Source organism: Crocodylus siamensis, chromosome 11 (assembly GCF_052110815.1).
Source record: "Crocodylus siamensis isolate JL-2025a chromosome 11, ASM5211081v1, whole genome shotgun sequence".
Lineage (NCBI taxonomy): Eukaryota > Metazoa > Chordata > Crocodylia > Crocodylidae > Crocodylus > Crocodylus siamensis.
Genome location: NC_143405.1, coordinates 38,420,989 through 38,565,167, shown reverse-complemented (window position 1 = coordinate 38,565,167; position 144,179 = coordinate 38,420,989). Strand labels below are relative to the sequence as shown.

Sequence of the window (144,179 nt, the reverse complement as noted above, 5' to 3'; positions counted from 1 at the left end):
ATTTGAGAGCTTAATTTTTTGACGACTTTCTTCCAAACAATGAGAGGAACTGAGCCAGCTCTTTGAATGTGATAATCTTTTTGGTCTTTCCTACTTAATGGCTATTGAAAAGACACTGTGGAAGAAAAAAAGAGAAATGACAGTCAGAGCCATCAGTATTAACAATGCTGGAATTTCCTAGTGAGTTATGCTAGGAAATTACAAAGAGAAGAAAAATATTAAATTGACATCAGCCAAAGATCAGTAGAGCAACTGGACTGCTTTACTCAAATCTTCACCAACCTCACTCCTCCTGTTCTTCAGACATCAACACTCACTCACTGTATCTAGAAAGAACCAATTTTACAGTCTGCTGTTCCAGAGATTCTGTTTCAGAATGATTTAGTTTGTATATTATGATACCAGTCCTATTCCCAAGATAAATTACAGACCAGATTGGGCATCACCCTAGTTTCGACCCTGGAAAACTTTTCTAATAACTGGAACAACTCGCAATTCTTCCTGTGAAGAAGCATTTAAAGCATTGTTGTCCAATTTCTTGCACTAAAATAATATTTTGGAAATTGCATATACCTCAACATCCATGATATTCCTCTAAAAGGAAACTGAAATGCATCTTTAGGGCACCATGTTCTGGGTTTAAAATCGTTGTAGACAAGCTTCCTAACTCTGTGCGAGTATCATGAGTAGAAGTAACTGGGTAGCTGTAATTTGGAAGGAAATTAACATTTCTCAGTCTGGATTCAAAATCCCATCAAGTCAGTACCTCAAAGAGAATGTTTTATTTGGAAACATGATATGGAAGGCTATTTTCCCATAGCTAATGAAACAGCAACATCTTTGAGCATATCTCATGCAAAACCCCCAAAAAGTGTGTCTTGGTTCCAATAACTATTATTGATTTTGTCACATCCATAGTATGGTAATTTTTATATTTTACTAGCAATATCTTAATGGGTAAAATGAAATCAAATTCAACCTTCCCAATATTGTCCTTGCTGGGGAAATACATAATAAATCAGGCCCAGTATTAACAACATCCTTGGCAATACTACATACCTAAGCTAAAATATTCCTTGTCCTTAGCTGAGAAAGAAATGACTTGCACTTGGAGCATGCATCAGAACCTCAACTTCCTTGAGATAATTATAAACTTGCAACCCTTTTCATAGAGCTGTGCTGAATCAACTAATCATTCAAGGAACATAGGGCATAATCAAGTGTAGTCACATCTATTGGCCTAACTCTAAATAGTGCATATATATCCCAATATATATCCCAATAGGATGATTTACAGAGACTAACAAACACAGATAAAACAAAAGGGATTTTATTTTAACCACCTCATTTCCTATGTGTTTTCATGTAAAATATGTGGATTTAAATACGAATGATTGGTAATTCCCAGAGAAGCCTATAAGTTGGTCTCTTGGTTTTAAAGTCTCAATTTCAGGGGAAATTTAAGACATTGCAGAGTCTGGAAGAAATATTGTATGTGTAATTCTCTATTTCTGAGCACACTGAAAAATGTTAAGCTTAGGAACACCTAACTTCTATTACAAACAAACTTCTCCATTTTCAATTCACCAGCACAAGAAACCTAGATGGTAAGTATATCAGGTTCTTTTAATTGTATTGCTTATTTAGTGACTTAATTTTGTTTTTCAAGTTAGCCATTTTTATAGACCATTAATCAAGGTATGTAAAAATAAGCTGCTACAACTATGTTATTAAGAGCTGCCATTTACTGTAGCTTAATAACTTTTTTCTCTTTTTTAGACACTTTTGCAATTTGTTGGGGTCACAGTATGGGGATAAACTGTTGCTAGGTTGTTATAATGTTCTCAGTCATGCAGAGTCACATCTGCCTTGAAATATTTCTTTAATTCACCACGATTACTGTAGCAATGTGATAGTAACCTCTTTTAAATCAGAGACTGTTGTTGCTTGAGGCTATGTGTTATGCTGCAATCTCTAACTTTGCACATGCTTATTTTATGCATATTCCTTGCCACATGAAAGACTTGAAAATGACCTTATTTTCTGTTAGCTGTTCTCCTGTAGAGCAATAATTTCAATTTCCTATAAAATTTGGACTGGAAAATCCGGTAAAACTTCTTAAATTAGAATTTCAGCACATCATTTCTAAAGATACAATTATTGTTGTACACATCTGCACAGATTATTTTAAAAAAATATTCTCTTTTTCTTTAAAGACAGAATGATCTCTTTCTTTTGCAATTACAAATGGTGCAGTACAATGTATGCTCAGTAACTCCAAGTCACAAAATACTGTACTATCTAAGAAAGCCTTTTGCTGCTTTCATTTTGTGGTTGAGTAATCTTTTTTCCCCCATCCAAAAATAGTAGCGCGCGGAATAATTAATGGGGGCAGGGGGAGAAGGCTCTATTTACTTTATATAATAGCATGGTTCTGACCCAAGCCAATAAAAGCAAGGAGATTTATGTTTAGGCCAGACATTTTGATAAGCTAGTTTATAAAAAAGATACAAGTACTATCAGTAGAATAAATGGAACCAAACTTAACATTTTAAAGGATACCAAAGAGAATTAATGGCAGCAATCAGTCATGCTTCATAATTCCCTTTCTTTTGCTACATTAAATCACTGTGACTAGTCACCTGCTTAAATTATACATGACCTTAAGTGTTTTTCTGAATTTGGGCCTCAATTAGAAGCAATTTTATTTCATTGCATTACGCTGTTTTACCTGAAAGGAGAACTGGATCCTTCTTTTTTGCCATCTATAGCAATAATAGGATGCATTCTAAGCAACACTGTCAGAACTCAAGTAGCTACACATGCACTACAAAATTGAAAATGTGGACAGTTACATGTAATGCTGCATGCTTATATGCAATAGGGCTATGCGAAGCTTTGTTCCCTGATTTTATTCGGCAGAGATTCAGCCTGATTTGGTGCCCTAATCTCCAAATCCAAATCAAATCAGAGGACCCTTTAATCTCTCTGAATTGAATTGGAACCCTCTGAACCAGGTCAGAAAGATTCAGAAAGATTCAGCAATTCAGACACAGACATAGCTTTAACTGTTTTTTCTACATACCTCTAGGTACCAGCAGATGGCTTGTGAACACTGCGATGCTGGGGCACATGGAGTGTCCCACAGAAGTGTGGAGGGCTACCCAGGGTGCTTGGCAGCAGACCCGGAAGTGGACCAGAAGCTCTTGCAGTCCACTTCTGGGTCCACCAGAGAGCATGCTGGGAGGGCCCCCACGCCTCCCTGGCTCAGTGACTGGTGCTTCCTGGGTCTGGAGGGGCACCTGGGGTCACTCTGTGGCTGATCGCATGCTCCATGGTGGACCTGGAAGTGGACCAGAACTACTTCTAGTCCACTGCTGGGCTTGCCACCAAGCATGTGGAAGACCCCCCACACACTCCTGTGGGATGCTCCATGCACCCCAGCATTGCAGCATTCACAAACCGTGCTGGTACCTCAAGGTATGTAGAAAAAACATTTAGAGCTGTGTCTATGTCTGAATTGCTGATTCTCTGAATCAGCATTGAATCTTCAGATTTGGATTTGGCTGAATCCAATCAGGGACAGTGATCCAAATCAATTAATCGAATCTCCGTCCCCAGCTTGGACTGTATCTGAATCCAAAGCAAATAGGACCCACATCGCTCATCCCTAACAAGCAATGTTGTCAAAGCTTCAGCATCATGCAGTCCTCTTCTCTCCCTTCTCCCCTCCAAGGGGGAAGAAGGCAGAGTGGCTGGCTCCTTAACAGCTGCCCAGCCATGGCAAGCTGACACAGAGCCCTGCTATCACTTAGGGTTACCATATTTCCAGCTCCAAAAAAAAGGACACCTGTAATATGGGGAGGGAAGCAGGGGGAATATGACAGTGGGGGGTCAGTGACATGCTGGTGCCCTGCCCCTGCCATGACAGTGTCCCTCATTCCCAACCCAAAGCCATCTGGCAGTGCCAGTGCCCTGCACTCCCAATCCACAGGCCCCCCCCTTGTGCCCCTCACTCCAAAGTTATAGTCCCCCAGCCCCGCCAGCATCCCTCACTCCTGATCAGCAGCCCCCTTCCCCCCCACATTTACTAGTCTACAGATGTGGTTGGTTTCCAGCCAGGCAGACTATTAACTGGTTACCACCTGCCGTCCAGCCCCCAGAAGGCTGAGCACCTCCTTACAGGCCTTAGAGCAGGGGTAGCAACGTTTTTTGGCTGGAGTGCCGAAAAGCACCACCATTGAAAGGTGCCGGAGTGCTGGCATGCCAGAAAAACAAAATGAGGGCAAGGGGAACTTGGCAGGATGCCCTGCTTGTGCTCCTTGCCCCCCACCCAAAGCCCCTGCCCCCAGCCCTGCTGCTCCATGCCCCCTACCCAGCCCCTGCCCCCCAATCCTGCTGCTCCTTGCCCCCCACCCAAAGCCTCTGCCCCACAGCCCAGACTCTGTTGCTGTCAGCAGCTACCCCGGCTCTGGGTAGCTGCTGGAGCCTGGGCTGTTCCCAGCAGGGCTTGCAGCATCTCAAATATTTGCTGGGAGTAGCCCAGGTGAACAGCTGGCAGCAGTTCCCCAGAGCTGTGGCCGGATGCAGCCAGGAGGCACCAAACACCTGTGCCAGGCCCCAGGCTCTAGCATCAGCTCTGTACAGGTGCATACACTTACGCATCAGAGCGAGCAGTGGGGAGGGGCCTGAGGCAGCGCAGCCCAGGTCTCTCCCCTGCTCCCAGCACAGAGGTGATGGCAGGTTTCCAGAGCCCAGGGCAGCTGTTTGTAGCCAGCCTAGGCTCTGGGCAGCTGCAGCAAGCAGCGGGGAGGCTCCAAACAGCTCTGCCAGGCTCCACAGCTCTGGCATCAGCTCACTGCTGGCAGCAACTGCACCGGCACCTTGGGGTGGGCTGCGCTGCCCCGCTGTCTGCCTAACAGCAGGTAAGTCTAGTCAAAGATAAGGATTTAAATGGTATTTTGAAGTCAAAGTCTGTCATATATCTGTGATATGATCTGTCTGAAAACTCCAATTCCTGTATGTAGATTCAACAGCATGAGCTGTTGATCATAATCAATGTGGTATCCTCTGATGGACCACTAAGTCTGTAACAATTTGTCATTAACTTATCATTAATCTTTTTTGTTTTACTACTGTATGTCCTGAAGAGTAAACAAACACAGAGCCGAAAATACAGAACAGTAACTTTCTTTATATTCCATCCGTCTGCACATTTATTATAATATTAAAATACAACCTGTTACTAAATTAGGCCTGCTCCTGGGTGTTAATTAAGACTTGAGTAAATTATATATCTGTTCTATAACTTCGATGAAGGAAACAGACCAGCATCATTGTAGATATTTTCTAGCTTGTCAGAAAAATATCTTTGAAAAGAATGCTTCAATATTGAGAACTTTTATAACTTTTGAAGCAACAGTAGCTTTCTAAATACAAATAATTATTATTATCAGGAGTGTAGCTATTATAAAAGTCTGGTCAAAATAAAAGTCTAGTGAAGGAAAGGTATTGATTTGTTTATCTTTTGTGGGTCTATTACTTATATGATACATGCAGAGAAATATTTATGCTAGTTAATAATTTAGTAGCAGTTCATTAAATAAGTCGTTGAAAATATATTTAGGGATCAAATATATTTAGGGATCAATAATAAAGCTACTCAGAAAATGTATAGCTGCCTCTCCAATAATCCAAATAAGTGTGTATTACCATTATGACTTCAACTTGAAAACTGCAATCCTCCAACAGAACATTTACATCGAGAAACAATAAAAGAAGGAACATAAAATTATCATTGCCCAGTAGATTTATTGACAGATCTGTAAAGAATACACAAGGGATTGGGTGCTGGACATAGAATGAATGCCAACAATATGGCTTTTCTCATTTAAGGTTTCTGACAGGTCAAGCCAGTAAAAACCACCCCCTTCTTTGCCATCTTGAAATGCCACTGGTTTCCATTGATTTTTACTATTTATAGCTCTCAATACTGTTTTACAATTGGAAAAAAAAAACTTTTTTTTTACTTTTACAGTCCTGAACAACAATGATATGCTTGTTATAGAAGTGAAGATTTTTTCCAAAATGTAGCTAAAATATCAGTGCTACCGTAGTAGTCATGTCATGTCACTTGTAATGTCTTTTTTGTATCTGCTTTTTATTAGCTTGCACTTCCATGTTTACCCTAGGATGTGGGCTCAGCAAAGAAATTGTAAAGTGATTCTCACCTAATTTATGGTAACAGGCCAACACATGTACAATATTTTCAAGCCAAAAACTGTCAACTTCATTAGTTTCCAAAATACACATACATACTGATCTGTCTACTTAGGATATGATTTGATTTTTTAAATTTTCATATATTTTTAAAACTCTTTGAGACAAACCTAAGTTATTTAAAGAAACATTAGCAAACATTTCCATTAAAGTATTACCCAAAGGTGAATCACCCCACTATCAAGATTGGAGTCCTCTAGCAACCGCACTGTGTAAGTATAAATAAGAATCACAAGTGTAGTTGGATGCTGGACTTTGTTGAAAATCAGGTATTTAATTTAGGAACCTTAATTTAGCCACCTGTTTTTGAAAAAACTCTCTCACTGGAATTATTATAACTATATGGAAAAGTAGACAAGAAGTGAAAGAAGGGTGTCAGAAAGGATGTAGTCAGGGAAGAAAAGCAGCAAAACAACATTATTTTGGTGGCATGCTCTCTAGAGCCACTGTGGTAATTGAAGATAGGAAAAAGAAGGCCACGGAGAAGAAGGTATGTAGTTATATCACTTCTCATTTTCCCTTTTAAATAATAGAATTCATTGTAAAGTTTCTTAAAATTCAAAACTGAAAGAAAATGGATAGGTTTCTTTGTACAGCATCTGCATAATCTTATATATTTGGGGCTTAATTATAAAACATAAGGAAATAGAATTTCCTATCATATGTCATTTTAAAACAATGAAGAATTGGTTTATTTCACAAAGATACTTGTAAGTATGAAAAATAAATATGTATTCAAGACCAATCTCGAACATTCATATTCAAAGAATCTTACATCATAATTGGAAAAATATACAGAACTGATTAAAGGTTTGGATCTCATTAATGGAAAAAAATAACTATCTTTGTATCTGATTATATAACTTAACAAATTAACTGTAATACTAGCACTGAAGGAAAAAGTAATACATGTAACCAAGTTGTGGTTCCACAGACCATTTAGTTGGCAAAACATAATAGTGCTGTGTTTATAATGTTCTCCAACACAACTGGATGCCTTTCCGTGATTTCTATGTTTAATTCAACTCCAGCCAAGATTCTGATTTCAGGTAAACTAGTAATGGAGATACAAATCACATCTTCATGCCAAGTCAGGTCCACAGCCCTACCACACTTTGTATCCCTGTTCATTTTTTCCTATGAAAGCAACTATTCATCTTATCAGAATATTTTGAACTTGGTTTCAAAACATAGTTGTTATATTCAGTACAGTGTTTTTCATGTTTGAAAGAATGTATTAAAATAAAGGCTAAAATATGAGTTTGCCGCAAGCTCCATAGTAGGGGAAGCACCATATTTTCATAGAACAAGAAAGAAACCAGACCCAGGTTTCCAGTTTTGCCTTTGCTTTGGTGTACTGTACCATTAGCATCCTTGAGAATCAAGCCCAGCATGGTCCATGTCCAGCAGTACTTAATACTTCCTGTAAATCTGACTCTAGCTCCCCCAAGAAATCCCCTCTATCCATGTTTAACCAGACAATGAAAAATCAGTCAGGTACTTTGAACAATCAAAGAATGAAAAACTGGAAAAAAATTTGATGGATAACAGTAAATCTAGTAGGCCTCTAAGAGTCATTAGAAAGTACATGAATGGAACCACATCACATACAATTAAAGCCTTGGACATTCTTGAGGCTGGACATACTTGAGATGCGGTGCAGTTTTCACGCAATGGGCCTACCCCATGGAATGGCAGATTCAGTGAAAGTTACATGTGCTTGGCAGCCCTTTGGTAGATCCTTTATTAATGCTTCAAAGCTGATGTGCATGTCAGAGCCAGTGAGTGGACATTAAGGAAAGACTGTCATCTTTTTGAGTAAAATTAGCAAGGACACTCTCACTATGTTTCCCCCCCCCCCCCAAAAGAATGAACTTTTTTCCATGAAAGGAAAAAGGAATTCACTAACAACTAGCATAGCACATCAGCAGTAAAGTGTGTAGGCCTTAGATCCCTCTCAACACAGTACATATCTTCAGTTCCTAGCAGCAATATGAGCCTGGTCAAAGACTGTATCCAGAGTATTATCTTTTAAGAATCTAGGTCTCATGGAAGAAAAGAAAATTCTCAGCAAAGGATCAGAGACTATGCTATTTATTTCTATTATTTGATAAACTATACTAGTGTCATTTCACTGACTTCGAAAGAGTAACTGAAGCTATAACACATAAGGCCAAAGAGAGGTGTGTGAGAGACAGTAGGAGGCAAATATTAGCTGATGTGGAGGTATAATGACAAGGTTTAATAATAACTTCTGAAACACTAGGTCCATGAAGCTATAGGTGTAAATAAAGTAGTCTGTGGATAACGTTTGGTGAAAACTACCACATGAAATATGTCTACCAAAAGAAGTTTAAAACAAAAGAACCCACCACACCAGTTAACAGCAGTCCTCTGAAAAAAGGATGGAGAATAATGCTGGAATGCTGCCTTGTACACAATCTGCAAGGGGAAAATGGCATGTGTAGTGAGGACCATTAAGGAAATATTCCACAGTATTGTCCAGAAACATAATCCAGTTAGGTTTCACAAAGGCAGCTCCTCAAAAAGTTAAAATTTGATGCATTTGCTACTTCATCCATTTTATCTATGCTAATGAAATAAAAGAGAGTTTTATTGTATGATAATTAGGCAAAGCACATGAAAGTTTTTAACAAAAAGCTGACAGTTAAATGTAGGCAGAGTGTAAACACTAAACATGCACCCTTTCTAAGTGAAAGAAAACTATTATGCCTGCCCCTATCATAAGGAAGAAGAGTACAAGAAAAAGTAAATGGCAACAGAAGTGCATTTTATTCTGTGGAATATGTTAATTTCTTAATACAATGCTTTACTTCTGTGCTAGAAAAAAAAGCTTTGCCAAACCTAATTTTAATAGTTTCACTTAGTAAATTCACTACCAAGATTGTATTGGGGTGGTTCCCACAGCTGGCATCTAGCCAGCTCCATAACTTGCCAGCATTTTAATTAATTACTGTTCCACTTTACTAGAATTCCTTTCATTGGACTCTTTGGAAAGATAACACAGCTCAAGTTTCATGAATGTTTGGTGAAATAGTGGCATGGATATTCTGGTAATTTTATAGAACTGTAGAAAAGGTACTGAAGAACATTTCCCATTGAAACACGGTTTAATCAAATGTGTTCTCTTTGCAGATCTTTTCATGAAGTAAAATACCAAGTAGAAAGACATGTTGGACTTTTCTGTAATCACATTCAAACATTTACAAAGATATTTTTTAAAGTATGTACTCACTGTCCACACCTATGGCAATTTGCTGCACATTAGCAATCTTCATGATATTTTCTACAGTCCACACATTAATACACACAAGTAACAGATAGCATTTTTCCATACAATTTTTATCTAGTACAGTGGTTCTCAACCCTTTTAGCCTCAAAGCATCCCTCCATAACTTTACTGAATTTAGGAGAACCCGGTTTAAAAAACCCTCTTACTTTTTTAAAAAAAAATCATCACTGGAATCACGTTATTTTAAGCAAAATAGAAAAAGCACATGTGCATACACAGACACACCAATAACCATAATCTTGTAACATAATTAATGAGACACTTGAGTCTGGCAATTCTTACAAATACTCTGAATTTGTGGCCAAACCAAAGAACGATACACTAATTTCCTCTTCCACTAGAAGAAGTCTTTTGTCTTATTTTTTTATGTTGGTTAAAGCAGAGAACCCCAATCCGCATAAACATGGCATTGAAATGGGAGCAAGGTTGCTTACATTGTACAGGCAGTCCTCAGACTTATGACACAATTGGTTCCTGAAAACTGTGTCTTAGGTCAAAAGGTTGCAACTCGGAACCAATTTTCTCATAAGAAACAATGTTATAAATGGGGGATTAGTTCCTGAACCAAGGCCTGATACCTATTTTCACCAAAAATACCCCAGAATTTCGTACTCGATCAATTATAGATAAGTAACATAGCTACATTAATGTATTTATATTGTAAATAGCAATCATATTGATTTGGAAAGATTTGTTTGAGGTGACTTTGCTGGACTTTTTGAAAGGCTCTTGCTTGGACTTTTTGAAGGGTTCTTGGCTGGTGTCTTCTTGGGAGTCTTGTCTGCTTTCTTAAAGAAAGCGTCCAAGGAAGTTTGGACAGATGTTCTCCAGGGAGATGAGCGACACAGCCAACTTGTTCACTGGTGTGGCGTCGCATCAGATCCAGAGTTGTAAAGTTGAAACTGATGTCAGAAAGTTGAAACAGGGTGTCAATTTATAAACATTGTAAGTGCGAAACGCTGTAACTCGAAACGTTGCAAGCTGAGGACTGCTTGTACTATCTCAGCTTACACATTTTCAGTCTTACCTTAAAACCAAAATTTGAACTTGTGCTTGCTTCAGGTTCATGTTTCTGAACACAACCTTCATTACAGTTTCACTACACAGCTCATCAACTTTTTTGCCTTTTTATAATAAACCTGTCCATTATGTCAGCTGTATTATATTAATTAAAAAGTTAATCCTTGTTAATTACATCAAACAACACAACTCACACAAGCAGATGCTTGGCACTGACTAATAGAAAATGGCAGTGTGACATCACACTTCACAAGAAGATCTAAGCTGAACCAACCAATCCTGAACAGGTTGCCTGAGTACGTATGAACAACTTGCTGATGCCTTCACTCACAGAAATAAGAAAAGTCTCCTCTTAACTTTCACTCCTTTTATAACTACAGAAAAACAACAGATCAATTCTTCTATATTGCAAAGATCTCAGAAAAACCACAACAGGTCAGAATGTTTTTGATGCTATGAATTGTTATTTGAAATTTCTGGGTTCACTTTGGGAATCAGGTGAAAGTGTTGGACACCTAGAAGTGTGCCACCTTTAGTAGAATTTCACAGCACCCTTGTTGAAAATCACAGATCTAGTCTCATTTGCTCCTGAAGAGTGAAACAGATTGTGGAATCTTATTTTCTTGCCGTGTAACTGAGATCAATACTTTGCTCACAGAAGTATCTCAGGTCTCTGCGCAATATTGCATCTTTGCACCCTACGCTTTCCTTTACACACAGATGTTTATGTTCTTCCTTGCCATGTCCTAGATGCATGTTACATAAGATAGGTAATCCAAATCATATGAGCCTATTATGCTCTAAATTAGTGCCTAAATCCTTATGACACGAGTAGAATGATTGCTCTTACAGACTCTCAAGACTTCAAATCTGCAAACATTACTACATATAGAGCTACATCTGGCAAGAACATTAGGTCTATTAGTCTGTCCAAGACTGAGCACTTAATATTATGATTTCTTTAGGGGAGTAACTTTGGGTCAGAGACTGATGCAGTAGCACCTAGATCATTTGTGTCCAAGTGGATTACAATCTGCTTAGTTTGCAGGGTGTTGTCAAATTCAAGATGAGCTTTCAGTTCAAAGAGCACCACATTCCCCATGAGCCAGAACAAAGACCTAGTTGAAAAAGTGACACCCTTCGTAATAAATGCCACAGCCAACAGCTGGAGCACATTAAAGGTTCTATGCAGCAGCTTGCTACAGCACACATTACACTTAAGTCATGTTTAATCAGCTAATCATGTCTTAAGTAGTTACCCAGCTACATGTTAATACAATTAATGGCATGGTAAAACAAGGCATAAGCACAAAGTTATGACACAAAATATGTGTACTAACTCCATGGATGGTTCTATCACACTATTAATTGAATGTGTGGCCAGGCTGGGAGCCCCATCATGCACTCCCACAGCCGAGCACCATCAGCTGATCTGGGCTTTCTGCTGCGGAGGACACCATGCACTCCTGTGGCTGGGAGCCTTATCAGCTGCTGGAAATTCCCAACCATTGGGCGGGAGGTGGGGGGACACGCAGTATCATGAAGGTCCAGATCAACTGACAACACCCCCATAGATGAAAACCCCATCAGGTGACAGGGATCCCAGGGTGGGAGTTTGCTACTTGCAGGATCCCAGGCTCCCCTTGCATCAGCATAAGGCGGCACAGTGGGATCTGATGCTCAATTCTACAATCATGCCTCCTGCCATGAACATGTAGCATGGCAGGCAGTGCACTTGTAGAGATCATGCGTCAGATCCTTTCATGCCTTTAACTGAATGTCTGCCTGGGGCCCTAGATATACCCCTGGCTGATTCACAAATTTTCATCTCACAGATAGCTGAGGAATCTAACATTACAATGGGTTTGGGTTCCACAGTATCATTTAGCCAATGTGAACCTCATTTTACTAACTCGTATTAAATTGTTTTTATCAGATTTATAACAGTTTAACAGACCAACATTTGATTCCTTAGTGTCAGGAGATCTGTCAAAGACCTGTATGCACCAAAGGTGCTAGAAAACAGTAGCCAAAACACTGTTTGTGAAGGACTTACAATCAACTGCCAGTCTCAAACATGATGAGTTCTTTTCATTCACAGCTTGGATATTTAAAAAAAAAAAAAAAAAAAAAAGCTCAGTTAGGCTCCGGAGCGGTGAGAGACGCGCGGGTGAAGCCCGCTGTGCCCCCGCTCCCCCGAAGCCCCCCAGACACCCCCTCAGCAGCTGCCGAGCCCCCTGCCAACCCCCAGCACAGCCGGAGGTAAGCGGGCTCATGGTGGGAAGGGGTTAACTCCTCGCTTGCTGGGAGGAGGCCGCTGCCTGGTGCCGGGGGGTTAAGCCCCCGCCCAGGCCCCTACTTGGCCCAGCCCCCCAGGGAGCCGCGCGAACAGGCTGCGTAAACAGGCGCTCGAGTTAGCGCAGAGTTCGCGCAGGGGAGAGCGTGGGAGGGCACGAGACCCTGCCTGCGACCCCCCCAGAGTAGTCAGCCCCAGCTGCAGCCAGCCTACCAGAGGCATGACACGGATGGGCATGCACCGCACCCCGAGGGTCCCCTCGGGCTCTGCAGCCCCTCCACTGGGCACCTCAGAGACGGCCACCCAGACGGAGCCCATGGTCCCAGGCTCCACGCAGACGGAGCCCCTGGCTCTTGGCTGCGGGGGCTGCCTGTTCCTTTTTCAGGCTCTGGGGCCTGGGAGCATGGCCACCTCCCCTTGCGGGGTCTGCTCCCTACTGGGGTCTCTGGCGCGCCAGCTGGAGGAGCTCCAGGCCACAGTCCAGAGATTGCGTGCCATCAGGGACTGCGAGCAGGAGATAGACTCCTACTGCCAGGCCCTTCTCCCCCGGGAGCCGCAGGGGAGAGCACCGTCTCCCTCCACGACTAAGGAGGACTCTGGGACCAGGACCAGTCAGGGGCATGGACCAAGGTGGTCAAGGGCCACAAGGCCCGCCGCACCAAGGCCCCTCCCTCGCCAGAGCTTAGCAACAGGTTCGCACCTCTTGCAGCCCCAGCAGAGCCTGCTCAGCTGCCAGCTCCCGCAGGCAACCCAGGCTCAACCGCGGCTACTGCCCCCGCTCTCCCCAAGACAAAGCGAAAGGTGCTTGTTGTGGGAGACTCCATCCTGCGGGGCACTGAGGGGGCAATCTGCTGCCCCGACCCCTTAGCCCGGGAAGTCTGCTGCTTCCCGGGGGCCCGCATCCAAGACATTGCGGAGAGGATCCTGCAGCTCCTCCGGCCAACAGACCACTACCCCATGCTCCTTATTCACGTGGGCACCAATGACACGGCTCGGAGCACCCCCAGCCAGGTCATGAGGCGCTACAGGGAGTTGGGAGCGGGGCTTAGGGGTCTGGGAGCTCAGGTGGTGTTTTTGTCGATCCTCCCAGTCTCGGGCTATGGGCTGAGGAGGGAGAGGAGGATCCACGCAGTGAACCAAAGACTGCGGAGCTAGTGTCATCGGGAAGGCTTTGGCTTTCATGACCACAGCCTGCTCTTTGGTGAGAGAAGCAGCGAGCTGCTGGGAAGAGATGGCCTCCACCTCTCCCCCCTGGGGAGGAGGCTCTTCTCAGCCAGGCTGGCTGACCTGCTCCACCAGGCTTTAAACTAAGCCCGCTGGGGGATAGGGGGACTACTGCCACTGCTGGCCCGCTGAGCAACCCTTGCAAAGCCAGCAGACCAAGGCACTTAAGGGAGCCCACCCCTGCCCCAGCCCTGACACAATCTGTGGGCAAGGCGAGACCCCCCAAGGGCACACTTGCCTGCCTGTACACTAATGCCAGGAGCCTGGGTAACAAGCAGGACGAGCTCGTCCTCCTGCTCAGTGCAAAGAATTATGACGTCATTGGGATAACAGAGACCTGGTGGGACTCCACCCATGACTGGACTATGGGTATAGAGGGCTATACCCTGTACAGGAGGGATCATGTTGACAAAAGGGGCGGGGGTGTAGCTCTCTATGTCAAGGAAAGCTACATGTCCCTGCAAGCTGATGTTGGTGACTGGCATGGACAGCTAGAGACCCTCTGGGTAAAAATTCGTGGGGAATACGGCACAGGGGACACAACGGTGGGAGTCTACTACAGACCTCCCACTCAAAGTCCTGAGCTTGACCAGGAGTTCGCCCGGGAACTGGCTGAGGCCGCTTGCTCCAGGACCTTGGTTGTCATGGGTGACTTCAATTACCCGGACATCTCGTGGGAAGATCACTCAGCTAAATCCAAGCGGTCTCAAAGCTTTCTCTCATGCGAGGAAGACCTCTACCTGACTCAAGAAGTCTATGGGCCAACGAGAGGCAAAGCGCTGCTCGACCTGGTACTGGCTACGGGGGACGACCTAATCGGCGACCTAGTGATCGATGGGAAGCTGGGTGACAGCGACCACGAGCTGATCACTTTCACCATCTGCCGTAAAGCTGGCAAGTCAGTCAGCAACACAGAAGTCCTTGACTTCAGAAAAGCCAACTTTGACAAGCTCAAGAGGCTTGTCGGTCAGGCCCTCAGGGACCATATCCCCAAGGAGATGGGAGTTCAAGAAGAGTGGTTGCTTCTCAAGGAAGTGATCCTCAATGCACAAGCTAAATCTATTCCAACACGGAGGAAAGGCAGCAAGAAGGCACAGCAGCCCCCCTGGCTCTCCAGGGACCAAGCGGACCTCCTGCGGCTAAAACGGAAAGCCTACAAAGGATGGAGGACGGGATTCACCTCCAAGGAGGATTATTCTGCGCTGGTCCGGTCCTGCAGGGAGCAAACCAGGAAAGCCAAGGCTGCAACTGAACTCCAACTAGCTTCAAGCATCAAGGACAACAAAAAGTCCTTTTTCAGATATGTGGGGAGCCGGAGGAAAAGCAAGGGCAATGTTGGACCCCTGCTAAACCACATGGGGCAACTGACAACTGACGCCCAGGAAAAAGCCAACCTATTAAATAGGTACTTTGCATCAGTCTTTCATCAGTCCCATGGGATGCCCATGCCTGCTATGGGACGGGGAGATCCGGGTGATGGGGATCCCCTACCCTCCATCAATGCTGACCTCGTGAAGGAACACCTTGAGAAGCTGGATACCTTCAAGTCAGCCGGCCCTGACAATCTGCACCCCAGGGTACTCAAGGAGCTGGCGAGCGTCATAGCCCAGCCCCTGGCACGGATCTTTGAAAACTCCTGGCGCTCTGGTGTAGTGCCCGAAGACTGGAAGAAGGCCAATGTGGTGCCGATCTTCAAGAAAGGGAGGAGAGTGGATCCGGCTAACTACAGGCCCATTAGCCTGACTTCCCAGGGCCACTACCAATTCAGGGTCCTGGGATCCTCATCAGCAGGAAAATGAAAGACAGAGTTTTAAACTTGGTGCCATTTTTGGCTTCCTGCTGGAAACAGCAGCAGGCATGATGGTGCAGAACTGTGCCCCCCCAGGGGCAGGCAGGGGGTGCCTTGCTGTGGTGGCACGGCTGATGCAGGACTGCCAGCAATTGTGGCAGTGGCAGCAGCACCACGCCTCTTTGTTCTCCCATGCTGGGTCCCACCTGTTGGACTGTGGAGGCCCCTGGGGGAGGGCAGCAAGGCAGGGAGCCCTGAGCCCCAAAGCAAGCAGTCTGCATAGTCCCTCCTCCACAGGCTCCTCTCAGCTATGCTTCAGCTGTGCTGCCCACGGCAGGGTGGTGGCAGTAGTGCTCTATTCTGGCCACAGCAGCGACTGGGGTCAGGAGCTGCTTCAAGGGGGTGGGAGGGACAGGTGCTGTGGGTCCTGGCCCCACAGCTCTGGCAGCTGGGGCCACCCCTCTGGCAGGTCTTGTGGGGACAAGGGGCTGTGGGTTGGGAGTGAGGGGCACTGGCAGGGCCAGGGAACTGTGAGTCTGGCGTAAGGGGCACCGGTTGGGCTATGGGGCCTGTAGCTTGGGAGGCAGGCAATGGCATATCAGGGCTGCTCAGCACCACAAAGCAGTGGGGGGTGGATATCTGCAGCTGCACCCATGTCGTGCTGAGTGAAGGGGGCAGGGTAAGCTCTGATTTTCAGTGATAAAAAACCCAAAATCAAATGCTAAAACATATAGGTATTTAGAATGTATTTTGTTATAATGACTAAGGCACCGATAGGCTTCCAAATTGCTTAAAAATGTAAATAGATCAATAAAACAGTGTGTTCAACTGCTACACACATATACATACATATAGTGATATTTCATTTTAATCATGGAAAAACATGGATTTTGGGGGTTTTATACGAGAGAATTTGGGAGACACACCAGGATCCCTGGTTATAATATACAGCCATAAAGCCAGTCTTTTTAAATACTATTTTAATCGAAACCTCTGGCATGCTACATGAAAGGACTTTACATGCATTAACGTGCATGGAAGCCACCAGGAACAAATTTAGACTGGATTGGCCAGGTCTGAATTTGATTCCACATGTCAAAACAGAGTAATTAATCGTGTAATTTTTCTCCAGGTTTTTCTTCTTCCCTGTACAACAGATGTCCTTTAGTTTTGAAATTTTAACAGTAACTCAAACAGAGCATGAATCTTTCCTATAAAGGAGGAACATTACTTCATCATCAACAAAAAATCAGTTTTACATTTAAGAGATGAATTAATATCTATCAATCTTTCTTTAATGCCCTAAAGTGGGTCTAGGTATGGAGCAGTTTTGTGCATTTGTCCCTGCTGCAATCTTTAATTTATATTAGCCTCAGTTTATATTTGCACCTAGCATAATTATTAAAAAATGAAAAGATAGAATACTTTTTCTATTGAAACTTGTATTTTAAGCAATCAAATGAATGTAGTGGAACATAAATATCATTCAGAGCATATACATCTTCTCATCCTGCTCATTATCCCTGCAGTTAGTTGCCTGTCTGGCTATGCATTTTTTTAAAGCTTTGTTTGAATGTTTCTCACGTGTATGTAATTTGGATTTCTCAAGATAAAGTGCTGTGTGGATCACATCCTGGTGCCACTCATCTAAGGCCTGGTTACTTGAAAAAGTGCTAGCAAGATGGTGTTAAAGAGGGAAGAGAAGAATAAAATTCCTCTAGAGCAGTGATTATGGCTGCAGCTTCACGTCCCCAATGTTTTATCTGTGCTCTTTATTTCCTCTATGAAATGTAAAAGCACCACTAATAAATCTCTTGCTGCCCTAATCTCCAGGGGCTACTTTACTGTTTATTGCTTTCTTTCAATGTACTTGCTGAATCTCTTTCCACTTCCAGCTCTCCACTGATTTTGATGTCATTTTAGTTTTGATCACTGTAAAATTTACATTATTGGAACATCTATCTTGGGCGAGACCAGTTCTAATCCAGTTTTCTGGGCTAGCACCAGTAACTGCAGGAAAAAGTGCAAGAAAACCATACATTTAGGTTTTGAAGCTCACCTCTTGTAAACTCTTCTTGTTGGTCCTAAAATTTGTTCATAAAAAATTATTTCGAAAAGTGCTGTAGAACAGTGGTGCAGGTTCCAGAAAGGTCTGTTTGAAAGAATCAAAAACCTAAATGTCATGAAAAGGGGTGCAGTTACAAAAGTGGATTAAGTGAAGGCAGAGAAAGGTGTTGCTATTTGTGCTGAAGTAGCTCTGTATTCATTGTCTATTACTGCTCCAGGTGCACCAGAAAAGGCAAAAAACACTTGTGTTTTTCTAGCTTCCCAAATTCAGTGATGACCATATTGCTAGTTAAATTCTGAACATGTGCAGTTAGTTTTCAGACATATTAACATAAGTGAATATTTGAGCTAGTCATGTGTTTAATAGCCAAATAAATAAATAAAAAAATGCACCACCATAGCAAACAGTACCTCACTGGTAGCTTCCTAAATTTTAAAAAGTTTTCCTGAAATACTACTAACTTTAATTATCCTTCATATGCCAGATATATATACTGTCTTCTGAGGCACAGAATCTCTGATGGTGTGAAGCTATCATCTAACTTCAATAAAAGTTGCGTAATTTGACAGATTGTTCCTTGCTATTACTGGTAACTAGACTGCTTTTACCTTCCCAGTTTTTTTTAACATATATCTTGCTGAACTTCTAAAGTAGCTCATGTTTGCATTCTTCTGCACTCCATGGCCATACCACACTTTCAGTTGTTCTCCGTGCTGCAAGGGATATCCAGGGGCCCACAAAAACCTTCAGAGAAAAAAAGCAGAGCGGTGCACGCTCAAAAGCAGAACCAGGCTGCCCAGAGCCATTCTGCAGCTGTCAGCCAGGCTGTGCGCAGCAGAACTGCGACTGCTGCAGTCCTAGGAGGCCCCCAGAACCCCAGGTAAGGCTGCTGGGGCCAGCACTGGGCTCCAACCACCCCTGGGGTAACCTGCTGCACAGGAGAGGATGTGTGGCACAGATATTCCCTGGGCACAACTAGTGGTGGCACAAGGTGCGTCACTGCTAGTTGTCCCAGGGGAGTCAAATGTTCACACCATGTATGAATGTGAGCCATGAGTTTTTTACTTTGTTTTGGGTTTATTTGAAAGGTGGATTAGGTGACATCCGGACAGTTCCTAAGGGCCTAATTTTAGGCAAGTCCTGGAGCTTTTAACCCAGTGGTCTCCAAACTTTTTATAGTGAAGGTCACTTTTTGGAACTAAAGGGCAACCCAGGATCTACCTTGTGCCTGCTTCACATGCCCCTGGACCGTGGAGTGTCCCAGACCTGGCCAGGCTGGGGCATGATCCCACTTCTGTGACAGCTGCACTGAGCCACACCTGCCTGGCAACCAGAGATACGTGGTGTTGGGCCCCAGCCCTGGCCCAGCCAGGTCTGGAAGTCTCTGCAGTCCAGGGGTATGGGTGTGGGTGGGGCTCCCACCGCTGGGCACAGCCCAGCAGAGGCCCCGGGGGTCTGTGCCCCCTCACTCATGCTCGGGTCAAGGCGGCTGCTGCTGCAGGCTGTCCACTGTGCCCGGAGCACAAATGGGAGGGCATGGACCCCCAGGGCCTCCGCCAGGCTGTGCCCAGTGGCAGGACTTCCCCCCCCCCCCGCCCCCGCCATGTGCGGGGATGGCCAAGTCTTCCCAGACCCAGCTAGGCTGGGGCTGCCCCCATGTGAGTCCCTGCTGCTGAGCTGAGCTGTACCTGCATGTGGCAAGCTTGCAGCAGGGCTTGAGGCACAGTGGAGGCAGCCTCTGCTGCCTCCGCCCCCACAGAAATGTGGGGAGCCCCGCCCTGTGCCCTTGGAGGAGCCCCCTGGGCTCCAATCCTCTCACCACCTGGCTAGGCTGGGGCCCCACTTTCCCCTGCTCCTGGTCCTTGATCTGGCCCCACCTCTTCCCAACAGATTGACCTGCTGGGGCCAGGATCAGTGGGTGGGCACATGCGCACATGCGCAGTTATCCCCCTGTCCAGGATCTACCAAAAGTGGCTCCAGGATCTACCTATAGGCTGGGATCCCCGGGTTGGTGACCACTGTCTTAACCACCGGATTATCCACACATTAATATCTTAAACTAGTTTTAAGCACGCTTCGGGCAACTTAAAGTTATGCCACTCCAGGCCAGGTTTATCTGTGATCCATGCTGCCCAGCTCATGTTCCATTAATGTGTGACCATCCCCCACAGATGAGCGGCCCAAGTTGCAGTTCTCCAGCATCCCAGGATGGAGTGTCCCCTTCCATGACACTCCTGTTCTAGGTGAACAAACTTTCCAACCCCTGAAAAATACTGGCCAGGGGGCAGTTCTGGCACCAAGTCAACTCTCCCTCCCATTTCCAGGGTGCAACCCCAGAGAAACTGCCCAGGTTGGGCAGTAGCTCCCCCAAAAGGACCTTCCCTCACCACTCCTACTTTGGGAAGGCCGACCAGCACCCTGCAGAACCCCAAATTCAAGTTTATCAACATGAGACCTTCTTTAATTTACTTCCTCTTCATTTCTTTTTACATTTGTTTTTTTACTTCCTTTTATTTGATCTTTCAGTGGTTGACTTAGGACACCAATTTAAAATGATATAGCCTTTAAGTACCACCAGCAATTTTTTCACTCTTTGTTTCACACACACACACACACACACACACACACACACACACACACTTTCCTCTCACAGGACCCCCCCTTCTCCACTCTTGATCACACCTTCCCCCATGCCACAAGTTGCCCACAGCTCTGTTTAGCTTCCCCTACAGGCCCTTTAGACTTACCTGCAGGGAGTTGATGCCTGGCTGTTTCCCGTGCGGCCGTGAAGATGCACAGGGTCAGGCCGGGAGTGCCACACTGCATGTCTGTGAGTGGGTGGCAGCACTGGTTGGGGGCTAAGTTGAATTTTGGGGTGGCTATAGCCCTCAAGGCCTTCCCAGTGCTACCACCCATGCACCCACAGAGGCACAGTGTAACACTCCTGGCCGGCCCTGCCCTGGCTTGGCCCAAGCCCTGCCCTCTTCAGCCCCAGTGGTGGAGGTGCCCCACTCTCAGCCAGCAGAGAAGCAAATACAAAAGCTGTGGTTTTAAACTTGGTGCCATTTTTGTCTCCCAGCAGGAGGTCCTGGAATTGCCAGCCTGCATGGGAAAACCCATAGTTCCCCACATTTTTCTCCTTTAAAATGCAGATTTTCTTTTTTAAAAGGCAAAAATGCAGAACATAGGTGACTGGTAGGGGCCAGTGCCCCGCCTGATGGCTGACACTGTTGGCAGCGCTGGTGCCCCCCGACAGGGCCGCTGCCATCAGCAGCTTCTGCAGGTGCCTGGCCAGATTCAGGAGGCACCAGTCACTCATGATGCAGAAAGGAGAAAAATAGATTTTTCTCCTTTAAAGGAGAAAACCAGCATTTTTCCATGTTTTTCCATGGCAAATAGAAAACTCATATCCCTGATTATGAGCTAAGCCCAAGCAGGGCTCACCCAATAGCTATTTGCCTTCAGCAGGAAAGTTTTGGAAATATGTCTTGCTACAGTCCTACTGAGGCAGCCAGCATCTTTGTGGCAGGGCTATGTGGCTGTGCAGGGCAGGGGAAAAAGGAGTCCACTGCTCTGACAGTGGGTGAGAATGTGGCTGGGCTCATGCTACTCATATGGCAACAGTCCTTGGGAATCCATGCAGCCCCATGCCATGCAATCTGCATGGTGTGCAGCCAAGGGATCATGTCTGGCATGGCATGCAGTCCCTGGCCGCTCTGAAGTTGGTCATCCCTGTGCTAGTATATCTGGGCAGCATATGAACAGCAGCAGTGAATATATAGCATCAACAGGCTTCAGCATATGAGCAAGTACAATGTATACCAGGGGTTCCCAAAGGTCTCTATTCTAGTGGGTACTAAAGCATATGCTGCCACATCGTCACAGCTACTGATTACCTGTGCCAGCCTGATCTTTCTAGCACAGGCAGGCTAGCATGGGCAACAGTTCACAAGCAAGACTAACTACGCTTCAGAATTCTGCATAGCAGAAGAGCTGCTATACACAGTCTGCATACATTTTGGAACTGAAAGTTTACTTCATTTATATCCTCACTGGAGCATTAGATAACTTTGGGCAACTGGAACAGTTGTAAATCTTTATGAGGTAAAACACAAACAAACCCTTACTACTGCTTGCAAAATATCCCTCTGAGCTCATACACCATAACTTGGTTGCTGTGGGAATGAAGGCAAATTGTAACTAAATTTCTACCCAAGCATAAATTATATTAAACTTTCAAGGCAGAGATGGGTGAGAACATGTCCTAAAATATCCCCAACATAACCAGTTATTAGTAGAAAAAAAATCTGCCAGAAATAGTTCTATTTTAATACTTTAGCCATTGACCAAAGTAGAATATTCATCGGTCACAAACTCCTGCAAGACCGTTTCAGGCTGGACATAAGGAAGAATTTCTTTACTGTCCGAGCCCCCAAGGTCTGGAACAGTCTGCCAGCGGAGGTGGTTCAAGCACCTACATTGAACACCTTCAAGAGTAAAGTGGATGCTTATCTTGCTGGGACCCTATGACCCCAGCTGACTTCCTGCCCTTTGGGCAGGGGGCTGGACTCGATGATCTCCAGAGGTCCCTTCCAGCCCTAATGTCTATGAAATCTATGAAATCTATGAAAAGTTTGAGGTGCACTTTCACAGAAACCCCTCCACCTATCTCCTTGAAACTTGATAGGCTTCATGCCCTCAGAAGGGGCTACCATCCCTGCTGTTTTCCGCCGAATCTGCAAAAACATGACAAAGTGATAGGTATTCTAGTGGTTCCCCATTATAGTCTATGGCCAAATCTCCAAATCGGCGCTGAATGTCTGAATCTGAATCGACCAGATCGAATCAGGACAGTGAGTCAAATCAATGAATTAAATCACTGTCCCTCCGAATCGGTCGAATCTGAATTGAATACTTGCTGCTTTGCATGAGCCTAGTACTGATAGTATATTGAAATATAAGAGCCACAAATATAATTCAAAGATTAAGATAAAATTGTGAACTCATTCAGATACAAACCTAAGCAAGAGCTGAACACAGAGTAATAGCTGTTTTAAATGGCTTGATGTTTTAAACTACACATGATCAAGTGCATGTTTTTAACCGTAATGCGTGATAATAAAAGGACACCGATTTTAAACTAACGGCAATAAATTGTTACCCTCAGTTAATTCAATCTTACAACAGAAGTGCAGCCACACTATCCTTTAAGTGGTTTAAAGGATATTACTACTCATTGTAATTATTGGATTGTTAATCACAGGGGTTCCATTCACAAATCTTTCTAAACACAGATCAGTGACCACGTAACCCAAGAGGTTTCTGTCCTACTGGGTACATTCTTCTGGTGATAATTATATCCCCCAGTCAGCTCATTACTACCACCCAAGTATTAAATAAGTAGTTAATAATACATTGTATTATCTGAGATTGCAATAACTGAACATAGCTTATTAGCTAAAGGGTGTAATTTAAATTTTAAAATATCTGCTTCTATAGAATTAAATACATTCTTTACATGTTCCATCTGCTACTTAGCTCTGCAGTGTCAGCTTCTCTCTCAGAGACCTGAGGAAGCATATTGTGGTACCTGGAAACTTGCCTATGTCTATCCTAACCATGCACTTGGTCCAATAAAGATATCACCCACAATATTTCTTACCTGTGACAATTTTTACCTATGTGTTTATTTAAAAGCAGTACTCTGCATTTCCATCGTGTCTTCTGGTAGGAAACTACCAACTAGTTTACATGCCTTTTTTTTAATATCAAAGATCGCTAGTTCCTGTAGTAGCTCCCACAGGGGAGGGAATTTCCTTGGTAATTCCATTGTGAAGTTTTTCTTGCTTATCATTATATTAGCTGAACCAGCAGGGTTTACTGTCCTTTATCATATGTTGAAGGGTCCATCCTCAAACCCAACAGACATCTAGAAAGGCAGGACAAGCTGAAGCCTCATCTTTGCAATGGTTTTGGCCCCCAGAGACATACTCATCTGGTCCCTGGCAGCCTAACTCTGTTGGAGCTGTAGGACCAGTGATACAATAGGCCACTGGGTGAAAGAGTTCACTACAAAGAACAGAGTGTTGGGTATCTAAGGGAACACAACTGCTTCCATTCTTGAATGCCAGTAGTAATAATGACTGTCATAATGAGCATACAGTGTTTGCAGTGGGAAATGTGGCCAGTCTTGCACACAGTTACATTGTAATGGGACTACTCACCTGTCCAAAGTTAAACACGTATGTTAGTTTCCAGGATAAGAGGTCATGATTTGCAGAGTGAAATTTTGTCTTGGGAGTCAGTAACAATGCATGCTAATTGGAATATTCACTGGACTATAGATACCAGTGTGCATTTGCAGAAAGGTTTGAATAGACTGAGTGGAGCACAAATCTCTTTAAAGATCCTAACTCATTAAACTCCCTTTTGCTTTAAAAGTAGAAAATAAGGTCAATACTAATGTTCACTTAAAAACATTAATACGGGTGTGTTATTTTGCTGAGGTTTTAGTTATACAGTCAGCATGGAAAATGCATCTTTTCCTCTGAATAAATGTTCATCATTCATGTCTTCTCCATGAAAAGTGCAATGTAAAAAGAGAAGTTTACAGTAGAAAAATTCAGTCAACATTATTCAAAGTTATTTAATTTCCACTAATTAGGAATATAAACATATTAAACACACACCAAAACATTTGTAAAAGACTGTATGGCATTATTACAGTGTTTTAGCTCAATACAAATGTAATTTGTAATTTTATAAAAATTATAAGAAAGTATAGCAACATTTTTAAGTAACACATCAGACAGTATAGAAAAAATAAATCTCAACATTAATAGTACTTTAAACATTTTCAATGTAAGAATTTTAAAAGAGCTTTTTAATGACAGTGTCACAACTCAAAATTAGTGCAATATGCCAAATACATTTTAAGCAAATATTTATAGCAAGTTGTACAATTTTCTGTAACTAACAGACCAGAAGTCTGAGAACTAGTGTTAACTGAGGTAAGTATTTCAATTGCAACTAAACATTACTTAAGTGCCTTACAAGCTGATTCTATCACTAGAAAGAAAATATTGGCATCCCTTCATGTATGCACTGAACCCTAAACAACACATCATGAAACCAGCACTACATCAGTGAATACTTAGAAGTGAAATGGCTTCTCCAAAATATTTTAACTGCTTAAAAAACTTATAATTCGATGCCATAAACAGTATTTAATACATAGGATCTTAACCTTAAGTATCAAAGCCTTTATATAATTAACCTTTCAGCACATTATTTTGTTTACAATTCATAACATATCTAAAAAAGCCCCACTTTTCAATTTAATAGTTAGCATATCTTGAAAATTAAGCAAGCTTCATTTGGAAATATCACAGTATGTTTATCACTGAATAAGTACATGACTTTGATTACCAGAAATGACAGTTATTGGCATAGCTACTGCCAAGCTCTTTAAGCAAATGAAAAAGGGAACATTAAAAGAGAAAAGAATCCCTCCCCACTACTATACACACTCTGATCCACTACAAACTGATAAAGGTAAGAGGCACATGGTACCTCCTAATCCGGGAGTACCTTCCAAAGCTGCAGAGAACTGGGAAGAACTATGCCCCAAGCAGTACTGCCTTCCCACCCCCCTGCATCTTCCTTGCAAAGACTTGGGCTTCAGAGGCTCTGGCACCAGGGAAGGAAAATCAATAGGACAGTGCAGGAGCAACAGCAAGAGGTTCACTGCCGCTGAGGGAAGATATTAACTCATTTTTTTGCCGCAGACACATGTCCAGCAGCTTACAGGTTTTGGTGCAACAAAAAGAAAGTGACATATCCTCCTCCCGCCAGAAATGATATTTCTCAGAATGCCCTTTACTGAATGCTCTTGCACTGTGGCTGTTACTGTGCTTCCCCCAACCCAGACCTGAAGCCAAAGGAGAAAGGGGAATATGGGATGGTGAGATACCTCCACTCCATTCTGGTGTCTTCCCTTCCCCTCCTTCTTCAGCAACCCCCTGAGGTGTGCTTCACTCTTCACATCCTTATCCTGCTCCACAGTTAACCTCTTCAAGCAACAATACTTACTTTTTTAACTGACGTTCTTCATAATATTTATCTTTATTGAACCGAATGTCTTAAATGTTGATTATTCAGTCTCTTTTTGTTAAAGCCCTCACTTTTAGAGACACAAAAACAATAATGTAATAACTGAATCCTTGGGCCTCCTATGTAGACTATGACGTCTTTTTATTCAACTCCTTTAAAGTTCATTTATAAAAGAAGATTTTAGTCATTACGTGGAAATGGAGTAAATTATAAGCCAATGCATTTACTTTATATAGGTTAGGCCAGTTGTCACACAGGCCATGTGCTGCAGGGGCAGACTTCCAGGATCCTCCTGCACCCTGCATTGACTGCATGGGTGGCACATGGCTCTCCCCACCACATGGGCTGCATGTAGCCCCCACCTAAGTCTTCCTCCATCCTGCTACAGGAAAGGCAGCTGCATGGGCCTGTGTGGGCCCACTGGATGGACAGCCCTGATATAGGTGATGCTTAAAAAAAACAAACTACTGACTATTTTTCATAGTACTACATTTAAACATCAATACTGAATTGATCATTAAAGAACAATGGCTCTGTACCTCCACTGGATAAAAAGAAATAGATAAGTACTATAAATCAGAACATAAAACAATTTTACTTCCAGTTTCCATTTGAATCTCTTTTTTTTTTTTACTAAGGACATTAGCAATTCAGGGTTTAATAGACATAAAATATTTTAACTACCTCCCAGAATCAAACTTAAACATTCATTAAATTTTTAAAAAAATAAAACAGTTATTTTTATCTCTTACTGACAGGACTGGTTAATAATGGTGACCATAGCTAGAAAAATTCAAGTAACTAGATCACTTACTAAACAAAGGACTCTAATGATATATATGTGAAGAGTGAAACTCTATTGCTTATCATTTCAATAATTTATATTTGGCAATTTTGACTCCTGGATAATAAATTCTTGGTCATTAATGAGTTATATATTCATTTCTTATTAATTTTTAAAAATTTCCAATCTATGTAAACATGAACTTTTTTGATCCTTCAATATTTTGAATTGCATACTAATATTAGATGAGAAAAAAATACTGTACTTAGAGCAAAATATTCAACAGTGACAAGTTTATATTACTAGTACTGGTATAAACACAGAGAAGTATTATAGATTACTGAAGTGGGAAAAGATTTCTGACAACTGTTTGAATAAATATTGTTCCCTAATCTCACAGCAAAATGTGAGAGATTGCACACCTAGAGTTGTTTGCATATTGTTGAAAATCTACTCCAAAAAGTAGGTAAATTGAGTCACCCTTTCTATTACTCCTCTCCTCCCCACAGTTTCTTAGTATTCCTGCCTTTTCTGGTACTCTGTCCTCCCCACAGGATCTGAATTTCAAAATACGTGATCAAAATCTGGAAAATGGAGGAGCAGCATAAAAAAAGCTGAATCTACATTTTTATTGTCTTTAAAAAGATTAAGAAGTCCTCATTCCAGACCGTTCTTGCTCTGGACTCTGCCTCCTTCCATGTACCAATGTCATTAAAGAGAGGCCTTGGACAGTTTTCAGATCTTACTCATGCAAGTCTTTTCAAGAAAACAGTAAACTCTCCACAAAAATAAGAGAAGGAATTAAAGCTTTCTACACCATATGATATAAAGACAAAGACACTGTTCTTAAGTGCACACCTAAATTAAACCTCAAATATCTGCGGCTTTTCATATGACAGCTGCTCAAGAGGACTTCAGGAGTCAGTCAGACATTTAGAATTATTTTGGGACCACCTATTATAAAACATTAACAGAACTGAGTATAAGGCAAGTCAGTCTTTTGCAAATGTTAAATTAACCCTGATGGAGTTGTTTAGACTTCTTGTCCTTAAGTTTAACACACAATACAATTAGTAAGTTTTCTTTTCTCAAACTTAGTATTGCCTTACTGCAGTGACTAGTTAGTTAAATCTGAACTGGAACCTCTAATCATCAGCTCTACCTTGGGGTTTTCTGCTCCTCTGGTTGCTAGCTCGTTGTCAATAAGTCGCAGGTTGTGCAAATTAAGAATGGAATCAGCAATTATCCGTGCTGTCCTCTTCTGATAGCCTCCCGATGTCACCATCAAGATAGGGATCCTGCGGCTTCTGGCTGCCATGAATACTATTTCATCTCTTTTAACGATTCCCTAGATATTTACAACAATAATTTAAAAAATCAAAGTGAAATTATTTTAAATGTGATAGTTTGAGTTTTTAGTATTACATATTACCCGTCTATGGCTTATTCATTGCTACTTTTATGTTTGAGAAACCACTATTATGCCACTTATTTGTTTTATTTCATAACAGGAATTCAATGAAAAGCTGTTAAATAATCATTTCAAATACACTTTATGAACATCCCATCCATTAGCTTTGGCTTTCTGTCCAACACCTTTACAAAGGTTATTTATTATTGGTATGACACTTCTGATTTAAGGCCAAAATAGACTGGAGCCCTTTTTCTGCTAGGTGTACAAATTCCTAAAAAGAGTACCAGCTCCAAAAGTATATAGATAAAAAGAGTAGGAGAAAAAGCTATATTCCCCTTGCAGAAATATATATAACGCCCCCAGTTCAAGACAGTGAACTTCATCAGGACCACTCTCATACTTAAAATCAAGTGACTTGCCACAGATAACAAGAGAAGTCAGTAGCAGAGCCTGGAATTCAATACAGCCACCGGGTCCATATTCATTCTAGTCCATAGCATCATCCATCTTCTTTTAAAAAGAGTGCCACATTACTGCTATAAAATTGTATGCATAAGTTGTGTTGCTGAATAGGGTGTTTCATAATCCAGAAAACAGAAAGTCTCAAAAGAGACTCCAAATGTTCCACACCAAAGCAATTTCTTATTAATAAAAGAAGAAGGGGAGTAAAACAGCAAAGGAAAGTTTGATGACAAAAAGGGCAAGTACATCATAGAATTCAGCATAGAAAAGAATGGACTGATACAGTGAGTACAAATATACACAATTTCAAGAAATTATATTTGAAGGAATGGGGGAATTCAGAAATTTTAAATGAAAAAGATAATTAAAATCCATATAAATAGAGAAAGTAGGACAAATATGATACATAATGAAAGGTGTTAGCAATCTATTATAATGTTTGCAAAAAAAACTACAGCTTCAAGATGGACAGCTCAAAAAACTAAAGGTTAACAAACTACAAAAATTGAGAAAGCAGGAAGGGCTAGGCAATATAAAGAATCACTACATTGTAAAAGGAGCAGAGGAGAAATACCAGAGGTGATACACTAGCCTGACATGCTAAGAAGGACAAAACTGCTCCTCATATCTATCAGGAAAGAACAGTGGAAAATCAGAAAAATGTATGACCATAAATGAATAACTCCAGCAGATGAAAATAAACATTAATCTATAATTGATACAAATGATTCTCTAATAACGTTTGGCTGTTTAAAAGGGTACCGTAAGACAACAAAGATCAGTAAGATAAGATTAAAATAAAGCTACATTAAGAATTAAATGCAGAAGGTGGTAAACTGCAAGGAAAAACTCTGACCTCACAGAAAGATGGAAACTTGTAGCTATGCTTTACCAAAATCATAGATGCAACCTCAATAAATAATCAAGCACCACAATCCTAAAACAAGGATTCTCAAAAGAATATGCACTTTTCACATTACTAAGAATTCTGTAATTGTAAGACCAGTAATAAAAGAGTCTGTATAATAGAAAAAAAAAAAACCCAGCAACAATTTTGAGCTGCTAGAAGAGTTTCTGGTCCAAGAATCAAAATGCTTTACAACAGGGGTGAATTAATCCTCATAAAGTGATGGTCTACTGCAACACAAAGCAGCTTGCTCAATATCACATGTACTCCATGAGAGAGCCAGAAACACAACTTAGATCTCCTGACATTCACTAGTCTGCTTTAAACATGATATCACCTATTTTCATGTACAACTGGCAGTTTAATTCAAACATGTTTAGAGCCAAAAATGTTGTACCACAGTCCAAGGTCTTTTAGTTATAATCTCCTTCTAATTTTATTTTTAAAAATTTTTTTTAGTTTCAACACAGAAATTTTTAGGTTCTTTTAAATATACATTATCTCGTAAATAAAGTATGCAGCGTATTCTGACTCAGCAAAAACTGTACTCCAAAACTCACTTTAAAAATTCTATCAGTGTAACTGATTTCTGATTAAGTTCCTTTTTAACCTACTTAAATATTTACATCATAGAATAAAATTAATAATAGTAGCTGTTTTGATGATTCTTCAGTTACCTAATACTTAGAGATTCATCAATTCAGCTTTGATACTAAACTTCTCTTCTATCATCAGTGACAACAGAAAATGAGTGTAATCACTCAAACAAACACTGAACATCAACCCTTTGGCACACTATGTTATTATTCAAGTTTCTGCCAAAATGTCTATATCCTGAAGTATTTTAGCTGATTTCATAAAGTACAAGACAAGAGTCATTAGAAAAATACTGAAAACAAGTAAATAAAACAGAGCTGGCTTCATGTTACCCGCAAAGGCATATTAAGGATAGATCTACGGACATTTACAACTGCCCTAAATTATATGATGAAGTGTGGGTTCACTGGATCCAAAGGAGACCAAACATTGCCTAAAATGACAAGGACTGAGCCAGAAAATAACTGGTAGTATTCACAGGCCCCTGCCAGAGGTTAATTAAATAGTGCAATGGGATCAGATCACAGATCCAAACAATCATGCAGCAGGATGTGCACAGCAGGACACATAATTTTGGGGATGATGGATCTCCCAATTACAACCCACTGGTGCAGGCAACAGCATTCTTTTAACTTGTCAGCATATGTGGAGTCCAGGATTGTGATCCCTTACTCAGCTCCCCACCAACACACTAAGTTCAAAGCCAGGTATCTAGCAACACCACCTGCAGGGATGCTGAGCTGCCAGGCACACAGTTCTGCAAATGCTGGGCTGGGGGGCAAGTTCAAAGCTGGGCAAATGATCAGCTCCCTACCTGGCTCTTGCAGAACTCTGAGCAGCCACATCCTGGTTCAAAGTACCCCAGTCTCCATGCCCACAATAATCAGCTGATTATTAACTCAGTCTCAAACTGTCCCAAGGCCTATTGTTGGCATAGGTACAAGGGCACAATACATGTTCAATTTAAGGCACCATACAAACCAGCCATTATATGTGGCATGTCTTTATCGCTAGTTTGCCATTTTATGGCTCCATAATACACTGGCTGAACATACGGCATTTTGCCATCTACAGTGGGATTAACATGTTAATTGTATCATAAATGTAATGTCTTCCAGGTGCCACATTTGACTAGATGGCCCCATCCTCGCCACCAGTTTCTGCAAGCTCATGTCTTGCTGATTAGAATGGCATTGAAGAAGAGAGAGCTGAAGCCTGTCCATGTATCTGTTTGCTGCCAGAAGGGAAAACAGGCAGGTGAAAAATACAGCACATCTTATACTCTAAAAGCTTAATGCCCTTACAGTATGACATCTGAACAAGGCCAGAGGAGACTACTGCTGACATTTCCTCCACTCACATCTGGACAACATGCTGCCTGGATGCTAGATGGTAAGAAACCTTGTATTCTCCAGGAAGGAATTAGAACCTTGAGCCTGAGCATGGGCTTAGTCCTGCCACAGAGAGACGCCCTCACCAACTCCTTCTCTGTTAGGTGGCTGAGTCCACAGCTTCTCAGAGCACTGCCACACTGTCTTCTAGCTCAGGATCCCACCCCACACTTTGTGGTCAGCAAAACCTCTTTTCTCCCCACTAGTTTCTGTCCTTCTCCACCCTCTGCTCACTAACTCCATTGTTGCGTACCTTCTAACTTGCCTTCCACCTTTAAGCAACACAGATATCTACCACTTTTTCCCCTTTCTTATATAGATGTTGATCTTAGGAGTCTCCTCCTGTACTCCATTGCTCCCTCCATTTCTGCCCACTGTTCTTCTCTTCCAGCAGATGGGAAGTCAAAGCACATGTAGGATCCTTTCTAAGCTAACTAGCAGAGACCTCTAGACATCTCAACTCCTTGCCCCTGCTTGCTTGCCACAAGAGCAGAGCTTGGAGAGTCCCAGCAGTTTATGAAGTGAAGACACCCAGCTCACAAAGCACTTAGCAGGCAGAGAAAGAGCACTGAAAAGGAAGAAAATGTTCAGATTAATGAAAAGGCTGAGAACTGAGGGCATGGCAAAGAATGTCAAAATAGACTTCAAGGAAGGAAGAAGGTATTGAGCAAGGAGGGATGCCTAAGACCTGTGGGACAGCCTGACAAACCAACAGATTAAAGGAATCCAAGAAATGAACTGATGATTAGAGGGCTCTGAAAAACACTGAATTAAGAGATGGAAGAGTGTATGTTATTGGATTAGTAAAGAGGAAAAATAACTGATTTTGGGAATGGGACAAAGCACTGAACTTATAAACTGGCTGAGAAGGAAACTAAATCAACCAGTGAAGATTTGATAGACTAGACTGGGGTAGGCAACGTTTTTTGGCCGGAGTGCTGAAAAACTCCACAATTTCATAGTTTCATAGTTGGTAGGGTCAGAAGAGACCTGAGCAGATCATCAAGTCCAACCTCCTGCCATGGCAGGAAAGAGTACTGGGGTCAAACAACCCCAGCAAGGTGTTCATCTAACCTCCTCTTAAAGACTCCAGGGTAGGAGCCAGCACCACTTCTCTTGGAAGTTGGTTCCAGATCCTAGCTGCCCTGACAGTGAAGTAGCGCCTCCTGATATCTAGCCTGAATCTACCCTCTGTCAGCTTGTGACTCTTATTTCTAGTCACTCCTGGCAGTGCTCAGGGGAACAGGGACTCCCCCAATGCCTGTTGGTCCCCCCTGACTAGTTTGTAAATGGCATCTAGATCCCCCCCGCAGCCTTCTCTTGTGGAGGCTGAACAGGTCCGGGTCCCTTAACCTCTCCTCATAGGGCCCACACTGCTGACTCCTGATCATGCAGGTGGCCCTCCTCTGGACCCTCTCCATTTTGTCCACATCCCTTCTGAAGTGCAGTGCCCAAAACTGAATGCAGTACTCCAACTGTGGCCTGACCAGTGTCGCATAGAGGGAGAGTATCACCTGCTTGGACCTGCTTCAGCTGCATCTGTGGATGCATGACAAGGTATGGTTGGCCTTCCTGACCGCTTCCCCACACTGTTGGCCCATGTTCCCTGGGCGGCCCCTCTACGCTGCTGTTCTGGGTTGCAAATGCTGCACTCCCAGGCCTGCTACCCTCCCCTCAGTCCTCTGGAGGGCCCTCTGGAGTGCAGCAAGTGTGACCTGGAGTGGCAGCTCACATAGGGGCTGCACAGGGAAGCTGTCTGCTGCTGCAAGCTCCATGCTGCCTGGGTCACACCTCCCCTGTGTGCATGGGAGCAGCATGGGCACAACGCTGCATGCTGCCCGTTGCTCCTGCCCCTGCCTGCAGGTGAAGTGTGGCCAGGGCAGCAGGGAGCTCGGAGCGGTAGGCAGCTTTCTGAGTCCCCTGGTGTGCTCTGCTGTGCTGGGTCCCACACATTACTCTGCAGAAGCGGCGACAAGGGCAGCACAGTGGGGAGCATCGCCGGTATCTGCTGCCTCCCTGGAGGCTGCGGCTGGGAGGCAGCAGGGGCTAGGGCTAAGCGGGGAGGCAGCAGCTGTTTGTAGTCGGCTCAAGTTCTGGGTAGCTGCTGATAGCCACAGAGCCAAGGCTGCTTGCAGCATGGCTTCCATCCTCCCAGCCTGCTGCTGGGAGCTGGGGAGGCAGCAGCTGTTTGTAGCCTCCCAGCTGCAGCTGGTCCAAGGTCTGGGGTAGCTGCTGCCAGCCATGGTGCCTGAACTGCTCCCAGCAGCCTGCTGGCAGCAGCTATTGAAAGCTGGGGATGGCTGCAGCTGGGAGACTGCAAACAGCTGCTGCCTCCCTGCCTCCAGCCTCGGCCCCAGCCCCAATGCGTGCTGAGGAAAATGGCTTTGCATGCCATTCGTGCCAGGGATTGCCAACCCCTGAACTAGACAATACAGAGACATAGAAATGTAGGTTTTCTTTCTAAGAATTCAAAATTTAGCAGAATAAGAGGGAAATACTCTGATACATAAATATCCTAGCTGAACCAAGTAAAGATGGGATGAGAAACTGAAAACTGAATTAATTAGAAAAGGAAAAGAATTCCTGAAGAAAGGAAAGGGTAGGAACAGCACTGATAAATTAGAAGGAGACAAATAGGATTAAATGATTACACAGTATGGCTTAACTGGTGTAGGAGATGGGAGAGAATGCAGAATGGCTTGAAGGAAATCAGGAAAGTATGAATGATAGAGGGAAGAATTAATAGTTAATGGTATGTGGGGGAAAACCAGAGAATGGATTGTGCAAGGCAATAACATGGATAGAGAGGAAGAAAAAGGAAGGAGTGGCATAGGCAAGATGGCTGAATGGAGAGAAGAGAAAATGAATTTGCAAATAACAGAAAGCAGATTTTTAAAAGGAATGGAGGCTATTTAATAAACTATGGTGGTATTGAAGCAGGGGAATGGAAGGTGGAAATAGCTGAAATTAGAAAATAAGAGAGATACAAGTAAGAAATAGAAGGCTGAAAGTATGTTGAAATAGAGCAAGGGAGACTTGGAAGAGTGAGACTGGGTGTGAGGGAAATATGTAAGCATATTGGATTTTTTACTTTGGGGATGTGTTTTGTTTTACTTTTTGGCTTTTTTGGTATGTGTAGGATTAATTTAATTTAACAGTGAAAAGTTTTTCTGGTAAAAAATTCTAAGCACTGCTAAATACTCAGCAAGCCTGCTTTATTATATATGACAATTTTAAAGTGTTAAAATCTTCCTAAATGTGACTGACTATCTGATAATGTTCTGGAGAAAAGACCCCATAACACACCTCCATTCTTTCTTTTTTTCCTTCTACTGCTCCCATTTAATATCGTTAGCTATGGGCTAGAAGCAGGAACTATATTCACCCTTTCCTGGGGATGGAGAGAGAAGAACCTGGCATTTAGCAAAAGGGTAGGACAATGATAGGGTAGAGAGAGAGAGATCAGAAAATAAACTCTGGATGAAGGATGCAGTTTGGAAAAGCAGCAGGATTCAATACAAGAAGTGTGGTTGTGGCATGAGGAAGAACAACATAGCTGAGAGCCAACACAAGGCAGTAAACCAGGAACACTGGTTGAATGGGTATGACAAACCTCAGAGGTAGTCTCAAACCTTTAGTGTTGAAAGGCAAAGCTACAGTAGACCCAATCCTCGGTATTCGTATTTAGTGCAATCCCCGCCCCCCCAACCCCACAAAGTCTTCTGAAAATCCCCAAAAAGGGATTGGATGAATTCTTGGAGGAAAGGGGCATCAGTAGCTATTGAGCATGGGAGTTAGGGGGACAGCCTCTGAATTAGAACCTCCTAGACCTTAAATGCTGGAGGCTGCAAGTGAGAGGAAAAAAGTGGAAAAAACCCTCATCCAAAGAACCTTGTCTACCATGGTCATACCCAGTTAATTCTCCCTTTTAACATCTACTCTCTGCTACCGTCTGACACAGAATACCGAGCAAAATAGACCTGTGGTCTGACCCAGTAAATGGTAGTTCTTATGAAGAAATGTTATACAAACCTGAGGTGAAATAGCTAGACCTCCAAGAGGATCACCATCCAGGATATCAGTTCCAGCATTATATATTATTATATCTGGTCTCGATTCATTTAATGTCCCTTCTACATGTGTTTGTACTTTTTGAAGATATTCTGTATCCTCTGTACCCCCATCCAATTCAACCTTCCGCTTTATGGCTCCTGCAAGTAATGTTTTAATAGTAATGGATCATAGAAACAAAATTATTTGGGGATAAGAAAGAAAAAGCAAGATTTACACAAAAGCAAAAGGGAAAAAAAATTACATGATTTATCAAAATCTTGTCAATAATATTTTCATAGGATCTTAAATTTAAAAGGTGATTTTAGCTACTGCTTTCTTGAGAGAAAATAACTGCTAAGCTACGACATTACAACCTGGAAACATTTTTATGTTTAGACGAAAAAATATCACGAAAAATGAATAAAAGAGACTTGCCTTTCTTAGCAAATGATTAGCAAACAAGTAGGAAGTGGTTGTTGAATAAGGGAAACTTTCAGTCATATTTATTCCACAAATATTTGGCAAGTAAGACAAAAATTAGGAAAAACACCAAACTAATAATGGACCAAGTACTTAAGAGTATTAAAAGAGATAGCTCTGCCCCAAACGGAACATCCCGCAATCAGATCTGTCAGCAAAACTGTACCAATTTACTATCTTGATGTCAATTATGTTCCACACAGATATTGAGGTCTGCTGAGGAAGATTCAGTTTGGTCAAGGTGCTACAAATGCATATAATAAGGCATCAAAGTCCCAGAGGATAGTGGAGAAGGGTAGGAGATCAGGCCCAAGGTTTTCTGTCTCTGAACTAGAAAATTTAGAATATTTTAAAAATAAATTAAAATAGAAATAAATCATTCAAATAAATTTCAGCTCTTGCTTGGTGGAGGAAATGGAGCCTCACAAAGTATATAACAAAATACACTGTGGCCTAAAATTCTGACTGGAGCCTCCAGAATAACTGAACAGAAATAAAATATATGATAAATACTAATTTGCCCTAACAATCTTTGTGAGATGAGATGCACTGATTCATTCCAGTCCTCCAGCACTGCAGCTAAGTGTTCTGTTTTCTTCCACATTTTTGTCCTTTTCATCTTTTACATTCTTTCTGATATTATTTTTCCTGATTTCCATTCTTGTTGCTTCATAAATGTTCATAAAATTATGCACAGCTGCACATAACTTTGGACAACATATAGATCATGTTCTGAGGAAATAATGTTATAAGCTGAAAAGAGTTTATAAAGCAGAGGAAAAAAAAGATAAGTACTGGTTAGATAAAGTCACTAAAGAGAAGTTATGACAACCACGGAACCTTGTTCCATAGTTCTGCTGTTGGTTGAACTAATTTTTACACTGTTTAGTTGCTGCTAAGTTTTAAGTAATTACCTACTACCAGTGCTGCCCCAGAGATTCCCCTGAGGCTTGAGGTCAGGCAAGTCATGTTGGCGCAGAAATCTTCAAACGCATTCAGATGCCTAACTCTTATGTAGGCTCCTGATTCCCTGTGAAATCAATGGGAAGTAGGTGCCTAAATACCTTTCAGGATTTTAGCCTTCCCTGTCTGTGCATCAAGTCCACATATTTAATAACCCTATCCCCATGGACAGATCTAGGATTTTGAAAAGGGGAGTGCAGATTGTGTGGTGCATCATCACAAATAACTCAACACACACTTTTCTCTACTTAAAAAGAAATTAAAAGCTTTACTAATGTGCTAAGGGCCTAGCTCTATATTATTCAGTTTAAGTTCAAAGCAAAAACAAATATAACTTTACTGAACTGTGCCCTGATTTGCTAGATAATATATGAAGTTTAAAAAAAACCACAGCTAGCAAAATAGTCAAAAGAGTGTGTTTCATTAGTCCTGCAGTTGTTATAGTTAAATATACATTAGGGCTGTGCAAAGCTTTGGTAGCTGATTCAATTTGGAGGAGATTCAGCCTGATTCGGGGACCAAATCATGAATATGAATCAATTTAGGAGACCAATTAAAAGCTCTGAATTGATTTGAAGCATCCAAATCGATTCAGAAAAGCTTTAGAAAAGATTCGACCATAGACTAAACAGGCAGCTGACACGGCTGCCACCCGCTGGTAAGTCTGTTGGGGCTGGGGAAGTTGCGGGGGAGAGAAGGGGTGTGGGGGAGGAAGGGATTGGGGCTGGGACAAGCTGCCCAGCTAGGGCAGGGGGGCGTGTTACTCAGGGAGGGAGGGGGGCGGGGGAGCACAGGATGCAGGTGCAGGAACACTCGGAGCGGGGGTTCTGCCCTGCTGCTGTTTGCCTAGCTGGGGTGGGGGATGGGATGCGGCCACAGCTCGCTCCAGGCAGAAGGGGGCAAGTGGCAGCAGGGCAGAGCCCCTGCTCCCAGCACTGCCACACTCACATCCCACACTGGCTGGCTAGTGGCAGCAAGACACAGCCCCCACTCCCAGCACTGATGCGGGCTGCCACCTGGAGCGAGTTGCACCTGCATCGTGCCGCCACCCCCCACGAGCTGAGCCAGGCAGAGGCAGGCACAGCTGGAGGAGCCATGGGAGAAGCCCCCATGGCTGCCTTGCCCGGTCCCATCCCCCACCTGGCTCAGCCTCCTGGTACATAAAAAAATAAAAAGGCCCGGCACTGGCAGCAGCGATAGGGGCCTCTGAGGGCTGGTGACAGAGACCCGCACCCCCCCCTTCTGCAATGTGGGGCAGTTGGAGGCAACAGGGATCTCCCCCCCACTTAGCACCCGCAGAGGAGCTGCCCCATGATGCAGGTACAGTGTGGCTCAGCAGGGCGCCACACACTGTGTGGGAGCTGGGGCAACTCCACCTGTCAGCCAGAGCCTGACACCACTCAGCCCCAGCAGCCCCAGCTCCCAGACAGCGCGCAGCACCCTGCTGAGCCACGCTGCACCCGCACAATGCAACTGCTGCCGCATGGGTGCCAAGTGCGGCGGGGGGTGATCTCTGCTGCCCCTCTCTGCTCTTTGCTGTGCAGGGGGACTGCCACAGGGGCCTGGAGGCCCCAGTCACCACTGCTGCAGTCACAGAGCTTTAAAAAAAAAAAAAAAGAAGAATCCCCGTATTTACTGTCTGCAGCAGCAGCATTTGGGACTTACTTGCGAGGGCTCATGGCAGAGCCCCCCCATGCAGTGTGGGGCTGTGGGAGGCAGCATGGCTAGGCAGTGCACTGTGTGCTGTCTGGGAGCTGGGTAGGCTCCATATGTCAGCCAGAGCCTGGCACTACTCAGCCCCAGTGGCCCCAGCTCCCAGACAGCACACAGCACCCTGCCAAGCTGCACTGCACCTGTACCGGGGGGCAGCTGCTGCTCAACTGCCAGGCAGAGGAGCAATTCCTGCTGCCCCACACTGTGCTGCGCTGCACAGAGGGGCTCTGCCATGAGCACCCAGAGGCCCAATCACTGCTGCTGCATCCAGTGAGTGTGGGGCTTTTTTTTCTTAAGCGCTGGGACTAGGCTGGGGCCGGGTGGGGGATGGGGCCAGGCAAGGCAGCCATGGGGGCTTCTCCCATGGCTCCCGCCTGGAGAGAGGCAGGCACAGCCAGAGGAGCCATGGGAGAACCTACAGCTGCCCGGCTGTGCCTGCCTCTCCTCGGCCAATCTGAATCACCCAATCTCTCCGAATCAGCGCTGAATCTTCAGAAGCCTATTCGGCCAAATTGATTTGGGACAGTGATCCGAATCTCTAAATCTAATCACTCAAATCAGTCAAATCTGAATCGAATACTTTACTATTCACACAGGCCGAATATACATCTCTTATTCGGATTCATAAAACAAAATCTAGTCTCATTCGGATTCATAAAACAAAATCTAGTCTTAAGTGTCTTTAAAGTGACCCCAATACTTCACTGTCTGTCATTTCCATACCTAATTTAATATTACGACACCTAAATTAATTTTTTTAGCTAGAGATAAGAAGTCTGTGAAACAGCACTGTGAACTGAGGGACGTTACCAGAAATGGCTAACAAAAAGCAAAGTTGCAGAAGAAAGGCTACTATGAATAGTGGAATATCACAACCATTAAAAGGAAGAGAAAAACATTAATATCAGAGGAATGAAGAGAAGTTAGCAGGGATCAAATAGAATATAATGATCCATGATGTTAATTGACTCCCTCAGAACTTCATTTAATAGAAATACCACCGCTCCTCCCAGACTGTTGGTTTTAAAGTTGAGGTGGATCAGGAATCAAATGGGGGTACAACTGTACCACTACACCACCCCTGACCCTGATTCCCCCCTGCCACAAGGGAATTGTGAAGATAAACAAAGATTGTGAGGCACTACACATAACAGAGCCATAGGTAATGGATAACTTGGCTACTAATCAGCAGGGTTCTAGAAATCAGTTTGCTATGGAAAAATGCGGAACTTGCGTGTTTACAGAGAATCTTTAGAATCACTGGGGGGAAAAAATGTACTGAAAATAATAGGCTTATGGCCACTGTAGCAGCCTGCCGGGGAAGAGAAGCCACCAGCACCCAAGGAAGCAGCCAAGATGGCAGCTGCCCCCTCCTCTCTCTGCCACTGATTGGCTGAGAGGGCTGCCTGTCATGCAGCCCCACCCCTTTCCACCAATCAGTAGTGGGGGCAGTGGAACAGCAGCCCTTTTGGCCAATCAGTCGTGAAGGGCAGAGATGCCACTGGGACTCCTTGGCCTATCAGTTTTTCACATTGTTTTTTTTTTCCTAAACATAGCCATGATTTGCTAACAAAGGCTTGACACTTAAAAATCAACTAAATGCTTTGTTTCTTTGGAAATGTTGCAACCTAGTCATAGTCCACATGCCAGAAATCTTGCCATTTAACATGAGTAAAAGAATGCATTGGCCATTCTTTCAAAATTCATCTGTTAGTAATTTACTGTTAGTAGGCAGGATGTACTGTGGATGATCATTATTGATGTAATATTTTGAAATGTGTATGCCTGAATGTAAATGAATAAAGGTCTTGTAAGTAAAACAAAAATCCAGTCCTGCATGTGTTTCTTGTCAATCATGTAAACGAAGCAAGTGTGCAGTTTGTAGTGACAATTACATAAAAAAATTAAGAGGGCTATATTATGATAGCGTTTAAAAAAAAAAAAAAATCAAACCTGCCATAAATTTCTCTATCAAATATAACCAAATCAAAAGCTTAAAACACATTTTAGGCTTTTGCCTTGTAATTTGACTAGTCCCAAAATTAATTATGACATGCCATCAAACTTATACTATGGCTTCTAACAGCTGCATGAGTTTTATTTGTTTCCAAACGCTTATAAGTTATTTAGAGATTCCTCAGTTTCTACATGCTTATAAAATTACATCTTCTCTAGTTATGTTGTAAACTACAATTCTGCAGGGAACATGATCCCTAGTTACAGTTAGGTCATCCTGAATGAATTTTTTTCAAAATATTTAGTCTAATAAAAACACAGAATCAATTCTAAGTAGTCACAGTTGTCATTAAATCAATAGCAGGTGTAGCCTATTATTCTGATGTTTGGCATGCACTTTCCAAATATACTGCTAACAAGACTCTGTAACCCTGACACTTTGCACTCCAGAAATTCATCCACCACTGAGATGTTCTTAAATAAACCTAGTAGGTTTTTTTCCCTCCCTAATGACCAATGTGTTACAGATGCTTTATATATTTTCAGGTAAGATTACAGGACACTACCCTATAACTACCCTACCCTATTACTTTGCATTAATTTTTTTTTTTAAATATCAAACAGCCAAGTCTAGTATAATATTTAAACAAATACAAAAATAAAATCCTTGCCTTGTGCATAAGGCCTTACCGAATTTGTGGCAGAAGTGGGGTATGCTGTGGCCCCTTTAAACTTGCAGTTTCCCCCACACTTTCCCGCCCTCCCTCCACCCTCCATAACTGATTGGGCAGGTGCCCTGCTCCTGATTGACAGGGAGGTGAAAACTGCAGTTTTAAATATGATAATATTTTTGTCTCTTTCCACTGATTTGGCTGAGGGGCCCCGGTGGGCCCTCTGCTTGCTGCTGACTGCAGGGAGACAAAGACAGCATCATGTCCCTAAATTACCTGGACATATGCTGGGAGAAGCAGTAGGCCAGGTCTGCCCATTCACGTACATTCCTAACCTGCATCCAGGACCTGCATCTAAGACAGGAGGTATGCAGCCCCACTAGGGGAAATGCCTTACTTGACTTGGTGCTGGCCACATGGGAAGGACTTGGTGGGGGATCTGCAGGTACAAGGTAATCTAGTAGATAGTGACCACCTTTATTGATAGGATTCAATATTCCGCACAAGGTGGGAAAGACAACTAGTAGGGCAGAAGTGCTAGACTTCCAGAAGGCCAACTTCAACGAGCTCAGGACATTATATACAATGGGACTGAAGGGTAATAACATTGGTGAGTTGGGAGTCCAGGAAGGGTCTGAGTTCCTCAAGGGACTGATCCAGCAGGAACATAGGGGATACCATCCCAGTACACATAACGGGATGCAAAACAGTCAATTAACCTTCTTGGCTAAACAGGAAAATCCAGGAAAGCCTGCAGGGGAAAAGAGAGGCTTAGAGGCTGTGGAAGCAGGGGACAGCCACCAAGGAGGAGTATACCTGCTTGTCTCACGCTTGCAGGGAAGCAGTAAGGAAGGCCAAAGGAGAAATGGAACTCAGGCTGGCAACAAAGATTAAGGGTAACAAAAAGTCCTTCTTTAAGTATATAGGGAGCAAGAAGAAGGGTAACACAGGGCCACTACAGGATGGACTAGCGCAACTCATAACAAACAGGATGGACAAAGCTGAGCTCTTAAACAATTTCTTTGCATCTGTGTTCCTGGACATGAATACAAACACACCTCCCAATGAGACTTTAGTTTGGCTTGAGAGAGATCCCAATCCACCAATGGTTAGCGCTGACCTAGTGAAGGGGCACTTGGAGGGGTTGGACATATTTAAGTTGGTAGGCCCCGATGATCTTCACCCAAGCATACTAAAGGAATTGGCCAGTGTCACAGCGAAACCACTGACACAACTGTTTGAGCACTTGTGGTACTCAGGACAGGTCCCAGAGGACTGGAAAAGGGCCAGTGTGGTCCCTGTTTTCAAGAAGTTGAGGAAGGAGGACCCGGATAATTATAGGCTGATTAGGCTCACCTCTATTCTTGGCAAGACCTTAGAAAAAATCATTAAGGATCACAATTGTAGGTGGCCAGCAGGTAAAACAATGTTAAGGGCCAACCAGCATAGGTTTATAGCATGCAGATCCTGCCTGACTAACCTGGTCTCTTTTTATGACCAGGTCACAAAGTGCTCAGATGCAGGAGTAGAGGTAGATATTATTTACTTGGATTTTAAAAAGGCTTTTGACAGTGTCGCACCCAATTCTTACAAGTAAACTAAGTAGCTATGACGTGGATTTTTTCATGGTCAGGTGGGTGGAAAACTGGCTTATGGGACAAACACAGAAAGTGGTGGTGGATGGGTCAGTTTCTCCCTGGAGGGATGTGAGCAGTGGTCTCCCCCAAGGCTCTGTCCTTGGGCCAGTACTGTTCAATATCTTCATCAGTGATCTGGATGAGGGTGTAGAAAGCACTTTGTCCAAATTTGCAGATGATGCCAAACTATGGGGTTTAGTAATCAGACTAGGGGGTAGGGAGAGAATTCAGGTGGATTTGGATAGACTGAAGAAATGGGTGGATCAGAATCAGATGCAAATTAACAAAGATAAGTGCAAAGTGCTGCACATGGGGTGAAGGAATCTCCAATACACCTATAGACTAGGAAGTACCATTCTAAGCAGCACAGCAGCAGAAAGGCATCTTGGAGTCATAGTCAATGCAAAAGAGAACGAGTTACCAGTGTGACGAAGTAATAAGTAAGGCTTTCCTGCATTAGCAAGTGCATCACAAGCAGGTCTAGGGAGGTGATACTTCCCCTCTCTGTAGCATTGGTGAGGCTGCAGCTGGAGTACTGCATCCAGTTTTGGGCATCGCACTTCAAAAGGTATGTGGATAACCTGGAAAGGGTTTACAGGAGGGCTACAGGTATGGTTGAGGGCCTGCATGCAAAATCCTATGAAGACAGATTGAGGGACCTGAATCTCTTTAGCCTCTGCAAGAGAAGGCTGAGAGGTGATCTTGTGGCTGTCTACAAACTCATCGGGAGGTCAGCAGAGAATAGGGGATACTCTGTTTACCAGGGCACCCCTGGGGGTTACTAGAAATAATGGCCATTCACTGAAGGAGAGCATATTTAGATTGGCTATCAGTAAGATATTATTGACAGTGAGGATTGCCAAAATATGAAATGGGCTTCCAAGAGAAGTGGTGCTTTCTCCTACCTTGGAGGTCTTCAAAAGATTAGACAAACACCTGGTTCTAGTTACTTGGCCCCAGCACTCTTTCCTGCCCAGAGCATGGGGTCAGACTCAATGATCTAATACTTCTCTTCTGACCCTAGAAATCTATTAAATCTATGTTTAAAACTGTAGTTATTGCTTCCACGCCAATCAGGAGTGAGCTGCAAGTGGAGCCCCTCTACCAGTCAGCAGTTGGAGGGGTGGGGCAGTGGGATGTACAAAATTAAAGGAGCCCTAGCGTGCCACACTTTTGTCCTGAATTCAGTAGGGCCTTATGCAGGGAGCAGTACATAGGAAAATTTCTTTCAACATCTGACAGAAAAATTACTCATCAGAAAAAGTCATGGAATGCTATTCCATCTATGCTTCAAGTAGGATAAATACAGACAGTCAAAAGCCCAATGGAGAATTGATCCAATCATAACAGGGTTCTCTGAGCTGTATAGTGTGGAGTGTTAATAAACAAGGTTCATGTTCACTCTTTGGCCGAGGAAGACAAACAGATACATACACTAGCCAAGACCAGAAGGTAGGAGGTGCGCTCACGTCTCCCAGTGTACCAGGGTTTTTGGTTGTAGCCGTCTAGACGTTTTTGGTCTAACGACATAGGCAGGCAAGGTTCTTTGGGTAGATGTGATATCTTTTATTAGACCAACTGAGTAGAGTGGGAAGAAAGTTCTTTGCAAGCTTTCAGGCACAATCACCCTTCTTCAGGCTTAGGGAGTCTACTATTCTGAGACTCCAAGGACAGAAGAGACTCAGAACAGCAGAGACTCCCTATGCCTGAAGAAGGATGATTTTATCAGATGGCTTAAAAAAACTTTTTTCCAACTACTCAGTTGGTCTAATAAAAAATATTACATCTACCAAAAGAACTTGCCTCCCAATGTACCAGACATTACTAAGGGCACCCAAGCTCAGCCATCCTTCATTGGCTGTCCAATGCATGCCTCCAACCCCCTGCTGTCCCCTCCACATGGGGGGAAACAGACACCCCGTTCCCAGCTCCTCAAGCTGGGGTCTGCCCAGATGGGGGGAGGCTCTGCATCATGGGGGAGGGGATCCCCATCCCTGCCCAGCTACACAGCTCTGCCCCCTCTGAGTCTCTGTCTCTGATCCACAGGAGGGAGGGGAGAACGAAGTCTCCCACCTGGTCTCAACCCCTTCCCCCCACCCAAGGCTGGAGTCTGCCCAGCAGGGGGGAGCCCTATGCTTTGGGAGGGGTTCCCCCGCCCAGCAGTGGGCATAGGAGTGCTCTATAGAGGCAAGGATCAGGCCCCACTGCCCACACAGGCCTCTTGGTGCATCCCAATGGAGCTCAGCACCAGTAGCAGACCCCAGCTCAGAGGGGGCTGAGACAGGGGTGGGGGAAACCACCTGGGCAGACCCCAGCTCAGGGGGGCCAAAACTAGAGCAGGGGGCTTTGTTCTCCTCCTACTCCCTGCAGGTGAGAGGCAGAGACTTGCAGGGAGCAGGGCTGTGCAGCCAGCCCTGTTTGTGGGGAGGTAGCAAGGGAGAACCCCCAGTGGGGGGGAAGCCTAGGGCTGTGGTGGGAGGCTCCATTCCCCTGCCTCTCACCCCACCCCCCACAGTTGGGCTGTTTAACTGGTGGCCACCTGTCACAGTTGTGACTTCCCTAGTCACTGGCTGCAAAAGCAGCCAGAGTCTCTGGACTTCCCTCCCTCCTTCAGCTTCGGTGTTCTGTGACTACCCCAGGAGCAGTGCAGCATGGTACAGCATGGCACAGGGTGCTCAGGGTGAGACCCAGGCTGGCACAGTGCAGCAATGGGACTGGGTGCAGGTGTCAATATGGCAGACAGCTCAGGGGCCTGTGTACCCCACTGGTGCAGCCTGAAAGGCATGCAGCTGCTTCAAAGTTGGAGAGCTCAGAGCTACCTGATAAATTATAAGCTAAGCAAGTGCCTCTGCAATGGTCTCTGTGGCCTACCAGAGAGGACTATGACCAACAAAGCTACACTGCCAACATTAAGTCTCCCTCTCCGTATCTAGCTGCTTCCGTATTATAATAAACAAGATTACTGAGATGTCACGCTCTCTGTTTTGCCAACAAGATCTGATCATTGCTCTGTTTTTCTTCATCGTGTGCAAATGCCTCAAATCAAATGGAACAAACATAAAAAGGCAGATGCCTTTAGAATTGATAGGAAAATTGCCCTTTCACTGAGTTGAAAAAGTCTTGTTTAGAAATTTGGGCTCTCTGAACTTTCACTGCATTCAAGGCAAGATTACATAGGAACTCCTCTTGGATTCTTAGAGGGTTTGCTTCAGGTCTGGAGACTTGGGAAGATCCAGTAGTCAACTGGTAGATCCATCCTAAGGCTGGAGGCCTTGGAGGTTAGCACTGTTCAGGGAAATTGATGTTCTTGTGGATTTCACTAAGAGCTGTGAGGTCTTGGAAGTCTCTTATTTGCCGGAAATTTCAAAAAAGTTTGTTTCAAATCAAATACACATTAAAAGAAAATGACATTTTCTGCAAACTAGAAACCAGGCTTTATTTTTTTTTCTGGCAAAATATAATCCAGGCATAAGAATTCTTAAACTAGTAGTAAAACAATATACTTCTTACCATACAAAATTTAGGAGACAACGGGCCTTTTAACTAGGACCAAACTACCAGTAGATGGTGTAACTTGGTAAAAATTATGAAAAACTCATGCCCCCGGAAGTAAACATTTAAGACAAACACAATGACCTAAACAGATTATTACTTTGAAGTTGACTGAAAGCAGGAAAATACAGCCAGCCAGCTGTCCCTAAATGCAACGAAGAACTTTGTTCCCTGATGTGAAAAATATAGAAAACAAATTAAACCATTCCCATTTCTGTTTTTAATTTGTATGGTTTTCAAATACTGCCCACCCCCTCAAAAAAACTAAACAAAAAGCAACCCCCACAATCCACCTCGAAAGTGTGGCCTATACTACAAATTTTTGCTAGTATAGGAATGTTATGTTTGTGATACTCTGTGTTTCCTAGTCTACCAAAAGCCCTGAGCAAACCAGCATAAGACTCCTCTTATGAGCTAATTTCAGTTGGGAAAAAGAGATACTGTCAAAAACCACTTTTTTGCCAGTGTAAACTACATCTCCTCTATAGAGGCAAACTTTCTGTTTGGTCTTGACTAAAGGAAGAAGTATAACTACAGCCTTCCTCTAAAACAATGACGTTTTCTTCATTGACTTCTCAATGACTTCTTTTAATTAAGTTGTGTGCAAATCTCAGCCAATGAAAGAACCAGAAGGGAGGGACTAATCAGAAAAGACAGACAATGCAAGTGTTTACTGCAACTATTTGCTAGTTTTGCCATTATGACATTTATTTTGCCAACTTCACCGACCTTTTGTGTAACATTGCTGTGTACCATATTTCATCACAGAATGAACATAATTTCATTAGAGGCATCTGCTCTGTTACAATTAAAAAAACAACCTTTAGGATCATATCAGTTTGAAAAGTACTTACGTTTAGCAAATCCATCCCCTGGATAAATATACCTATTGTACACATCCATAATATATACCCTTTGATCATCCATGAAGTCCCTTTCATGGCCATTCCCCTAAAGAGAAATTACAGTTGGTTAATTCTAACAAATCCATGAAGAATTAAAAAACCTGTGAGCATTAAGGAAACAAAAATTACAAAGATGCAGTGTGTAAAGTTCCATACACATTCATTTACTGGTTTCCATAAAGGTTTTTCTGTTATATCAGTTTCTCAGTTTCATATTAAGCTTTGTTAAATCAGCATCATAATAGGCATTTGGAGATTCAGAAGTATTACTTTGCCACTTGTAAAGACTGGGTATCGTTCTTTAGCTTTCTTACTGAATCATTCAGTGTCACAATGAAAATCTGTGACCAAGAACAGAAAATCAGATCTCCCAACTTCTATCTCTGTAACTGAACCAACATCATTTTATATTCCAGAAATCTGGCCACTATTCAGAGGAGCTTAACCAGGATCAGAATTTTTTTGATAGTCAAAAAAATGTAAATTGATCTTCAGGAAAGATCACAGGGGAAAAGAGTCATGTAATGTAACAACACATTGTATCATTGTATTTTATCACCATAAAGCTAATAATTTCTACTGAAATATTAGACTAGAGAATAAAGAAGGATGGGGAGGGGGGGAATCGGATCATTTTGCTTCCTCTCTCCTCTTTGAATTCTGGTATTATATTAGTAGTTAAAATAAATAACACCTTCATTTCTTCTGGACAACAAAAGTATTTAGTCTAACAATACAGACTGAGCAGGTTTGTAGAACAAGTCCACATGCTTCCACCTCTTAGATCTTTATTAGGATTTATGTTGAAAATCCTAGTACCAAATATGAGATTTGCTCTTGGTATACATAGTAAATCACTTCTCCAGTAGAAGATATTCTGTACTCCACTAGCCTGGAGTCAGGCTTTCCATTACAAATACTGAAGGTCAAACTCATCTCCTGTAAAGACTGCTGTGATGATTATGTATGCTGAACTAATTATAACTAGTTTCTTGTTTCTTCTGGGATACAAAACAACACTCAGAAATAGCATGCTGAGAAATTACATGCAAGAAAAAATATTTTTATACTCTGGCCACAAGATGGAGCTACAACTCAGTTTAAATTTACAACACATTTATTGGGATAGTTTTATCCCTCCAGCTAAGAACCATAAAATATAATTAAACACCAGGGCTGTTCTGAATAATTAATAATCAAACACAGTAATTGATTATTTGATGAGTTTCTATAACCAGTCATTTAGATCATATCCATTTTAATTTTTGCTGACAATGTTTGAGAAAGTGGTAAAATATTAGTAAAAACTGGAACTAGTGTAATTAATATTTTTCTAAAATATCTACTAGTTACTTGTAGAACTGAGGATTGTCCCTGTAGCTGAAAGAGAAGCCAATATGACCTTCTCTGCTATCCTTTTTTCTTTAGTTTGTCAGACAATTGTAGAGGTCATCTTTCTCTCTCAGTGACATGAAGAAATCACACACATACTGTATTAATAAATGTAAGATGTGCATATGTGAACATATGTACCCAAGTGTGATTTCTGCACCAAGCTGAGAGAAAACCCTGACCCTTCCCCCAAAATGTCTGAAAAGCAAAGAAAAATTTCATATGTATAAAACTGTATTTTTGTATTAAAATATGAACTTGAATTTCAGTACTATTAACATCAGTTTTAAAAAGTGAAACTTAAAAATAATTCTAATATAATGTGTAGTGGTTGAAATGTTACTGTAGCCGTGATGGTAATAAAAATTTATTAAAGATGTAATGGCGGACTGCTGTTCTGCTTTGTTTTGTGATAGCCTTTATTTAACCAGCAGCAGAGTTGGGAAAGAAGTCTGACAAACTTTCAGGCACAAAGTACCATTCTTCAGGTCTTGGAAAGAAGCTAAGCTAAATAACAGAAAAAAATTCTACTTCTCAGACATCTTGCATTCCTTAAATGATTGTTTTTATTCATATGAAGTTAATCAATCGCTTTTCTTTTTTATTATTCAGCAAATCATTATTTTATTTCAGGCAATGATTAGCATAAACATTTTTCACAAAGATGGTCCAGAGTCTAAAATGAATGCCTAAAAGCTTAATGGATTTGGATTTACAGAACATAACTAGAGTGAAAGAGAGAGAGAGAGAGAGAGAGAGAGAGTGAGTGAGTGAGTGAGTGGAGAGTACAACAGGATCAACGTCAGCACTAAATAACCTCCTTGAGGATAAGCAAAGCACTGACCAATAGCAGCTTCATAAGGCAAAGCATAAGAAAAAAAGATTAGCCTTTCGTTGTGCCCTAAAAGTCAAAGTATTCCTGCTACATGAACAGAGGTAAATTCTGGAGTCAAGCACTCTCATTCTGAGTCCCAAGACATACAAAGGAAGGGACTATTCAAAGATACAACAGCTAATTAGAGTTGTCAAGATAGGTGGTCTCTTAGGGATCTAGACCCAGACTGTATTGATTTTCTCTGTGTAGGATTGCAGCTGGAAATGAACAGACAGCCCACTGCAAAAGTCACAGACTAAGTAGCATGTGTTCTGCTTGAGAGCTCTACTTTATATTTTAAATCGATGAAATTTACATCAGGGCTTACTTAGTCTGCAGAAGAGAAGACTGGAAGGGAATATGGTAGCCATTCACTACCTGACGGGGGCTTCCAAAGAGGATGGAGCGAGACTGTTCTCAGTGGTGGCAGATGACAGAACAAGGAGCAGTGGTCTCAAGTTGCACCAAGGGAAGTTTAGGTTGGATATTGGGAAAAACTCTCTCACTAGGAGGGTGGTGAAGCACTAGAATGGGTTACCTAGAGGTGGAATCTCCATCCCTGGAGGTTTTTAAGGCTTGGCTCAACAAAGCCCAGGCTGGAATGATCTAGGTGGAATGGTCCTGCTTTGAGCAGGTGGTTGGACTAGATGATCTCCTGAGATCCCTTCCAACCCTAATTTTCTATGATTCTATGTTAAACTCACCTGCACCCCAGGCTGGATACAGACTGCAAGAAGCCCCCTGGGTCAAATCTGGATGCAGTAAGAATGATCAGGGGACAGTAAGTAAGTATGATCAGGGGACAACAGGGCAGGCCCTATGAGGAGAGGCTACAGGACCTGAACCTGTTCAGCCTCCAAAAGAGAAGGCTGAGGGGGGATCTTGTGGCCTGTTATAAACAAGTCAGGGGGGATCAGCAGGCATTGGGGGAGTCACTGTTCCCCCGAGCACTGCCAGGAGTGACCAGGAATAATGGTCACAAGCTGGCAGAGGGTAGGTTTAGGTTAGATATCAGGAGGCGCTACTTCACGGTCAGGGTGGCTAGGGTCTGGAACCAACTTCCAAGAGAAGTGGTGCAGGCTTCTACCCTGGGGGTGTTTAAGAGGAGGTTAGATGAACATCTTGCTGGGGTCGTTTGAACCCAGTATTCTTTCCTGCCACGGCAGGGGGTCAAACTAGATGATCTGCTGAGGTCCCTTCCGACCCTAGAAACTATGAAACTGTAAGAGTGGCAGGGTAAGTGGTGGTTCTGGGTTTAATACTTCCCTTCATTGCCAACACATGTGCCCATCCATTGCTGGGAATTCAGTAGCAGGTCCATCCATAAAGTCCTGCAAGACTAGGTGAGATGTCTCAATGTGCCAAATCTGGCCCATAGACCACATATTTGACATACCACTAAAAAAATCATTCCATGCCCAGAGGATGCAAACAAACAGATTAAGAGTGGTTTGATAAATCCTAATAAAGTAGGGCTTGTGTGTTTTTTGTTTATATAGATAAGACTTGTTTAGGAATCCATCCAGGACATTCCTTAATCTAGCTTTTCTTTAGCTTATTCACTTGAACATATCTAACCATGAAATAAGCATGCACAAAAATGCAAGATGATCTTCATTCACAGGGCTCCAAGTTCAACTGAGATATAAAATGGAAGGCTTGCCCTTACCAAAGAATGCTTTAAAGGTGACTGTAACAGCACGACATGTCGGAAGCTGCAATGGCAAGAAAACAGATTGTTTTCTTTGGCTCTCTCCTCAAAAGTAAAAGTCCTAAGGGATAAATCCACAAAAGAAAATAGACGTGGGCAACTTACAATTGTTCATTTCTACTGGTAGAAAAATAGCCTCGGAGCTGGAGCATATGTAAGTTCCATCTTCATGGCTCAAGGTGAACTCTCTAGCCAGAGGCACTAGAAGGCTGCTCCCTTGCCCACTAAGTTAAAGCACCACCACTGGTATTTTGAAGCATTGGGATGCTGAATACAGGACACCAAGGCTGCTGTAGTATGCTAATTAGCAAATCAAGTCTGCTCTGACACATGCTAATTAGCACGTGTGAGAGCAGGCATCAGGCATGTGTATAGGTGCCCTATTTGCCTGTCAGAGCTCTTATCAGGGGAAGTCAAAATGTGTGAATGGCTGAAATATGTGTTCCCTTCTCTACCTGGAAACCTAACAGCAAAAGGCACACATCATTTTGTGAAGTTTCTGTCCTGTAAAGAATTGTTGTCTGAAACAATTGTTTTAGGGACCCAGAACACATTATGGTTAAAGTGTAGATGTAACCATGAGCTTTACAAAGCCTGCACAGTTGCATTTACTCAGGGACAAAACCAAAGAATACTGAAAAGTAAGAATGAATACTTCCAAAAAGAAACAAAAAAAAATAAAAGCCACCAGAACAGGATACTGGTTTCTATTTTCCAGTTCCTGGTTTATTATACAGGAAAAGATTTAGATATAGTAAGACGATTCCATGTGATTCACCTTGAAAAGAGCTGATCTGAATAAGTTATTTCTCTCCAGAAGGGTCATAATAAATAGGGCTGTGCGAAACAGCACCGTTCCGATTTGACTTGCATTTCAACAAAACAGCGTTTTGTTTCAAATTTCATTTTGATTCAAAACTGCTGTTCCATTTCATTTTGTTGAAACAGTTTTGCTGTTTCGACGCTGTTTCAATGTTTTGCCCATAGGCTATAATGGGGAAACTCGAAACAGCCTACAACTGTGTGATTTCTGACCTGATTTAGATTAAACTTGCAGGAATTGTAGCCCCTTCTGAAGGCATGAAGCCTGCCACATTTCAAGAAGATAGGTGCAGGGGTTTCAGGGAAACTGCACCTTAAAATCTTGAAAGGAAAAAACCTCATGTCACGTGTGTGTGTTACGCCACAGTGGGGTCAAACCTGCAGGCATGCTAGCCCCTGCTGACGTCACGAAGCCTGCCAGCTTTCAAGAAGATAGGTGGAGGGGCTTCTGGGTTCTGCGGCCCAGGACCTCTGGCTGCTGACAGGCAAAACTTGTGACCTGGGTAGCTGTGGAACTGTGTCCGTCTTGGGGCACAGGGGGTGAAAACTGTAGGCCTGCCAGCTGTCAAGGAGATGAATGCATGGGTTCTGGGGCCCCGCAATTTTAGCTGCTGACAGACAAAATTCGTGACATGGGTGGGTGACATTGTGTGTGTGTTAAGGTGCACCCTCACTCAACTGACACCAAGGCAGAAAGCAGGGAAGTTCAAACAGTACTGCCTTTTATGCAGTTTTTCCATCCCTCCCTCAGAGCACTGGGATTGGAAGGGACCCCAGGGAAGGACCACAGTCACTGGTCAGCTACACAGTCAATAATGAGAGCACTCCTTTCTCCTGCCCCTCCCCTCCTTACTTCAGTTTCTGTTTCCCTGTGGGCAAGCCCAGCTTGAGCTTCAAAACTTGAAACATTTCAAAAATTTTGAAACGTTTCAATTTGCCTCATTTAGTTTTGAGGCTGTTTCAAAACTCTGTTTCATTTTGCTTTCGCTGTTTCAAGCTCAAAATGAGTTGAAACAGCATTAAAACTAAATTGCTGGCAAAATTTTGCACAGCCCTAATAAGAAACCAAAAGTCAAAACATTTCAATTACTGATTAAATTTACACCAACCTTGCAGAAAACACAGACCCTCAACTCAGCAAAGCATTTAAGCTTTCCAGAGTGAAGTTTAAAGCTCCTACACACAAACCAACATGCTTTACTGAGCAAGGAAAGACTGCTGAATTTTAACTTAATAAGCAGCAAGAATTTATGAATTCATCCCTTTTCTTACATGACATAATTCATCTGGGAAACTTTTATGTGAAAAGAAGACAAATAAATTACAAGGATACTTCCAATTATGTATACAGGTAAAACAACAGATGAGATTTCAGGTGCACTCCAACTCTCATGATTTTACTGGGAATCTTACCATGTTTAATGGTTCTTTAAACCCCAACTACTGGAATCAAGTAGTTAGGTCAAAATCTCAACTTCCCCTAAAAACAGGAAATTCTGAACTCTTTCAGTTCTGAAGAGAAAAAACTGGAAACAAACACTCAGTGCATCCTAAATGCAGGAGGAAAATAAAGTCAACCCAGAATGGAGTATTATTTTCTTACTGCATGATTTTAAGTTTATCTTAAAGATTTCTGAGGTCTGATTCATTTTTAGACACCTGGCAATGGCAATATTGGCATTAACATTGTTTGTGAATCATACTCACTCTACAATCAAGCCTCTGGTATTTCAGCCTGGAGGTATGATGACCAAACCAATCACCCAAAGCCAAAATCCACACAATCACCTCTTGGCATACTCCCAGCAGAACATCTCTCAAGTGCACTCTACTTATCCATTTCTGCTCTACACAAGTCAATCTAGAAGAGGACCTGAGAAAGGCACCCAGATGGCTCTATTGCTGATGTTCTCAAGGAAAGGGGGGGGGGGGGGGTCAGAGGGGCAAGATCCTCAGAAAGCTGCTTTGAAAGTGCTGAAGAACAGCATCTAATAAAGTGAGCTTCTTCTCACAAAAGCTTGTGCTATATATACTTTAATTAGTCTACAATGTGCAAATCTACCCTGCCTTCTAAGTGCCACAGAAGCCATATATACGTACCCTTGAAATCTGCAATATATGGAACCTGCTGATGACAGGGCTGCAGGACCCTTAAGCTGGTGAGCAACATTAACACCACCATCCCTTTCCACCTCTAGATTCAATATCCTATCTCTAAATGACCTTTGCGGGTGCTTTTCTTGCAGTGTGAGGCAAAAAACTTTAAAGCCCACAGCTTAAGATGCAAGAGATAAAAATCATGAAAAGTTTAGAAGCTAAAGTATAAGAGAGCAAATGACCAAAAAAGTCAGTACCAGACAGTAAAGGATGAAAAACAAACAATAAAAATTATATGAATATTTAAGTAAACATAATCTAGGTAAGCTAATCAGCACTTGAGAGAATCATCAATTAAAGCTGAATATCAATGGTACTTTGTCAGGAACTAGCAGACTACCGATTGGCAGACAAAGGAATAGATAAGAGCAGACTTTCCAGTAACTTAAAGCAAGGGTGTCAAACACACAGCCTGTAGGTCTTAGACCAGGGTGGGCAAAATGTGGCCTGCAGGCCGGATGTGGCCTGCCAAGCCATTCTCTCTGGTCTGTGGGGCCCCTAAAAAATTTAGCAAATTAATATTTATCTTCTCCTGGTTGCCTGTCATGTGGCTCTCAAAGGCTTGCCAAAATGTATTAAGCAGCCCTCTGCCCAAAATAACTGCCCCGTCTTAAGCCAACCAAGGAGCCAGTCTGGCACATGACTGGACTTGGAGCTGTGAGGATCAGCATGGGGTTGCATACTGCATGCAGCTCTCCACCACTATACTTCCCATGCACACTGGCTTCAGGGCTAGTCTAGATTGGGCTATGCTGAAGCCAGGGTACAAGGAAGATCCAGTACAGCATGCACTCCATGCTGCCCCCCCCCCCCCGCCCCCACATCATGTGAAGCACTCATAGTACCAGGTCTAGCCTATGCACCATATGTAGCACGTGTCAGCCCCTCTCTGGGGTTTGCACGGCAAGTGCCACGAGGGCTGCCCCATGCTGGCCCAAGTCACATACAGCACCAACAGTGCCAGATCCAGCCAATGAACCAAGTCAGCTCTCTCTGGGGTTTGCGCTACAAGTGGTGTGCAACCTGCAACTCTGTGCTGTAGTATGACATGCTGCCTACTGGCCCTGAGTACTGGCTCTGGCATGCACAGATGGCCTGGGGTTCAATTTAGACCCAAGAGCCCCAGAGCCAGCACAAAAGACCGGTTCAGTGAGGCACTGCATGCAGGGTGACTCCCTGTACTGAAGGTAGTACCCATGACGCCAAGTCCAGCCCTCACACTGACCCTCAAGTGCAAGCCCCGAAATGGAGCCATCATGCACTGACTGTGGCCTAGGAGGCCAGCATGGGGAAAATACTACATGCAGCACCCCACTGAACTGACCCTGCATGCTGATTTTGGGATGACCTGATCCAGCCTGCAGACTTGCCCAGAGACCCTCACCTGGCCCAGAGTACCAGATGAGTTTGGCACCACTGACTTACAGAAATGAGAAGCAATTCCATGAGTAGAGTGAGAAAATATTTTAATAATATAACATTAATTTAAAAAACATCAGGCAAAGTAATGAAATCAAATATATTATCATGCTTGATTTGACGTCAACAATGCTAAAAATTCATTTCTAAATTAAAGTTTTCTGTTGCACTAAGTTTAACTTTGCACTCTGTAACTTAGATTTTTATGATCTTATTGTCATATTATATTATAAAGATGATATCTACTGATGACTTCTTTTTTTTGGCAAAGCACATTTACAGTACTGAATAGAAGACTTACTCACCTGATGAGCATCCAGATCTATAATTGTGGCCTTAGAAACTCCTTCTACTCTTTCAAATAAAAACTGGAATAATAGGTAAATACGTGGAAGAAAAAAAGAGTTATGAAATTGAATAAGAGATCAAATTAGAAGCTTGATATTCACATCATATATTTCAGTTTTGAGCTGAAAACACAGTGGGTGCGCATACATGCACATACATCCAGAGGTGGTGTGGTGGTGCAGTTGCACCCCACTTTTCACAGTCTAGCTCAGTGGCCCCAGATGCCTAGGTCCCTTGAGGAGTCAGGACTATGCCACAGGAACAGCAGTTTAGGATTTTTTTCCCCAAGTTTCTGAAGTAGGTAAGACATCCTCAGCATCCCCTCCTTCCATTCTATGCTCAGTGGTACATCCCCTTCCCTCCTGCTCCTCCCACCTTCTAGTTATGCCTCTGAGGAGGGGGGACCCAGTTGCCACTGATACTGTCCATGGCTGACATGGGGACCAGAGAGGCCCCAGAGCTGCTCCTGCCCCACTCCAGCTGGGGCTGCAGGGATCAGCTGCATAGCAAGCTGGACTTACCCAGAGACAGTGGCAGCAAAGGGAGTGGCCCAGCTCCTTACACAGTCACTCCCTGCAGCTCAGCTGAAGCACTGGCAGCAGGCATGTTTCCTCTTCCTGCACCCAGAGACATGAGTAGAAAGAGCCAGGAAGAGAATGAGAGAGGAGGGGACATACTACTGAGCTGGGATAACAGAAGAGGGAAGGGGATATTCTTACTGTTTTCAGGGACTTAAAAGAAGTTCTTAGCTACTTCTCCTGCAGGGGGGAAGGGAGAGGGCAGGAGGCAAGGCTACAAGTGGGGGAGTGCATCCACCCCTGACGCACTGGTCACTGCTCCTGCACCTCACTTTTCAAAATCATAGATCCCTCTATGCATACATACACACACACACACACATATAGATGTAACAAATTAACAGCTAGGTCATTCTGAAACTTCATTATAGAAAGTTTATATATGGAAGAGTAATTATAGACTATTTTCTGAGGTTATAAAACTATCTTTCTGAGAAGCTTATGGACCAGATATAAGAATCCACAAGTCACATCATATATATGACCTCATTTTATAGACTGCTTTTCTGAGTTAGGTCTTGTAACTAAAAAAAAAAGTACTGATTTTTTTATGTGCTTATTTATTAAGAAGATGCAGTGCAGGTTTATGGTAATCAAGGACTTATATTTCTCAAGTATTATGTAGGGAATTCACCTTATCTTAATTATAGTGAAACGCCAGACTATATTCATATTAAAAAAAACGCTCTCTCTCTCTCTAAGAGTTGGCAAATGTTCTGGTAGGATCAAATTGGCTGAAGTTATTCATAAACCAGCACTGAAATGCATTTAATTGCTCTTCCACATGGCTGAGAAAGTATATCAAAGATATTCAAAAATGTTTTGAGACACAACCATAACACGTCTTAATTGTTAACACATGAATGGCAGGAGTATCTTCTGTATTTGTGTAAACTGTGGCAGAATTATGGCCTCCCAATTTGCACTGTAATGAGTGGGAGACTCACTTCAGATTAATCTTTGAGATGCGTAGACTAACATACACAAAACTAGTTATTTCGGATATTATTTTATCATATGACCTGTTATGCAAATGTATTCCTGTGAAATTTAAGTATTTGCTACAACAGGTTCTTCCTTCAACTTAAGTATACTTGGTTGTTTGCAGAAAATACAATACTAAATATGGTCAAGCATTCCAGAATTCTCCCCTTCCCTCTTAGAAGTTATTTTAGAGGCATCCATATTTTTTACATAAAACTTTATAGGCCAGATTCTGTGACTGGACTTGGGAGGGAGGATGCCTTTCTCCGACTGCCAACTTTGTTGCACACAAGGGATACTGTGGATTCAACTGCAAGATGAGGACAGCGCTCCCACTGAGGATTTTAAGAGATTATTAATCTATGGTACCTGGAAAGTCTTTTACAGAGAGAGAATTGTGACAAAATTTTATTTATTTTCAAGACATCTGAATTTACCGCTCTTCACCACATATCTAGCACCACTTCAATGGTAATCAATACGGCTGTGTGAAGCTTTGGTAGCTGATTCAATTTGGAAGCGATTCGGCCTGATTTGGTGGCCAAATCTTTGAAACTGAATCAAAACTGGAGACCAATTAAAAGGTCTGAATTGAATTGGAAGCCTTCGAATCAATTTGGAAAAGATTTGGCACCACTTTAGAGATTCAGCCATAGACTAAACAGACAGCAGTTCTCACCAAGCTGTACAGAGCTGCATCCAAATGGTATGTCTGTTGTGGTGGGTAGAGGGAGGATGGAAGGGGTGTGGGAAATGGAGGAAATGGGGCTGGGACAAGCTGCTTAGCTGGGGCAAGGGGGTGCAGGACTCGGGAGAGGGGTGGAGGGGGTTGCAGGGTACAGACATGGCAGTGCTGGGAGTGGGGGCTATGCCTTGCTGCTGCTTGCCCCCTTCTGCCGGACTCCTCCTTGGGGGGTGTGGGCCCCCGGATCTTTGTGCAGGATGACAACAGTCTGCTGCTGCTGGCAAGTCATATTAGTTTTGTATTGAAGAGTTTAAGGTCCGATTTCACAAAAAACCCTGCACCTATCTCCTTGAAACTTGGTAGGCTTCGTGACCTCAGGAGGGGCTACCATCCCTGCAATTTCATCCAAATCAGGCAAGAAATAACAAAGTAATAGGCATTTTTATGATTCCCTGTTATAGCCTATGGGCAAAATATAAAAAAAAATACTAAAACCACGTCAAAACAGTTTCAATGAAATGGAACAGTGCTTCGAAACAATGAAAGGAAATACTGTTCCTTTGAAATGGCAAAACGGAAGTCGAAATGAAATGATGCTGTTTTGCACAGCCCTACCCCATGCCCCTTCCCTCCCTGCTCTGCCCACCACAACAGACTTACCAGCTGGAGGCAGCTATGTCCAGCGTAGTGAAGGCTGCTGCCTGTTTAGTCTATGGCTGAATCTCTGAAGTGGTGCCGAATCTTCAGATCCAATTCAGCCAGATTGAATCAGGACAGCGATTCGAATCTCCGAATCGAATCACTGTCCCTCCGAATCGGCTGAATCCGAAGCGAATACTTGCCGCTTCGCACAGGCCTAGTAATCAATGCATACATTATATGCTGTAACATCAGACACTAACCAACATTCAGATCAATCTCCTTCTAAATGTTGGGTGTTTTTGTTCCTATCAATTAGGATATAAATGAGATTACAGTTTTGATTACTCTAAACTGGTATTTTTTCATTTACACAAAAAGTAGAGAATTTTTTTTTTACATTTTCTTACCTTAATAGCCAGTGTGATATCAGCATATGCACAAAATCCTCCACCTTTATCACTTGAACAGTGGTGAAAGCCACCCCCTAAATATAAGGGGAAAAAATTACAGAGTAAAAAGCCAGATACTGTGGAGTACAAAATGATTACTGAAAATACAAGGTCAGTAAGCAAGCTGAGCTCTTTCTTTAATTGAACAAAGAATCTAAAATTTCCAGCCTATTCTGCAATGCCTAGTGTGGTGCCTACTGGTCAGAATGTTTGGCTTCTTAGATCCCAAGATAAAGGAGCTGTATATGCTGAACTTAAATTCTTGGAACTGTACAAAGAATTTGACATACATGACATGGGTGTATAAATGCAGGGTAGAGATCTAATAGGGCAGCTGTGGCATGAGGCAATGCAGGCTGTCATGCTGGTAGGGATGTGAAAGGTTAAATGATTAACTGCTTAACCAATAAGTGCAGCGATAACCAGTTAGTGTACCGGTTACCCTTTAGCTCGGGGCCTATGCAGTCTGGCAGGGCTTGCCTCCTCCCACCATGTCCAGTCAAAGGGCCCAGTCAAAGTGTTATAGGTTAATCATTTAACTGATATAATAAGAGGAAGTTAAATAAATGTTGTTGAAGTATTTACATCCTTACATGGAGTTGTCAGCTATTTTTGCACCCCCATCCCTAAAGGCATTGTCCAGGGCTGCTACTACAGCCATGCTACTAATTCAGGGCACCTCTGTGCTTTACCAACTCCTAGTTACGTCTGCAGGGCCTGGGATGGTGTGGGTGCTAAGGCCCACTATTGACAGCCCAAAGATTGCAAGTTTGAGGCCATAGCAGAAGTGCTAATGGTATGGCTGTGTCCAATTCCAGTGAATCTGCACATTCTGCTAAATACCTTGTCAAAAGAATTCAAAAAAGAAACAAAGTTGTGTCTGCAGGTTTAGAGTAAAACAAGGACAAGTCTTTTCATCTTCCTCAAAGTGGGACAGCAATTATGAGGGTGTTTCCAAAACTAATGGCAATTTCAAAATAAAATCATTTTGTGTGCAACAATCATTTCCTGGACCACATCACTGTTCTACATAGTCATATATAAAAATGCAAGCCAGAGTAATTCCATAGCAATACTTAATGATATAAAAAGAAAGTGACTAAGAGGTGTAGGCATCTGTTTTATTATTTGTGGGTTTTGTTTGTTATTTATACTGGGTATTTACTTTTGGGGTGGGCTGAGCTAGCAAATAATAGGAAAAATACTGAAAGAGACAGATGTATTACCATACATTTTATATAGCAAATCTGTTTTTATTAAATTTCTTCACAGATAAAAATTTACACAGAATTTTTCTTTTTAAGCACGACAGGTTGCACAGATGCTCATTATGTGGGAATTACTATATTTAGAAATGGTACAAGGCTATACAGAGATAGTGGTAAGAAACTTCAGCACCGGTGACTTCCATGAAGTCCACTAAACAACTTTAATATGATACACAGTTCTGCTTTTATAAATACCGCCCCTTTTTGCTCTGTTATAGAAAAAGAACCTTACTGATTTTAATTATACCCTTACAATTTATTCATTTCAATTAAAACAAGTAAATAATCAGTCATTCAACTGGTCTGCTGGAAAATATTCTCCAAACAATTAAATATATATGTAACATCAACACTATTATTTCTCTCAATTGTCATTGAAGCACAACAGGTTCTGAAGTTTTATATGGATGGTATTTCATTTCTTGATTGAGGAAATGGCTATTCCTGATTCCCATGTAACACATCTTTTTCTGAAGGGCTCTCTTTTTTTTAATACTGTGGCAGAATTGTTGCTATTGCTGCACATATATTTAGCAGAATAGTGCAATTAGGTGTCACTGTTATTTATTTACTTCATGAAGCAATTTGCATGCAAATCTACTGCTGATAATTGATGTTAGGAATGTAATATATGTGCCCATAAGCCTCGTCTTGCATTTCTCAAATCATTTGCTTTTATTACTTCACATTTTATGTTTACTGTGTTAAATATTTCAGTTTTGTAACAAGATAAACTGACAAACAAACAGCAGAACACAGTTGTGCAGTTCAATTACATGCAACATCACTGCTTCTTTGGGATGCTAAAAAGAAACTGTAATGCAGCAAGTCACATAGGTAGAAACTTTAAATCATAGTAGGGTCAGAAATACTGTCTCAAGTGACAATAATTGGATGGGTTGGAACATGAATCTTCATGTGTGAGTGAAAGTCATTTCTCTATGTCCCATTAAGATAAAAGTTGGATAGGGATCACATTAAGGTTAGAAGGAGAAAACCTTACCTTGTTTCCTAAGTATAGTAATTTTAAAATATTTATTTTTTCCTTTATCCAAAGCATTAGCTACTAGCTACAATTGGATGCAGGATGCCATAGTAGACTGGATTATAGTCAGTTGTGCTATTTTTACTATTATGTTTCTCCAATATTAATGTTTTCAATTAGTTGCAGTCTTCAATTAGCCTGCTGAACTCCCCCCCCCCGCCCCCAAACGGGGGCCTGCGACCCCTGGAAAGAGCTGGGGAAATGATCAGAGACTCCCTATGCCTGAAGCAGGGTGATTGCACCGGAAACCTTCCTAAGAACTTTTTTCCAGCTACTCAGTTGGTCTAATAAAAGATATCACATCTATCTACTCAAAGAACTTTGCCTGCCTTCTTCAAGGATTCTTTGTCCTTAAGAGGAGTCTACCTTTTCAGGTAGCATTTAATCTGAGTAGTTCAAACAATGTTAAACCCTCCCAGAATGTTCCTCCTTTATCCTTATATTTTTATATCTATAAACGTATACAACTACAGACCAGTCCACAGGAAAATTTCCACTGAACACACTGATTATCTCAAGATATTTTTTTAAAATCACAATTACTCTTGTCAGCAAGCTAGAGTGACGTACACCTATGTGCAGAGGCCGTATTTATTATAGTCCCCATCAGTGTAGTTTCTGAATATTATACAACTTTTTAATAAATTTATCTCCCAATAAAACTCAAGTGAGATGGGAAAATACCATCATCTATATTTCCCAGAGAACTGAGGCAAAGGAATTGCCCAGATCCTCAAAGGTATTTAGACTTCAATGGCCTTCAATTACATAGGAGTGTCAGAGTGTTGTTTTTGTTGGTGATGTCTTTTATTGGACTAATTGTACAGATGAGAGAGATTTTAGATGAGTTTTGGGGCATAAAGTGCCAAAGTATGAGATAGTACCCCAACCACCAAACCACCCTTCTCCTCCAAAACAGAAACATAATAGGTTTGCAGACTTTAGGGTGTATACATGGGTAGAGATCTAGGATAAAAGAGATGGTGTGGCACAAAATCATGTCTAACACAACACACATTTTTCTCCCATTATACAGAGACTACAAGCTTTACTAATATGCTAAGAGCTTAGTGCTATACTATGCAGTTTAAGAACAAAGAAAAAACAAATATGACTTCACTGAAATGTGCACTAAATGGTAGATTATACATTACGTTTAAAAACACAACTGACTAGGGAAAACACGGTCAAAAATATTCCTTCATTAGTCCTATAGCCATTACAACTAAATATACATCTTTTATTTATATCCATAAAACAATATCTAGTCTTCTTGAGTGTCTTGACAAAGCAGCCCACTAGGGGTTGTGCAAAATGGGCCATATTTGATTCGGATTTGGCTCGAATTGGGGACAGCGATCCAATTCGTTGATTTGGATCACTGTCCTGATTCAATTCAGCTGAATCTGAAGATTCGATGCTGATTTGGAGAATCAGCAATTCACCTATAAACACAGCTTTAAATGTTTTTTCTACATATTTTGAGGTACCAGGCGTGGCTCATGAACCATGGTGGGGGGGGATGTAGCATCCAACTACCAAATCTGCCAACAACCACACAGAGGATACTTCTCCCCCCCACAGCTTAGTGATCGGCCATGGGGGGACCCCAGGTGACCCCCAGACCCAGGAGGCACCAGTCGCCGAGTTGGGGGGGGGGGGAGGGATCCCCTGCACACTCCCCGGCAGACCCAAAAGTGTTTTTGGTTCACTTCCGGGTCCACTGCCAAGCATGCTGGGGATCCACGCACACTCCCATGGGATGCTCCATCCATCCCAGCATCTGAGTATTCACGATCCACCTGGTAACTTGAGTATGTAGAAAAAACATTTAAAGCTGTGTCTTTATCCAAATCATCAAATCTTTCCAAACTGATTCGGAAGGTTCCAATTGAAATTGGAGAGATTAAAGGGTCCTCTGATTCAATTCAGATTCGGAGATTTAGCTGCCAAATTGGGTCGAAACTCCACCAAATCAAGCCAGCAACTGAAACTTCGCACAGCACCTACAGCCCGCACTTTACTGTCACTCATTTCCACATCTGAGTTAATATTACCACACATAAATTAAAGTTTTTAGCTAGAGCTAAAAACAGTCTGCAGCACTGTGAAATGGGAGAGAGACATTACAAGGAATGGCTAACAGACAGTAAAATTACTGAAGAAAGGATAATTTCAATAGTGGAACATCAACCATTAAAAGGAAGAAAGAGATGGTCATTAACACCTGTGTAGTGGACAAAAATAAGATTAGTAAGAATGAAGTAGATTATAATAAGCCATGAAGTCAACTGACTCCCTCAGTGCTGCATGAACAGAAATGACCCTGCCCCTCCTCAGCATTTGTTTTTAAATTTTGGGTAGAGCGTAATCAAAGGAGGATGCAACTGCACATTGCTCCCCCCTGGATCTGCCCCTGGCTGCCTGTCACCCTAGGTCAGGGGTTGTCAACCAGGGATATATGTACCCCCAAGAATACTTAAAAAGGTTGTATGGGGTACACATGGGCGGGTGGGCGGGTGGGGACAGAGCGCGCCCCGAGGCATGAAAGCAGCATCTCTCCTGGTGCATTCACCTCTTACCTGGGGGGAGGGGAAGAGACACATCGGGCACTGCCAGCACTGTGGCACCTCCCTGCCCCCCACTCCAGCCCCCATCTCACTCTCCTGACTGGCTGCTACCCACTTACAGCAGAGCTGCAACAGTCTGAATGGTGGGGGAAGCAGAGAGGGAAAGTGAGTTTTGTGCCCACCCCCCATGATGCACAACTGGCCAGGCGTGAAGCCCGTCAGCAGCCAGCGAACCCATGACCAGCCATAAGAAAGTGGCATGGCACAAAGCCAAGGGGGGTGGCAGCGGTGGTGGCAGTGGCCCCCATCCCTGTTTGGCCCCCCCTCCCAGCACCACCACCACCCGCTCCCCCAGGAGGGCACGGGGGCACATGTCCCTGGATCAAAACACAAGGCAAGGCAGTCTATAGGCTGCTGTAGGCTGAGGCCGGGCTGTTGGGCTGGGCTACGCTGGGAGGGGGCTGGGGGAGTTATGGAAAATTTTGGGCTGGCTGCAGCCCCCACCATAGCCCTGCTCCCCGAGCACAGCCTGGCACAGCTCTGGCCAGAAGAGCCCAGCGCAGGCCTGGGCCCAGGCCACAGCTACAGCCCGCCCCACTCCCTGTACAGATCCAGGGGGCACACACCCTGCGTGCCCTCCTGGGAGTGTGCACAGTGGTGGGCGCCACCACCCCCCTGCACAGCCCAGTCCTGCGACCTGCTTTGGCTATGCAGCACCTGCCCCAGCCCCAGCCCCACTCCCTCCCTCACCTCCTTTGCGACTGGGCTTGGGGGACACAGATTGAGACTCCCACAGTGCAAGAGGGAGTGGGACAGCAGTAGGGGCAAATCATTCATCTCTGCCCTACTCCCTCTTGCATTGTGGGGGGGTCTCGATCCCCAGCCCCACTCCCTCCCTCACCGCCATGGGAGGGGACAGATTGAGGCCCCCACAATGAGGGAGGGAGCGGGATAGGAGCAGGGCTGGGATGAGTAGGGGTTGACAACCTCTTCCTTAGGTGGCTGTTTAAGAAGCGACTGTCAAGATTCTATGTTTCACCAAATATGTGATAAATGACATTAAACCAGGGGTGGGCAATTATTTCAGGTGGAGGACCACTTACTGAATTTTGGCAACCCATCAAGGGCCACATGACAGGCAGCCAGGGGAAGATAAATATTATTTTCTAAATATTTTAGGGGCCCCGCGGGCCAGGTAGAATTTAATTTTATGATATAAATATTGATATTTACAATTGCCATACTGATTACTGCTGCTTTGTAGTTAGTAATGAAACAACAATGAGTATTTTGTTCCTTCAAATGAGTCCCCTATCCTTTATTCTCTTTTCCTAGAAGAGCATAACTATATTTTCCATTTAATCACAAAGCAACAATTTGAATTTTAAGGGATGAGGAAAAATAAATCCAGCACTCTATTTTTTTTCTGTAAATAATTTCAGATCCTTATATTTACCTATTACGTGGCTGTTCTAAGGCAGGCAAGAGGAAATAACATGATTCTTTAAAAAAAACAAAAAAAAGTTGTTAAAATATCTTTCAGTTGATTACATTTGGACTTACCCACATTGATTGCCCAGCCTCTATCAATGGCAAGTTTTCCTGCCTTTAAGAAAAATACAATAAAGACTTCATGAATGAGTGAACACCACCTTTTAGTAATAAAGTCTTTTATCCTGAACATTTCTCTGTCATCATTTCTAAGATACTTATTAATAGAAGTTTTATCACAATAAGTTATGTTGGATCTATCCTTTAAAGTAGCATTTAAGAAACAAATTTTCAATTAAATATTGCATCAGTATTTTCTTCTCTTGCAGTCATGATCTAAAACATTTCTAGCAGAGATGAACACTGACACCTTGCAGTTGCATTAAAAAATGCAGAAAACATTGTTGTAAGAAAATTATCAAGATCGATCAAGCAAAGCAATAAAACTTGCAAACAAAAAATGAATAGGACTGAATAGTAATTATACTCATAAATTTAATTCTGGTTTATGCAACAATTCTTAGGAGAATATATTTATAAGCACTAAATACTGGATATGTCTAGATACATTTCAAGTTTCAGGGGTGGGGGACTCAGTGCACAGCGATTCGTTTAAATTTTTCTTACAAATTAATATTCATAACATTGACTAGGCTTAATTCTTTTCACTCTATTTCCTGAAAATGGTGACTGCTGCTGTCTTGCAGACTCAAATGGCATTCAAAGAAGAAGCAGCAGAAAATAAGGGAAAGCTCTGCCAGAACAAGGAAAAGCTTATTTTTCAAAGGAAAATGTGAACAATTACCAAAGAGGGGACAGTTAATTGAGCATTTCTCTGGTTCAAAGCAGATATTTCTATTACTACACTATTCTTAGAAATACCTGGAAGGGCTTATAATTTTTTTAGCAAAATAAGACTTTCCTCTAAATTTATTTTTTTACTTGTCAAGGTAATCTAACAGCTTAGAGGTAAACCGTTAACATTAACAAGTTCTTTGAGTGCCCCTTTAAATATTGCTTGTTTTAAAGGAAGCAGCATTCAGATGCTGCTAATTTAACCATATTAGACCCTGATGAGAGATTTTTGTATTGAAGTCCAGTACCAAAGAGTCTCAATACATCACTACCACTTCTCATTTCATTCTAATTTCTGAGTATTGATCATTGTACCAGGTCAGAAAAACATCAAAGTACTTTATCAATGCCAGATACGCTATGGGCAACAAAAAAGTGGTTTTTTAATTTCTGAATCCGAAGAGTGTATGGATTTATTGCTCAGTAAATTGAGATTATGCTGTTAGGTGGTGGAAAAGTATATTTATGAAAAAAAAAGTACTCCCAGGAGAAAAGGGAAATCAAAACCAACCAAAGAATGTTATTTGTATATAGTTATTTATTTATTTACAAGAAACACTTCAATGCTCATGATTATGGCATATACAGACACATATCAAATAAACTAGCCCTACTTCAGAGAGACCACAACCTAAGTAAATTTTCTCAAAGACCACATTTGAATAGTGAATTTGTTTGTATAATCACTAAAAGATGACAGCACAGGAAAACCCTTGCAATAGCTGTTTGATGCCTGGCTGGTGAACAACTTGAAATACTCAGGTTACAAAAGCAGAACTGTGAAGACCCTAAACAGAACTCCAAGATTCACAGATGCTCTAGACTTCCTCCTGGTATCAGAGATATAGCAATATATTTCAGTGGCCAGGGCAAGGTGCGAAGGGCAGGGAGGAATTATGCTGACCACTAGAAAACAGGAGTGGGGACATGGGTGGGAAACCTTACCTGCCTCTGCACTTGGGCGGCAGACCTGCTACAGCTTATGCCCAAGCGTGCTATAACAGTATGAGCTTGACCACTGTCACTGGGGACTGGGCTCACTACACGCTGCTCCAACAGCTTGGTCAGCATGGACTTCCCAGGACTGCTCCTGGTACTCCACTTGTTCCCCCAGATTTGTTTCTGGGCTCAGGGCTATGCTGCTATGAATTGATGTCCAGTACTCAGGCTTTGGCCTGGGAGAGGGGTGCATGCCATTCACTTTGCTAATCCCTTCTCCCTCCCTGCCTTCCCAGCCTCATGACAGGGCATGAGACAACATCTGCCCAGCTCCATATGGACAGGCTATACAGAGCTGCCCCTGTTGTGGATTCCTGGGGGGAAGGGGCTCACACAGACACCTCCATGGAAAAGACTCCTGGAGGGGACCCTATCACCCATTATAACTCAACGCTTGGGTCTGGTGCTCCCCTCACCCGCTACTACGTGGTATCACCTCTGCTAGGTGCTCCTTCACCCCCTGGACTTTGTTTTTCCTCTCAAAGAGCTGGGAACTCTGTAGTAGGCAATTCACTTCTGCCTACAGCAGTCTCTGTGGGGAGAGTTCATCTAATGGTCTCCAAAAATTAATTCTTTTGTCCTCTCATCATGAAATACTGATTCTTGCGATCTGTATCACACATCAAAAGGGAAAACAGTGCAAGGCTCACAAGGTAGTACTGAAGGACTAATAGAATGTTTAGCAGCAAAGCAAAGCTTTATGAAACCCAGGAGCCTGGGGAATTACTTTTCCCTCTTCCCTCCATCTGTAATGCTGTAAAAGCTCCAAGTAAAATTATACCGACAATTATTCATATACAATTAACAAAATTACATGGATTAGTTACCTGAGAACAGAGCTTTGTCCTAGTTATTTACTGGTGCTGAAGGTGGTTGTTTTAGATTTCAAAGGGATCTAAAGATAAAGCTAATGTTCCCCACTCATGCTTTATTCTACTTTTGCCTCTCTAACTTGGGCTATTGGTAATATATTATTTACAGTAATCCTCATCCATATAGGGACAACTCTTGTGGAAGCTTGAAAATACAGGCAGATTCTATATTGCTTTTCCTTCATGCTCCCAGCAAATTAACCTGTAATACTTCATTTAAATAAGAAGAATATTCCAGGGCAGGTATCTAGTTTTCCCACAACTCACAACACCCTTACATTGTGCAAATCATAGTGTCCCAGGAAATGCCATGACAAAGAATACTTACCAGCAGCTCAGAGCACAGCACACAAGAGGCAGAAGGAGGAGCCCGCGTGGCTCATCAGCCACCTGTTTATTCAGCTGCAGCCAGCCGGTGACGTCAGTGCTAAACGCCGGCTGGCGAGAATAAAAATGGCGGCACACACTGCGGTCGGGGTGGAGAGACAAGGAGAAGAGCTGCTGCCGACACCGGTAGCAGAGAGGTCACTCCCCACGGGACCCAGGGGTCGGAGCCAGCTGGATCGAACACAGGCAGACCAAGAAGGAACCCCTCGATGTCGATCCACACGAGACAGTGAGGAACCGACCGGAGCACCGTCCAGAGACATTGACAGGGAGATCGGGAGAGGTGAAACTGACGGCAGGTGGGAGTGCGGAGGCGACGGGGTGTGGAAGGAGTCATGTTAGGGAGAAGAGGACCCCGGGAGAACCCCAGGGGAACTGCTGTCGGGGCGGATATCACCACTGGATCCACATGGGTCACTGAGCAGGCAAGAGGGCGGAGGTAGAAGCAACAGGAGGGAGGTGACGACCTGTTGCCCTTAGAGACCCAGGAAGGGTCATAGGGAAGCCAGAGGGGCAGTCTGTCCAGTGATCTTTTTGGTGTGCAGGCATGTTTTTGTTTTTTGTGGTCATTTTCCCCAGCTACGGGGCGCAGGAGGGGAAGTGGGTCCCCGAGTAGTGGGGACGAACCTTAACCCTAGAGAACTAGTCTTGCCCATAGGTTTTTCTTCCTTTCTTTCCCCCCTCCCCGAGGGAGGGGTAACAGAGAGGCGGACTACGGAGACGAGATTCTCATCGTGGGTGCCCTCTCCCCAGAAGGAGGACACTGGATGGACATTGCTTCATAGGAGGCATGAGGCCGGGTTGTAGGGGTGGTGGAGCCCTGTGAGTAACCGCCAGGGACCCACGGGCCAACGAGCGCACCCTGCACACTGAGGTCCAACAAGTCATGGCAGGCAAGCACGGGGTTGGAAACTCAGGCAGAGGACACCGGCTCAGGCAAGAACATGAACCCGAGAGGCGCTTGACACCTATCACTCGAGCGAAAACTGCCCGAGAGCGACTGTTCAAGGCCAGGCAGTTACACATATCAACTATTATCAGGGCAGAAGCCCCTTCATAGATTTTTTTCCTAAATTGCTCTTTATTCTTTTAGTAAAAAAATTAGGAAACACTGTGATAAGAAAATAAGACAGCAGGGAAAGAAAAAGAGATACAGGAAAAGGAGAGCAATTAGGAAACAAGGTCAATGAACGGCAAGATATTTTTGGATTTCAAGTAGAAAGCCTAACCCTATTTCTAATAAAAACAAAACACAACAAATTATGGCAGTACATGTTGATCACTGGCCCCAGCACTGTATGTGTAGCCTTGGGAAAAGAACGTCTTTCACTTATTTTACAAACCAGAAGAAAAATAAGGATGGGGAAGGGAGACATTTCAGAATGGACTATAATGTCCACCCTTTTACCTCTATGTTTAAAACCTCCATCTTATGTTCTTTTTTTCAATATACTGCTTGAGTCTATGCTCTGCTGCTATTGTTTAATTCTCATAAGAAGAGCATGAGTAATTTTTGTCTAAACCTCCATGTGTTAGAACCACTGCTGCATATAGGGTATGGACAAGTATATGTTTTAGCCACTTTAAAAAGGAAAGGGGGAGGAGCTGTAGCTCATAAGTGCACATCAGTTGTTCTGATCTAAATTAGGGATATGTGACTTCTCATCAGCTGGGGGCTGCACACCACTGTTGCATCATGCCATACAAGCACCCCAGCCCCCACCCTCAGGTCCCCAATCACAGACTCCCCCTATGCCTGCTGCACTGCAGGATCCTTTGGCCCATGGACTGAGCCAATAGGGCTGTACGAAACAGCTACATTTCATTTTGGTTTTGAATTCGGCCATTCCGGAGGACAGTGATTCATTTCGGTGTTTCTAATCACTATTCCATTTCAATTCGGCTAAATCTGTTTCAAAGTTCCGACATCAATTCAGAGATTCTGATGGGCCGGGGAGAGGCAGGTACAGACAGGTAGTTGCAGGTTCTCCCATGGCTCTTCCGGCTGTGCCTGCCTCTCCCCAAGTGGGGGGAAGTCACAGGAGAAGCCCCCTTGGCTGCACTGCCCAGCCTCACCTGCCCCCCGTCCAGGCCTCCCAGCACTTTAAAAAATTTTTTAAAAAAGCCCCGTACTCACTGGTTGGAGCAGCGGTGATTGGGACCTCTGTGGGCTTGTGGCAGAGCCCCTCTGTGCATTGCAGGGCAGTGGGGGGCAGCAAGGACGCCCCCCCTCACCTGCCACCTGCACGGCAGCTGTTGTATGTCATTTAATACTTGTATAATACGTAATATTTTCAAGGCACTATATGTGTCAAATAGGGGTGTGTGAAACGGGCCGTATTCAATTCAGATTTGGCCCAAATCAGGGTGCAATGATTCAATTTGTTGATTAGGATCACTATCCTGATTTAATTCGTCCAAAGCTGAATCAGAAGATTCGATGCTGAATCAGAGAATCAGCAATTCGGCCACAGACACAGCTTTAAATGTTTTTTCTACATACCTCGATGCATCAGACATGGCTCCTGAACGCCAAGATGGTGGGGAGGATGGAGCATCCCACAGGAGAACAGGGCCCACCACAACCCCCTACCCCATGTGCTTGGCAGCAGACCCAGAAGTGGACCGGAAGTGCTTCTGGTCCGCTGCCGAGCATACTGGGGACCCCTCTGCGCTGCCATCATTCACCCCACCATCTCAGCATTCACGAGCCACCTGGTACCTTGAGGTATGCAGAAAAAACATAAAGCTGCGTCTATGTCCAAATCATCAAATCTCTCCAAATTGATGCTGAGGCTTCCAATTCAATTTGGAGAGATTAAAGAGTCTCTTGATTCAATTCAGATTTGGAGATTCGGCCGCCAAATAGGCCAAATCTCCACCAAATCGAATCAGCGACCAAAGCTTCACACAGCCCTTAATATTTAATTAGGCCATGTAGCTGATGTGACATTTTAAATGTTGCGTCACAGACTCATCTTGTGAAGTACCATACAAATGTAGTAACACAGTCTCTGTCCTAAAAAGCCTAAAAAATGTATTGCCCAGTCTATCAATGATTTACATACATAAATGAGTTTATGCATTGTAATAGTATCATGGATAACAATGAGCCACTCAAAATAGATAAAGCAGCACAACGTAAAATTCTGCAGGACTGGAGATAAACTGGCAAGAATCAGAGAAGTTACAGAAATAGGAGTGCTGACAAATAAAATGACTTGCGCAAACGTACACAGCCACTTAATGACACAGCCAGGATTAGAATACAGGTCACATGACTCCCAGCCAGTTCCCCAGTCATTATTAGAGATGTGATGTGAAGGCCTGGAAAAAAACCAGAAACTTTCAGGGGGAAAAAAGTTTTTTCCTAGGATTTTTTTTTTTATTTTTCTGAAAAAATTGGAAAAATTAAAAAAAGTCCTATGAAATATTTTCTTTTAGAATGATGAATAAAATGTTTAAGACAAGGTGTTATTATATTGCTACCCTTTACTCCCCAAAAATGTTTTCTAATAACTATGTAATAGGAAGATTTTTATGCAAGTCTATCTACAGTACCAGATCATTACGATTCCTGTACACCGAGGACAAGCAGTACAGTAACAATTCTCAAATGCAAGAGGGCACTGCCATTTTCACAAGAGAAGGAAGAAGAATTCAGTGCCTTCTTTACTTGTGGACTTCCTCTATTCTTGACTTTTGATCTAGAGGTTGATGAATCTGTTCCTGTCCTCCTGACTAGGCTTCAAAGGACTGGGAGTGGACACTGGTAGCAGTATCCATTCATTCCTGTAGAGCAGGGACAGGCAATTATTTTGGGCAGAAGGCCGCTTACTGAGTTTCAGCAAGCCATCGAGGGCCACATGACAGGCAGCCCAGGGCAGATTAATATTAATTTTCTAAATTTTTTACAGGCCAGATAAAATGGCCTGGCAGGCCACGTCTGGCCCCTGGGCCACATTTTGCCCACCCCTGCTGTAGAGGTTAGAAACAAGGAGCTTATTGTCCTGCTTGCTCAAAAGTCTCAGGAGAGGAGATAGAGCAAGTCTAAAGGTTTTAGAATTGGAAGGAACCTGCCTCCTCCTGGACCTGTGACCTTGAGATGCACAGAAGTACAGAAGCAGAACAAAGGAGCTAAAAGAAAGTATACTTCTTTACTGAAAGGTAAGAGTTTAAATTTATCTGAATTCACTATACTAAACTACATTTTGACTGCATTACTATATTTTCATAACCTATGTAATTCATACTTGAATTCCTACTAATCTGATGTTTTGAGACAAATCACCCAATCTTAGCAGGGAGGCAAGGCCTGCAAGGCAAGGAAACTGTTCACTCTGAGGAGGCCTCTCCTCCATCCATTACTAAATTTGTACATGCTATAGCTTAGTGTGTTTATATATGCTAGCTAGCTACTAAATTACATTTGTCTTTTTTCTTCCTCAGCAAAATGGTGTGACCAACTTCTAGCATATGGACGCATTTCCACACTGCAAGTTATTCTGAGAAAAAAATGAAACATGCATTTCCAAATGCTACTAGGATGACCAAAAACATCCTTGTATGTAGAAAGTGTCCAGCAGACATTAAAAAATCCTTCACGGGTGTAAGTGAGGATGGGGTAGATTAAGATGATGAAAGTGCAAAAGTAACTCTTTCCAACGTTCTCAATCCAGAGACTAAACAGTCACCTTACTGGGGTCACCTTACCCCCAGTTATCTTTCCTGCTTGGTGCAGGGGGCTGGACCCGATGATCTTCTGAGGTCCCTTCTGGCCTTACAATATATAAGAATCTATGAAAGTACTGCTGCTGCTGCTCCTGCTTCTTTTATAGCATCAGCATCACAAAGGGATGCCCAATCAACATCCTCAAGAAACCAAATATTGCAACCAACTGTATACAAAAGACTCTCAATAGGTCGATTTGTAGAGAAAATGACACCAGAAGATCAGGAACAAAATGACCAAGTTCTTGGCAAAAGCAATATATTCTTCTGGGACACCGTTGTCAAGAACTGAGAATGCATACTGCCAGGAAGCTTTGAAATTACTAAGACCATTTTGCCATTTCCCCAGCAGATGTTCTTTGAACAAGCCTCTCCTAGAGTCAGAATATGAACGTGTGATGCAATCTGTGCAAGGAAAAAAAAAAAAAATCAACAAAGCACCGTTTTGCAGTACTTACAGATGGATGGACAAATGTGCAAGAAGGAATCATATACTTTGTGAGAACAATCACTCAACCAGTTTTTTACAGAAGCGTTGGAACAGGAGAGAACAGGCATACTGCAGAGTATATCAGTAGTAAAATATGTGAAGTCCTACAGAAGATTGGGAATGGTAAAGTGTTTGCTTTGCTGACTGACAATGCAAGTAACATGAAAGCAGCATGGGAAATCATAATGGATAAATATTCACATATTACTGCAATAGGATGTGCATCCCATGGGTTAAACTTGCTTCTTAATGACATTGTGAAGTTGGACACTCTGCAAAAGATCTATAGAAGAGCAAAAGAAGTTATAAAACATGTAAAAGCTACTCATATTGTAGCTGCAGTCTTTAAGAAGCAGGAAGAAAAGAATGCAAAGAATAAAATAGTGACACAATTCTGTAGTAAAACTAGATGGGATGGACTAGTCATCTCATTTGAAAGTTTACTAAAAAACAATGAAGCTCTTCAAGAAAAAGTAATAATTCAGGATCTTAAAGTACCCAGAAATGTAAAGAACACTGTACTTGATGAGGATGTCTTCTGGGTTCAGCTGCAGAACTCCCTGAAGATTTGAAAGCCAATTTCTTCTGCAGTCACTGCATCTGAATCAGACACTGCACTTCTGTCAGACATTCCTTACCAAATCCCCAAGATAAAATCAACTGTTTTTAGAATCTAAGTATATCTTCACTTACAAGTACAGAAGAAAGAAAAGCGAAAGACTTCATTAACAGACGGGAATCCAACATTTAAAGGCAAAAATGTTAGTGATGATTGCTACTGCGTTTGACTTGATTACAAAATAAGCAACACACTTAGGACTTGATGTTGGAAAGGTACTTTCAAATATTGCAGTATACAAAACCTCATCTGGGTCCAGCAATGCAGTCTGGGACTCTGCCAGGCATATCCGTCCCACAACATGGTGGCAAGGGTTTTGCACAAGACAGCCTCTAACTTCTCTTGATTCTCACCTGCTTCAGATTCCTCTATCTTCTGTAGCATGTAAAAAAGACCTGGTCTATGTTTGGAAATACTCACACCAAATCAAGAAACAAACCAACATGTGAAAGAGTAGAGCAACTTTTCTCAATCCAGGCAAACCTTCAGTTTTCAGAAGTCCATGAAGATGGTAAAAATGAAGGATCAGAAGAATCAGAAGCAGCAGAAACTGCTGATAATGATAGCTCAGAAAATGAGACTGATTAGACAAAGTTTCAATGTAGTAAAATTTGTATTCAATGTGCCTTGATTTTTATCCCCTTTTTTCTCCTAAAAATGAGTGCTTTCTGTATCTGCTTGACACCGTGGAGGAGACTAAGTCCAGAATACATAATAACTTTCTTTGTTTTACTATAATGTTGATGGTTTCTTCTAGTTTCAACTTTAATTTTTGCCTGCTTCTCATAAACTTGCAAAAACTAAGACATGCTACGTTCCTTAGAGTTCAGCAACTTGTACCTCCATTTGTACCAAAAATTAAAAACATTTTAAAGTAAAATCAATTAGTAAATTTGTAATTATTTTCTGAACAAACTGTATTTTTAAATTTATTAAATATACCAAACTTGATAATTTTATTAGCAAACTTACTTATACATAGATTTTATGTTCTTAAAGTAGCAATGTAAATTTAGATCTGTAAAGGATGCTAAGAAAGTAAGTACTGCATACATTTCAATTTTCCCCAAAATTTCCATTTTTTTCCTTAAAAACTGGGGGAAAATGTTTTTTTTCCATGGCTTCACAATTTCCAAAAATTTTACAACTCTAGTCATTGTTGCCTTTTTTAAAATTGAAACTGGCTAATCAGAAAGGATAAGTAACATGACAGGGAAAATATACAGTATACAGTACTTAAAATTTAAGAACTGCTAAAATAGGTGTCACAGGGCAGGGCGCAGGAGCGGCCGTGATCTCCCCTGGTGCCCCTACCGTGCCAAGTTACCTGTTTAGCACCCTCAATCTCGCCTGCCACGACTTTGCTGTTCCTATAGGATTAATGGGAGGCTGCCTTACTTGACCCCTTGGACCCAGTGCTCTTATACTGGCCCCTATCTGGTAAAGGGTGACCTGGTGCATCCCAGCCTTATGGGCTACGTGTGCCTCCAACCTCCCCTTTAGCATGCACCAAGCCTCACAGGTGTGCCGGAAGTTCTCGTGTCAACACTTGTCTTAGTGACCCCTCTCGGATCGTCTCGCTCTTATGCATGCGCCCTCTCTGGGGCCTTCCACTATGCACGTGCCCTCTCTGGGGCCTTCCACTATGCACGTGCCCTCTCCGGGGCCTCCCACTATGCATGCACCCTCTCCGGGGCTCCTCACCGCGCACTTGCCCTTCTCCAGGCTCTTACTCACACGCTTACCCTTCTCCAGGCTCGGGCCTGTACTCGCGCTTCCCGCGCTCCCGCGCCCTCACTCGGGCCTGTACTCATGCTTCCTGCGCCCTCACTCAGGCCTGTACTCGCGCTTCCTGCGCCCTCACTCAGGCCTGTACTCGCGCTTTCTGCGCCCTCACTCAGGCCTGTACTCGCGCTTCCCGCGCTCCCGCGCCCTCACTCAAGCCTGTACTCGCGCTTCCTGCGCTCCCCTCCCCTCACTCGGGCCTGTACTCGCGCTTCCCGCGCTCCCCTGCCCTCACTCGGGCCTGTACTCGCGCTTCCCCCGCTCCCGCCCGCACTGGGGCCTGTACTCGTGCTTCCCGCGCTCCTGCCCGCACTGGGGCCTATGCTCGCGCTTCTCGCGCTCCCGCCCGCACTGGGGCCTATGCTCGTGCTTCTCGCGCTCCCGCCTGCACTGGGGCCTATGCTCGCGCTTCTTGCACTCGGGGCTCAGGTGGCCTGTAGCCGTGCCTGGCCCCCTGACCCTACTTCTGGGTCCTATGCCCTGCATGGGCTCTACTCCTGAATACTGCCCCACTGGGCTGGGGTTGGGACACCCCACTATCTCTGCCCGATGTCTCCCCGCTGGGCTGGGGTCAGGACACTCCACTATCTCTGCCCAATGTTGCCCCGCTGGGCTGGGGTCGGGACACCCCACAACACAGCACCACCCTACAGCACACCACCTGCTGTGCCCTCCTTGGCACCAAGAAACCCCATGCAACTGGGGCACTCCCCTGAGGCCTCCTCCTTCCCCTACAGCCTCACCCAGTCCTCCGGTTTTACACAAACAACCCAACAGAAACTCAAAGCCATAAACCAACTAGCTGTAACTCAAAATAAGCCTCCTGGCTATAACATACGTTCAGCACCACCCTGGCCATTCTCCATCTCCCTGTCAGGGTCCTCTCCACCCCGTATCATAATGCCGACGCTCCGGTGGTCAGGCTGCTCGGCTCGGCTCTGCTCTGCTCTGCAGCAGAGCATCCTGCCGCTCAGGCTGCCAGATGGAACTGACTCCTGGCCTCAGCCTGACTGCTTATAAAGGGCCAGGCCCTTCCCCCTTCTGGTCATCTGACCCAATCGGTCACCTTAGCAACTCCCGACTGTGCTGCCCTGTTGACTGACAGCTAAACCCGCATCACTATTGTCAGACCCTAGTGTCTGCTACACATCTCCCATTCCTGGGTCTAAGCCTCCTTAGCAGCGGGGCGCAGAAGTGCCCTGCGACAATAGAGTTACATGAATCAAAAAACTGGAAATTTCAAATTCAACCCAAATTAGAAACCACTGCAATTTGTAAAACTTGAGGCTTTTTATCATAATATTTTCCTAAATTATTTCAAGTTACAGTTACTGTATTTACAATGAATAGACTTTGTTTCAAAATGCAAAAATAGTATCCTGTATAATTTGAACTGAATATAACTACAGAATTCTAAAAACAACAGATACTTTCCCCTGGCACATGCTAGTTTTAAATATTTTATATAACAGTAATTAATTACTATATTCACAATTAAATATTAATGACCATCTCCTCTGGGAACCTAACCAGTTTAATTAACATCGAAGAGAGCTTTTTCCATTACATATGCAGTACTACTTTTTGCATATCTAATAAGGAATCAAAGAACTATGGGTCAAATGTAGCCAATGACACTTGGTTATGTGTCCTCAGTAACTTTAATGGGCATTATATATTTACCTTTAAATACAAAATTTGGCCTTATGCGCTATTCCACATCTAAAAACCTAGCTTAAGAGGGAATACTACAGAAAATTATGCAAGTTCTACTTATGCAGTACTGTTAGTTATGAGACTTCTAAACCAGAAGTGTGCCTTGCCCCCAAAAAGTTATTTTTAACAATGTATAAATACAAACAAAGGACACTTGATGTTGCATTCTGGAAGCCTATTTGTATTAAGCTCTGATTCACAATATTGCCACATAAGAAGAAATATATGGGACAAAATGCCTTATTCCATGCATTGTAAATTATATCTGATACAGCATTTTTTCAGCACAGACTCTTTTTTATGGAAATACAGAACTCTTGAAAGGTACCAAAGATGTATACAATACATAGTAGATGTTCCGTTTTATTTTTTGCTTTCTAGATTAATATTAATATTAAGGAGTTTCTAGCCTTACTGATTTAAATAAAAACCCTATGATAGTAGCATTAAGTAGAAACACACTCAAATTCTAAGGCAGTTTTCAGTGACACTAAGAATCATACCTTCCAGGCTGCTCTGACTACCCCCTTCATTTATATTAGTACCACTGATGAATCATGGATGTTGTTCACCAGACTAAGTTTCTGACCAACCGTTAAGCCAACATTGTCTATAAATTAAAATGTGCACAGCATCTAAAAAACAACTGGGGGGGGGTGTTCAGTAGGCTGGATCTCTAGCAGTCACAGGTCTGATTAGAGAATCAGGGCCTCAGTCAGTTAAGGGAACCAGTATTGTTGGGTAGAGGGAAAAGGGTAGACATGAACCTCAGTGGTGAACTGTCTCCTTTAGAAAATACTACCACATTAACCTAAATCAAACACAACCCTGAATTAAAGACAACTCCCTCCCCTCTCCCCCCACCATTAGATTCTATACATGGACAACGTATACGTTTGTTATAATTTTCCATGTATAGAATCTAATTATTAGAGGATTGGATTTAAAATTGTCCCCAACACCACTGCAGCAGGGAAAACAGTGGTAGTGAGGCGGGCAGAGGGGGAGGTTTTGGAGGGCATGCATATGGCAGGCAGTGGGCAAGTGGTAGGGGACGGGCAGTGTGGAGGTGGGGGGCAGACAGGTACCTTGCCCCTTGCAGCCTGTCCTCCTCCTACTTATTTCTGGTCTCCTTGCGGGCTGTATCCACCTCCTTCCCCCCCACACACCCTTGGGTCCCTGCCCCCTTTCATAGATTTCATAGACATCAGGGCTGGAAGGGACCTCGGGAGATCATCGAGTCCAGCCCCCTGCCCAAAGGGCAGGAAGTCAGCTGGGGTCATAGGATTCCAGCAAGATAAGCATCCAATTTACTCTTGAAGGTGTTCAAAGTAGGGGCTTGAACCACCTCCACTGACAGACTGTTCCAGACCTTGGGGGCTCGGACAGTAAAGAAATTCTTCCTTATGTCCACCCAGAAACGGTCCTGCAGGAGTTTGTGACCGTTCCACCTAGTCATCCCTTGGGGCGCTCTGGTGAACAGACGTTCCCCCAGATCCTGGTGGTCACCCGATAAACTTATAGGTGGCCATCAGATCACCCCTGAGCCTGCGCTTTTCCAGTCTAAAGAGTCCCATGGCTCTCAGCCTGTCATCGTAAGATCTGTTTTCCTGACCTCTGATCATGCGCGTGGCTCTCCTCTGGACTCTCTCAAGCTTCTCCACATCCTTTTTGAATTGTGGAGCCCAAAACTGGAGGCAGTACTCCAGCTGCGGCCTCACCGAGGCCGAGTACAAGGGGAGAATGACGTCCCGGGATTTGCTTGAGAAGCATCTATGGATGTAAGCCAGCGTTTTGGTTGCTTTACTACCCGCAGCATCGCATTGCAGGCTCATGATCATCTTGTGGTCAATGATGACCCCCAAGTCTCTTTCTTCTGTAGTGCTAACCAACATAGCACTGCCGAGCCTATAAGGGTGCTGCAGGTTTTTCCTCCCAAGGTGGAGAACCTTGCATTTTTCGGTGTTAAACACCATGAGGTTCTCATCTGCCCATTTGCTGAGCTTGTCCAGGTCAGCCTGGATCACCCGCCTATTTTCTGGCGTGGATGCTTTGCCCCAAAGTTTGGTGTCATCGGCAAACTTGGCCAGTCCACTCCTGACTCCAATGTCCACATCGTTAATGAAGATGTTGAACAGTATGGGTCCCAGGACAGAGCCTTGAGGGACCCCACCGGTCACAGGGCACCACGATGAGTGACTGCCATCAATTACAACCCTCTGGGTCCGACCACGGAGCCAATTTCCCAGCCAGCGAATCGTGGTGGAGCCAAGGCCACAACTGGCCAGTTTGGCCAAGAGGTGATCATGGGATACCAGATCAAAAGCTTTTTTGAAGTCAAGATATATGACATCAATCTCTTCTCCCTTGTCCAGATGATAGGTCACCTGGTCATAGAAGGAAATGAGATTGGTCAAACAAGACCTACCCGCAACAAACCCATGCTGGCTATCCCTTAGGATGTTAGCCTGGGCCAGTCCATCAAGGATGGCCTCCTTAATAAACTTTTCTAAGATATCCCTTAGCATGTTAGCCTGGGCCAGTCCATCAAGGATGGCCTCCTTAATAAACTTTTCGAAGATCTTCCTCAGGATAGAAGTCAGGCTAACGGGCCTGGAGTTAGCTGGATCCACTCTCCTCCCTTTTTTGAAGATCTGCACCACATTGGCCTTCTTCCAGTCTTCGGGCACTACACCAGAGCACCAGGAGTTCTCAAAGATCCGTGCCAGGGGCTGGGCTATGATGCTCACCAGCTCCTTGAGTACCCTGGGGTGCAGATTGTCAGGGCCGGCTGACTTGAAGGTATCCAGCTTCTCAAGGTGTTCCTTCACGAGGTCAGCATTTATGGAGGGTAGGGGATCCCCATCACCCGGTTCTCCCTGTCCCATAGCAGGCATGGGCGTCCCATGGGACTGATGAAAGACTGACGCAAAGTACCTATTTAATAGGTTGGCTTTTTCCTGGGCGTCAGTTGCCCCATCTGGTTTAACAGGGGTCCAATATTGCCCTTGCTTTTCCTCCGGCTCCCCACATATCTGAAAAAGGACTTTTTGTTGTCCTTGATGCCTGAAGCTAGCTGGAGTTCAGTTGCAGCCTTGGCTTTCCTGGTTTGCTCCCTGCAGGACCGGACCAGCGTGGAGTAATCCTCCTTGGAGGTGAATCCCGTCCTCCATCCTTTGTAGGCTTTCCTTTTTAGCCGTAGGAGGTCTGCTAAGTTCCTGGAGAGCCAGGAGGGCTGCTGTGCCTTCTTGCTGCCTTTCCTCCATGTTGGAATAGATTTAGCTTGTGCATTGAGGATCGCTTCCTTGAGAAGCAACCACTCGTCTTGAACTCCCATCTCTTCCCCCACTTCTCCTCCCCCCAGTCTCTGCTCCCCTGTGCCCCTCTCCACAATCATTTATCTTTATTCCAGCACTGGCAGACTCCATCCTCACTCCAGCCTGAGGCATGGCACACGGCTCCAGCCCAGCACTGCTGGCTGCAGTGGGGAAGAGATAGGAGGATGCACAGCCAGAGTAAAAGGGCAGGCAGCAGCTAAATGAGGGGGAAGCTCATCTTGGAATTGAGTAAATACAACAATCAGTATCCCCATACAGAAAGGGTAGTATCTTTCAATATGAATTACACAAAGCTAGGCAGAAATGCAAAGTTGTCATCAAAAATGTACAACAGAAAGGTGTTACAGTTCATTTAATCTTAGAGATCTAGTTTATTGTAACAGGCTATTAACTTGCATTTCTCCCTGTAACATTTAAAAAGGACCAAAGCCTGAAGAATGCCCAGTCCCTTATTCATATTAACAACAGTGTTGAAAGCAAATCAAGGGTCAGCACTAACAAATATCTGCAAAACAGATCAAATTATCTTTGTTCTCAGAGAAGATAATGTGCGGCCACAGATGGATTCAATATTTAGTTTATTACAGAGTGCCAGGCTGCTCTGATTACCCTTTCATTTATTAGTTAGAACAAACCTTTTTTATGTTGTTTGTATCACTGATGAATCCACTGATGTTGTTCACCCAAGATACAGGCTTTGGAAAAATATTAGATTTGTTTGTAGGATAAGTCTGATTGCTTCCAAGTGTCTATTATATGTTAATTATCTATCACTGGATAAGAAAATTAGCACAGATGGCCTGTTAAGTTTATTTATGAAAATATTGTTAATGCTTTACAGTTTACTCATAGCCTCAGACCCTTACTGTCCCTTAATATCTATTACTTCAAAACTACAGTAGAGTTCTTATTCTTATGACCAGTGCTTAAATTAAAACAAAAGTATACTGCTAAATCACAGGCACTGCTGTTCAATTGGTGACCTTATTGTAATATGGGAACAGGAATATGAGATTTTGTACCATTCCATATGTCCTCATTGCAGCAGCTAGTTAGAAAAGGAGAGGAAGGTAAAAATACAGTACAGGCAGTGAACTGTCCCACATCCACTGTGATTTTAGATATGATCATTTATTTTCTGCTCATAAAAGTTCATGTTACAGGTCAACATTTATGAAGACAGAAAAATAAGCACTGGATAGAAGTGTTCCACATGTATTGTTGCAATGATTTGTGCATCAAAATGTCCTTGGTTTACAATTGTAAAGATGATGTTATCCCCAAACTCTCCTTCAAAACTAAATTTGGCTCAGAAGGTTTGTTAAGTTATGCCCATATGGACTTAGCCACCTGTCATAGAAGTTGCGTCTGTCAAATTAAGCTCTTGGTGACACCTATTTGGCTCTACTGCTCGTGGTTCAGAGGCAAGGATTTAACTAATTGGCAATTAGAATACAGGTGACTCCATTATAAATGCGCTGCCTTCTCTAACACCCAGAACAGTAAAAAGCAGTATGAGCTTACTCTAGACATTACAAATAAGCAGGTATGACCCTGAGTATGGTAAAGAAGATGTAAGATCATATCTTTTTTACACTAATCACTTTTTTGAGCAGAAATCTGTTTTAACCTGCATGCTCTTTTTTCATAGTTTCATAGTTTGTAGGGTTGGAAAGGACAGATCATCAAGTCCAACCCCCTGCCTTAACAGGAAAAAGTACTGGGGTCAAACAACCCCAGCAAGGTGTTCGTCTAGTCTTGTCTTAAAGACCCCCAGGGTAGGAGCCAGCACCACTTTGTTTGGAAGTTGGTTCCAGATCCTAGCCACCCTGACAGTGAAGAAGCTCCTCCTGATGTCTAGCCTGAATCTACATTCTGCCAGCTTGTGACCGTTATTCCTGGTCACTCCTGGTAGTGCTCAGGGGAACAGGGATTCCCCAATGCCTGCTGGTCCCCTCTGACTAGTTTGTAACAGGCCACTAGATCCCCACTCAGCCTTCTCTTGTGGAGGCTGAACAGGTTCAGGTCCCGCAGCCTCTCCTCGTAGGGCCTGCCCTGCTGCCCCCTGATCATGCGAGTGGCCCTCCTCTGGACCCTCTCCAAGCTGTCCCCATCCCTCTTGAAGTGCGGCGTCCAGAATTGGACGCAGTACACCAACTGCAGCCTGACCGGTGTCGCATAGAGGGGAGTATCACCTCCTTGGACCTGCTTCAGCTGCATCTGTGGATGCATGACAAGGTATGGTCGGCCTTCCTGACTGCATCTCCACACTGCCCACCCATGTTCATCTTGGCATCAATGATGACTCCAAGATCCTCTTCTGCCTCTGCCCTGACGAGAAGGAGTTCCCCAGCCTGTAGGTATGCTGCTGGTTCTTCCTCCCCAGGTGCAGCACCTTGCATTTGTCAGTGTTGAAACCCATCCTGTTTTCATCCGTCCACCCCTGTACCCTGTCTAGGTCCAATTGCAGCCTATTGCTCCCATCTAGCATGCCCACTTCTCCCCACAGCTTAGTGTCATCAGCAAATTTGAACAGGGTGCTTTTTACCCCTTCATCCAAGTCTCTGATGAAGATGTTGAACAGTGCAGGCCCAAGGACTGAGCCCTGGGGGACCTCACTGTCCACATCCCTCTAAGTCAAAAATGACGCATCCACCACCACTCTCTGGGTGCAGCCCTCCAGCCAGTTAGCGACCCACTGATTGTGCAGTACCAGAGAAAAAATATCAGCAACTGACATCTACATCTGCTTTATGCAATTTTATTTGTGCAGGGTTGAGCCCCCCTCGCCCATAGAATCCATCATTGTTAACAAATAAATGAACAAGACAAAAAACAACAGAATTCCAAGTCCTTCCATGGACTCTGCTGTTTCTATGATCTCTAATTCAGGGCCCCTCAGTCTCACCTTTCCTTTCTTCAAACTAAAGGCCTCCCCCTGGGGTTGGGAGACCACGCTTGTTTTTCATGTCCTCTACCCCTGATTGGGTTGAAAGGCTGTAAGTTGTGGGGCTGGGTTTCGCATTTCTAGGAGAGAAACTTAACCTTCCTTCTGGGCCTGACCAAGTGTGGGACTAATCACTCCCTCGCCAACTCAGACTCATTAGTAGAGGTGCATCAATATAATCAGTTGTATATCAGATTGGCACCAATAAAAGAAAAATTGACATTATCAGCTATTGGCTTTTTTTTTGTCCGATGTAGCAAGCATGGTCTCCAATAATTTAATTACGCTGGGACACTTGGGTTACCTCTCACCCAGGGCCCCTAGATGCCTAGGTTCCCTTCTGTGAGCTAGGTGACCCCAGATGCACCCATATCCCCTCATTGGCAGGCCAGGCTGGGCTGGAGCAGAGCAGCTACCATGGTGTCCCGGGCACTGACACGGCAGTGTGGACAGTGGGCTGAGGCTGGGGAGGGCAATGTAAAAGGCAATGAAAGCCACAGATGTGACTACTGCAAATAGGGGCGGGTGGAGCTAAGCTGTCCAGCCTGGTACAGCCCAGCATGACTTAACCCGCAGTGCCCAGCGGTCCTGTCCCCTAGGGCCTGGGGGCAGAACCTGGCAGGGGCTGGGACAACCCTTCTCCCTCACCGTGTGTAGCAAGGCCCTTCCCCCAGCAGGAAGGAAACCTCTGGGAAGTGTATGTGGGGGGTGGGGGAGGCACTTTAATTAAAGTGGCTCCAAGAGCTGCTCTAATTAAAATGCCCAGAGACCACCCAGCCCTGAGGCCCTGAGCAGCCTCAGGCTTAGGCAACTGCCCCCAGGCTGGGGTTGAAGGGAAGATGCTGCAAGTGGGAAGGTTTACATGTGTTAAGGGAGTGGGGGGACAGCATTTTAATTAGTGCAGCTCCGAGAGCCACTTTAATTAAAGTGCCAACATGTCTCCAGTATCAGTGTCCCCACACTTAGAAATGGTGGTGGGGGCATTTTAACTAAAGCTTGTTTGACAAGTTTTATTATTAAACATTGGTTTTCGGATCGATATCAGCTGATATGGCCAGTTAATAATCAGCTATCAGTATCAGCCAAGAATATCTTTATTGGTGCACCCCTACCCATTATGTCAGTGGTTCTTAACTTTTTTAGATTTGAGGTACCTCTTGTTTGGCTTGAGGCACCCCTCTGAAAATGCCAGCTCTTAAATTTTCACTCTTTTTTTCACTCACTAAATAACAGAACAACTCATCTGTTGTAAAGAACTCAGAAAGACCACAACAGGTTAGACTATTTTTAACACTATAAACTCCTACTTGAAATCCTTGGGTTTAATCTGGTGAAACATGTTTGCATACTTGACAGTGCTAACTTGCATGGCACCCTTGAAAGAATCTCAAGACATGCTAGGATGCTGCGGTACCTTGTTTAAGAATCACTTTATTAGGCATTAAGTTATGAAAAACTACAATGACAGGTCACAGGTGTAATATCTAAAAAAAATCCTTTAATTCCAATTAATCAGACACTATAAAAAGCCATGATAAAACTTACCATTATTGTTCCTCCTGTTTGGGTTCTTAGAGGCTTCAGCACCTTTCTCTGAACAAAGAAATTAGGAAGAAAGAAAAGTGGTGGAACTTCTGTAATTGTTGCCACTACAAATGACCACTATAGAAAAAAAGAAAGAATAAATAAAAATTAATTTCTGAATAATCTACTGTCTTAATACCAAATGTTCTGTAATATTCTGTAATGTATTACGATAGTATGAAAGAATTGGTATGGCTGTAATACACAGGATTCTCTTCCTAAAAAAACAGCAAATGTCTAAGACCAACTACACCTGGAAATCTTTAATATTAACTTCTGAGCAGCTTCCTTTCTTCTAACACCAGCAGGTTTTCAAAACATAATTTATGATAAATATCACTTTTCTACCATCATGAGAACTAGATTTTGCATTCTTATATTACACAAGAATATTAGTTTTTCAAATAGCTTAACAGCCCTAAAAATATCTAAAATGGTTCTTTAATGGTATTAACAGCTATCTGTGCTTAGTACACAATCCGAAGTATTTTTTCACTATCAGAATTGAAGTGAGATAGATTTGAACACAGGATAACAACAGTTATCATGAATACTTTGCATAAATTAAATAGACTAAAGAATTTACCAATTCAAGCTCTGGTAAGATTTATTTTGGTTATTAAACATTCTTGGAATTGGTTTTAAGGCAAACAATGTACTAAATAATCAGATAATCAAGAATATGATTTGAAGGGTTACTCCTAAAATATTTACAATGCACAATCTTTTAAAATGCAAAACTTGAAAATGACTTCAAATAATCTATACTAACTGTATAACTAACTGTGCTACTTCCAAATGTTGTATTTCAAAGCCTAAACCATAACAAAGAACAGGGTACGAATTATAGGGCTGAGTCCCCATGTAAGAGACAAGGGGCCGCCTGTAAGATTTGAAAATCATAACCCGGGGGAGCTCCACTTTTATTAGGGCATCGTGATGGGCAGCCTTTTTTTTTGTTTGTCTGCAGCCCCACCCCAAGAATCAAAGTGTAATTTGAACCCTGACTAAGAACATATAACCTCTGCATTTCTAATAACCACCCAACACCTCATCAGGACATTCAGGTAACTTAGGTCTTACAAAATGGACAGATGCTGCATTCTTCAGTATAATGGAAGTTCAGGAAACTACACTTCTATGGCTATGTTATTTTGTGAGTTGTACATAGATGGGATGAATAAGTGTGTCATTTTTAACAAAAGAAACAAATATGCCAATTTAGGCTCCACAATTACTCAGAATATAACTACTTATTCTGACTCCGGAACTCTCAAATGTCACATGCTTACAACTTCATACAAAATACATCTTAAAGGAAAATTTAAGCAGCTCATTCGGATTTCATAATCCTTTTATATTTAAAGAAAGTTCCAAGGTGAGGTTCTATATCTCATTCCATATCAGAAAACAGTTGAATTTTCACAATTTAAGCTCTCCATAATTAATATCATAATTACCTTCATTATCATCCTTTAATGTAGCAAGACTTATTAAGATCTTTTTAAAGGCCATTGTAGCTTCTGGATATATGTAACTTAATGAGCCAATTTCTGTCTTACTGCATCTTACGTGGAATTGCAACCTGTCAGTTGGGCCAAGTATAAATTCTGGTACCAGGCATAAGATAGTTGGAAAACATAAGAAAATTTTGCAAAAATGTGTTCCTATCTTCCTTTACTTTGTATCAGCATTTTCCAGCCATCTCTGTTAAGGATACTGTGATGTAGTTTGTAAAGCTCTCAGGGGGACAGTGGCAAAAGTCATCAAGGTATCCGAAGGCCCTGCTACACAATCAAATTAAAGCTGAATAGAAACAAGTAATGGGGTTGTTATACATTTTCAAGCACTAATTGTAGAGTCGGTTGGCTCTTTTTATAGCTAATCATTTTTAGCATGTGATAATTACTTTGTACATGTGGCTGGACTAAATTTATTGTGTAGTTAACCAGTTAATTGCATAATATATTTAACATGTAGCAGAGGTCTCACTGTAGCTTCTGAGATGCCAATTTGATCCTCACTCCAGACCTGTTCCCCTTCAATCCAGCTGTGAATTGGTACCTGATTGTTCAGACTGGAGGTTCAGAAGCTACTGGACATAAACATTAGACACGTCATCATGCATGGCCCTGACTATGAAAGCTGGTATGCTATAACCTCACTAGCCCAATGAGCCTTTTAGTTTATGTAGACCAGGTGAGACTGACTAATCACTTCATCAATGTAATCTGGTCAAGGAAATGTATAGGTTTAGAGCACTTGATATTGCCGTTCACACAGTGAGAAGAAAAGAGAAGGTTGCAACTAACTTAAATAGCAACCTGAGGAGGGAAAAAAAAAAACTCTTAGAAACAGAGAAGAGAGAGTCAAATTAATCTGACTCAATTAATTTGTCTAATATGAATAATAAGTCAACCATTCTATCCTGGGATATTATGACAATGCAGCTGACTCATACCTTTTCATTCATAGGTAAAGGTATTCACAGAACCCATTCAAGTAATTAAACAACTCTCAATGCATAGCTATATACAATAGGTAGGTAGGTTGATAGGTTCATTTGAGTCCAATTACCAGAATACTAGACAAACTATGAGTGCGTAAAATAATGCAGACCATAAGGAAAATCTTGAGAGCAGAACACCACAGTTGAAGCTTTGGAAAATATGTATTTCGTTGAAACTGTTCTTCAAAGGTCATGATCTCAAAACAATTTTCACTCTCTGATTTATAATCAAGCAATGTTTCATAGTGGGTAGGGTCGGAAGGGACCTGAGCAGATCATAAAGTCCGACCCCGTGCCTTGGCAGGAAAAAGTACTGGGGTCAAATGACCCCACCAAGGTGATTGTCTAGTCTTGTCTTAAAGACCCCCAGGGTAGGAGCCAGCACCACTTTGTTTGGACGTTGGTTCCACATCCTAGCCACCCTGACCGTGAAGTGGCACCTCCTGATGTCCAGCCTGAATCTACCTTCTGCCAGCTTGTGACCATTATTCCTGGTCACTCCTGGTAGTGCTCAGGGGAACAGGGACTCCCCCAGTGCTTGCTGGTCCCCTCTGACTAGTTTGTAACAGGCCACTAGATCCCCATTCAGCCTTCTCTTGTGGAGGATGAATAGGTTCAGGTCCCGCAGCCTCTCCTTCTAGGAACTCCCCTGCTGCCTCCTGATCATGTGAGTGGCCCTCCTCTGGACCCTCTCCATGATGTCCACATCCCTCTTGAAGTGCAGCACCCAGAACTGAATGCAGTGCTCCAGCTGCGACCTAACCAGTGCCACATAGAGGGGGAGTATCACCTCCTTGGACCTGCTTGAGATGCATCTGTGGATGCATGGCAAAGTGCGGTTGGCCTTCCTGACTGCATCCCCATGCTGCCGGCCCATGCTCATCTTGGCATCAATGATGACTCCAAGATCCTTTTCTGCCTCTGTGCTGACGAGAAGGGAGTTCCCCATCCTGTAGGTATGCTGCTGGTTCTTCCTCCCCAGGTGCAGCACCTTGCACGTCAGTGTTGAAAACCATCCTGTTCTCATCTGCCCATCCCTGTAACCTGTCTAGGTCCAACTGCAGCCTATTCCTTCCTTCTAGTGTGTCCACATCCCCTCCACATCTTAGTGTTATCAGCAAATTTGAACAGGATGCTTTTTACCCCCTTGTTCAAGTCACTGATGAAGATGTTGAACAGTGCAAGCCCAAGGACCGAGCCCTGGGGGTTCCCAATGCCTGCATCCCTCTAGGTCAAAAATGACCCATCCACACCACTCTCTGTGTGCGGCCCTCCAGCCAGTTAGTGACCCATTTGACTGTGTAGGTGTCGACACCACAGTCTCCTAGTTTTTTAATGAGAATGGGGAAAGAGACAGTGTTAAAGGCCTTACTAGAGTTCAGAAAGACTATATCCACTGCAACACCTGCATTTAAGTATTTTGTGACCTGGTCATAGAAGGCCACCAGGTTGATCTGACAGGACTTGCCTCTAATGAACCTGTGTTGGTTGCCCCTGAGCATAACGTCCCCCACTGCCCCCTCATGGACATGTGCCAGGATAATTCTCTCAAAAAGCTTACTCAGGATTGAGGTAAGACAATGTGTTTGCAGCACATTCACATAACTTGCTGGCCTATGATTTTACAACTGAATGAAGCAGAACACACAGGATGACTTTAGGACTATGCTTCAGACTGCAAGGTGAAGAGAGCTAAATATGTAACAATAAAACATACAAATAAGCAAGTAAAGGTTTATGATACACTAAACACTTTTCAAAGCTACAAAGAAAAAGATTAAGCAACATCGAATAACACCTAGGTTTAGATCCAAATTACTCATAAGGCAGATGTGGGCAATTATTTCAGCTGGAGGGCCAGTTATTGAGTTTTAATAAGCTATCAAGGGCCACATAGGTAGCCCTGCCCCTTGACAGCTGCCCCACCCCCGGTCACCATATTGGGACCAGAAGTCCTGCCCCTGACCCCCTGACCTTTGCCACCGGAAGTCCTTCCCTTTGCCCTGGAAGTACTCCTTTTGGGAGGGAGGGTGCTGCAATCTTGAAACTAAAAAAAAGCCCAAATCATATACAAAATATAAAACTTCTGCTATAATTTATTTTAAAATATTGTACTGATTTATATGCTCGCTAAGTGTATGTAGAGGTGACTGCATAATAACTCAAAATACAGTCCTATTGTATATTATGTGTGGGTGGTAAGGGGGTGTATATGGAGCGTGTGGTGGGTGGCTGTGGAGGGGTCTGGGGTACGTGGTTGGGGTGGGAGAGAGATGGGGCCGGGCCACCAGCTCCATTACGTGCGGTTCTAGCTGACAGCCAAACTGGGCACTTCATGCAGCTCACACCTTGTACCAGTCCTGTGCTGCATGCAGTGCCCATGGCACTGGGTCCAGTTCACACATCGCATACAGCGCAAACACTAGAGAGCGGCCAGTATGTGCTGCACACAGCCCGGGGACTGGCAGAAGTCCAGCCTGTAGGGTATGTGTTTGATACCTCTCCCCCAAATCATACATAGCCATGAAATTCATTTAATTATTTTGCTGTCTTAGCTGATGACAGACCTTAAAGACATAATGGGATCTCACATACAATCCTAACAATTCCATGCATGGCAGAAGTGACTGTGGGATTAGGGATCCAATCCCAATGCTGCCATATGCTGGTATGGGGGGAGCCCAAGATCATAATTCTGGGCTCCTCCTGCACTTGCAAGTAACAAACTTTGCCACTGTGTGCTCCTGCAGCTGGCAGCACCAGTCAGCTAATCGTGGCTACCAGGTTGAGGAGTACATTGAGCTGTTGGCTCCCAGACAGGGGAACTCAAAGGAGCTCCCATGTGCACCTCTGGCTGGGAGTCCCAGTCAGCCAACTGGTGTTCCCAGCCATGGGATCATATGGGAGCAAGGTCTCCATGTCCTCCAACAGCTGGGAGCACCAATTTTTTGGCAATCCCAGCTTGGGGGTGCATGGGAGCCAAGGGGCAGGGAGGTCCTGCAGCTGGAAGCCAATCAACTGACAAGAACCCCCAGCCAAGGAAGCACATGGGAACCAAGTGTTCTGACATGCACCCTGGCTGGGAGCACCGATGAGCTGAATAGCACTCCTAGCCTTGGGAATGCACCGGAGTCTTGAATGTACTTCCCAAGGCTTGGAGCACTGGCCATATGTTCAGTGTAAGGCACGATGGAAACCTGCCACAAAGTTCTCACACATTTTGGGTCTAATAACAAACTAATTATGTGGCTTAAACCCAGTTTATCACACCATTAACTGAATGAACATGTGGCCAGGTCACTACTAAAGATTTGACTAACTGGTTAATCACATATTAAGAATAACATCTGTCAGGGGCCTTGGTATCATAAGCACTGAGCAAATGTTCAATTTTTACCTCCCACAGCAGACTGGATAGCATTTTATCATGTTTAGAAAAACCAAATAAATTACTTCCTATTGCAATTTTGTTTAGGAAAAAAATTAAAGCTATATTCTGCATTCCTGTATACCTTCTATGGGAACTGCATGCAAGGCAGAAATATTTCTGGTCAGACTTGTTTGTGGCTCCCACATGCACACTTGACTATATAATCTGCTTCATAATGAAGACTAGATCCAGATGTGCTTAATAAGCTTGCTGCTTACAGCAAATGGCTATTATGAGAGTTGTTTATAACTAAAACAAAGCTATGAATTACATTTCTCAAATCTTCTTATCCTAATGGTTTTCTTTTCAAATACACAACTAGATCTTTGATCAACCAAAGGAGCAGTAACAATAACTCTTTGTATTACTTCCTCAGTGTGGGATTTTACCTCCTGATTTTTGCAGACTTATTTCTGAGTCAGACCACTGTAGCAGTAACTCTTATGTGTGAGTTTTCAATTCTAGGGTGAATCAGAAAGCTGTAATTTGTGATCCCAAAATGTTCTAGCTCAAGTCTGTTTCATTTTAACACATAACCTGTTCTTATTATGCTCAAGTACTTTGGTTTATAAATATAACCTTCAAAGAGTAAACGAGGTAGTCAGAAGATTGCTCAGATATATGTAATTTGGGTAATCCATACTCATAAATCCTGCCATAGATGCATAAATACTGAGAAAGTTGTGTGTATGTGTGTGTAAATATATGACATTTTAATGCTGGCTTTGACTATTTTTGGCAAAATATGTACAAATGTACTTCCTTTACAAAATTAATTACTATTTTTACTTGAATCCAAGACAAGGTTGAATTTGAGAGGACCCCCCCCCAACAATTAGATTCTATACATAGAAAATGTTATAATTTTCCATGTATAGCATCTAATCATTGGAGAGTTGTCTTAAATTCATCCCCACCACTGCTGCAGCAGGGGTAGCAGTGGTAATGGTACAAGTGGTAGGGGGGAAGGTAGCCTGACCCCTGCCCCTCACCCACTTGTAGCCTGCCCTTCCTACCACTTTCCCCCACTGATACCTCCCCCATTCCCCCCCTCCCCACCCCCTGCTGTCTGATTCCATGTTCCCCCACCCCCCCCAATAACTGCTCCAGTCCTTACCAGGCCATACAGGAGCAGTTGCGGCAGTGGCAGATGCTGCATGACTTGGCAGAGCCCAGGGTGACCACATGACCCAGGCTGGAGTGGGACCAGACAGTAAACAGCAGCAGGGGCATGGGGGAGCGCAGAAGCAGCAACAGAGGCAGCAGCTGCAGCTCCAACTCCAAAACTGGATTGGCCACAAAAACCACCAACCCACTTCCCCACACCGCCCTGCACTTGAATCCAAGACAAGGGGCTTCCCCCCGCCATGTTAAATGGGAAAAGAAACCTTGTCTTGGATTCGAGTAAATACTATATTGTATATTACAATATTTGGGAGTTTCGTAATTTAGGACATAAATCAGTCTGAAATAACTCATCATGGGAAAGTTACAAATGAATCATTTTAACTTTAGTAAATGAAAGTGACTTAGAACCCCTACCCCAGAACATTCCCAGGCAATTGAAAAAAACCAAGAGAATCATTCCGTGTACTTGAATACTATGAGCTATTATTATTTAGTGAGAAACAGGTGATCATCTCCAGATCTGTAAATATACAAGAAGAATATGGAGAGTGACTGTCTAGAATTTGCTCTCTCATTCCAAGCCTTTTTGAATTCAGCTAAGCCCAAGTTACTTACTTGAGTTACTTAGGGTTTCTCTCATGTGTTGGGTCTGTGGTTTATTTAGAGATTTTTTTCTTTTGTTTGTTTTCTTTTCCAAGCTAACCCTGTTAAAATGCTTATAGTTCATTGCTCATGTGCCCCAGGCAAACAAAAACAAAGGTTTAAGAGTGAAAACATTTCTGGTCAAATCTGTATTTCTAGCAAATCTAAATTTGTATTGTCAAAGTGTTAATTTTAAATGTTTTTCCAAGTCCGAGTCCATTATTTCAGCATGACTCAGCTAAAATGAAGGCTAATCACGCAATTTTGCTTTACTTCCATGGAAATTTTTGTAGCTCCACCAACTATACACCAATTTGAGTGGCAGAATAAATCTCGTACTAGCAATTTTTTATGCGGTTAGAAAGTAATACTTGTCAAATACTGTCCATGTACCTGCAAGCCTAATATCTGGCTTTTAATAGTGCAAAAATTATGCCAAATTTTTTAAAGACCAGCTTAGTAATCAATATTGGAGTAAGCACAGCAAACTTTCAATACCAATAAAGTTAATCTAATTTAGATAAACTGTTTCCATGTCTTCCTTACCAAGTTAGCTGTCTAATGCTATTATGTTATCACAAATAATTTTCTATTACAAAAATAGCTTAGTACAACACAAAACCAATATTACAAACAAAAGCACTCAGCATACAGAAACATCAAAAAGTACGAAGGCAGAATACAAGCTAATGATGGATAATGAAAATGATTTGCATTCAACATGTAGTTAATGTAAGTTACTATATCACTGGTCACTTCAGCAAGACATCACATGTTAATGACTAAACAATGAATAACTGATTTGTATTTTATATTCATAGTACTTCATGTGTAAAGTAGAAGCACAAAATGATTTACTAGGATACCTCTCGAGAGCCTTCCAAGATATGGTTCTGTATGCAGTATAAAAAAAAATTAGAGAGAAATATATTCAACCGTTTTGACTAGATGGAACCTAAAGTGATTTAATTTTCCATACAGTCAGTTGTTTTACAGCAAACATGTCTTCATGACATAATTCATGAACAAAAAAAAGTTTCTTCTGACATGGACATGAAACAATAAACACTAAGTACCTATCTTAGAAGTTACAGTCGTTCTTCATTAAGATTATTTAGATAAACTATTACAAATAATAGTATGCAAGTACTTCTTTTGGTAGACATTTGTTTTCATTCAGTTATCATCAGCTTTCCAATATTAAATCCAATTCCTTTATGCTTCACATTTGTTCCATTTAATTCTGTAAATCGCCTAATGTCAAAATGAGCCCAGTATCCATTAAAGAAACAAAAAAACAGGCTTCTCAAGATGTAAAACACCACAATTCAATGAGATGTCTCCATTTTTCTCCTACATGCTCTTCAATGGCTTTATACTTTGGTTAACCAGTTTTTTTTAATCTGCACTGATGTCAGAGGACTTTAAATTGATTATTAATTGCTTAGGACTAATTAATTGTTATACGGAGGAAAGAATCTAGAGGATTTATTTTTAAATTTTGCACCTTGTTGCAACTGGTAAAACAAGTAGCACAGCTACTGTTATCCATTAGACACCTGAATTCTTCTTTTGTTTAATAGTTTCTAGGGTCGGAAGGGACCTGAACAGATCATCAAGTTTGATGCCCTGCCCTGGGCAGGAACGAGTGCTGGGATCATAATACCCCAGCCAGCTATTTATCCAACCTCCTCTTAAAGACCCCCAAGGTAGGGGAGAGCACCACCTCCCTTGGCAGCCAATTCCAGAGCCTGGCAGCCCTAACCATAAAGTAATGCCTCCTGATATCAAGCCTGAACCTGCTCTCAATCAATCTGTGGCCATTATTCTTTGTTATCCCAGGTGCCCAGGGGAACAGAGCCTCACCTATTTTCCGCTGGTCCCCGCTGGTGAGTTTATAGACAGCCACCAGATCCCCTCTCAGTCTTCTCTTGTGGAGGCTGAATAGATTCAGGCCCTTTAGTCTATCTTCGTGGGACCTGCTGCCCCCTGACCATATGAGTGGCCCTCCTCTGGACCCTCTCAAGGTTAGCCACATCCCTCTTGAAGTGCAGCGCCCAGAACTGGATGCAGTACTCCAACCGTGGCCTGACCAGTGCCACACAGAGGGAAAGGATCACCTCTCTAGACCTGTTTGTGGTTCATCTGGAGATGCACGACAAAGCGTGGTTAACCTTACTGACCGCTACCTCGCATTGGCGGCTTATGTCCATCCTGAAGTCAACAATGACTCCAAGATCCCTTTCAGCCACTGTGTTGTTGAGAAGGGAGTTCCACAGATAATAGGTATGTTGCAGGTTCCTTCTCCCTAGATGCAGTACCTTGCACTTGTCTGCACTGAATTCCATTCTGTTCTCATCCACCCACCTCTGTAATTTGTCTAGATCAAGCTAGATTCTGTTCCTCCCCTCCAGCATGCCCACGTCTCCCCACATCTTTATGTTATCAGCGAATTTGGACAGAGTGCTTTCCATGACCACCTCCAAGTTACTGATAAAGATGTTGAATAGCACAGGCCCAAGGACCAAACTCTGGGGGAACTCCACAGCCCACATCCCCCCAGATCAAAAACGATCCATCCACCACCACTCTCTGGGTGCAACCATTGAGCCAATTTGCCACCCATCTGACTGTGTAGGTATTAATGCCGCAGTCACCGGGGGGGGCGGGGCGGGGATTATGAGAATGGGGTAAGAAACAGTGTCAAAGGCCTTCTTGAAGTCCAGGTAGACAACATCTACCTCAAAGCCCACATCCAAAGACTGTGTGTGATCTGGTCGTAAAAGGAAACAACGTTAGTCAAGCAGGAACTGCCTTCAACGAACCCATGTTGGTTGCCCTTGAGCATTACCTCCCATTACCCCCCACAGATGTGCTCCTTGATAATTTTCTCAAAGGTCTTCCCAAGGACTGAAGTGAGACTAACTGGCCTATAGTTACCCAGATCCTCGTTTCTCCCCTTCTTGTAAATGGGGGCCACACTGGCATTTTTCCAGTCCTCTGGGACCTGGCCAGAGCACCATAAGCACTCATACAGCTGTGCCAGGGGCCCTGCTATGACCTCAGCCAATTCCCTCAGTACCTTCAGATGAAGAGCATCCGGACCTGATGATTTATACACATCCAGCCCCTCCAAGAGTTCCATAACTAGATCATCTGTGGTCCTAGGCATGGCATTGTGTCCCCTGAGCCTGTCCGTAATCCTAGTTGGGAAATTGTCCCGGTCCCTGCTCAGAAATATAAAGGCAAAGAACTCATTGAAGAGATCAGCTTTTTCCTTTGTTGCAATCACCAGATTGCCAAGCCTGTCCGGTAGGGACCCCACTTTACCTGGTACCTTCTTTTTACCCATGTATTTCAAAAAGGACTTTACGTTATCCTTAATTCTGGTCACCAGCCCTAGTTCCGTCTTTCATAGATTTCACAGACGTTAGGGCTGGAAGGGACCTCGGGAGATCATCGAGTCCAGCCCCCTGCCCAAAGGGCAGGAAGTCAGCTGGGGTCATAGGATTCCAGCAAGATAAGCATCCAATTTACTCTTGAAGGTGTTCAAAGTAGGGGCTTGAACCACCTCCACTGGCAGACTGTTCCAGACCTTGGGGGCTCGGACAGTAAAGAAATTATTCCTTATGTCCAGCCTCAAACGGTCTTGCAGGAGTTTGTGACCGTTCGAACTCGTCATCCCTTGGGGCGCTCTGGTGAACAAACTTTCCCCCAGATCCTGGTGGTCACCCTTGATAAACTTATAGGTGGCCATCAGATCACCCCTGAGCCTATGCTTTTCCAAGCTAAAGAGTCCCCTGGCTCTCAGCCTGTCATCGTCAGATCTGTTTTCCTGACCTCTGATCATGCGCGTGGCTCTCCTCTGGACTCTCTCAAGCTTCTCCACATCCTTTTTGAATTGTGGAGCCCAAAACTGGAGGCAGTACTCCAGCTGCGGCCTCACCAAGGCCGAGTACAAGGGGAGAATGACGTCCCGGGATTTGCTCGAGAAGCATCTATGGATGCACGCCAGCGTTTTGGTTGCTTTATTAGCCGCAGCATTGCATTACAGGTTCATGTTCATCTTGTGGTCAATGATGACCCCCAAGTCTCTTTCTTCTGTAGTGCTAACCAACGTAGCACTGCCGAGCCTATAAGGGTGCTGCAGGTTTTTCCTCCCAAGGTGGAGAACCTTGCATTTTTCAGTGTTAAACACCATCAGGTTCTTGTCTGCCCATTTGCTGAGCTTGTCCAGGTCAGCCTGGATCACCCGCCTATTTTCTGGCGTGGATGCCTTGCCCCAAAGTTTGGTGTCATCGGCGAACTTGGCCAGTCCGCTCCTGACTTCAATGTCCACATCATTAATGAAGATGTTGAACAGTATGGGTCCCAGGACAGAGCCTTGAGGGACCCCACTGGTCACAGGGCACCACGATGAGTGACTGCCATCAATCACAACCCTCTGGGTCCGACCACGGAGCCAATTTCCCAGCCAGCGGATCGTGGTGGAGCCAAGGACACAACTGGCCAGTTTGGCCAAGAGGTGATCATGGGATACCAGATCAAAAGCTTTTTTGAAGTCAAGATATATGACATCAATCTCTTCTCCCTTGTCCAGGTGATAGGTCACCTGGTCATAGAAGGAAATGAGATTGGTCAAACAAGACCTACCCGCAACAAACCCATGCTGGCTATCCCTTAGGATGTTAGCCTGGGCCAGTCCATCAAGGATGGCCTCCTTAATAAACTTTTCTAAGATCTTCCTCAGGATAGAAGTCAGGCTAATGGGCCTGTAGTTAGCCGGATCCACTCTCCTCGCTTTCTTGAAGATCGGCACCACATTGGCCTTCTTCCAGTCTTCGGGCACTACACCAGAGCGCCAGGAGTTTTCAAAGATCCGTGCCAGGGGCTGGGCTATGACGCTTGCCAGCTCCTTGAGTACCCTGGGGTGCAGATTGTCAGGGCTGGCTGAATTGAAGGTATCCAGCTTGTCAGAGTTGGCTTTTCTGAAGTCAAGGACTTCTGTGTTGCTGACTGACTTGCCAGCTTTACGGCGGATGGTGAAGGTGATCAGCTCGCGGTCGCTGTCACCCAGCTTCCCATCGATCACTAGGTCGCCGATTAGGTCGTCCCCCGGAGTCAGTACCAGGTCGAGCAGCGCTTTGCCTCTCGTCGGCCCATAGACTTCTTGAGTCAGGTAGAGGTCATCCACGCACGAGAGAAAGCTTTGCGACCGCTCGGATTTTGCTGAGTGATCTTCCCACGAGATGTCCGGGTAATTGAAGTCACCCATGACAACCAAGGTCCTGGAGCAAGCGGCCTCAGTCATTTCCCGGGCGAACTCCTGGTCAAGCTCAGGACTTTGAGTGGGAGGTCTGTAGTAGACTCCCACCGTTGTGTCCCTTGTGCCGTATTCCCCACAAATTTTTACCCAGAGGGTCTCTAGCTGTCCGTGCTAGTCGTCAACATCAGCTTGCAGGGACATGTAGCTTTCCTTGACATAGAGAGCTACACCCCCGCCCCTTTTGTCAACACGATCCCTCCTGTACAGGGTACAGCCCTCTATACCCATGGTCCAGTCATGGGTGGAGTCCCATCAGGTCTCTGTTATCCCAATGACATCGTATTTCTTTGCACTGAGCAGGAGGATGAGCTCATCCTGCTTGTTGCCCAGGCTCCTGGTATTAGTGTACAGGCAGGCAAGTGTCCCCTTGGAGGCTCTCGCCTTGCCCACAGATTGTGCCAGGGCTGGGGCAGGGGTGGGCTCCCTTAAGTGCCTTGGTCCGCTGGCTTTGCAAGGGCCGTTTAGCGGGCCAGCAGGGGCAGTAGTCCCCCCATCTCCCAGCGGGCTTAGTTTAAAGCCCGGTGGAGCAGGTCAGCCAGCCTGGCTGAGAAGAGCCTCCTCCCCAGGGGAGAGAGGTGGAGGCCATCTCTTCCCAGCAGCTCGCTGCCTCTCTTGCCAAAGAGCGGGCTGTGGTCATGGAAGCCAAAGCCTTCCCGATGACACCAGCGCCGCAGTCTTTGGTTCACTGCGTGGATCCTCCTCTCCCTCCTCAGCCCATAGCCCGAGACTGGGAGGATCAATGAAAACACCACCTGAGCTCCCAGACCCCTAAGCCCCGCTCCCAACTCCCTGTAGCGCCTCATGACCTGGCTGGGGGTGCTCCGAGCCGTGCCTTGGCCTTCCTAACCGCCTCCCTGCAATCACAAGCAACAGAGGTGTAATCCTCCTTGGTGACTGCCCCTTGGTTCCACTGATTGTATACCACTTTTTTTGCCCTCAGGCCCTCCCGGATGCCTTTGCTGAGCCAAGGGAGCTTTTTAGCACTCTTGCCCCCTTTGGCCCACATTGGGACTGGTTCCCTCTGAGCTCGGAGGATCGTTTCCTTAAGGAAAAACCATCCATCCTGGAGTCCTCTCTCATTGAAGCTCCAAGTCCCCAATGATTCCCTTACTAATCTCCTTAGCTCATTCAAGTCAGCCCTCCTGAAGTCAAGGACTTTTGCCTTACTGCTTGCTTTCACCACCCTGCATAAGATAGTAAATTCCAGCAGACAATGGTCACTAATACCTAGGTCAGGGGAAGACAATTATTTTGAGCAGAGGGCCGCTTACCCAGTTTTGGCAGGCTGAGGGCCGCATGGGTAGCCCCACCCCTTGACGGGTGCCCCAGCCCCAGTCACCATCTTGGGACCAACATCCCAATGTCTTGGGACCAATGTCCCAGGGCCAGCACCAGTGGGGCCCAAAGCAGGGCGCAAGCTGGCAGAGGTCTGTGAAGCTGGGCTGGGCTACACCAACATGGAGTGGGGAGCTGTCCTGGCTCCACAGCGCTCCTGCCACCCTGTTCTGGGCCCTAACAGCACTGGCCCTGGGGCACTGGTGTGGGCCCTGTGCTCCCACTGGCTCACTGCCCACTCACACCCAGTGTCCCCCAACCCCGCAGTACAGGCGGAGGGCAGCGCACAGCCCCAACCCCCTGCTCGCCAGCAGGGAAGAAACTGGTGCTGAGCATGAGGAAAAATGTAGCCCCTCACCTGCCCCATGGCCGGTGCCTTGTGTTGCAGGTGCTCGCAGCCCATGCAGGGCTGTCCGGAGCAGGCAAAGGTAGCCCCAGGCAGGCCGTGAGTGCCTGCAGCATGGTGCATTGGGTATGGGGCAGGTGAGGGGCTGCTTTTCTCCATGCAGGGAAGGAGCCCAGGGAAAGGCTGAGTACAGGGGAGGAAGCAGTCCCTCCTGCACCCCATGCCTGGTGCCCCACACTGCAGGCGCTTGCACCCCACATGGGGTTTTCCAGAGCAGGCACAGGCAGTTGCACGCAGGCTGCAAGCAGCTGCAGAGTGGGGCACCAGGTGTGGACGGGGTGGGGCCGTTTCCCCCACCCCACTCCTTCCTTGCCTGGGGTCCCCTGCCCCCACTTACCTGAGCTTCCCATGCCGCAGCAGCCACATGCTTCCAGCTGGGAGGTGGAACTGGGTGGGCCCCAGTGTTGTTGAAGCCTGCTGGGCTTCCCCTGGGTCCTACTGCCCTTGGTTCCTGTCGTTTTCAACAGGAACCAAGGGCAGAGAAATATTAATTTTCCAAATTTTTTTAGGGGCCCCACGGGCCAGATAGGATGGCCTCGCAGGCCACATCCGGCCCACGGGCCGTATTTTGCCCACCCCGGCCTAGGTAGCCAAGCACCTGCAGATCCCTCACCAGATCATTACCTGTGGCAAGGACCAAGTCCAGCAAGGCATTTTCTCTGGTGGGATTATGTACCTCCTAGGTTTGGTGGAGACTAAAAACCTATGTGAGCATTCAGACCTGGCTGGCTGATCTTCCCAGCACATGTCTGGGTACTTTAGGTCACCCCTGACAACCACATCCTTACAGCCTCCGTGAGCTAACCTGAAAATTCCAAGTCCAGCTCATCTCCCTGGTGAGGTGGTCTGTAGTAAATGCCCACTATCAAGTTCCTTTCCCCAAGACCCCCTTGCATTCAAACCCAGAGCGCCTCAGTTTGCCCCTGTTCTGAACCCATCCTAATCATCAAGGACATGTACTCCTCATTAACATAAAGCGCTACATCCCTCCCCCCCCTTCTCCCTACTCTATCTCATCTATACAACCTGTAGCCCTCAATGTTTACTGCCCAGTCATGAGTAGAATCCCACCAGTTGAGGCTACCAAATTAAGTTCCTAGACATCATCATTAAGAATGACAAATGATGCAGAGTCTGATGTTTCAGGATGCTAATCAAAAAGTTTGCCACTTGTGCCCAGATCCTGTTGTCCCAACTGACTGCAATTTTTGTATGAAGTTAAACATGCACACGTCTTTACAGGATTGTGCCACCAGTCATCAAAAAGACCTAAACACACCACCAAATTATTACTATGAAAAACATCAACATTGCCAACACTGTTATAAAAAGCAATCAGTAACCAGGAACTCCAGAAGTTAACCAAAAAGCTTTTAATATTCAGAGATAAACATTTAAACTTAAACAAAAATAACAAGAAAAAAGCTTCCATTAATAAGGATAGCCTATATGTAATAAAAGCAAACTTTGGAATACCACCTAAAATTTGAAACTTTCATACTGAGGATTTCGCTGTACTAGACAATTAGGTCTACCTTCCACTAGGTATGAAAAAAAAAGGATATTCTTAACTTGAGTTAACTAACAGCAGAAAAAAATTGCTGCTGAAAACAGGGCAATTTGTAGTCTTCACACAAGTCAATAAATAAAAGTAAACCCAAATCTTCCTTATAGTCTTTATCTCAACCAGTTAACCCTTGAAAACTGCCCTTCCTTTCACCAGAATTTATTGTTAACTAACTCAAGTGTACCCTTCTTAGTGAAGAGTCTACAAATATACTGCATAAGGGTGGAGGAGTACCTCTCACAACTGAAGAGCTGTGGGGCTGGAAAGGACCTCACGAGGTCTAAGCCATTCCTCTTCTCAAGGCAGGATCATCCCTAAAGAAGTGGTTTTCTACCTTATTCTTAAAAACTTTGCAAACAAACATCTTGGCTCAACTAGTAGGCACAATGCCCAAAACATCAAAAACACCTTAACATGTAATTTGCCGGTGGGGGGGAGAACCAAAAAAACCAGAACTGGTATATAAACCAGCATCCATAGCATGGTGAGGTGGAGGAGGAAGGAGGGAATGGGAATCCTCCCCAGCTTCATGTGGTGATCAGCTAAGCCCCAAAACATGGGTTAATCAAATACCCTCTACTCCGCACTGTAACCTGGAGAGTGCAAACCCAACTCCATGCATTGTAACACTCTGTCTGGAGAGATGCAACTCCCCTATCATCCTATTTTCGGCCCAACCCCACTTCGCTAGTAATCTTGTCCCAGCAATTTTAATCTTCTTTCATAAGAAACTACGGAGCTCTGCTTCATTCTCCTGCTTCAGACTATGGCCTCACCCAATTTCTACCTGCTGTGGTCTGCAGAATCCATTTTGTAATTTCTGAGCAATGCATGTGTGTAGTTCTCCTGGGTTTCCAGTCTGTTGCTTACCACAGCACACTCCACATATTGCTACTCCTAAATCATCCCTGACCACTGCTTCTTCAACCTCTTCTTGAAAACCTTCAGTGAAGGAAATTTCACAACTCCCCTAGGCAGTCTAGTCCACCGCCTCACTATTATCATAGTGAAAACGTTTTCCTGGTATCCAATCTAAACCTACTTTGCTGCAATTTCAAGCCATTGCTATACATCTGACTGCAAGGAGGAAGAAAAAGAAGTTCCATCTTTTAATGGTAGCCCTTTAGCTATTTGAAGACTTTCCACATATTGCCTTTTCTGCAAGTGAAAGACACTTATTTCTCTCAACCTCTTGTCAGACAGCTTGCCTTTCAAGCCCTTTATCATTTTTATCACCTGCCTTGGAACCACTCAAATTCTCCATGCTGTTTTTAAGAAGTGGAGACCAGAACTGCACACAATTCTCTAGATGAGGCCTAACTAGAGCTGAATAGGGTGGTATTACCACCTCCCACCTCTAACACCTAATACTCCTATTGATGCAGTCCAAAACTGCATTCACTTTTTTGCAGCTGTGTCACATTGCTGACTTGTGTTGAATACAATTCACTAAAATCCCAAGATCTTCCTGAGCAGTGCTGATACAGAATGGACGAATAACTGGCTGAGTATCTGTGCTTTAGGTAATTTTTTACTTAGACCCTGCACTTGTCTGCACTGAATTTCATCCTTTTGTCAGTAGCCCAGCTTTTCAGGTCATTAAGATATTTCTGAATTCTACTCCTGTCCTCCAGTGTGTTTACAATCCTTCTGAGTTTCAGAGCATCTGCAAATTTGGTCATAACGTTCTCTAGTGCAGCATCAAAATCATTAATAAACACAATGAACAGCAGAAGACCCAGGACAGACCTGAGCTGGACTTCACTTGAAACCTCCTGTCATTCCAATATTGATCCATTTGTAATTACCCTTGGCATGTGGCTATTAAACCAGTTCTCTATCCATCTTGTAGTAGTTTTGTTTAGCCCACATTATCCAGCTTGTTTGTGAGGAGGTCTTGTGGAACTTTGTCAAAGCCTTACCAAAGTTCAAGTACACTAATCCACTGCCTTCTTTTAAAATCAACCCGAACGATTACTTTATTGTCAAATGAGATCAAATTTATTTGGCATGATATCTTTTTTGGAACTCTGTGCTGGCCCATGATTGTCTTTCCTCCTTCAGAAGTTTACAAAAAAGACTTTATAATTTGCTGCAGCAGTTTCCTGAGCACTGAAGTTAAGCTAACTGGTCTATAATTCCCAAGGTCCTACCTTTTTTTTTTTTTTTTTAAAAGGCAAGAGAGGGACATTATGTCAACCCTTTTCCAGTCCGCTGGTTGATGTTGTTTGTCCTCTGAATTTGAAAATGACAATGACATCACTGATTGATTTGGTTTCTGTGAGCACCTGAGTGGATGATCCAGCCAATTTGAACTGTCTGTGGCACACTAGCAAAAGATGCCAATTTGAGCTGCTTGATCAAAAGCAGAGTGCTGCTGTTGCGAGATTTCCATTGTTTGCGCTTCTGCTCTTCCTCAGCAGTTCTTCTCCGCTCATAGATAGTAGCTCCCACATTGATGAGACTTCACCAGGGGAAAGAATCATGAGCATCATCTTTCCAAGATTTTGGGTCAATGTTGAAATGTCTCACGGATGACTTGAGGGAGTTCTTGAAATGTTTCTTCTGGCCTTCCTGAGAGAGCTTTCCCTCCTTTAGCTTGCCATAGAAGATCTTCTACGGTAAATGCTCCTCTGAAATCCTGGTGACATGGCCTGCCCATTTCATCTGTGATCTCATTAACAGAGTTGAATCCTTGGAATGCCTGCCCATGTGAAAACCTCAGTGTCTGAGGCCTTGTCTTGCCACCTTATTCTCGTCAGTTTTCTCAGACAGCCCACGAAAAAGTGGTTCAGCTTCATAACATGGTGTCCGTACACCATCCATGTTTTGCATTCATACATCAGGTTTGGCAACACAATGGCTTTGTAGATCTTTAGTTTTGTTTGTGGACAGATGCCTCTACATTCCCACACATTTGTATATAGTCTGCCAAAAGCCATATATGCTTTGGCAATTATAGTATTGGTTTTATCATCAACATCAACTGCATATGACAGCGTACTGCCAAGATAGGTGAACTTGTCCACAGCCTGAAGGACTTGGCCGTTCACTGTGATGGTTGGCTCTATTTAAGGCTTTCCTGATGCAGGTTGGTGCGTCACTTCTGTCTTCTTAGTGTTGATTGTGAGACCAAAGTTGTCACAAGCTGAAGAGAAACGGTCCATACTTTGCTGCATGTCAGACTCAGATTTACAATTCAGGAAACAGTCATCAGCAATTAGAAGATCATGAACAGTCACTTCCTGTAACTGTCTTCACCGGTAGTCTCAAATTGAAGCGATTGCCATCAGTCCGGTATCTGATGTCAATCCCAGTGTCACAGGCATGAAAGGCATCTGTAAACATGGCAGAGAACATCATGCTGAAGCGGGTTGGGGCCAACACAGCCCAGCTTGACTTCACTGGTGACTGGGAATGTTTCAGATGACTCGCCCTCATCTACAACATGACCAAGCATGCCATCATGGAATTGCTGAACCATTATGATGAATTTCTCTGGGCAACCAAATTTTGCCATAATCTTCCAAAGGCCCTCTTGACTGACAGTATCAAATGTTTTTGTCAGGTCAATGAAAATCATGTACAAATTGGAATACTGGCATTTCTCAAGTTGATGAGCTGTAAACACTATGGGCATTTATACACATACATTTTTCTGCTCTGACATGCCTGATAATTAAGTCTGCTCTGCTCATGAGCTGACATGCCTAGCGCTGCATCACATGTATTTGTATAAATGGTGAAATGTGCATCAGTGCTGAGAAAATGGTGGTGGTGCAGTTTTGAACTAAAACACCTTCAATGTGTTTTAGTTCAAATGTGTGCCACTGCCATTTTCTCAGCGCTGACACACATTTTGCTGTTTATACAAATGCATGCATCACAGCACAACAACATGTGTACAAATGCCCTTAGTCTATGGTCCTGCATGCTTTCCTGAAGCTAGACTGACTCTCAGGCAGGAGCCCTTCTTCAATGTGTTGCACAAGGTGATTCAGCAGAATTCTGGTGAGAATTTTGCCAGCTATTGACAGCAAGGAGATGCTCCAATGGTTATTGCAGGATTGTCTATTGCCTGTCACTTGTACAAATGGACAACGGATGCATCCTTGTACTTCTGGGGTACAGTTCCTTGAGTCCACATGGACTGGAAGAGTTCAGTCAGTTTCAGAGCCATGTAGGAGCTTCCAACCTTGTAGACATCTGCTGGTACAGCATCTGTTCCAAGTGCTTTGCCATTTGACAGCAGGTTAATTGCTTCCATAGTCTCAGTCACCATTGGAAGATCAGCAAGACACATGTTAATGTCTACCTGCGGCAGTTGATCAATTGCCTCTTCACTAATCAATGATTGTTCATTGAGGATGTTGTTGAAATGTTCTGCTCATCTCTGCAGTATCTTTTCTTTGTTAGTGAGAAGCATGGTGCCATTAGCACTCAATACTGAAGATGTTCCTGATGACCGTGGCCCATAGCTTGTCTTCAGAGCATCACAGAAGTTCTTCATTTCATTCCTGTCTGTGTAGGACAGAATCTCATCTGCCTTGTTGCTCAGCCATGAGTTTTGTCTCTCTCTGAGTTTGCATTGGACAGTCCTCTTGATGTTGTTGAAGGCTGCCTTCTTAGATGTTGAAGTGCTATTTTCTAAGCAGACCTTATGGAACCAACGTTTCTCATTCAACTGTCTCCCCAGGTCAGTATCATTTTCATCAAACCAATCTTGAAGTTTGTGCGTGGCGGAACTAAGGGCATTAGATGTCACTGAGTACAGAGAGTCTGAAGGATATCCAGTTTTCCTTGATGTTACTGGAGGATGCATCAATTGTTACTAGTTGGCTGCATAGTTCTTCAACGAATGCTTGCTTTACATTCTCCTGCTTCAATTTGGAGACATTAGGCCTTTTCAGTGCTTTTTTGCCCTGTGGTTGTCTACTAAGATGTAACCAGATATTCAGCTTGGAGACTATGAGCCTGTGGTCAGTCCAACATTCTACACTTCTCAGGGCCTTTGTCACTCTGACATCCTGTCCATCTCTTCTCTTGATGACAACATAATCAACGCATGGGTGCATCCAAGTTGTCTTGCTGTGGTTTGGCAGGCACAAGACTGTGTTGCTGATAAGGAGGTCATGTTCCGCACATTTCCTCAATGGGAGGAGCCCACTGCTGTTGCATTTCCCAAGGCCAATTTTTCCAATGATGGCTGGCCATGCTTGATCTGCATCAACTCTAGCATTAACGTCACCAAAGATGACAAGCTTAACTGCCTCTGGCACTTCTGTAATAAGAGACTCCAGGTCTTGGTAAAATTCGTCTTTAATAGCATCTGGGTTGGTCATGGTGGGTGCATAAGTGCTGATAGCTGCACAGCTTTGCCCAGACAATGGGAGTGTCATAACTAAAATCTGCCATTCACTCCCTTTGGGAGATTTGTAACTTTGCTGACTAGCTTTGCTTTGATCGTAAACCCATCAACTTCACATCACTCTTCTTTATTAAGGCCACTCCAGAAGAATCTGTAGCCATCTTCTTTTATAGTAAGTTATCCTTTATCAGCTAGGTGAGTTTCATTCAGGGCCACTATCTGAATGTTGAATCTGGCTAGTTCTCTATCAACTAAAGCTGTTCTTCTCTCTGGTCTATCTCCTATTGTACAGTCCATTAGTATGTTCACATTCCAAGCGCTGATGGTGAGTGGTGTCACTTCTGTGTTTTTTTATCTTTTTGTGCGAGTTTTTATCGCTATAGTGGGTTCCCCACCAGCCACACTACGCTGACCAAGGTTAAGGTGAAGCAGACAATATTTAGGGTACCTTTTCTAGACCCTTCCTCATATTATGGAAGTGAGCAGTGTGATCCTAAATAGGGCTGTTCAGTCACCCAAGAGGCTGCCAAATTCTACTGCTGCTTCAATCCAGTGAAACAAAACCCTATGCCCTCAGCCACCTGTGTGCAGGTCTGCAGTTACAGCTCCCAGTCCATCCATACCTGCTGTTTGCTGCTTGCCCATTGCCACAGGACTTCAGTGTATCTATGGGAGATATAGATGTCATGGTTTACACACAAGTTAGATTTAAGTGACAGAAATTGGCATTCCCCTCACTCTCTTATCCAGGCCTGTCTAAATCCAGTGGTATGACAATACTGAAATGTCTGGAGACAAGTCTGCATGCAGTGGATGGCCACGAGGTCCTACTGCACCTGAACTGATGCCTTACACTGTCCACACAGTTCCTGCTATATGCCTTCACAATTGAGGAGATGAGCATATCTGCTCAGCCACCTGATCTACTAGAGAGGACTTTCCAGATGTAGCCAAGTGTATCTGTCCACTCTAGCCAACAATCTGGCCCTGCCCTTATTTTTATTTTGGGATTAACTACCTTAGCCTTTACCTGCCAAGAGGTAACCCACAAGGCAGCAGGGGCTAGGATTTCAGGGTGTCCCAGACTTGCCCTTCCCTGGGGTTTGGCCCTGGTGGCACTTTCTAAGGGCTGTTCCACCATCAGCTGTTCCACCATAGTGACCCCAAGCCCCAAATAGGATGCTGTTTTCAGGCAAAACCAGTTCTCTGGTATGCACGTCTCCCATTACTTACTAAATATAATTGCTGAAGCTCCAAGATCTCTTCTGCTAGTTCCTTCAGTACCCTGGGATGAAGAACATCAAAAGCCCCTTGAATTTGTTGAAATCAATCAAAAGCTCTTGCCCACACTTCCACTGCCTGCATATTTTCATTTTGATCCAAGAAGCCCTTATATAGCCACATTGGTTTGGGACATTCTTTGTATGCTTCTATTGTGTCAGAACAGCATCTTGTTGAATTCCAATACTCATAGATTTCACAGACGTTAGGACTGGAAGGGACCTCGGAAGATCATCGAGTCCAGCCCCTTGCCCAAGGGGCAGGAAGTCACCTGGGGTCATAGGATCCCAGCAAGATAAGCATACAAATTCCTCTTGAAGACCTTGAATGCGGGTGCTTGAACCACCTCCGAGGGCAGGCTATTCCAGACCTTGGGGGTTTGAACAGTAAAGAAATTCTTCCTTATGTCCAGCCTGAAACGGTCTTGCTAGAGTTTATAACCGTTCAACCTTGTCATCCCTTGTGGCGCTCTGATGAACATACGTTCCCCCAGATCCTGGTGGTCACCCTGATAAACTTATAGGTGGCCAGCAGATCGCCCCTGAACCTGCACTTTTCCAGGCTAAAGAATCCCATAGCTCTCAACCTGTTGTCATAAGATCCATTTTCCTGACCTCTGATTACGCGCGTGGCTCTTCTCTGGACTCTCTCAAGCTTCTCCACATCCTTTTAGAATTGTGGAGCCCAAAACTGGACGCAGTACTCCAGCTGCGGCCTCACCAAGGCTGAGTACAATGGGAGAATGACATCCTGGGATTTACTTGAGAAGCATCTATGGATACAAGGCAGCATTTTCCTTGCTTTACTAGCTGCAGCATCACACTGAAGGCTCATGTTCACCTTGTGGTCAATCATGACCCACAAGTCCTTTTCATCCATAGTGCTAGCCAGCATAGCACTGCCAAGCCTATAAGGATGCTGCAGGTTTTTTCCTCCCAAGGTGGAGAACCTTGCATTTTTCAGTGTTAAACACCATGAGGTTCTCGTCTGCCCATTTCCTCAGCCTGTCAAGGTCAGCCTGGATCGCCCTCCTGTCCTCAGGTATGGATGCTTTACCCCAGAGTTTGGTATCGTTTGCGAACTTGGCCAGTCCATTTCTGACTCCAATGTCCACATTGTTAATGAAGAAGTTAAATAATATGGGTCCAAGTACAGAGCTCTGGGGGACCCCACTGGTCACAGGGCACCATGATGATTGACTTTGCTCAATCACCACCCTCTGGGTCTGACCACAGAACCAATTCCCCAACCAACGGATCATGCTGGACCCAAGGCTGCAGTTGGCCAGTTTTGCCAAGAGGCAATCATGGGATCCCAGATTGAAGGTGTAACAGGGGGCCTTCTCAGGGCTGATTTTCCTGTGGCCCATCCACCTGTTTCTGGGCTAACCGCCTGCCTTCTTTCCCACCACACCTTGATGATCATTAATTAATTGATGTTAATTAAGTGGGAGGCTGTCCATTTCTTGCCCCAATGCCAGGGGGAGCCATCTGTGGCTCCATTCCTCCCTTACACCGCAGCCCAAGCCTCACAGATGGCATCCAGCTGTTATCCACATCACTGGCCCCACAGTGTGCCCCAGAATCCTGCTCTTTAAACCCCACCTGGATCCCTCCATTCAGGCAGCCTATGCCACCTTCATTCCAGGCTGCATAGCTCCCTGATCTGCTTCCCCATTACAGGTGTGGTCACCAATGGACCTTTGGCTCTACTGGCCCTGGCCCACCTCCAGGCCAGTCAGAACCCCAGGCCCTCAGTTGTGGGTGTCCCTCGCAGTGGGACCCTGGCCCTTTGACCCTTCCGGTCCTGGCCCCAGCATGGACCACTTGGGGGATGTCAAAACTGGTTTGAGTCTATGGCCCCACTCTCTCGCTGGGATCCATCTTCCAGACCCTACAAGGCAGTAATCCATCTGGTTGTGGGAGCTGGGGTTAAGGCACCCCAACCCACCTTTCACCAGGGTGGTAACTGGCCTGGCATTTCCTGAGGGCTTGCGCGCCACTGAGAGCCCCACCAGGCCACCCACTCCCAGCAGGGTGCAGTTTTAAGTCATGCCCAGGACCAGGAGCCTCCTGACCATCCCCTGCAGCTCCTCCCTTACCTCCACGATACCAGCAGCCCTGCAGCCAGGTGATGTTGTTGCCTGGCCTTCCAGCAGCAAACTGACCTGTTTATATGGGCTGCCCTGAATTCAAAATGGCTGCCCTAATCAGGCCCCTGGCGGCTGCTGTCTTCAGGCCCTTAAAATGGCAGGCACAAGCAGTGCCCTGCCACAGAAGGCTTTTTTGAAGTCAAGATATATGACATTAATCTCCTTTCCCTTGTCCAGGTGATAAGGCACCTGATCGTAGAAGGAAATGAGATTGGTCAAGCAAGATCTACTGCAACAAACCCATGCTGGGTATCCCTCAGGATGTTGCCGTCAGCTAGTATGTTAAGGATGGCCTCCTTGATAATCTTTTCCAAGACCTTGCCCAAGACATAGGTCAGGCTGATGGGCCTGTAGTTTGCCAGATCCGCTTTCCTCCTTGTCTGGAAGATAGGCACCATGTTGGCCTTCTTCCAGTCTTCAGGCACTTCACCAGAGCACCAGGAGTTCTCAAAGATCCATGCCAGGGACTGACCTATGATGCTCGCCAGCTCCTTGAGTAACCTGGGGTGTAGATTGTCAGGGCCAGCTGACTTGAAGGTGTCCAACCTCTCAAGGTGTTCCTTCATGAGGTCAGCATTGATGGAGGGCCATTGATGGAGGGCAGGGAATCTCCCTCACCCAGGCCTCCCTGTCCCGTAATGGACATGGGACTGATGAAAGACTAATGCAAAGTACCCATTTAATAGGTTGACTTTTTCTTGGGCATCAGTTGTCAGTTGTCCCATCTGGTTTAGCAGAGATCCAATGTTGTCCTTGTGTTTCCTCCAGCTCCCCACATATCTGAAAAAGGATGTGTTATTGTCCTTGATACTTGTAGCTAGCTGGAGTTTCATCACAGCCTTGGCTTTCCTGGTTCGCTCCCTGTAGGACCCGACCAGTGAGAAATATTCCTCCTTGGAGGTGGATCCCATCCTCCATCCTTTGTAGGCCTTTCTTTTTAGCTGCATGAGGTCCACTAGATCCCTGAAGAGCTAAGGGGGCTGCTGTGCCCTTTTGCTGCCTTTCCTCCGAGACAGAATAGCCTGAGCTTGTGCATCAAGGGTCGCTCCCTTGAGGAGAAACCACTCTTTCTGAACTCCCCTCCCTTTAGCATCATGGTCCCTTAGGGCCTCAATGACAAGCCTCCTGAGCTTGTCAAAGTCAGCTTTCCTAAAGTCAAGGACTTCTGTATTGCTGACTGACTTGCCAGCTTTACGGCAGATGGTGAAGGTAATCAGCTCACGGTTGTTGTCACCCAGCTTTCCATTGATTGTTAGGTCGCTGATTAGGTCGTCCCCAGTTGCCAGTACCGGGTCAAGCAGCGCTTTACCTCTCATTGGCCCGTAGACTTTTTGAGTCAAATAGAGGTCATCCACACACGAGAGGATGCTGTGCCCTTTGAGCACTGTGCCCTTTGAGCACCCCTCTACACATGTAGCTAAAGGCACAATGGTATGCACAATTCACACATCACACCTCTTGCCATGCCACATGTGATGCATAGTTGCATCCTCAACTTTCTGAAACAAAAAGCTGTCCTTCACACAATTTAGGAACTCACCCAATATGTAATGTCTGGCTGTGTTATTCTTCCACCAGATATCTGGAAAGTTAAAATGCTCCATCAGTACCATTGCATAATTTTGGGGCAATTTTGTCATCTTTTTGAAGAGCTCCTCATTTACCTCTTCTTGCTGATTTGGCAGTCTATACAACAAACCCCAACTATACTTTTTGCCCTTTTATCTTCACCCAAATACACTCAGATCTGGTAACTTCTTCCTCTTAGACCAGAGAAAAATTGTTGATTTTAGATATGCAGTAACACCTCCCCCCTGCTCCCCAGCATGTCCTTCTGAAACAGAGTATACCATCCCTCAATGCTCATGTTCTAGTCATAAGAGTTGTCTCAGTAAGTCTTTGTAATACCAAATTACTATTTTCTTTACAGGGCTATAACTTCCAGCTCATGCTGCTTATTCCCCAAACTCCCTGAATTGTATAGATTCATCTGAAGCATTTTACATTTCAACCTGTTCATCTCTATCTTGCATCCTTTTTGCTGTCCTGTAGCTCTGAAGCCCTTCCCCCAAATTGAACCACTTCTTTCAGTTCTCTCCCCTCTAATATGTTTGCTCTGTGTCTAGAGGGTTTTGCTCACCCTTCCTGAGGAACCTAGTTTAAAGTCTTCCTTACTAGATTAGCTGGACAATATCCAAAGGTGCTCTTGTCAGATGTACCCCAGCTCTTGATATAGAACATGTACGCATTGTCAAAGAATCCAAATCCTTCAGTATCAACACTTTCTCAGCCATGCATTTGTATTTGCCTCCATGATGTGATAACCACTACCTGGGCCCTTACCTTCAACAGGGAGGATTAACTAAAATATCATCTGCATTTGAAACCCAAACCTAAAGCCTACCAACCCCAAGGATGATGTAAAGAGCTATAAACCAATCTCTCTTCTGTGCATCCCATGTAAGCTACCGGAATACCTCATTCATGCCCAAGTCTACAACATCATTGATCTTCAGCTGCCTAAGGAGCATGCTGGTTTCAGATTCCTTACTCAAGACACTGAAGAAAGCTTTGAGGCTGGGGAGAAAGTTGTGCTGTCCTACTATAGGATAGCTGGTGGTATGTGTGGGGGTGTGGGGTATGTGTGGGTGCAAACTCTTGGGCCTCTACTACAAGCTCCACCAAATGATACCTGACAAAATGATCATCAGCTTTATTATGCTTATGCTTTAGAGTTGCAGTTTCACTCTTAAAACAGCTGATGGACAGAAAAAGTGCCCTAGAAGTTAAGAATGTCATCCTGCAAGGCTCAGTCCTCTCTACATTGCTTTTCCATGCATACTTTGTTGACCCGCCAGTCCAAGAAGTATGGCTGTGCCAAAGACCTGGCTCCCATCAAATCAAACAAGCAATCGGAAGCCACTGAATCCACTTTGACATCGAACAAGAACACCCTTGCTGACTACTTCCATAAATGATTTCTCCAAATCAGCCTCACTAAAACAGTTGCAACAGCATTCCACTCAAGTAATAACCAAGTGAAGAAATAAATTAAACTCAAGATTGGTGACCGGACACTTGAACATTGTCACCTATCTAGGAGTCAAGCTGGACCACACCCTCACTTACTGCCAACATTTAGAAAGGGTCCCAGGTAAGTTTAATACAGGAAACCCTCAGTATTTGTGGAACCCGCATTTTAAATACACTTTAAACACATACCAGAGCTCCTCAGGAGCTCTGAGCTTGCTGCTGCTGGGCTTCTGCCAGAGTCATGCCCCCCCAGCCACAGGGGACACTGCATTCATGAATGCAGACTGCATTCATGCAGACTGTATTCATGAATTCAGTGCCCTATTCACAGATGTCACCATTCGCGGGGATCATGGGAACATATCCTCAGCAAATGGCAAGGGTCGCCTGTAGTAGAGAAACTCGCATCTGTCACCTTCCTAGCACCACTTGGAGTGCAAGTTCCCAAACACTTTGCACTGCTGCTTTGGCACTTGCATATGCTGTGCTGAATATTGTGTACCAGTATAAGCCTGGAGCACACGCACAGAGCTAACCGAGTCCAGCTTTAACATCGTCATGATGTCCATCACTGGATGCCTTATGCCAGCTCCAGTTGACTGCTTACCAGTCCCCTCAGGCATTCCATCCCCTGACATTCAGAGACAAGCTGCCACCCTGGCCTTAGGCCTCAAAGTCCAAGATCTGGACCAATCTCTGCACTCCAGCCCAGTAGCCACAAGCCAGAAAACCAACTACCGCCTGAAGTCTTGGAACCCATTCTCCACTCAGGGCAATAAGCTCATCAAATCTGCAAATGGTATGTCACCTACAGCATGGACCTCCCATCAGCAGAGCAGGCAATATGCTTCACAACAACTGCAGCTAAAGAACTTCACCCCAACACCGGCCCCTCACACTGGCAACTGCCAGGCAGGGCCTGCATTGCTTTTACCCATCTCAGAACAGGTACCAGAAGGTTTAAGGTGAGCAAGCACTCCTGGGGCCTCTCCAACAATGCTGTTGTAGCTGTGGTGCTCATGTTCAGACTGCTGACCATACCATCTATGAATGCCCTCATGGCCCTCCTTTGGGTACCCAAGGTCTTATTGACATTGATCACTCTATCCATCGCAGTCTTTCTGGCCTTCATGCCTCCAACATATGAGTGTAGCGACACTCACTTCACCATCATCACCCAAATCTTTCTGCCTATAGCATCACAGTTTTCTCTGATCTGCTCAGTGTCATTCCAGGATGAATTCACAGATTCTGGGGACCCTTCTTCTAGCAATAACATGCTGCCGCTTCTCTTCCACATTCTTTGGTCTCTCTTACACCAGCTTCTTGTGACTCTTATCTAAGACATCTTTAATTTCTGATAGCATACAATGAAGATAGCTGTACTTCCAAGGAGATAGCAGCTGCATGGGGCTGCCTGTGCCTGCTCCAGACAGCCCTGCATGGGCTGTGAGCGGCTGCAGCAGGAAGCATCAGGCACGGGGTGGGCAAGGGACCACTTTTCCCCATGCTCAGCACCAGCTTCTTCCCTGCTGGCAAGCAGGGGATGAGGGCTGTGTGCTGTGTGCTACCCCCCACCTGTACTGAGGGGCTGGGGGGCACTGGGAGTGAGTGGGTGGGGAGCCAGCAGGAGCATGGGGACCACACTGGTGTCCCGGGGCCAGTGCCAGCAGGGCCCAGAGCAGGGTGGCAGGAGCACTGGGTCCCAGCTGGCAGGGGCTCTATGGAGCCAGGCCAGCTCCCCGCTTTCCCTGCTGGTGCAGCCCAGCCTGGTTCCACAGACCCCTGCCAGCCTGTGCCATGCTTTGGGCCCCTCCAGTGCTGGCCCTAGGACACTGGTCCCAAGATGGTAACCAGAGGGCGGGGCACCTGTCAAGGGGCGGGCCTAACCATGCGGCCCTCGACAGCCTGCCAAAACTGGGTAGGTGCCCCTCCGCCCAAAATAATTGCCTGCCCCAATCTAGAGTGACTCTGAAATAAACATTTCAGCTGAAGGTCTTACGTTACAGCTGTAGACTGTGGCATGCATAGTTTAGCCTTCTGGACTTTATTTTATCTATAATTGTGCAATCTTGTTTAAATGCATACTTGTACTTTACATAGGGGTGGGGTTTTTAATACCTACTCGTATTTCATTACCTTCAAAATACTATTTTCTGAAGGCATTTCTAAAGATCTTAATTTAAAACCTACTTGACAAAGTAAATAATGAAAAGTGAAAAATCAATTAACTATTGTCAAGAACTAATTATAAAAGATTACGAGAGTTAAAAAAAAATTGTAATCTTTGTCAGTTAACTTCAAATATTAGCATAAATATTAGTGAGGCAGCAACAGAATGTATGAACAACATTTAAAAAAAACCCTACAATGTGACATTTATGGCAAAGGATGTATGATGTGGACAACTGACTAGAGGAAGCCTAAGGATTTCAGATGCTTGCTGTTTCAGCTTGAAAAACATTATTGCGTATGCCACTGTTTTTGAGAAACTGATTTACTGCTGTGAATTATGCAACAAGGTGCATTTGTTACAACCAATGCAGTAGGTTTTTTTTAACTGAATTCTATTGTCCATTGCTCACAATGGAATAGCCTACGTATCAAACACTTTCAGAAGAGTCTATCCTACCGTGGCAAAATGGGACTCCCCAACTAGCCACAGTGCTAGTTTCCCCACTTGCCTTTGAGGCACGCCACCCACCTGACTTTCCTGCCATGCCTTGTTCTTAATTACAAAGTTAATTAAGGCAGGAGGCTGCTCATTCTTGCCCCAGTGCCTGGGGGCGCTATCTGCGGTTCCGATCCTCCCCTACACCGCAGGCCAAGCCTCGCAGATGGCATCCACAGATGTTACTCTCACCAGTCCCCACGCTGGGCCCCAGAATCCTCCTAACAGGACCCCTCTAAGATCCCTCCATTCAGGCTACCTAGCTCCCTGAAACTATTTCCCCCCTTGGGCATGGTTCCCCCAGGGCCTTTGGTGAATCACCCCCAAGGCCAGTTGGGACCCCAGGGCCTCAGCTCTGGGCGTCCCTCATGTTGGGCCCCTGGCCCTTTTGACCATTCTGGTACTGGCCCCAGCATTGACCAGTCAAGGGTTCTCTACATCAGGCCTCTGAGCCTCTAGCCCCACTCTTGCTCCTGGGTCCACCTTCCAGCCCTACTAAAGGTTAACCCACCTGGTTGTGGGAGCTGGGGTAACTCACACAACAACTGGTGTTCCAGGGTCTGACGGGGACTCTCCCTCCCTCCCTGGAGCAGCATTCCATTGTGCTCTAACTATACAAACATACTGGGCTCTCAGCCCTCTGCTTTTCCACCCCCTTCACTAGGGTTCCTCATCTCCACCCCCTCACTGGGGCTCCACACAGCCCCCTCACTAGGGCTACTCATCTCTGCCCCCTCACTTGGCACTCCACATCACCCCCTCACTTGGGGCCATTGGGCTTCCGTCCCCAGGGGGCTCAGGTGGTCGCAGCTGTGCCTGGCCCCCACTCTCCCTCCTCAGTGTCTTGCACCCCAAAGGGCACAGGTGGTGTGGCCCCCACTCTTCCTCCTTGGGGTATTGCACGCCACAGAGCTCAAGTGGTCATAGATATGCCTGGCCTCCACTCTCCCTCCTCGAGGTCTCTCAGGGTCTTGCACCCCGCAGGGCTCAGGTGGCTGCAGCCATGCCTGGCCCCCCCCCTTCTCCGGTGTTACCAGACTCACCCAAAGGTGAGAGCAAGGGTTAAGGCATCCCTACCTGCCTTTCACCGGGCTAATAACTGGCCTGGCATTTCCTGGGGCTCTCATGCCACTGAGAGCCCCACTAGGCCACCCACTCCCAGCAGTGCAGTTTTAGGTCATGGAGCCTCCTAGCCATCCCCTACAGCTCCTACCCTTACCCCCCGGATGATAGGTGAAGCCTCACAGCCAACGTTGCTGCCTCCCCTGCCAGCAGAGAACTGATCTGCTTATATAGGCAGTCAGGGATCTAAAATGGCTGCCACAATCAAACACCTGCTGGCTGCTTGGCTCAGGTCTTAAAGTGGCAGGCACCAACAGTGCCCTGCCACACACCTTCCCACTTAAAATGGTATCTGGGGAAGGTTTCCCCTGCTGCTCCTCCAAAGCAGGTTCTCCTCCGAGCCTGTGAGAGCCCTCAATTGGTGAACACCCCCAACGGTACTCTGCCACACCCCTCCCCTTAGAATGAGAGCGAGGGGGGCTTCGCTTGGCTGCCTTCCCTGCTGGGCTCTGCCCCAGCCTACTGCAGCCCCTGCAGCATGGCAAGCACCCCAAAGGTGCTCCACCACACCTACTTATGGGATAGTGGAAGGCAAAGTACTTACTTAATGTAATTTTTATTTCAACATTCACTCATATAAAACAGTCAACTTTCTATTTTGTACATATCAAAAGTGGAAGATTTATATGGTACCAAACAAAAAAGTATTTCTTAATTTATAAAGGTTTAGTGTTGTTTAGTTATTTCCTTTTAAAATTTCAGAGCGCTGACCTGAATTAAAGGGTATTGGTTGTAGCTGTGTTGGTCTAAGGACACAGGCAGACAAGGTTCTTTGGGTAAGCTGGTCTTTTATTAGGCCAACTAAAATAGTTGGAAATATTCTTTGCTGCAAACTTTCAGGTACAAATACCAGCCTGAAAAAGGGTGTTTGTACCTGAAGGTTTACAAAAGAATTTTTCCAACTATTTTAGTTGGTCTAATAAAAGATATTGGATTTACCCAAAGAACCTTGATGACCTGAATTAAATGAGTACAGTATTCCTTTACAAGATACAAATATCGGAGCAAGATAGATTAAAAATGATTATAGCCAATTCCTTTTAAATTAATTCTTTACTCAGAGATCACAACATTCCCAAGGGCTACATCTTATAGATCACAGCTCTCCTTTTTCTAACAGATGTAAAGAAACTCTTGTGAAGACTGACTCTTTTATAGTGACAGAGATTATATGTACAGATACTAAAGAATACACATTATTTAATACAAGGGAGACTTATACATACAAAAATCTTGCTCGTGACCTATGCCTTTGATCTTTCTTACCTCCCTCCAACTGTCCTTCAGCCTGCCTTCTCACTACCATCTTCGTCAGTCTGCCTCTGCAGTTGCTGCTAGCACATAGAACAACATCTGTCTCTCTTTGGCAGATGAAATTTTCCCAGTGACACTTTCTCACATCTAAATTTTTCTACAGCATTATCATGACAAGCATAAAATGCTCCCAACAGGCACATCACTTCTACATTCCCAGAAATGTGAGTTTTCATAGCTGGTCACAGCATGGGCTTGGAATTGGTACAGATATATCTGTCTTTCACTTGTCTAGTATAAAAGGGCAGACTTTTTGCATGGGGCGCTTAAAGGATGTACATGACCCCTTCAACGTAAGAACACAATTTTTTTTCACTTCTAAAACTATATCTTTCTAGCAGACTATTTCCAAGCAAATAAGGGAACCTGAGGCACCTGCTCAGAAGTAATACCTTTTAAATGTTATATTTGCAGGAGTCCTGACAGAGAAATGTAGAGTACATCAAGAGACACCACCATCTTATGCATTTAGAAGTCTAGACTTCCCCTAATGGAACTGGCCTCTCTTCATGACAATTATATTCATTTTGGATAATCGGGAACTATTCAAATTAAACAATCTTTTTTTTTAATCCAGAAGTATTAATGTGAATAAATGTACAAACTTCCATCCCAAGTGGATAGAGTAATATATAACAGCATAATCTCTTCCCACTCTTTGTGAAAAAATGGCATTACCTTTATTTATGGGTGTTAACTTGCAAATAGTGAATTCCCCTATAAAAAAAATACAATCCACTACTTCTGGCATTCTAATATTATAAAAGCCTTCATTTTTCTGTCTGTCTATTTGTAATGCTTTATTCATACTCCGACTGGCTGAATGAAATGACCAATCAAAGTGTGAATATAGCGCTGGGACAGGAAGTGGCAACGTAGAGGAACACAACCATGAAGGTGAGGACACAGGGGACAGAGGGGGAGGAAAGGCCAGCTGTGCTCCCCTGCCCTGCTCCCAGCAGAGCTTGCTTGCCCCCCGCCGCCTTGCTCCTAGGAGGTGATAGTGGCATTCCAGAGGCCACCAGTACTGGCCTCTTTCCACCCCTCTCCCCTTCTGTTGTTGCTGCCTGCTGGGCTGACTTGGTGGCAGTAAAGGGAGCAATGATTATGCCATGGCAGCAGGGGGGCGGAGTGGACAAAGAGTGATCCCAGGCTGACGCAGTGGGACAGGGCAGGAATGGACCCAGGCCTTGACGTTGAGGGAGAGAGAGGAGCTAGCCTAAGCGGGTGGAGAGGGGAAAAAATGGCCTGTCACAGCAGTGGGGGTGGGAGGAAGAGGAGAAGTGGACCTCCTCCCCGCCTCGGTCCCAGGCCCTCTCCTCCTCCCACCCCCATGTTGTCCCCGAGCCCACTCCTCCCACCACCAGGGATGTGGGGAGCAGCCTCAGACCAGAGGGAGGACCGGACACATGGGGCTCCATCCCCACCCACTCCATGCTCCATCAGTCTTGACAGGCAATTGTCTAGTCGTCCTAAAAGTCTATAGTCAGTTTAGCTGATCTTTTACTTTCCTGATGCTTAGATGACCAGTTTGACTCTTAATGAAACACACCCATTTACAACCAGGGCCAGCCCACATTTTTTTGGGATCCCGATCCATCGAAAAAATCAAAATTGCAGTTAATTGCTGTATAAACTCACTGAAATAAAAGTCAGGGCTGGGCTGCACGCACATGGGCTGTGCTGCAGGGGGCGTGGGGTGAGGCAGCACATGCTGGAGATGCCTGGGTTCTCTCCCCGGGGCTAGGAACTCCTCCCCCACTCAGCCAGGAAGGGGCTTCCTGCCTGCATCAAGCCCTTTAAACGTGGCACAGGCAGCATGGAGCTAGCGGGGCATATCCCCTTGACTGTGGGGCCCCCTGCAGCCACAGGTTCTGCAGGATAAGATGGGATAGCCTCCTCACAACACCAAACCACTCTTTTTCATATATGAGTAGCTTGATAGCCTATTTGTATCACGAGTAAACTATGTATAAAATATATCTCACATACCCCCTGATGAGGCTTTCCCCTGGGGGTACATGTACCCCTGGTTCAGAACCGCTGCCTTAGACAAAGGAATGCAATGTTTCAGAAGCAGCGACTCCAGCTTCCTTGCATGCTGCAGTAGCAATGACAACACAAACAATTCTGAGCTAGACAACAAGATTCTTATTTAATAAACCTCACCCTTGTTCCCAAATAAATAAAAGTGGATATTTTCTAACTGCAAATTTTGTCATATACATTAATCTACTGACTCATACTATCCACATGTAACTTACAATATCATCCAAGAATAAGTAAACTTTTACATTTAGAAATAGCCAGTCAATGTTCTTTGTTCAGTATCAAAATGTAAAGTTGTATCAGTTGGCACTGTAAGTCTTCAAACACTGATGGCCTGCATAGAGATGTAAAGTTTCTAGAAATTTTGAAGCCATGTAAAAAAAAAAAACAAAAAAAAAACAAAAATGGAAATTTTGGGGAAAATTGAGATATATGCAATACTTATTTTCTTTACACCCTTTACAGATCTAAACTCATGTCGCTACTTTAAGAACAAAAAATGCATTATGGATAATTTGGTTTGCTAATAAAATTATCATGCTTGGTATATTTATTAAATTTAAAAGTATAGTTTATTCAAACAATTACAGTCCTTGGAAAGGTCTTTGAAAAGATTATCAAGGATAATATTTGTGGGAGTCCAGCAGGAAAAATAATGCAGGAGGGATATCAGCATGAATTTGCAGCAGGTACATCATGCCTGACCAATCTGGTTTCTTTTATGACAGGGTCACAAACTGTGCAGAGTTGGATGTTTTCTTGGATTTTAGTAAAGACTTCAATATGGAATCTCATCACATTCTCATAAATAAAGAGGCTGTGGCACAGATGTTTACAAGGTTTACAAGGTCCAGTGGGTGGCAAATTGGCTTAGTGGTCACACCCAGAGAGCGGTAGTAGATGGGTCGGTATCAACCTGGAAGGATGTGGGTAGTGGCGTCCCGCAGGGTTCAGTCCTTGGACCTGTACTCTTCAATATCTTCATCAGTGACTTGGATGTCAGTGTGAAGTGTATTCTGTCCAAGTTGTACACGATACTAAATTGTGGGGTGAAGGGCACACTCTGGAGGGTAGGGAATGATTGCAGGCAGATCTGGACAGGTTAGAAAAGTGGAGAGTACACAACAGGATTCAGTTCAACAAGGACAAATGCAGAGTGCTTCACCTAGGGCGCAAAAATATCCAGCATGCCTACTGGCTGGGAAGTGACCCTCTCAGCAGCACAGAAGCAGATAGCACGGACAAGCCCTGTGAGCTGAAAACAGATGAAACCATCAACTTTATAGTAAAACCAAGAAAGTTTTTATGTATTCTAGACTTAGTCTCCTCCACAGTGTCAAGCAGATACACAAAGCACTAATTTTTAGAAAACGCTGAGAAAAAAGAACAAAAACCAAGACTCGTTGAATACAAATTTTGCTACATGAATTTTTGCCTAGTCAGTCTAATTTTCTGAGCTATTACTATCAGCAGTTAGTGCTTCTTCTGATCTTTTATTTTTATCATCTTCATGAACTTCTAAAAACTGAAGGTTTGCCCAGATTGAGACAAGTTTCTCTACTCTTTCACATGGTAGTTTGCTTCTTGATTTGGTGTATTTCCAAACATAGACCAATTTCTTTCACATGCTGCAAAAGATGGAGGAACCTGAAGCAGGTGAGAAGCAAGGGGAGTCAGAGGCTGTCTCGTGCAAAGGCCATGCCACCATGCTGCAGGAGGGATATGCTTGGCAGAGTACCAGGCTGCATTCCTGGACCCAAATACCTGAAGATGTTCTGTATTCTGCAACACTTATAAGTACCTTTCCAATATCAAGTCCTAAATGTTCCTTTTTTCTTGCAAAAATCTTGTTGGTTTAATAAAAGATGATACCTCTACTATGAGTCCTGATTGCTTGTTTTGTAATCCAATCAAATGCAGTAACACTTCTATCATCACTAACATTTCTGCCTTTGAATCTTGGATCCAAGAGATTTTCAGCAGCATGAATTGATTGGCAACTAAATTCTTCCTGTCTGTTAATAAAGTTTTTCACTTTTCTTTCTTTTGTACTTGTAAGCGGAGATACACTTAGATTCTCAAAAACAGTTGATTTTATCTGGGCCACTTGGTAAGGAATCTCTGACAAAAAAGTGTACTGCCTGATTCAGATGCAGTGACTGTGGAAGAAAGTGGCTTTTGAATCTCCAGGAAGTTCTGAAGCTGAACCCAGAAGACATCCTCATCAAGTACAGTGTTCCTATTTCAATTTTCACAATTTTTTGAAAAAAAAACAAAATAGAGTCCTCAGAAAAAAACAGGGAGAAAAAGGTTTTTTTCTGGTTTTTTTCTGGGCCTTCACATCTCTAGGCATACAAGATTGTAATTAAAGCCTTTCCATCCCTTGAGCATTCCCTCTCATCTTTCTTTTGTATTCCAGTGTTACATATACACCATGAAGTATGAAGCCCCCCTTTTTCAAATGGGCACAAAGAAATCCCTAAACAAATACCCTTCTGAAATTACATAACAAAATCCATAACCCATTAAACCAGCCATTATTTACAGAACATCTAGTGTACAATATTCTGTTTTTTAATTCTACATTCAACAATTTTTCAACTATAGTACCATTCTCCTTTGCTGAAGTAAAATAAAATGTACCCTTATAAAGACTTAAACCCTAGAGCTATGAAGGAAATTAACTGTGTTTCAAACATTATTAATTCTTTATGCCCACTTAAATTTGCTGAAAAATAATTTTGCCTACGGCAAGAGAAAAAACAGAAATTAGTACAATTAGCAGGACAATTTCACTGCATTAAGTATTTTGGAGGAAAGAGTATGCAAGAAGAGACCAGTTAAGCTGAGTCAAGTCCAAGCAGTAAGACTAAAAACTTCTGGTGGCGGCTCTCAAAGGCTTGCATATAAAAATTTACTTTCAGATAGTTCGATTTAGATTTAATTTATTGTGGAAACCCAGATTTTTATGTTTATTTTACAATTATATGGCTCTAGAACAGTGGCTCCCAATCTTTTTGGATGGGGATGGGGGGGTCCCCCATGTGCCTGTGCTGCGCTCAGCAGTGAACCCAGAAGTGCTGTGCATGGAAGTGCCACCAGTGAACCTGGACGTGTTCTCCATGAACGCTTCACAACCCTCCTGAGGGCCCCCCACAACCCTGATTTGGGTTGCAACCCTAGGTTGGGAACTGCTAATCTAGAAGAAAACCAGTTTCTATTATCTACACAGTACTTTATTTGATCTTTCCCTTCCACATTTTGAAGCCTGCACCAGTATATCTGATCCTTCTCCGACATTCTTCATGACCAAGCTAAATTTAAAATGTGTTTAGCATTCCAAGAAGAAATATACAGTCTATACAAGTTTATTCTACACTGAAGCTGGCGGTAAAATGATCAGCAATACTGGTTCTTAGGGTATACATTTTTCTGATCTATTGCAAATACAACTCACTTTTGTAAGTTGTACAACTTTTGTGTGTTGCAAAATATTTTTAAAAAATGCAGATAAAAATAATGCTGCTTTCCAGGAAAAAAAAAGATGAAGAAAGCACTTAAAAAGAAGTATTTGCACCAGGAATTAGAAAAATAGATGGAAGTCTCCATTTAAAGACAAATTAAAGCTGTCCTAAACAGCTGAAGCTATAAAGAAGAATTATGTTTCATACAAACAGTGGCAAGGTGATATGAAGGGATAAACACCAGACCAGTGCTAAGCAAGCACATTCAACCAGAAGGTAGGTAGAAACATATGGTCCAGTAAGGTAAAGTCAGGATAAATCCATGGAGGATTTTAGCGCTTCATCCTAAACCACTGTTGCCAGACACTGTCAATGGAAATGCAAAGCAATTAGAAAGCACAGTGAATTTTGAAATAGACTTCAAAAGCCAGCGCAGATGTTTGAAGACAGGTGTAAGCTGGTTGCATTTCTTAATAAATAAATACATACAGTCATAGATACATAAATAAATATACACATACATACATGCTATGGCTGTCAATTAATCATGGTTAACATAAGGGATTAACATGTTAATCAGTGTTAGTGTTAATTTTTTTAACACATTAACCGCACACATGGTTTTGTAGCCCGTGCCCAGACACCGCTCCACCACCATCACCGTTGCCTCTAGGCCACCCAGCGGGGCAGTGGTGGCAGTGCAGAGGACCACACAGCAGCCCAGGCATGGGCTCCAGGCTGCTGCAGCAAGTGGGGGGCGAAGAGGGGCACGCACAGGCACAGACAAGCAGCCAGAGCCTGCACATGGCCAGAAACGCAGCCCAGTGGCATGTAGAGCACCACCCAGCAGGTAAGTCTGTTGGGGAGAAGGGGCATGGGGGAACAGATCGTGGCCCCTGTGCTGAGGGAGGGAGTGGAGCAGAGGCTGGGATGAATTGGGCCCTAGGGCTAGGGTGGGTCGTGGGATGGAGGGGCATGTGACCCTCAGATTTGTGCATGGGACACAGGTGAGCTGTGGGCTGGGACTCTCTGCGCTCTGCTGCCTTTGACCTGGGAGCTGCATACTGGCTGCGCCACGCATCCCCTGCCTGCCTGGCAGCGGGAGACACAGCATGGCATTGTATGACTCTCAGGCATTGGCAGCAGTGCACAGAGCGCCAAGCCCACAGTACACAGCCTGCCTCTGCCCTGCACACAAATCTAGGGGGCACATGCCCCTTGTGCCTCCCCTGTAGTCACATGCCACAGCAGGAGTCACACATCCCCCATGTCTGAACCATGGCTCTGTCCCACCACCCACCAGGGCCCCATTCACCCCAGCCTCTGCTCCTGCCCCACTCCTTCCCTCACAATGGGGGCCTTAACCTGCCCCCCCATCCCTTCCCTCCCCCATGCCCTTTCCCCTCCACAGACTTACCTGCTGGTCAGTATCTGTGTATGTCTGCATCTGCCCCTCAATCCCAAGCCACAGCCCCACCCCCCCGCCCCTCACTCCTGACCCACACTACCCTGCATCCTCCCAGGGCATGCGGGAACCCCCCTCCCCAGGCTCTAAACCCCCCACACACACCCACAGCCCTCCAAACCTTCACAAATTCCCACACACACCCCACACCAGCCCTCAAAACATGCAAAGTACTTGCATAATTTTGCATAATTTGAGCTTGTGCATAATTATGAGTTTTTAGTCATGCAATTAAAAATGCAATTAATTGTGACTAATTTTTGTAATCATGCAACTAACTGCAATAAAAAATGTTAATCATTTGCTAGCCCTAATACATGCATACATAAATAAAAATATAAAATGAAAATATACATCCCACTTTGGATCCAAAAGCATCACATAATTAAGTATTAAAAACAAAACTGATAGGATGGAACAAGCAAACTCATTCAAACAACTGTTCACCAGGGCACACTTGGGGAAAACCAGGAGTAATGGCCACAAACTCCTGGAAGACAGTTTCAGGCTTAACTCTAGGAAAAACTTCTTCACAGTCAGGATATCCAAACTGTGGAATAAACTCCATCCAAAGGTGGTGCAATCACCTTCCCTGGAAATCTTCTAGAGGGGACTGGGCAGTACCCTTACTGGGGTCATGTGATCCCAGGTGTCTTTCCTGCCTAGTGCAGAGCGGCTGGACCCAATGATCTTGCGAGGTCCCTTCCAGCCCCTTACAATCTATAAATCTATTACAATAATAATTACGATTTTTTTCTTCATCCTCATTTGCCCTCGTCTGTTATCAAGTGTGATATTTATACTCTCTGAAAGTCTTGGGCTCTGTCAGCACTAAATCTTTTCAAGCACCTACCCCTGTGGGTATTATAATAATTAATAATGACAGATCACTTGAGAAAGGAGACAGTGGTATATCATGCATGCCATAGTTTGAAGACCTGGAGTTTAGAAGGGAGAAGGAGAAGCAATGCTTAGACATGACAAATCAGTACAGCACTGAGAAACATTTTAGCCAAGAAACCAAGAAAAGGTAACACACAGGCAAATGGCAAAAGTAACCAACAGCAGCTTTTCAAAGAAGAAGAGGGCACAACCTAAAACTTCAGAACCCAGTATAATATCAAGGTTAGACAAAAATCCAAATGGGAAGACTCAATGAAGGATGAAGGTAGTGGACATGGATTTATATTATAGGATGCTTATGACTCTGTTATATGATGAAAGGTTTATAAATATTTATAAAGTTTACCAGAAAAGTGAAAGGAAAGCTTCACTGTCATCTCTGCTAATATGCACTGAGCATGCAATCACAGATATACTTTCAGGAACACTGCTTTCTCTATATATCTGCAAAAGTTTCAAAATGTGACAGTTTCCTAATTTTTGACTGACTATATCTTGTAAAGATTGAGAGGAACCTAAAACCAGCTAAAAACAAATAGCACTCTTTCTGTTGACTTGTATACAGGGGTTTATGCCAACACTAAAATACATCTCAACACACTTCTACTACATTTTTCCCCCAACAAATTTTAAATGAGCAGGTTCAATTGCTTTTTTTTCCTTTATGTCCAAACTTTATTTCTGCTGTCACTTGTTTCTAGGAAAATGCTGCAGGACACCGTTAATGGCAGTCAAAGATAGCTCAATTATCCTCTTTGCAAGATATAAAGCACTAGCCCCCTAATATATATTTGGCATAGTCACAATTTTATTGCCAGCTCCTCAACTCTACTGCTTTACACTTGATTTCAACAGTAACAACTGAGCTTTTATATCTTGTAAACTGATACAGAGAAGGCCTGATTTTGCAACAGGACATTAAAAAATTAAGACAAAAAACCAATATCATTTTAGTGAGTTCCTGAACTGTTCTATTATGACAAGGATTTATCTTAAATTATCAGCAGTTATTTAACAAGGTAAAGGGAAGAAACACTATGTCACTAACAGGTTTCAGAACACTATGTACTTCAAATCCAAAAAGTTTATTCCAAAGATAATCAGTAAGTACAACACCTTCAGTTTATTCAAGTAGCGCCTTGTGTGGACAACCAAGAGATCTTCTTCAGTAGCTTCTCGTGCCTGAACGATCAAATCATCAGCAATTAGTTTTTCTTCTGAAATAACAAGAAATTAAAAAGAAGGAATTAAAGAATGATTTAGCTTTCCAGTTTTCACCCACCCTGGCTGTGTTTATAGTTCTTACTTGAATTACACCAAAACCAGATCTTTGACTCATAGTTAGTAAGTGCTTCTAATGCAGACTCTGCATATAACCTATCAAATTGTTACTCATATACTTCAAATATGACAACATTTGTGGAAAAAAGAAAAATGCCATGATAGTCATTAATACCTTTAAAATGGTAATATTGTGTTTAAACTGGAAAAAAGTGATAAAGATCTTAGCTAGAGAATAGGTAATGCTAGGTTTAGAAATAAATGTCTCAAAGTACCCTCAGCTTAAGCACAAATGCAATCTGAAAATCCTAATACTTATGTAATCATTTATTCACTGTAATTCTTTAATACTCTCTAAATGAAAATTCCACAGCCAGGTGCTAGCCTTTAATCCACTAGATCACTTCAGCAGAAAATACCAAAATTCAAAGAATAACAACTACTCAGGTGTTCTGATAAATGAGCATTAAGCTTAATTGCTACATTTTACATTGGTAGACCCCCACTGATACTTAATTAACACAACCTCAAAAGAGTGATTACTTGCTCTCCATTGTGAGTGACCAAAAGGTAACTTACTTAACACTTAGTTTTACTGGTATAAACTATTAGTTTCTTTAGTGTCACCCAAGAAGCATTCCTATACAGAGAGACAGAACATTTGCATGTGTTTAAAGATGCAGGCAAATACATTTTTTGGAAAGTATACAAACCTTCATTTCAGTAAATCAGAAATAACTAACCAATTTAAGTCATACCTGGTTTGTGCGTGGTGATTAGTATTTAAAACAGAACTATGATGCTACCAGTTATCACACAAGTGCTCACCTGGGATAGCATCAACTAAATTTTCCCTCCATTTGTATGTAGTCTGAAAGGTGCCTTTTTACCGCATTTGACAGATTTTGTTTTCCACTGCCATGAAATAAAATATCCACATCTGCAAAGTCTGACCTCAGAGATCTTTGTGCTGCTCCTGGTCAGGACTTGAAAAATGTTACCTCATACATTTATGCAGGACAAACAGAAATTTTGTCTAAGTGACTGGATCCAAAGATCCAGTAACTTGGCGTTTTGAGATGCATAGAAGGGTAAGTTAAAGAAAAGTGTTGTTTTCTAGGAAGAAATAGATAACAGGGTAGTCCAAATGGCAATAAATTTCCCAGAACTCAAAGGATGAAATGAACAGAGATTAAGAGGCCATTTTTTTCCATTATACTGTAAAAGTGGTTTGGTACACTATTGCTTTTCCTGTGGAGGCGGAGGGGTGTCAAACTTATCACCCATGAGCAAAGATGCATTTCACAGAGCTCTATCCTTTCCACTGTGGGACCTGTAGAGAAACTAAGAATTCAGGAGCAGTGCTTACTGCTGAAATCAGAGGAACAGAGCCCCACTGGGGATGCACATTGACAGTGGGAGGCAAGCAACAGCTGCAGTAACCCCCCACCACCACATGCCCCCACTGCCACATCCAGGATCCAGCCCACAAGGATCCCCACAGTCCAGATATGGCTGGGTGGCAAGGTGAATTTAACACCCCTGCTTTAAAGCATACAGACTTGTGGACAAGAGATGTGTATGGGCAGAAGGATCTGTAAGTGATACATACACAGAGAGAGATAGTCACATTGGACTGAAGTCAGACAAAGGACAGGGTAGAGATGCACCTTATACACTGAATCAGAGATGCATAAGCTTTTGTGAACCGCAGCTCATTTCATCAGATGCTAAGAAAGGATATGAACAAAGCAGGCTATCAAATGGAAAGAGTGATTTGAGAGGTGGGAGAAGAGAACAGTGTGGAAAGGCAAACAAATAATAAACCCATAGGGACAAAGGTGTCACAAAAGCTAATCCAGGTAATGGGATAAACTGCCAGTTTGTCCCCCATGGCTATCTTGAGATTGTCGTCATTCTCCAGGAGGAGTAAGAGGTCATTAATGAAAGGTGTTCAAGCTGAGGGCTGTGAGTGACAACTGTTGGCCTTGTCTCAGGGCTGGTACTGGAGCAGGTCAGAACAGGATCTGACTCTGGCTTTGTTCATCTGTGTGGCTACAGTTTTGGGATTATAGTGTAAGTGCAGGAATCCTGCTCCAGGTCCTTAAGGTGTGCATCCCAGTTAATGGGATCCGAGCAGAAACAGTCGTACCATACAGGGAGCTTGGTTACAGATTATGAGAGTCTAGTGGTGTATCTCATTATTTGATAGTCTGCTCTGGGCGGGTCCTTTTATAGCATCTGATAAACAGAGCTCTTGCTCATGAAAGTTTAGGCATATCTGATTAAGTTAGCCTACTAGGTGCATCTCTACCCTGCCACAGATCTACAGAAAGCAGCAAGCAACAGAAAAGCTTAATAAAAAAAAAAAGCAGAAGGACCCAGTGTTTGTTAATTAAAAGGAAGGGATTGAAGCCAAAATTCATTAAGGGAAGGCTTTAGGAGAGGTAAGCTGTAGATTGGAGGAAATATTAGGATTCATTTGAGTGATGTGTATATATGCCTTACGTAGGCAGGCAGGAGTTAATCGGCGTTCAGGGACAGGGAGAATTTACCAAGGGAGATGTGAATGCGTGACTAGGCATAAATGGACTAGGAATGGATCTGGGATAGCCACTGGCTTGGGAGTAGGGAAAGAAACGTATTTTTGACCTAGGCTAGGAGGCATAATCCTACAGTGAAAAGGTATTGAATTTGCATAAGCCTGATCCCGATGTTAATACTTACTTGCACGTCAAACTCCCTACAGGATTCCTGCTTATGCACTGTCATCTGGGTAAACAACAATAATAGTGCCTGCCATCAGAAATCTTTATGCCTTTTATCAGATGGTCTCAAAGCACTTCACAAACATTAATTATCAAAACAGCATTATGAGGCTGGTAAAAAAATAGATATATACAAGTTTTCTTTCTCCTAAAAATATGATCTGCTATTTTATTTATAATATATTGGGTTCTTTCTGCAAATGTGAGACTCTATAACTCACTGCAGACTCTATATATTTTAACACAGCAATGCAGTCATTAAAACTTTTTCATTCTGGATGTCAGAAGGGAACAATCCCTCTCCTGTTATACAGGCAGTCCTCGACTTAGGTTTCACACACTTACAACGTTTCTAAATTGACACCCTGTTTCAACTTTCTGACATCAGTTTCAATTTTACAACACTTGATCGGACACCACACCACACTGGCGAACAAGTTCACTGCGTCACCCATCTCTCTGGAGAACATCTGTCCAAAGCTCCTTGAACATATCCTTTAAGTAAGCAGACAAGACTCCAGAAAACCCTGCAGCCAAGACTCCTGAGAAGACTCCAACCAAAAGCCCTTCAAAAAGCCCAGCAAAGTCACCTCAAACAAGTCCTTCCAAATCAATATGATTGCTATTTACAATACAAATACATTAATGTAGCTACGTTACTCATCTATAATTGATTGAGTGTAAAATTCTGGGTTATTTTTGGTGAAAATAGGGTATCAGGCCTTGTTCAGGAACCAATCCCACATTTATAACACTGTTTCCTATGGGAAAAGTGGTTCCGAGTTACAACGTTTTGACTTAAGATGTGGTTTTCAGGAACCAATCGTATGGTAAACCCGAGGGCTGCCGGTACTATTCTAGAGATTCAACCAAAGTGCTTCAGTTACACAAACACAATACAGTATTGCTCTTGGAAGCCATGTCTTTCACATGCTTCTCATTTATAGCACCAATAGGAAAGACTTTTCCATTCACTCCAGCAACACTGTAGACAAAGTGGCACTCTATTTTCAGGATTAGCCTTAAAATCAAACAGGAACTGGAACTGCAAAACAATCTCCTTTAAAGGCCGTGTGGCAACAGCCATTTCATTTTGCTCCTCTTCCTTTCCACTGTCATCTAGAACTGATTAAAAAATTATATGTAACCACCTTGAAAAAAAAATGAATATCATGTTAAATGTAAAACATTAACTACATCTTGCTCTTTAAAAAAAATAGTCAGCTAGGAAAAGTGATCAGTAGCAAACTTAAGTCATTAGAGTCTGTCAACTGTTTGATGGCATAGATAAATGTGTAATGTCAGTCCAGTTCTCTGACTTGTAGATAAAAGGCCATCTAGCACTAAGCTGGCAAGCCTACAGAGACTCCAGAGTGACAGCTATGGAAGTCAGACTGTAACTTATATCATACCTTAGAACTGGTATGATACAAAAAACAAAAGTGCAGGTTCAACTGAGTACCAAGGAGGGGATTTGTGCTCTTCAACCTCCAGCTCTGAAAGCCTGCATCTTGCATGGCACAAGCAGCCAAGTCCTATGTTTGGCTCAAGCAGTTGCATTCAGAATATTAACTTCACAGGTGAAGGGGTAGGAAAACATACACATATACATCTTTATAGTCTCAATCAATTCTGAATTAGCTTGTTTATCTTTAAAACATAGAGTACAAAAGAAAGAATAACCTTATATGAGACATTATAAAAACTTCATTGACCTTTTTAGTATCCCCTCTGTACTATACACAGGTTCTGAATACTTTCACAGTTTGAAAAAATGCACTTAACTACTTGTCAGTGGAAAATGGGAAACTTTCTGTGGTGACTGGAGCTATGCAGGCTAAGCAACCAATTTAGCAGAACTGCAGCTAGGATTAAAAGGTTTCTAGCCCCCAGTTTGAAAACAGCCTATTCTTGTCTTACTGTCTTCAGATTCAGATGTCATCCTACACCAGTGGGGCTCAGCCTTTTAGCGCACCAGGCCCGGTGCTTGGCCGCACCATAGGCTGCCACTTCCCTCTAGCAGGGGGCAGCTACCAATATCAGCAGGAGATGGAGAAGGGGTGGAGGGGATCAGCAGGATGGCACAAGGCAGGGAAGAGGATGCAGAGGGCCAAAATGCTTGACAACCCTTGACATAGCATGGGGTCAACATCTGTACAGAGCGTGCAGCTGGATGCTGAGTGGGGGTGGGGGGTACACTTTCCCCTAGGGGTACTTTGACCAGTCCTAGGGGGTGTGCATGGGCAGCAGGGGACAGAGTGCTGCCACCTCCCAGGAGCAGGACCAGGGCAGGGCAAGGGCAGTGGTACCCCTCTGCAGGGTGGGGAAACTCACATGTAGCAGCAGCCTGGTGAGTTTCCCCACCCCACAGAGGGACGCCGGTGCCCTCACCCCAGCTCGGTAAGCTTCCCCACCCCTCCCCCAACTCTGATCCTGGGAGGCAGTGGCACTCCATCCCCACCTGCTCATGGTGTCTGGCCATGCACCACTCCCCACCCCTTGAAGTTCAGCCATGAACTCACCCCCCCTCATCATCCAGCTGCACACTCTCCCCCGGCATCTGGTCACCAGGGTACTTAGACTAAAAAAGGGTGAAAACCTCTGGGCTATGTCACGGGGCAGATTCAGTCTCTTCGGGGGCTGGATATGGCCAGAAGGCCGTAGGTTGAGCACTATACAGAGTTCCAGTTGATCAACGTTGTTTATAGCTTTATCAAACAGTTGACCAAACCGAAATGAACGAACTCCTTACTTTTATTTATATTATTCAAATTTATGGGGTGAGATTGACAAACATGCTTCAATACTTCTTGGACTGCCAAATACACAACATGACTCAAATACAGTCACAACTGTGTTGGATGGTGCTTTGCCAGATGCTGGCATGGAATATAGGATTATTCAGCCAAATCCAGGCTTGAGAGAGAATGGATGTGGGATCTTTAATGTCAGATCAGACAGAATTTCTGTTTCTAAAGGTCTCATTTGCAAGATCTTCAACAATTAGCCCTCAGATATGTTAAGGGCTAGAGTTAAACTTACTGAGATTTAAGCTTTACAGACATTGAAATATTACACACATAAAAATACCCAGTTTGCACAGATTCTATTAAAAAAAACAAGCAAATAAAATGATAATGTAAAGCAGTATTTTTCTGCATTAGAAATTACCACAGTAAAGGCTTATAACTCCTTGCCTAAAACGTTGATTTTATTAAAAAGTTTGACATTATTTTTACCTTTCAAGAAATTGATTACTTTTCCCCATTTTCCTGCATCAAATGGATGTAACTTCTCCAGTCCCATAAACGTGATATTGTAGTCTGGAGAATATACAATAGGCCAGCATGCTGATGGGACATCATGATACAGCTCAGTTCTGTGAGGCCTAAAGAAGAGAGAACAATTTCTAAAGACCGATAGGAGAAAAATCTAATACAACTGAAGTCTTCCAAATGGTTAGGATTAAAGTTCTGTACAAATGCCGCTTCCCAATCAGTACTCAGCTTCTCTCCTAGCCACATAAGGACATTATCTCCTTAGTGCTCTTTTCTGCAGTAGGAAGGGAAAGGTCCAACTTGCCTAGGGACGTGAAAGAAGTAACATGTCAAAACATGCAGTGAACACAAATGATTGTGTATATTAACTCTTTCCAGCAATTAACTTAATCAACAGCAAGATTCAATCCCATTTCTATCTCCTTCTAGTCTTCTCTGGGTTGGTTAAAGCCTAACTCATGCTAAATTTAAAAAACATACAAGCTATTCCTCACATAATCTAATCTACATCTTATTTTGCATTAATAGACTCAACTACCTCAAAAGAGGCAGTTAATTAACTGTGCTATTCTGAAGTTAGCTAGAAGGCAAGGCAGAAGTGCACCTTACAGACTAAGTGAATCAGAGGGCCCTGCTACATGTTCAAATGAAAGCTGGATAGAAACCAGCTATGGAGTTGTTATACATTTTCAAGCACTAACTTTAGAGCTAGTTGGCTCTTTTTTTTTAGCCAGATTGTCACATGCTAAAAATGACTATTACTTTGCACATGTGGCTGGTCTAAATTTATTGCATGATTAGCCGGTGAATTGTGTGATAATTTCTTTGTACTTGCAGCTGGTCTTACTCCAAGCTTGTGGCCTGTCTAAATTTATTGCATGATTGACCAGCTCATTGCACAATATATGCTGGGGCTAGGGATCCATAAGCTTTTTATAAGAGCTCACTTCACCAGATGCAGGAACATGAAGAGAGGAGACTATCAAACAGAAGTTCTACTCTAGAAGAGGAGAATGTAAATATAAAACAGAAGGGGAAGAACGAAGGAAAAGGGACAGGGCTGAGAGAGGCAGAGGGGGCTGGACACAACAGTAAAACGATGGCTGCTTGGAGACCGCTGCAGTGGCCAGCTGGGTTCCAAGATCTGGTGGCCACTGCAAGCTTTCACTGCAGCATCTACAAAATAAATTTGCTGGGAACTGAGTTCCAGAGTCAGCCCAAGAGAGCAGGGAAGAAGGTGCTACAGCCCTGGTGGACCTTTCCTAGAGACTCCTTCCCACATGCCCCTGTGACAGCGGAGATAAACGTGGAACTGGGGCACAGCACAGCAGGCATGGCTGGACTGCTCATGCGGGGCTCCGCAGAGGAGGTTACTGAGTCTTACCCATTACCTGGGCTGGCTTTTACTGCTCTCTCCACCCCTCTGCCTGGCCACCTGCGACTGGAAGGGCCCAGAGCCAGCCCCGGTGTCACAGAAGCAAGCTGCTGACATGCAGGAGACCGGCAGCAGTTCAGGGTCAACCTGCCAGGGAGAGTCGCGCCCACCTCCCCATGCCAGCGCCGGGTGCGGTGAGGTGAGGTGCGGCGCGCCAAGCCGGGCCGGGCCAAGGCTCCTTCCCCGCCCCAGCGCGGGCCCTGGCCCTGCACACGAGGCCCCCGGGCAGAGGGAGGCGGCGACAACTCGGCCGCGGGCCCCGGCCCCCCCCGTCCGGGCTTTTAACGGACCCCGCAGGCCTCTCACCCCGGCAGGGACAACCCTCCCCGCAGCCGGCAGCGCCGCGGCAGCTACTCACATGGCGCCACACGCACCCGCGCCCGGCCGCGCCGCCAGCACCACGGCGGGAGGGGCCGGCCCGAGCCCGGCCCCGGCCGCGGCGGGGGGAGGAGACACGGGCGGGGGTGCTGCTCGGCGGCCTCTCGCGAAGCGGTGGGGCCTCGCTGAGCCCCTGCGGCCTTCTGGGCGTCGCGCTGGGCCCCGGGCGGTCTCCACCCCAGCCCCCCAGGCTGCCCCCCTGCTCCTAACAGCAACTCCTCGGCAGCTGCTTCTCTCCAGCGAGTCCCGGCCCCTACCCCCGAGGTGAAGGCCGCGCGCGATCCCCGCACTCGCGCCTCCTGCCAGGCCACACGCGCACGGGTAGGACGGAGGCGCGAGTGCGGGCTGCACCCGACCGCTCCTCTGTGCCGGAGCGGGGGCGCCTCATCCTGCTCCCCTCGCACTGACGAGAAGGGATCCCAGCGGCGGGGCCACTTGCGGCCAGGAAGAAGAGTCCCGCACCTGGCCGGGCTGAGCCCAGGCTGCCTGTATGGCCGGGCTGGAGCCAAGACCCCCACCAGGTGCCGGCCTGCCTCTGGGCTGTGCACGGGGCCCAGGGGTCTCATGCACCCACGAGCCTCAGGGATTGTGGCAGGGCGGGGTGTGGTGGGAGCCGGGTCAGCTGATGGGGCTCCCGGCCCAGGGGAGAACCTGGTACAGTTTCAGGGTCTAACTTTACAGTTGATTGGAGCTGTTTATGGCATGACAGGTACTTTGCATGTGTAGCTAGCTGGTCTTAAGGTAATAGTGCAATGAATCAGTTAATTTTGCCATGCCTGTAACATGTACAGGGGGCCTGTAACACAGACTGTTCTGAAATTAAACCAGAATACAGTCATGTTATCTTCATAAAGTTGAGAAGATAAGGAAGCAGAAGAAGCCATGCCCTCAAACCAGGAGTGGGCAGTTATTTGGACTGAAGGAATTTCAGCGAGCGGTTCTGGGCTGTAGCGGGGGTGACCTTGCCTGCATTGGCAACGCATAGCGGGTACACAAAGGTGCATGTGCACCCCCTGCGGGCAGTCACCGCTTGCCCCCTGCCCCCCCTTCCGCTGACACCACTGCGGCTGCCTGCAGGAGCACCTCGCTCGCCACCACCACACCCCACTGCCAACACCACCACTGCCTGCGGGCAGCCGCTCTGCCCCCCCAGCCTCCAGGGGCACACGGCATTCATGTTGCCTGGCATGGCCAGATGTCAGCGGAGGGAAATTATTCCAACCAGCCCTGGACCTGTCTGTCTTGCACCCACTGCCAGAGTCACCAGATGGAGTGGGTGGGCAGAAGGGCAGGGTCTCCATGGAGATCAACTCAGGGCACCCATGGGCAAGGCCTGCCTTGTTGAGCAGATGGGATGCGGCTGGAAATGGGATCCAGAAGCAGGACTGGCAAATGGGGCCAGGATCACAGGGTGGTGATAGCCAAGGCTGGGGCCCTTGACAGAGCTGCAGTCAGCTCCCTGCAAGCAGGGACGTGGGAGGAGGGATTGCGGCTCTGTCTCAGGCCCCAGCTCCACACTGTCACAGCCCTGCAATCCCAGCCCCAGCCCTGCCCTCACCCATCTGTCCCACTCCCAGACACCCCTCCCCACCCTCCTGTGCCCCCTGCCCATCCACCTAGCCAAGCACACCCTGCCTGAAGGGTCCCCAGGCCAGTGGTGGGTGCAGGGAGGACTGGCAGCAGCACACAGGCAGAGTGAGCCACAGCTGGGGAGGCTGCCAGGAAGCCAAGACCAGCTATCATGCTATAAATGCCATGGCCTGGGCTACCCCCTTGCTTGGGCCAGGCAGTGCCAAGGGATGTGCCACAAAACAGATCGAATCCTTGGTAGGCTGGATCCAGCCCCCAGGCCATATTTTTCCCACCCTGATTTAAAAATTGTAATGTGCATAACCTATGTAACCCCTGTCCCTAGGTTGCCAAGTGTTAGGCAGAGAGGTGTGGGGCCACTCCAAGCCCCGGAAAACCAGACCCAGGAAGCTGGGTTGAACTACATTCCCCAGGCTGGTTGGAGAGGAAGTAGGAAAGAGGAGCTGCAAAGTGGGAGCCAGTTTGCCCAGAGCCATGTGAAAGGAACAGGGGAGAGGTTGTGTTCCTTGATGCTCCACACACCATTGAGAGCCTGGTTTGAATGCAGCTGGGAGAAGGATCAACTTCTCTACTGAGTGGACCCCAGCAGGGAGAGAGACTGACTGCTGGGACAGCCGGGCCTGAGTGAGGTGCGCTTAAAAGGTTGCAGAAGGTAGTGCAGTCAATGTGATTGTGAAAGTCCTTGTGTCATCTGGGATGTCTGGGACTGCGCACATGATGAAGAGTCTCACCTCAAGGATCCTTGTGAGACTTGGAGTGGGAGTTTTAAGTTGTATTGTTGAAAGGGGTAAGTTTGTTATCAGGCTTCCTTGCTGAGTTTCCTGAGTTATATTACAGATTGCAGTTCTGATGCCAGTGGGTATAAATTAATCCAACTTGTTTGTACCCTTTTGTTAAACTGAGGTACTCCTTGGAGGAAACTGAGGCCATAACCACACACCTGCACTCCCTAGTGAGAGGGGTTACACAAGGGGCGGGCATAATACGGCCTGCAGGCTGGATTCGGCCCACCAGGCAATTCTGTCCACCCTGCAGGGCCCCATCATAAGCCCTGGCCCTTACTGCCCTCTGTGAGCCGGTGCCTCCATGCTGCTCTGTTTGCCAAGAAACCACTCCCCACCCCAGCCCACTCCCCACATGTGGCCAGGGACTTGGGCAGGAGCGCTATTGGGCTGGGTGGGGTTGACCCCACAAGCTGCCGCCACCTGCAGCCAGTGACTGGGGTGGGAACATCGGGAGCTGTGCACTCCGGAGCCAGGGGGGCCTGGCCCCACTCGCTGCCACCAGATGCCGCTTCAGGGATTGGCACACTCCAGGGACTCTGAGGACCCGCCACCCTCCACACACACACCAACACCCTCCCACATACCCTACTCCCCACCATACCCCCAAACACAGCCACACCTCTCCCACACACACTCCCACCCCCCGGCATAACCTCAGACACCCACAGCCCCCAACTCAACCACATAGCCCACACCTGTCCACACCCACCCTCCCCTACACACCTACTCCCCAACCCCACCCCACAACATACAGTATACAAGAGTAAGACTAGGGTGACCATATGTCCAGGTTTTCCCAGACATGTCCACCTTTTGGGTCCTCCCATCTCCGTCTGGGTGTTTTTTTTAAATATCAGCACATGTCCAGGATTTTGCCTCTGCTTTCCCAGCACTTCCCAGCTTGCCCCAGCAAGGATCTGCTTGGCACTCGAGGGAGCGGGGGCAGGGTGATTGGAGGCAGGGTCGTCACATGGTCTACATGCAGGCCCCAGCAGGCAGGCCCTGGCTGCAAGCAGGAGTGGATGGGGGGGTGTTTGTGTGCGTGCATGCGCCAGGGCAGGGGGAAGGGGATGGGGGAGTTCTTCGGGCAGCAGGGAGCAGCATGGGCAGCAGAGCTGGAGGGGAGGAGGCTGTGGCTTGGGAGTGCAGGGCACTGGGGGGCAGGGGGCTGTGGGCTGGAAGCGCAGGGAACAGGCAGGGCCAGAGGGCTGCAGGTCAGGAGTGAGGGGTATCAGCAGGGACGGGGCTGCTGGTTGGGAGTGAGAGGCACCAGCATGGTCTAGGGGGGGCAGGTTACTGAGAGTCAGGAGTGAGGGGCAGCAGCAGGGCTGGGGGGCTGTGGCTTGGAAGTCGGGTAGGGGTAGGGAATGGGCATATCACTGCCCCCCCAATCATATACTTTCTGCCTGCACAGAAGGACCCTGCACCAAGCAGGAAAGATAACGGGGGGTCAGGTGACCCCAGCAAGGTGACTGTCTAGTCTTCTCTTGAAGATTTCCAGCATAGGTGATTGCACCACCTCTGGAGGGAGCTTATTCCACTGTGAAGAAGTTTTTCTTAATGTTCAGCTTAAATCAGTCTTCCAGGAGTTAGTGGCCATTAATCCTGGTTTTCCCCTCAGGTGTTCTGGTGAACAGTTGCTCAGTGAGCCCTTGATGTGCTCTCCTAGTGTAGTGCTACCAAGTCCCCGCTCAGTCTTCTTTCTCGCAGGCTGGAGAGTCCCAGATCCCTCAACCTTTCCTCGTATAGCTTGCCGTGTAAGACTGATCATACGGGTGGCTCTTCTTTGGACTCTGTCAAGCTTGTCCACGTCCTTGTTGAAACGTGGTGCCCAGCTACAGTCTCACCAGTGTTGATTAGAACGAAAGAATCACCTGCTTGGTTTTGCTGGAGATGCATTTTGAGCTATAATGCAATTTCCTCTAAATATACTATGCAAACACACTTAAATCAGGACAATTTTTTTTTTAATAAAATTAAAATAAGTCATAGTAGATATTTGATTTTTTAGTATATTGTCTGTGTTTTTGTCCCAGTTTCAAGATGGCAGCACCTTCCCTCCCAAAAGGAGCATTTCCAGGGCAAGGAGTGGGACTTCCAGTGGCAAAGGCCAGGGGTTGGGGGTGGAACTTTCAGTCCCAACATGGCTACCACGGAGTGGGGCACCCATCAAGGGGTGGGGCTGTCTTGCAGCCCTCCACAGCTCTCCAAAACTCATTAAGCTGCCCTCCAGTCAAAATAATTGCCTGCCCCTGGTTACACCTATATGCTGGGGACAGCTGTATCACATAAGCCACAGGCAAGAAATTCTGGCTGACATTAGGTTATGCTAGTTCAGGGGTGGGCAAAATGGCAGGTCTTGCTGGCAGCCGGACTTCATTTTCCAGCAGACCCTGCCCATGTTGGTGTGGCCAGTTTCCATGGAAACCTGAGCAGCTCGTGACATCTGGGAGCCAGGGACTCCATGGAGACCACCCTAACTGTGCTGGCAGGGCATGGTTGGGCAGGGAGCTCCTGGACTGGGATCTTGTGACAATGTGGTCTGGAGCTGGGGCAGAGCTGCAATCTGCTGCCTGCACACCCTGCCCAAAACCAACCAAGCAACATGGGTAGGGGCTGCTGGAAAATGAAGTTCGCCATGGACCCAAACCAGCCCACAGGACAGGCTTTGCCTGCCCCTGTGCTAGTGGATTTCAACCTTTCTTAAATTTGAGGTACCCCCCTCATAAAATGCCAGCTCTTCATTTTCATTGTTTTTATGACTACAGAAAAGTAATAGAGCAGTTTTTTGGTTGCAAAGAACTCAGAAAGGCCACAACAGGTCAGCATGCAATTAATACTAGGGACTTCTGTTTGAAAACTCTGGGTCTATTTTGTGAATCACATATGCACACATTTGTGTGGCACCCCATGCCATCCTTGAAAGGATCTCAAAGTCCCCGGGAGTGCCGTGGCACCGTGGCTGAGAATCACTGTCATGCAGTTAGACTGATTTTCATTTATCCTGTACCTGAATGCAAGTGGGGTGCATTATACTGTATCTGCATTTGCACTTTGACTTCTGTTAATGGGGACAGATCACAAGCTTTCATTGTTACCTTTGCTTCAGTTATTCTAGTTACTGAAGAGTTAGTTATCACAGTGTATGCAAGGGGGCTAGCATAAAGTCTATATTACTGTTTTTCCACTGAAGTTGATCAGGGTGTTCTGCTGTTTTCAATTTATTACTTAAAAAGAGAATATATGTTAGGGCTATACAAGGCCTATCCTTTGAGATCCATGTAATCAAGAGAGATGCTGTCATGCATGTGAGAGCAGTTTTAATCCAGCCAACAGAATTTACTAGCAAGCGTGCTACAAAAACTAATATTAAGCTAATATTAAGGCTACCTTACACTGGAAATTTATTGATGAATGTAAAGTCAGCTAGTTTTTAACTTCTAATGTCGTACTTCTTGAGAATCTGTATGGGACTGTTAGTGACAGACAAGAATTATGAAAAAAAATCAATTGATGAAAGGTTACACAGTGAATGAGATTAGGAAAACTGCAAAAGATTACAGAAAATGTAATTGATGTAATGCCATGAGAGGTAAAAGGATAAAACCATAATATTAGGATTTTTATGTCAATTACATAGTAGGATTGGCATTGAGTAAAGGTTTAATCCTTTACAGTTTTTTTCAGTTTTATAGCATTTTTCATCTGAGGGTCATAAAGCACTTTACATTTTTGTTAGATAGCTATAATTTCCATTTAAAAAAAACCAGAAAAAGAGTTACAGAACACTTAAGTTTCTTGGTAAACAGACAAGTCAGTAGCATGGAGAGATAGAAATCCAGGGTGAAAACCCAGCTCCTTTGAAATCAGTGGCAACACTGATCATTAACTTTAATGAATCCTGTATTTCATTACGGGAACCCAATAAACGTATTGTGTGTTTCATCACAGCCTTCTGTAGCCACCTTGCCAAATTTATTAAATCGCATATACGGCTGAGGTAAAAATGCAGATTCTAGGTTGAGATCTCCTGGAAAACTTGCATCATTCCTGATTTTGGAGCCTTTTGACATATGAAGAAAAAAAAAGAATTCCATGTCAAAAGTCAAATTATAGGAGTGTTTAACTAATCCCCTGCAGACAAAATAATTTATTTCTGGAAAAAGCACAGTTGATCAATAATGCCACTATAAAATCAGCTAATTCATGGCAACAATATTCATCAGCCTAAATGGAGAAAAGATGCATTATTTTCTTGCTTAAAGAGAAATGTCTTCCATGAGAGCACATAATAAAAAGTCTTGCATCTTGAAATATCTTTGGTTTCACTTGGTGTTTAGTTTTGATAGATGTCTGGACTTAACCTCAACATTTATTTAGCAGCAGGAGACAACTGTCCCCAAAAAAATCATTCTGTCCCTATGACATTATCTTTTAATTAGCATTTATTTTGATGCTGGCCTTTATGCACATGCCTCCAAACATTAGTTCACTCATATTCACTTATTATTTCTGACTGATGACTCTTTAATGTTTAATGGCAATTAGGATTTGAATGTTATTTGTTTAACTGGCCCCAGATACAATTAATTTTTAGATATTATGTGAGAAGAGAGGATTTTTGCGGGTGATACCTTTTATTAGACCAGCTACATGGTTGAGATAGAGTTAGATAAGCTTTCAAATGAAGCACTAAAGAAGAATGCACTGCATTTGACAATTTGTCTGTCTATTACAACTATGCACTTGGTCCAATAAAAGATATTACCCACAAAAACCCTTGCCCCTCACATATTTCTTAGACCATCATGACTACAACATTAATCAGATACTACCATAACTTGGTAAATGTTATTATTTTATTTTATACTGTAAGTCGGTTACTAACCCAGCTTTCTTACTGAGGCCAGGCAGGGTTTGCAGACTGTATTTTTCCAGACCAGCCTTGTCCACACAATAAAAGAGGAACAGCAAACAAATGAACAAACCTAGTAGGAGGTGCACAGGCTCAGTGCTTCTCCCTAAACAGCACTCCTCCTCTCTTCTCCCTCTTCCACTCTGCTCCTGGAGCTTTAAAGCCCCTGTGTGGCTCCACCCTAATTCCTTCAACACATAGGGTTGCTGTCAGTCTTTTAGCCAGGCAGACTCCAGGGTT

At 44.4% G+C, this 144,179-nt stretch overlaps 1 protein-coding gene across 5 annotated transcripts; it reads right to left on the bottom strand.

Annotated features, from left to right (window-relative positions):
- Nucleotides 1-24,623: 24,623 nt before the first annotated feature.
- HDAC11 (histone deacetylase 11) lies at nucleotides 24,624-140,031 on the bottom strand. 5 transcript variants are annotated; one of them, XM_090022079.1, is made up of 11 exons: nucleotides 137,112-140,031; nucleotides 134,798-134,946; nucleotides 128,626-128,726; nucleotides 113,029-113,070; nucleotides 86,306-86,422; nucleotides 66,094-66,136; nucleotides 59,606-59,682; nucleotides 56,267-56,329; nucleotides 47,536-47,632; nucleotides 35,689-35,867; nucleotides 24,624-28,233 (listed from the first exon to the last, which is right to left on the bottom strand). In XM_090022079.1, the coding sequence occupies exons 1-11, from the start codon at nucleotides 137,213-137,215 to the stop codon at nucleotides 28,003-28,005; spliced, it is 1,203 nt and encodes a 400-aa protein (XP_089878205.1). In that variant the 5' UTR covers nucleotides 137,216-140,031; the 3' UTR covers nucleotides 24,624-28,002. The 5 variants fall into 5 exon arrangements, with proteins under 5 accessions (XP_089878205.1, XP_089878209.1, XP_089878208.1 ...); XM_090022083.1 differs by lacking the exon at nucleotides 137,112-140,031 and adding an exon at nucleotides 136,578-137,104; XM_090022082.1 differs by lacking the exon at nucleotides 137,112-140,031 and adding an exon at nucleotides 136,630-137,103.
- Between the last annotated feature and the right edge of the window lie 4,148 nt (nucleotides 140,032-144,179).

What these genes read in the sequence shown, in the direction of transcription:
- HDAC11 (XM_090022079.1), bottom strand. Translation starts at nt 137,215, where the DNA reads ATGAGACCCCTGGGCCCCGTGCACAGCCCAGAGGCAGGCCGGCACCTG. An exon ending in AAACAGGAGGAACAATAATG is followed by an intron (nt 66,137 to 86,305) that starts GTAAGTTTTATC and finishes TTTTTCTTAAAG; the next exon opens with GCAGGAAAACTTGCCATTGA. An exon ending in AGGCTGGGCAATCAATGTGG is followed by an intron (nt 59,683 to 66,093) that starts GTAAGTCCAAAT and finishes CCTTATATTTAG; the next exon opens with GGGGTGGCTTTCACCACTGT.